Source organism: Lynx canadensis, chromosome E3 (assembly GCF_007474595.2).
Source record: "Lynx canadensis isolate LIC74 chromosome E3, mLynCan4.pri.v2, whole genome shotgun sequence".
In the NCBI taxonomy this organism is placed as follows: domain Eukaryota; kingdom Metazoa; phylum Chordata; class Mammalia; order Carnivora; family Felidae; genus Lynx; species Lynx canadensis.
Window position 1 is genome coordinate 18750347 of NC_044318.1, and position 142308 is coordinate 18892654.

A 142308-nucleotide genomic window follows, 5' to 3' on the forward strand; every position below is an offset into this window, starting at 1 on the left:
TAAATAGAAGGCACTGATGATAACCAGGCCACTTTCAGGGCACCCCTGCCACACACACACCCCTATCCTGTTCAACTCTGCCTAAGCATCACTGGGAGTCGGTCTGCCTAAGCATCACTGGGAGTCGGTCTCCTGGAAGACAGGATGTTGAGACACACAAGTTCGCCAATGAACTAGGGGATAAAAATCTTGTGTGTAAGCCTCATTCACACATTTTGCTGGAAGTTGTGTCTGGGCAGACATCATCATTATACTGGGTTCCTCTTAAAGACTTTATGAAATAGCTAGAGCCTAGAAAAGTTATACAAAACATCTGAACATGCAAGTAATTTTAGATTAAAATGAGTCTTATGGGAGAATGAAGAAGTCACTCATCACTTATGTTTTAGGAATTTTCACATTCGCTTAAAACTCAGCATAGCTAGATGATCTTTTACAGCTCCCATGCCCACCAATTAGCGCTGGCAAAGTTCTAACTATACGTAGAAGTTGACAGCTCCAACTGGCAAGTACCAGATTTTGTGCTAAAGAGCCCCAAACAGGGCCTTGCAGTTTCTGAGGTAGAATCCTGCCCAGACAGGTGAGCTGCTTGGGATCTCAAAGTCCTTCATCGGGCTCTATCGGCGAGGCACAGCTCTCTTCTCCCACCGACCAGCACAGCAGGTGCTAAGAATGGACTATAAACATGAATTTTTCCTTCAAACCATAAACATAACAAAAAATCCACCTCTCTTTTCCAGCTTTGTCCAGACCCACAGGGCCTTGAGCAGTTCATCAGGTTCCACAGCATGAAGTCTCCCTACTTCCTCTATAGGCAACGGTGCCCTTTAGGCTGGTCGTCTCTAAATGCAACAGGCTCTGTGTCTCCTACTTTACTCAAAACTCCACAAAGCGTATTTGCTACATGGGTATTTATTCAAGGACTTTCTATATTCAGTTCACCACTTAAATCACTGCTAAGCTCTTTTCAGATCTATTTGCATCAGTCCTTCATCTTGGACGGTGAAGTCAACAGGCAAGGGTGAGCCTGTTAGTTATGGCTGACAATGACTGGCACGGCGTCACAAAGAGCTTGGAGGGTAAATGCTTGTGGAGAAACAGGATGAGAATGGAGAGGAGGGTCCTGAGTAAGGGCCCAGACAGGCTGCCCCACCCACGGAACCTGAGGCCTGCATTAAGGCCTGGGATCTGCTTTCCCCTCTGCCCTGGAAGGTCCTCTCTGGGTGATTCTAAGGCACAGTGGTGAAGGACATGCTTGGCCCACTAAGTGTGGTCCTCTCGTCTAGTGGCAGCCCCTCGCCTGGAAAACAGTGCAATAAGCATTCCATTTAGAAGATCTTCTCAAAAACAAGCAAGCAGCATTCTCTAATGGAAATGGAGACAAGGTCTTTCTTGGAAGAGAGTGCCCCAGAAGACACCCTCTGTCCCAAGACCAACCAGGTCCCTTTTAAGGTCCCTGAGAACAGCAGCCTGGGAGCAGCCGAGACTTTCAAAGGCTGACAAGGCACAGAGTGGATGGATGGAAAGAGAACAATACACAGAAAAAACACAACACAACACAACTTTGGCTTATAAAACCTCCAACCTGAGGCGGGGACATCAGTGTCCACCCACATGCAGAAACAGATGATTGTAGCAGATGGTTGTCAGAAATGCTTTAGCATTTCCCCACACTGCCCACACCCCAAGCCCTGCGCTACCCACCCCCACAACCCCCCACAACACACATACACACACATACGCACACACACACACACACACACACACACACACACAAGTAGTATCTGCAGAATAAGTCAGAGGTTGGGATCCAGAGCCTGATGTCGGGATAGAACTCTTGGCACTCTGCACTAAATCACCGTGATTAGTCCTATCTAGACAGCAACATTCACACTGGCCTAAGCTTGAGCGGCAGGGTCTGTCTCGTGAAAAGTTAGGCTGCACCCAAGACTGCCAGGTCTGGAAAGTCTTTCACTTCTCCTACTTCGCTGAAAGGTTGTCCGCCCTGGTTGAATGTCAGCTTATACCGTAACCGGATGGGCTCCTGGGCAAAGATAGAAGATGTTAAATTAGTGGGGAGAGACACAGACCAGCCCAGAATTAAGAGCCTTTACCCACCCAGTAGTCACCAAGGAACAACATACGTATGTAAGCTCCACCCCAGTGAGACCTCCCAACAACTGTATGACAGGAACACCTGGCCGGGACCCTTTGGGACGACAAACACGAGGGAAGCCAGTCATACATCCTGGGAGCACTCCCACACCTATGCAGTCCTGAGGTGGACCTTGACTTGGAGGCCAGCTAAGGAGGACGGGCAGGCCTCACCCTTTCAGATGACACCAGGGTACTAGGGGGAGTCTGTATCACTCTCTTGGTTCCCAGCTATGGCCATCCAGTCACAGATCCTCTTTCAATAAGCCCCGAAGGAAAGCAGACTCAGTGAGGAATATTCCACCACCACTCCCAACCAGGGACTTTAGAGCAAGACCTAAATACACATCTCTCAACCTACCACATTGCCTCCCTAGAGTTGAGGCCCACCCCCTCACCCCATTCCCCTGCTAGCAAAAGTGCCAGAACATACTTTGTGTGGATTGTCAAGCAACAGCATCTGAGAGATCACAGCTGGAGGCGTCAACGGACTGAATGCAGGGAGCTTGGAGCTGGATGCCGGCTGCAGCTTCACTCTCATAGACTATCGGGGTGGGGGGGGAGGGGGCAGAGAAAAATCCAACATCTAACTGATTCCTAATCAAGTACAGTGTCAAAGAGGGAGATGAGGTAAACGGGAAAACTTGACCTGTACCCACCACCTGATTAAAGGGTCCAAAAGTCCTTCCTTTCCATAAATAGAATGTACCTGAAGTTGTACAGCTGGCTTCCAAGAGGCAGCATGAGGAGCTAAGGCACATCTTGGGCTGCATTCTCATTCTGCCTCTTACTAGCTCTGTGATCTTGGGCAAATACTTAACCTCTCTGAGCCTTGGACTAGAAATTTATAAAAGAGAAGTAATAGCAACACATGTCCCACAAGATTACCATGAGGATTAGAGAATGTATGTCTTTATTTTTGTCTACCTTAGATCTTTACTTTTAGGACATTCCTCCCATGTTCACTGTGATGCTGGTATGGCTGTTAATCAGGGGGCCCAACTTCCCATGAAAAGCAGTGGATGAAAGATCTTCACTGGCCAGAGTACCTTCTATTCCTGAACACAAGTAACCGGTCCAAGTTGTGCAAGTAACACCAACAGGGTGAATCCTAGCCCTTTCTTGGGTACCCAATATGCATGCCTCGTGCCAGGGGAAAGTTTCCTTTTGAGGTAAAGAGGTTTAAGGACTATGTAACTCTGGAGCTGCTAATAGCCATTTCCATGCTCTGGAGTCTGTCACAGAAGATGCTCCAAAGAAGAAAAGTCAAGAGGTGGAAAGGGATTCTTAAGGAATCGTTTTAAGATTTTATCTGGATTCGGACATATACTGAAGTCAGATATTCAGAGACCTCCAGTTAAATAAGCCAATAAAATTCCCACCTTAAACTACTTTGAAGATGGTGTCTCTTACACGTAACTAAAGCTTTATTGAAAGAGTCAAAGGAGCTGGCCAGCAGAGGACTCACCTTCGGCACAGCCACTTGAAACATGATGTCCCAGACAGGCTGGGTGGCAGTGCTCATCATGGTCAATAGCAACACCTGCACCTCTGGGTGACCAGGGGCCCCGGTCTGGGAAAAGTGGAGCAGAATTCTGAATCCGTTCCGGTCATACACGATGAGAGGCGGTAGGCTGCCTGGTAGAGAAGGACCGAACCGAAAGGGTTAGCACGACTGCAAACTCGCCAACAGCCCGGCCTGAAAGAGACGTGCATGTGGTTATCACCCAGTGCTACACCTTCTCCAGTCAACGCAGCTCCGAGACTTACCTCCTTGGTCCCAAGCTTTCTGTGGAGCCACAACCCAGCCCTCACTACTTCTAGCTGGATTCCTAGAGCCCGTCAAACTGATCTCTCCCACCATCCAGACATCTGAAGCTCATTACCAGTTGGAAAAAAAAAAAAAATGAACTTTTTTGAAGGAGATAGACTAAAATACTGTAAGAACACTAGAGAAAATACAGAATACCATAAAGAATGAAATAATAAAAAAAAAAAAAAACCACCATTATTTCTACCCAGAAATAAGCATTGCTAATAACATTTGGGCCTATTTCCTCCTCATCTCTTTTGTATGACTGCATACACACACGCTTCTTACATTTAATTTTATAAAACTGTAAAGATGCAGATTTCTTCAAATCAGTAGGTTTAATCACATTCCAATGGAAATCCTAACGGGATTTTTTAAATTCCATTAAGAATTGATTCTAAAGCAAATGGAGGGGAGGGGGGTAAATTCAGGAGTCTATACATTTAAAGACAGGGAGTAAGGGCTATTTGCATCCATAAATACTCAAAAGCACAAAACTGAGAGAAATGTAAAACAAAGAATGCACAACAGACCCAAAAGGGGAATTTAACATGTTAGAGCATCTGTTTCAAAATCAGTGACTGATTCACCAAGTGGCAGACAACTATCTAACCTGGAAAAAAATTTTTTTAATATTTATTTTGAGAGAGAGAGAGAGAGGGAGAACGAACAAGTGGGGGGTGGGGTGGGAAGAGAGAGGGAGACACAGAATCCAAAGCAGGCTCCAGGCTCTGAGTTGTCAGCACAGAGCCCAACACGGCTCGAACCCATGGACCATCAGATCTTGACCTGAGCAGAAGTCGGATGCTTAACCGACTGAACCACCCAGGCGCCCCTGTAAAAAAATTTTTTAATGAAAGATCTTTACCTCATGCCAAACATCACTCATCAAAATGCACGTTCTATAGTTTAAAAATGAGACTATCGGGGCGCCTGGGTGGCGCAGTCGGTTAAGCGTCCGACTTCAGCCAGGTCACGATCTCGCAGTCCGTGAGTTCGAGCCCCGCGTCAGGCTCTGGGCTGATGGCTCAGAGCCTGGAGCCTGTTTCCGATTCTGTGTCTCCTTCTCTCTCTGCCCCTCCCCCGTTCATGCTCTGTCTCTCTCTGTCCCAAAAATAAATAAACGTTGAAAAAAAAAAAAAAATTTAAAAATGAGACTATCAAAGATTTAAAAGACTGAAAACATTCTTGAGGCTAGGGGGAAAGAGGCAACCTTTCTGGAGGGATCTTGGTTATGCAGAACAAAATTTTAGATGTCTACACCCACATTTCAAAGAATATATCCTAATGAACTAATCAGGAAAATTTAAAACAATGCGTGTCCAAAGATGTTCGTTGTAGCACTGTTTTTAACAGCAAACAACCAAAAACAACACAACTAGAAATAAAAATTATCCTTCAGAAAGGAATTCAAAAGCTGAATGATGGTACCATGATTATACGTATGTATGATAACATTTAAAAAAATAAAGGTTTTGAGTGGCCTGGGTGGCGCAGTCAGCTGAGCGTCCAGCTCTTGACTTCCACTCAGGTTGTGATCTCACGGTCATGAGATCAAGCCCTGTGTCGGGCTCTGCGCTGAATGAGGAGCCTGCTTAAGATGCTCTTTCTCTCCCTCTGCCCTCTCCCCAGCTCTCGCACATTTGTGCATGCTCTCTAAATAAATAAAGGTTTTGAAGAACAATCGAGAGCATGAAAAAACGCTATGGCTTATGGTAATAATGCAGGCTGTAAAACAGTCTATATATACTGTGGTGCCAATTTATTAAGAATATATATGTACATGGCTAAAACAAGAAAATACATTAAGGTATGAATAAAACTTCCGTTTCCAGGTGAACAGTACGATTTCATTTTCTCTTTTTCTGAAATTTCTACATTGAATATGTATTTTCTCACTTTTAATTTTTTAGACATTCTTTTGTAATAGTTTCAGATTTACAAAATGTTACAAAACACAAAGAATTCCCATATGTTAACATTTTACATAACCACAGTACAATGACCAGAATCAGGAAACTGACATTGAACATGTATTATTTTTAAGTTAAAGTAAGTCTTGGAAGGGCTTACCAACTGTTTAAATTCCTATGCCTGTATCCAGGGCTCTTTACAATCTGACCCCAGCACACTGAGCCACAGGAGAGCCATGTGCCCAGAGAGAAGGGCCTGTGCTGTATTTCTAAAGACCCTGGGTGTCTCCTGCTCACATGCCAGTGTGCTGACCCTGTGCAGTCACCTTACTTACTGGGCCTGCTGTTCCTTTCCTTTGTAAGGAGGTAACCTCTGCTCTCCTGCTCTAATGAGGACCCCTAATGCAAGAGGACCGCCAGCCAAGTCCTTCCTTTCCTACTAATCCCACCTTTTTGGAGTTATTTCTGCCACACTTGACATTCCCTTCTTGAATTCCCAATGAGTGAGCACCAGGTCTATAAATAGAATCAAGTCCCCTAGTTATTAGATTCTGCCTGCCAATAGCCTTCACCTTTAGTGTCAGTCCCAAGACAGAGAAATCTTTATGAAAAATAATAGGTAAAGAGACTATGAAGCCACCTCCTTACCCTCTGCCCCCAGGCCTAATCTCTACCACTCAACTTCCCCAGTTTCAGAGCCACCTCCTGCCAATTCACAGCAGATAAAGCTGGCCATCTAATAGCAAGGGGAGGGGAGGTGAAATTGTACTTACTGGGTTTAACAGACTCCAAAGGGACAAACACTTGAGCCAGAGGTGTATTCTGGGAGGATGGGGAAGAAGACAATGGGCCAGCTTCCCAGGACCAACCTGGAGAGGACTTAGTGCCGGGGGGCACTTCCTTAGGGATACTCTTCTGTGGAACATAATTCCTGCCAAGAAATTAAAAAAAAAAATGTATCAAGACTAGCAAAAATTGTGGACAATTCCGGGAATCTGAAGAACGGGGTTAAGGAAGGGGAAAAACAAGATAATATGTGTGTCTGTGTGTATTTTAGAGAAATAGGACTCTAGGCATGGAATTTAACCTGTGCTTCAGTCTTCTCATCCGTAAAATGGAAATAATTTAGCATCTACTTCATGGGGCTGTTATCAGAATTAAATGAGAAAATGTATGAAAAACACTTAGTGGGCTGTGTGCACATAATAAGGACCCAATAAACTAGAGATGTTATTAAGATAATCAAGGTTGCAGCTGTCAGGCAGCCTCTGACAACAAGCCGCTCAGTCAGGTTACCTTTCTTGTACGTGATCACCAGAGTAACAAGAGCTGCGAAGAGGAGAATTCCAATTTTACACTGACCTCTTCATTCACACTTCATGACTTTGTCCATTGGGAACGCAGATTGCAAAATTTTTACTACAAAATGAAAACTCCAGTCCAGACAGAAGCAGCCCACCCAAATCAGGAAGACTACTGGCCCCCTGTTGAATGGTTAGGAATAAACGGAAGGAAACCCTCCAGGGGTGCAAACAAGAATGAGCGCCCAGCACATCTCTGTTGCCACCCGGGCCCTGTGCCTCTACCGTGGACACGGACGCACTCAGGCCATCTGCAGGAAGGCAAACCGCTCCAACCTTTGCAGAGGCAAACCAGCCTGTCTGTGTGTTTGCATCCACACCCTAGAGCACCTCTAGTTCTAGGAATCTGTACTACAAAAGCATTCCAAGTGCCTCCAAACAGAAAGCTGTGTAAATACCCGCAAGAGGGAAATGACTAAATATGTGTACACTGTATGCACGTGAATTATTAAACTATAAGAATGAGCCAAAGTTATATAAGTTGATATGCACATGTACCAAAGATGTGACATGAAAAAAACCGCACTGGAGGACAGGTTGTCAATTATGAGCCCATTTGTGTAAAAACAAACAACATGCTGCGTTACTACACGCATAGAGAGAGAAGCAAAAAAGGAGCATTCGATATTGTCTTTAGGCAGTGATTTTTGAGACTTTCTACATTATCTATTTGCCTAATGATCAAATTTTGCTCAACTTCAAATTACACTGTAATTGGGGGGGGGGGGAGCCCATGAACACCAAAATCATCAGCAGCAGCATCTACTGCTGCTACACCTTAAACCAACCCCCTTTTCAGAGCTCCTGACCAAACTATGTCTTTTCCTCTGACTAGGATAGGGAGTCAAAGGACAAGGGGAAAAGTACATGTTGAACACTTGGCAGAAAGGAAGAAGCCCTTCCAGGGAGGGAGGTCCCTGGCCGTCTTCAAGTATCGTCCCCGTATTCTGGCACACTAACCCTGCCCTCTGACCCGGCCCCATGGAAGGAACATGAAGTGCACATGGGAGCCACTCTTCTACTGTCCTTGCCCACAAGACTCACAGAGGCCCTGGACATGGCTGTGGGGAGAGGAGATCCAGCAAGTTCTTTTCTGCAGAAGGGCTCTGAACACCACCACCCGGCAGTGTGCTGGCAGTGGGATTCCTCTTTTCCTCACAGCAATTCTGACCGGCAACCTGTCAAACCAGGAATGGCTAAAATAAGGCCAGAGTATGAATGATCATGAGCCATGGTGACACCATGCTTACAACATGTCCTGGGGCAGGAGAAAGAAAGGGCAAGAGAACATACAACTCCTGATCAGACCTTCAGTAAACTGGAACCTGGATACCGCTAAAGGGAGGAGGAGTATAAGGAGAGGGAAAAACATGTCTCTTTGGAGGTCCAAGCCAGACAGTACAGGCAAGGACGAGGCTTTGGACCTCCAAGTCCACAATCGCCACCAGGCTATGCTGTAGCCCCTTCCCCCATGCCCAGGCAGCACTGCTCTCGTGAAGGTAGGTTTAGGGACCTCCCCTCCAGTCCCTAGGAAGAGATGCCTTACCTTGTCAGCAACTGGAGCATCACTGAGTCCTGTAAGGAAGAAACAGAAAGATGCACACCAGTAACTCTATCTGACAGCAGCTGGAGATCGAAGTCATGTTCACCCTTTCTAAGACATTTAGAAAAGCCTAGGCGAAGCAGATTACCTAAAATCATCCAATTCATTCATGGCAAATCTGAGATTAAATGTAAAGACGACCTGTCTGAACTTCCCAGGACAGGAGTCCCCACCTTATTCATTCGGGAAGATGTTCTAAGACCCCTGGTGGATGTTTGAAAAGGCGAAGAGTACCGATCCCTACATATACCATGTTTTTTCCCCACACAAACATACCTGTGATTCAGTTCAATTTATAAATCAGACACAGTAAGATAACGAAATAGAATAGCAATGTACAGTAGTAAGAGTTATGTGAATGTGGTCTCTCTCTCGAAATTTATTATACTGTACTCACCCTTCGTCTTCTTGTGATGGGAGATGATAAAATGCCTACGTGATGAGATGAAGTGAGGTGAATGACATAGGCCTGTGATGTAGCTCTAGGCTACTACTGACCTCCTGACCATGTATCAGGAGTAGGATCATCTGCTTCCAGACCGCGGGGAACTGGAGCCGTGGATAAAAGGGGGGGGGGGGGGGGCGGGCACTGTATACCCAATTCCCTCTGAAAACAGGCATATTCTCCCCAAGGAGGACCAGCTGACTCGCTCTCCCTGGGAGTCAGGACCAGTCTCTGTGCCTGCTCCCCCTAAACACCCTCCCTCACCTAAGGCTGCCAGGTCCTGGTGAAGCAAAGATGGTGCCACAGTCCCAGCCTGCTCAGATCCGCTGTCCACCTCCAAGTCGATCAGAGGGCAGTTCTTCATGCAGCCTGCTGGATTCTGAAAGACTACGAAAACAGTTAGGAAAATATATCAGAACGAGAGCAAAGAGTCCACTTAATGCCTGTCAGCTTCCCACGGGCCTCCTCCCGATCAAAAGACATCACGTCACCCCACTCAATGCACTTCTGCTGAATGGCTTCATGTACAGCCTGAGCTGGCCTGTAGAATAGGAAGCAGCCAGAGGACCGCCTTCCTACCCACAGCGGTCCGTGTCCTCCGCTGATGGTCCATTCACCCTGGCCAGCAACAGCCCTTCTGAACACAGATAATCAGCATCACTGGAGCGCTTGATAAAAACACCCCCATCCCCACTCCCAGCCAAGCTCTAAGCAGGCTTGATTCAGCAGGTCCCAGCTGGGGACCTAAGAATCTGCATTTCAGCCAGTATTCCGGATGATTCTGACGCAGCTAGCCTAGCCTGCTAGGGACCACTGAAGAAGATCATTATTTTGGTCTCTAGCTCTTATAAATAAGCATTTATGACCTGGGTGCAATGTAGCCATCTGCTTCTGTGGATAGCCAAAGTGAGGGTCCAGCCTGCCAGTCACTTTGTGATGGCACAGGTGGCAGGGGCTGGCGATGTAAATCCAACTCTCAAAGGAAAGGGAAAAAAGGGCAAGGCCTCTCATTTCTATACCATAACCCAGAATATTCTGAGGATCCAGTTCTTCTCCAGGATCTGCAGGATGTCAAGGCAGAAAGCATACCTTTGGAGACAGGTAGGTCTCCCACCGAGCTGGTCACTGTGTTCCCAAAGATGACACGGCCCTCCATCACCTGTTTGTACAGCAGAACTCCCTGGGTGAGGAGGTCATTTGCCTGGAGAATCTCAGCTGGAGGAGGAAAGAGGATAGTCCCCCTGGTTTAGTTACCAACAGTCTCAGTCTTTTTTAAGTCATTCCACAAAGCAGCCACCCATGGCTTCACCAGGTTCAGTACAGCCATACCCCTGCCCCCAGACCCTGTGCTAAGGCCCCTAGCAGACCTAGGTGCTCAATCCCTGAACCCCAACACTTCTAGTTCTCAAGATGCAGGAGGAACCAAATTTCTTCACCTCCTTTCCCAATACCATACAACATAACTGCCAACATGACTGAAACATGATTCTTTCGACTAAGGAATTGCAACTTTAATTTTTTTTCTTTTTTTTTTTTTTTTTTTTGGTGATGAGCACTGTGTATGAAATAAAACTTTAATTTTTTTAAGTTTATTTATTTATTTTAAGAGAGCAAGCGTGTGTGCACGCATGTGCAAGGGAGTGGCAGAGAGGGGGAGAGAATCCCAAGCAGGCTCTGCACTGTCAGCACAGAACCCAACATGGGGCTTGATCTCAAAAACCATGAGATCATGACCTTAGCCCAAACCAAGAGTCAGATGCTCAGGGCACCTGGGTAGCTCAACCAGTTGAGTGTCCAACTTTGGTCCAGGTCATGATCTCACAGTTCATGAGTTTAAGCCCCACATCAGGCTCTTTGCCATCAGCACGGAGCCTGCTTTGGAGCCTCTGTCTCCCTCCCTCTGCCCCTTCCCCACTCACACATGTGGTTTCTCAAAAATAATCACTAAAAAGAAAAAAAAAAAAAAGTCGGATGCTTAACCAACGGAGTCACCCAGGCACCCTAAAACTTTATTTTTTCTAAAACTTTAATTTTAATTAAAATTAAAAACTGAAATGGTTTTGTCAGTGTGGATATGAATATTAAAAGTTTTATTGGTACTTTATTCAGTTATTGGAAAGCTTTTAAGTGTATAGGGAACAAATTGGTACATGAATCTACATTTGCACCTGTAAATTTCATAGAGTCTAAATAGAGATCAAGTATTACTGATGAACACTTGGCATACAAATTGAAATGTCGTAAGTATAAAATACACACTGGATTTCAAAAACTCATAAGCATTTCAGTCTACTAAACAGTGTCTCCTGAGAGACAGAGAAAGAACTGGCAGCAGGGTTGGGGCTACATGTAACACTTCGGGCCACAGAGCTAGACTGCTGATTCTCAGGAGTGACCAACTATTTCCTGCCATTTTTCTTAACTGTGGACAGGGGCTGCAAACTGACAAGGGGTTAAATTCACGTGGCAAAATGTTTTATTTTGCATGTGCAAGTTGTTTAAAAATTTAAATTTGACTGTCTTTCAGCTCACTCCAATCAGAGAAAATGACGGGTTTAGACAATAATAACAAAGAGACGACCAAAACCACAGGCCTCTTGAAAACCACCCATGAAGTGTTCTTGCTCCCCAGCCCCTCCAAGTGAACCTGCATCTACTCAAGCCCCCATCCAATTTATCATGAATATTAGGAATTTGGGGTGCTTGGGTGGCTCAGTCGGTTAAGCGTCTGACTCTTGGTTTCAGCTCAGATCATGATCTCACAGTTCGTGAGTTCGAGTCCCACATCGGGCGCTGTGCTGACCGTATGGAGCCTGCTTGTGATTCTCTCTCTCTCTCCCTCCCTCTCTGCCCCTCTTGCTCACTCACTCTCTCAAAATAAATAATTAAAAAAAAAAAACTTAAAAAAAAGATGTATCAGGAATTCATAAGAAGTACCAGATACAGAAAAACATATTAAATGTCATGGAGAATGCCATCAGAAAACCAAGGCCCAGAAAAATTCTATAGGTCAAAGAACATGTTCTTCATGTAAGAAACAAGAAAGAGACAAAGAATGGAGGAGCTATCTATTAAAAAAATAAAAAAATTTAAACAAAGACTGGACGAGGGGCGCCTGGGTGGCTCAGTTGGTGAAGCATCCAACTTCAGCTCAGGTCATCATCTCACAGCTCATGAGCTGGGAGCCCTGCATAAGGCTCTGTGCTAACAGCTCAGAACCTGGAACCTGACTCGGATTCTGTGTCTCCCTCTCTCTCTCCACCCATTCCCTGCTCATGCTCTCTCTCCTTCAAAATAAACACTAAAAAAAATTGTTTTTAAACATAAAAAACAAGAAAGAGACAAAGAATAAAAAGAAAAAAAAAAAAAAAAGACCAAAATGGGGCACCTGTGTGGCTCAGTCGGTTAAGTGTCCGACTTTGGCTCAGGTCATTATCTCGCGGTTTATGAGTTCAGCCCCCCGCGATCGGTTCTGTGCTTGATAGCTCAGAGCCTGGAGCCTGCTTCAGACTCTGTGTCTCCTTCTCTCTCTGCCCCTCCCCCACTTGTGCTCTCTCTCGCTCTCTCAAAAATGAATGTAAAAGAGAAAAAAAAAAAAGACCAAAGCGGGGGGGTGCCTGGGTGGCTCAATTGGTTAAGCATCCAACTTCAGCTTAGGTCATGATCTCATGGTTCATGGGTTTAAGCCCTGTGTCGGGCTCTGTGCTGACAGCTTGGAGCCTGGAGCCTGCTTTGGATCCTGTGTGTGTGTGCCCCTCCGCCATTCACACTCTGTCTCCTTCTCTCTCTCAAAAATAAAATAAATGTTAAAAAAAATTTTTTTGGGGGCGCCTGGGTGGCGCAGTCGGTTAAGCGTCCGACTTCAGCCAGGTCACGATCTCGCGGTCCGTGAGTTCGAGCCCCGCGTCGGGCTCTGGGCTGATGGCTCAGAGCCTGGAGCCTGTTTCCGATTCTGTGTCTCCCTCTCTCTCTGCCCCTCCCCCGTTCATGCTCTGTCTCTCTCTGTCCCAAAAATAAATAAACGTTGAAAAAAAAAAAAAATTTTTTTTAATTAAAAGAAATTTTTAAAGTGTAATTTCTAAAAAAAAAAGACTCTAGAAATAGCACCAACTACAAAGTATGGCTTTTCTGAGTCTGATTTATTTGTCTTTTTATGTTTTTTAATGTTTATTTACTTTTGAAGGAAAGAGACAGAACGCGAGTGGGGAGAGGCAGAGAGAGGGAGACACAGAATCCGAAGCAGGCTCCAAACTGTCAGCACAGAGCCCGATGTGGGGCTCTAACTCACGATCCGTGAGATCATGACCTGAGTGAAGTCGGTCGCCCAACCCACTGAACCACCCAGGTGCCCTTCTAAGTCTGATTTAGAAGAAACAAGAGGCACCTGAGTGGCTCAGTCGGTTGGGTGTCCAACTTCAGCTCAGGTCATGATCTCACAATTTGTGAGTGAGTTCAAGCCCCATGTCAGGTTTTGCACTGACAGTGGGGAGCCCGCTGCAGATTCTCTGTCTCCTTCTCTCTCTGCCCCTCCCCGAAACTAAACACACAAACAAAAATTTGAACAAGAAATGCGGGGGAAGTTAGCAAGAGACGCTAGAGAGAGAAATGCCCAGGGAAATCCGAACACTGAATAGTTGATCACCTTAAAATGTTTGGAATTTGCTTCAATGAGAATAGGTTTGGGGCAGGGAGAGAGCAGTACACATGAACAAGATGAAAAAAGATGGGCCATGAGCTGTTAATTGTTAACAATAGGTGAAAAGCACATAGGACTTATCCTACTATTTCCCTTTCATGTTCTGCAATTTTCCATAATAAAAAGTGTAAGATGTTTTAATACCTTTGCACAGGTACTGAAATTCTCCACTGTCTCTACCATTATCCCTTCTGCTCCTCACCAGCCTGCCTCATTTAGGTTGGCTACCCAGCCCACCAACTCAGGTCGGTGAAACCTTCAAGATGCTGCTGTTTCCCAGACTTCTGTGGACCTGAGCCTTCCTTCTAGCATCGCCCTCTTGCCCCACCTACAGGGCACGTTTCCACCTCTTCTTTCAAACCTGCTGACGGTTGCTTGCTCAAGCCTAGGCTTTCCTGGGAATCGCTTCGAAGCCAACACAGGACATGCCCTTCCAAAGCCCAACTTCCATAAAACCTAAAGTCCATCCTGTCTTGTTTCTGGCACCACCAAAGCCCCGCAGTAAGGAACACATCTGTTCTGCCTCTGGTGTACCGTCTGTGCCTAGAGAAACAGAACCGCATTACCGAGTGCGTCATCGTCATCTGTGGTGTCACTCGCCAGCCGGAACAGGGTGGGCCGCAGCTTTTCACACCGTTCGTACACGACCTGAGTGAACAGAGCTTGGTTTCACCACTCACAACAAGGGCCCACAGCAAGGCCCTAGGTGCCCCCAGTAAACAAACAGCAGAGTCTGGGGCTGCAGAATTCTTAGGCTGTCCCAAATGCACGACTGCAGGTTTGAAGTGGCGCGGCCACTATAGTGTCAGAAAAAGTTTGGGTTACGGTTACACGAATTTGTAAACTCACTAAAAAGGGTAAAGACCTCAGAAAAGAATCCACGTTCTGAGTGTGTATGGCATTATCTCTTCTCCAAGCTCCCAGAAGAGCTTTAACAATGGGGTGACTCCATATGGAAGCCCTCCGTGACTACCCTGCTTTAAAACTAATATCCAAACTCCCCATCCAACTTCCCTCGCCAACAATGTCCCCGGACTCCCACTGCAGGCTCTCCCAGAGCTAAACCTCATTCCCCACCAGGACCGTCTGGGCAAGCTCATTCTCCTCCTCCCAGGGAGAGTGCTCTGGACAACTGCACCCCCCACACGCCACGTGTTGAGGAGGACACGCAGCCTCTGCACGTGTGAGGCTTCCCTCCTTGCAAGGGAGCTCAGTGAACACACGAGTCCTCCCTCACAGTAGTGCTCCCTTCCCCAAGCTGTGAAAGGACATATCTGATAGGGGAGTCTAGGAGACAAGCAGGACGGAGCCCCTTCCTCCTGCTTTGCTCCTGAGACCCAGCTGCCCAGGCGGAAGCCAACACTGGGCTCTGCTCCTACCAGCTTTATGTTTTAGAGAAGGAAGCCCCTTGCAAGGAGAAGAGTGGTGTGCCAGCATCATCTCAGGTGGTAGGCAGACCTGCCTGATTAAGGTTCAGCATCAGGAAGCCACTTGGCAACACTTCTGTGCCACTTTTTCCAAATGGGCTTTACCCATTATAAGTTTTGTCTCCTGCCAAGTCTCTACTGTCTCCTAGCTGGTTATCACCCTGGGGGAGGGAGAGGGGGGGAGTTGTACTATTTAGAAGCCCAGCAGGCCAACCTTCCAGAGGGACTTTGGAGCCAACTCACCACAGGGGACTGGCTTTGGAGTGTCTGCCTGGCCCAAGCCCACTAATCCTTCTGAGAACTGTCCCCTCTGGCCACAAAAGGCCAGCATGACCCTCTCCGTAATTCCATCCAATCCTGGATGTAGGTAGGTTGATTGACCTGGGATAGATACAGGAGCCATGCCGGACAAAGAGGTTTCTCTCAGGAATCTGGAATTAGGAAAGATACTAGTTGTTTCTGCGAACCCTGTGAAATGGAAGGACAGGGAAACTAAGGTACCACATGAAGGCTGCTGCTCCTGGGCAGAGAGGCATAAAAAGCTGGAACGCAGAGAGAGAAGACAAATGTAGCTAGCAGAAGGCTGGAGAAAGCAGAGCTCCAAGGACAGACTAAGAGTGGCAGGTTGGGACAGCATTTCAGTGCCACCGCCATCTGTCTGCACCAGGCTGCAGTGGCTCAGCTAGAACACCAAAAGCATCAGCAACAAAAGAAAAGAGATAAATTGAACTTCAAAATTAAAAACTTTTGCTTCTTGGGGCGCCTGGGTGGCTCAGTCGATTAAGCGTCCGACTTTGGCTCACGTCATGATCTCGCAGTCCGTGAGTTCAAGCCCCACGTCAGGCTCTGTGCTGACAGCTCAGAGCCTGGAGCCTGTTTCGGATTCTGTCTCCCTCTCTCTCTGACCCTCCCCCGTTCATGCTCTGTCTCTGTCTCAAAAATAAATTAAAAAAACAAATAAACAAAAAACACTTTTGCTTCAAAAGACACTGTCCAGACAGTGAAAAGACAACCCACCTAATGGGAGAAAACTGTGTGACCAAGGAATGGTACCCAGGATATATAAAGAACACTTATAACTCAAAAATAAGGAGACAACCCCATGAAAAACTGGGCAGGGACGCCGGGGGGCTCAGTCAGTTAACAGTCTGGCTTCGGCTCAGGTCATGATCTCACGGTACATGAGTTCGAGTCCCACGTCAGGCACTGTGCTAACACCTCGGAGCCTAGAACCTGCTTTGGATTCTGTGTCTCCCTCTCTCTCTCTCTCTCTCTGCCCCTCCCCTGCTCGCACTCTGTCTCTCTCTCAAAAAAGAAAAAAAAAAAAGTTAAAAAAACTGGGCAAAGGATATGAACAGACACTTCTATAGACAAGATGATACACAGGTGGCCAACAGACACAGGAAAGGAAGCTCAACTTAAACTATCAGGGAAATACATTTCCAAGCCACAGTGAGGTGCCACTTTACACCCACCAGGATAACTATTATGAAAAAGACAGACAATAACAAGTGTTGGCAGCATGTGGAAAACTTGAACTCTCACACGTTGCTGGTAGGATTATAAAACGGTCCAATGATTTAGCAAACAGTTTGGCCGTTGCTCAGAAAGTTAAACGGAACCACCATATGATCCAGCAGTTCCAGTCCTAGATATATATACGCTCAAGAAAATTAAGTTTACATTTTACAAAAAACACTTCTATACGAATATTCACAGCATTTGTCACAGCCCAAGTGGAAACCCAAATGCTCAACTGATGAATGGACAAAATGCGAGCTAGCCATACAATGGAATGTTATTCAGCCATAAAAAGGAATGAAGTTTTGATACATCCTACAAGATGGATAAACCTCCAAAACATTAAGTGAAAGCAGCCAGGCTCAGAAGACCACATTCTGTAGGATTCAATTTACACAAAATGTCCCAATAGGCAAATCTACAGACCCAGAGCAGATTAGTGGATGTCAGGAGCTGGGGAGGCTGGGCGTGGGGGTGGAGAGTGACTGCTATGGGTACTGGATTTCTTTTAGGGCTGATTAAAATCTTCTAGTTAGTGTTGATGGCTGCTTTTAAGATATATAAATTCTCAATAAAGGTGTTATAAAAAAAAAAAACCCTCAAGATGTGTAGGACGTGATGGAACTGGAACTCTAAGCAACGCTGTTGGGAACATAAAATGGTACAACCACTTTTCAAGAAACTGGCCAACTATTTTCCAAAGTTAACTATACACTTAGCATATGACCCAGCAATCCCACACCTAGGCATGTACCCAAGGAAAATGTATGTTTATGCAGAATCCTGTACACAACTATAAACAACTGTTTATAGCAGCTTAATTCATAATCACCCAAAGCTGGAAACACCCAAATAGCCATCAACAGATGGAGAGACATATTGTAATACATGCATACAATGTAATACCACTCAGCAATAAAAAGCAAGCGATCAATACACACGCCATGAATGGATCTCAATTACGCCAAGAGGGAGAAGCCGGGAGGGAAAGAAAGAGAAAGAAAAAAAGAAAGAAAAATTTTATCATTCCATTCATACAAAACTCTAGAAAATATAAATTAAGGATAGGGAGACAGGGAAGAAAGGAAGAGAGGGATCACCAAGGGGCATGAGGAAATTCGGGGCAGGGGCGGGGGGGTGATGGGGTTTAGGGACATGTTTACTATCCTGATTATGATGATGCCCTCATGGACATTCACGTGTCAAAGCATGCCAAATTTCTAGTATGTCAATTACACTCCGTTATACTTGAATTTACTTTTTACCTGCAAGGCCTCCTGGTCTGGTGGGGCCTGCCCCGGCCTGCGGTACACGCTTAGCATTTCCTGCAGCACCTTCACATGACTCCGTACCTCCTCCACAGCACTGACTCTCTTGGACACCTTCTCTGATTTCTCTTGTTCCTTTCGGGAGAGAGAGGATGGAAGTGAAGGAGCAGAAACCTTGGATAAAGCCTGAATGAGGGACGGGAAAAGAGGCACTGTGCTGGCGAGCTCAGGCAAGTCACTAACACAGTGAGTAGGCGGGAGTGTTCCCTCAGTGGGCGAAGAAAACTCAGTGGGCCGAGAATTCCTGTGAAAGGCAATGCAGTCCAGGGACAGGGAAATCTGCAGCTTTGTACCACCAGCCTCAATCCCTCCGAAAAACAGATTCCCAAATAGACTTTCTGTCACTGGGACAGAAACCAGGGTCTATGAAATGCTTTGGGCCCTTGGACAAACGTACTTGGGAAGTACCCTGCATGGTTTCTGCTTCCAGTCACCATCTTGCCCTTCAGGGAGCCCGTGGCTGTGCCCCAGTTTTGGGCCCAGAGCCCATCCTTTTTCCAGTCCAATTGGGCACCTATGCCCTCACGCACATACACGTGTGTCAAATGCTGTTTCTGCAGAACCCAGTGGAAAGACGCCCACCTCCTTGACCAAATTCTTGATCAGCCTGTTTGCAGCCTGAAGATCCTCAGGGTGATTGCTCTTCAGAAGCCTCGTCAGAAGCTGAAGAATGAACAAAAAGAACAGGTGAAACCACTTCCCTCTGTGGCAAACAGCCCAGACTAGTAGAGGCAGCAACAAGAGAACAGGAACAACACCTCCTTGCTTTACAAGCATCATCTTACCAAATGCTCACAATGACACCATGTAGGGATTAGGACTATTCCCACAAACCACAGGTTTTCAATGGGGCAGGAGGGTGGAGGATTATATCCCCCGGAGACATCTGGCAAAATCTGGAGACGCATCCAGTGAGTAGAGGCCAGGATACTACAAACTTCCCACAGTGAACAGGAACAGCCCCCAGTAAGAAAATGATCTGGCCCAAAATATCACTAGCACTGAGGCTGTCCTGGGCCACGTACTCTGTGATGTGACAGACCTCGGTGATCTTGTTCACTTTACTCCCCATGCCCAGCAAAACGCCTTGGACGTGGGAGTCACTCGGTCGTCCCTGATGGCACTAAAGATGGCTGTACTGATGCCCAGAGTGTATAAGCAGCTTGCCCGAGGTGACACGGGATTCTATCTTTCTCCAAAGTCTGTGCCATCCTTCGTCTTCCCCCCTCTGCAACTGTAAGGCATCAGTAGGAGAAAGGCCAAAGAGAAAGCCCAGAACCTGGCCCTGCTTGTTCTGACCTCATGGCCACTGAACATCTAAGTCCAAGGGAAGGGCACAGCTGAGGGGTGCAGTGAGAAGGCAGCGCGTACTACGGACTCACACACGGCCTGAAGCTTTCCTGGTACTACATTTCCCAGACCTTGTGTGTGACTGAGAACAGTAATCACCAAAAGCACCACCACTGCTCCAGGGCCCTCTCCCCATTCAGAGGCACTCTGACGCTATTCCTAGGTCTTTGTCCCACTCCTTACTGATGTCTGAGGAGAAACAAATTATGGGAGGCAGTGGCAGAAGGAAAACGGGTGGCACCAGGCTTACTGGCACTAAAGAAAAAGAGCTGAGCCAACATGTAACCAATTCTTTCCACCATCTTCCCCTAATACCACACATACGCTGGATACGACTGATCATCCACACTGCCCACTTGGGTCATCCTTTTGTACCTTGTCTCCCTCGGGAATGCTTGCACAGATAAGGTGGAGGGCACAAAGAACGTGGCTTTACTATGTGGCCCATCCATGAAGAAAACATCCAGACCTTATGTCACCTTATTCTAAGAGCCCACTCCAGAGAGAACTCACTAATGCACCTCCCCACATTCCCCCACACTTTGGTTCAGGGATCAGAGCACATTCCATGGGATATTTCAGGAGAGTCTCTACAGGAAGGGGTCCAATCAGATTCAGGTCAGTCACCAAGGTCAGGGAGGGGCTCCTTACCTTGGACTTTTCTTCATCAGCATCAAAGATAGAGCTCTTGGGCCAGGGAGAAGGTGGAGGCAAAATTTTATCCACTGGTAGTTTAGGGTCTTGCTTTACAATCCCTAAAACACGCAATTCATAAAGTTACGATATGGGTATGGGTATGGGTACCCACTGACTTCACATAAAGTCTAGAAACCCCCAGTTCCTGATGTCCCACTGGGAAAACACTGTCAATGACCTTAAAGGAATACACCCAGGGTATGACCAAGGCTCTGCATCCTCCTTCAGGAGACTCCAAGGAAGGAGCACAAAGACAGGGGCATCAGAGCCAACTAAGTGAGAACAGAGCCAGACCCTAGGGCTAGTAGGCCATGGGCCTCATGCTATAAAAAATACTGATCATTGTATGCAAGTACATAAACCTCCCAGGGCCCAGAAATTACTGTAGGATCCATGACACTTCTAAAAACAGCGACTACAGGGGCACCTGGGTGGCTCAGTTGGTTAAGCATCCGACTCTGGATTTTAGTTCATGTCATGAATTCACAATTCATGAGATCGAGCCCTACATCCAGCTCCGTGCTGACAGCACAGAGCCTGGATGAGATTCTCTCTCTCTCTACCCGTCCCCCACTTGGGTTCATTCATCTCTCTCTGTCTCTGTCTCAATCTCAAAATAAATAAACTTTTGGGCGCCTGGGTGGCTCAGTCAGTTAAGCGTCCAACTTTGGCTCAGGTCATGATCTCATGGTTCCTGAGTTCAAGCCCCACGTCGGGCTCTGTGCTGACAGCTAGGAACCTGCTTTAGATTTTGTGTCTCCCTCTCTGACCCTCCCCAACTCGTGCTCTCTCACGTGTGCATGCTCTCTCTCTCTCTCTCTCTCTCTCAAAAGTAAACTTTAAAAAATTTTTTTAAACAAAATAAACTTTAAATAAATAAGTAAATAAATAAATAAAAACAGTGAGTATGTTTGACAGGAAAAGATAGTCCATCCTGAATCCAGGTTCCCTCCTGTACAGAGCCCTACAGACTCCCAGCTTCTGCACAGGACACAGAAAGGCATGAACTGCTCCTCCAACACTGACCAACACGACCCCGGACAAGCTACAAATCTACCACTTTTCTTGAATCCACCAGAGTGGAGACTGCAAGGCAACAAACACCCTGGAATCTGAGGAAAAATGGGAAGGCAACACCAATGTGAGTAATTCAGATTAAATGGTTTCTAAATGGTTTACAGGCTGGCATACGCCAGCAAGAGAACACAACCTCTGAGGCCTGTAACATGAGAGGAACAGGCTCTTCTCCAGGGCCCTCACCCGCACTCCTGGAAAGACAATGGGAAAGGCCTGATGTCCCACCTAAATTCTTCTCTCTCCTTCCAGAACCTTCAACTGCTGGGGAAGGACAATAAGCCCTGGAGTTCTTAGAGCAGTGCTGAAAACTTACTACAGCTGAGGAACAGTAAAGAAAACCCTGTGGCCCTGGGGGAGGGGCAGGATCACGAACAGGTCCTGCCAGGACCCAGGGACACAATGTCCACTGAAGACAGAGGCTTAGACAGAATGGAGAATGATGGTGCCTGCCTAACGGGCACTGGGTAACAAGTAATAGCAGTTGACTGTTAGGAAAGTATCTGGAATAAAACCCTCTCTGAGGTGCAGAGCAAAAAGGAAGACCTAATGCTTGGATGGAGCAGATAGAGGAAAACTCTAGCAAATCAGCTCCCACACTACACACAAGCTAACACTGTAGGAACTTAAAATCTGGTATAGTGAGAGTAGCTATAGCAACAATAGTCTCAAACGCAGCCTAACTCCTGCCCACGAGAAGGAAAGGTCTGTCCATTGCCAGGGATCAAAAATTATTTATGGGATGCCCGGGTGACTCAGTACAGCACGCGACTCTTGATCTTGGGGTTGTGAGTTCGAGCCCCCACGTTGGGTGCAGAGATTGCGTAAAAATAAAATCTTAAAACAAAAAAACAACCTATTTGTCTCAGTCTCTACTGTCCTACACAAAATGTCCAGTTTTCACCAAAAAAAGCAAGAATACTTCTGTGAAGAGGAAATGCAATGTAAACGATGGAGTCCAACCTTGTTTCTTCAGCATCTGGTAAGCATCTCGGATCTTGATATCCTCTGGAAACCAGACTGTCCAACTAAAAAGTATTTCAATGACTCTTCCTTTAACTTTTTCCGTGGTCCAGGACCCTAGGTACTGAAAATAAAAAGGAAAGAATTAGAAAGCTGGAAAGGACGGAGCAGACCAGCCAGCACACGCTACTACTAAAGAGGTAGCCGCTGAGGTCCAGGGAAACGAGCTGCCCATGGCTGGTTGAGAGGTGAGGCAACAGAGGCTAAACTCCCTGGCACTCAGCCCCAGGGTGCCTTCTGGGTTTCAAGGAGTCACCCTCCAGAACTGCTAAAATTAAACCCACCATATACTGGTCTAGATTAGAGCCACCGGGGACACTCATTTTTTGAAGGAGGCAAGTATGGAATATTAAAAGAATATATTTGGTCTTTGTCCCTAGTTGCTGGCACAGTTTCAACAACCCCTGGAATTTCTTGAGGTACAGGAATATCTTTTGTTATTCATAATGAGCCCCTTTGAACCACACCTCAGTGTATGTTAACCATTCATGGTGAGCACTTAGTTTCAAGGGAGACTGATCACTTTAGAAAAGCCCACCGTGGGGGCGCCTGGGTGGCGCAGTCGGTTAAGCGTCCGACTTCAGCCAGGTCACGATATCGCGGTCCGGGAATTCGAGCCCCGCGTCAGGCTCTGGGCTGATGGCTCAGAGCCTGGAGCCTGTTTCCGATTCTGTGTCTCCCTCTCTCTCTGCCCCTCCCCCGTTCATGCTCTGTCTCTGTCTTAAAAATAAATAAACGTTGGAAAAAAAAAATTTAAAAAAAAAAAAAAAAAAAGAAAAGCCCACCGTGTGGTGAGAGGGTTGGAAATTTCAGCCCCAGCCCAACCCCCAGGAGGGAAGGGGGCTGGAGATAAGAGTTCAATCATGGCCAGTGATTTAATCAAAATGTCTACATAACTCCAGGTAAAACGAGGTCTGGAGAGCTTCCTGGTTAAAACACGTGATGTACCAGGAGGGTGATGGGGAAGCTCTTCTCCCCATTTCCTCCAAGACCCTGGTCTATGCAGCTCTTCCATCTACATCCTGTATAACAAAAGGGTAATAACAAGTATAGTGCTTTCCTACCTCTTGTAAGTGTTTTTAGTGAATTATGAAACCTGGTAGAAGGCGTCATGGGAACCCCTGAATCTGCAGTTGGTCAGAGAGCAGAGGAAGTAGCCTGGGGACACCTGAGACCCCATCTGCTATCTGAAGTTGGCAGCACAGTCTAGGTAGGACTGAGCCCTTCACAGGTAAGGTATGTAATAACTCTGGGTAGTTAGTGGCAGAACTGAAATGAATTAAATTGTACGACACACAGTTGGTATCAAAGAATTGCTGAGAAGTAGTGAAGGAGGGCTCCATCAATGTTAGGTACCCGAGAATGGTATTGCTAAGACAGGGGCCAGGAGAAAAGGTGCCAAGGACAGGCAAGAAGGGACATAAAACTTAAAGCCACACCTGGTATCTCTTGCCATTGCCATAAAAAAAAAAAAAAAAAAACCTGTCCTCAAGGGGCTCCTGGGTGGCTCAACTGTTGAGAGTCTGACTCCTGATTTCAACTCAGGTCATGATCTCACAGTTTGTGAGATCAAACCCCGCGCTGGGCATGGAGCCTGCTTGGGATTCTCTCTCTCCCTCTCTCTGCTCCTCCCCACTCATGTTTGTTCTCTCTCTCAAAATAAACAAACTTAAAATAAATAAATAATTTTTAGAAAGAAAGAAAGAAAGAAAGAAAGAAAGAAAGAAAGAAAGAAAGAAAGAAAACAACCTGTCCTCAAGCTTGAGTTCCTCACCCCTCCAAGCCACCACCGCAAGGCCATCTTTAAAGGGAGAACGTGAAGACACGGACAAAGACAGAGCACTGCTGATGAACATGACCAGCATCCTAGACCTTGGAGAGGCTTGGGGAAGGCCATCGGAAAAGAGGTGACCACCAGCTGACCTACAAGCTGGACTTGGGCAATCAAAGATCTCTCAGCCCCTCCGCTGTCCTCGGAATACGGACAGTCGCGAGACAGTGATGTGGTATGGACAACACCTACACAGGACACCTGACTGAATCCACTTAAGACCTCTATATACACCTCTGCCTATTAACCCTGCCACCTACCAACCTGGGGTGGCCTCTCTCTGCTCTCCCTGCCCTGCGTGCAGAGGCCGATTTCAGATTATACCTGGGAAGCTCCCTTGAAGGTTACGAACCAACAAAGAGGAAAGCTGTCACGTGCAGGACATCCCCGCTCGGCTCTGTCACAAACTGGAGACAGGCTGGCAGGCTCCGCTGTAAGCAGGGCTACCTCTGGACAAGAGGTACCTCTAGGGGACACGAGGTGGAAGGATGGGGGTAGGTACAGTACAGGGAACAGGGCCAAGCCCACGGTGCTCACCTTTGGGGACAACACTTTGATCAGCTCATTGAGGAAGCGGAATTTAGCCACCTCGTTGTGGAACTTCTCCCCACAGTGGTTCACACACATCTCCAGCACCTGCACAGACACAGGACCCCCATGAGAAGGGAAAACCACCGGCTTCAGGACTCATCTCAAATCTGACGAGCATTTGCTGGAACCATGGTGAATGTTTTCTCAAGACTACAAAGACACTGAAGGGGTGCCTGGGTGGCTCAGTCGGTTAAGCGTCCGACTTTGGCTCAGGTCACGATCTCACTGTCCGTGGGTTCGAGCCCCGCGTCAGGCTCTGGGCTGATGGCTCAGAGCCTGGAGCCTGTTTCCGATTCTGTGTCTCCCTCTCTCTCTGACCCTCCCCTGTTCATGCTCTGTCTCCCTCTGTCTCAAAAATAAATAAATGTTAAAAAAAAATTAAAAAAAAAAAAAAGACTACAGGACACTGAAGTTTGAGGAAGGGTGACATTTTCAGACTAAGGAAAAAATGCTACCTGTTTGATCTCACTGTAACCATCAGGTCTGTGCCCAGGCAGAAGCTCGGTGACATGTACCCAGAGGCCACATCACCTTTTAAGGAGACCCTTTGGGCAGATGAAACTGGCTAGAGAATCATCTCCTCCTCAGAGGCAGGAATCTGGTATGTGAAGCACAAGGGCTGTTCAGCCAAAGGCTGCCTGCTGGCTTCACAGCTCATCTCACACCAGCATGGCAGGATGGGCCTGCACATATTTTCTTTGGTCCACACTACTGTTTCACATTTCAAATTAGTCACAAATATCGATGAATTCAGAGAATTCATCTAAAAATCTGAATTTCTAATTTCTCTTGGAAAACAAAGTTCTAGCAACTCTGGGCCCAGACTCACACCTGGCAGCAGCCAGCTGGCCCTGTGCTATGGCGGCCCTCGCCTGTGTTTCTGTCCTCACCCCGCGGCTCACTCATTTATGTGACCTGTCAGGCCCTGGTACACGTGGCACTTGAACTTGTCAGCCCTGGTCTCCGGAAGACAAAAGGAAATAAAACCTTCTCTTCTCCCCACACAGCGGGCTCAATGCTGCTCTCTAGAAACAGACCTCAGATGGGGCAACCCGAGCCCAGAACTCCCTCTTAGATGCTCTCCACCACACTGAAATGCGACCGGGGTCCAGCACTCTCTAGTGTCACGACAGGCAAGCTTACGTTAAGGGGCAAGCCAAACTCACCGTTAACGCATAAAGAGCTTCTTTCTCTTGTGGAGACTGGATCTTGTGGGCCAGTAGCCAGGGTGCATGGGTTGGGCTAAAGGAAAACAGAGAGAGGCGCCTGGGTGGCTCAGTCGGTTAAGCGTCCAACTTCAGCTCAGATCACGATCTCACGGTTCATGAGTTCGAGCCCCATGTCGGGTTCTGTGCTGACCGCTCAGAGCCCGGAGCCTACTTTGGATTCTGAGTCTCCCTTTCTCTCTGCCCCTCCTCCGCTCACACTCTGTCTCTCTCAAAAGTAAACATTGAAAAAAAAAGTTTTTAGTAAAATAAAATAAAGGAAAACAGAGAGACCTGGGCTATGGGCGGACAGGAAGAAACCAACCAGTATGGCTGAGTATGCTCCGTCGAGTCACCTCTCTTCCAGAAGCACAGGTCCCAGAGCAGAGGTGGACTGACTCACACCCAGCACACCCACGTGCCTCTGAGGAGACCAACCCCCTACCCACCCTTCTTGCAGTGACAGCACGTGCTGTCCTCCTCCCGTCCACAGCAGCACATCATCCTGCCCATAGCCAACCCACCCCTAACATCTCTAAAAGTGCAAGCTGAACACCCAGGGCCAGATCTGCGTGTAACCAGGTCACGAGCAGTATAGACCCTGTCTGTCAGATGACAAATGCTCAATAAACACTAGAGCAGAAAGTGTGATCAAACTTCTCACTCATTTCCAAATGCTGAATATTCAGCAACACGTAGATTAAACAACTGATGACTGACTTGATTCTTCAGTTCCTATCCAGATGCTATGGGAACAGAAATCAACAAAATCTTACCCTTTTCCTGCTTATTCTTAAGAAAGATGACATTTAAATTATGGAGAACACACTGATCTCTATTGCATTGCTACAAAACCTTGCTACATCCTACCCATAACATTTAGAGGTCTCCTCAACAGTAGTGTCTTCTAACACTAAAATTCTTTCCAAATAATTGCCAATTACAAGTGGACTATTCTGTTTAAAAACAAACAAAAAAAATGACTTTTGGGAAAAAGTGTTCTCAGATCACGGAGGGGAAAAAAAAAGGAAAGAGAGCCTTACCTTTTTTTCTCTTAAGTAAAACAGACCCATGAGACAAAAACATGCACTTAGTCTGACGTATCCCCCTTATCTGAGGTGTGTGTATATGTGTGTGAAAGTCACCTTACCCATTGGGATCAGTGTTCACCTGGTCACAGAAATTCTGGATAGCTGACCAATCCTGTTCCGACATGCTTGGGTCTGTGGCTTTATCTGTCAAGGAAATAAAAATAAAGAATAAAAATAAACATACACCCCACCCCCCTGCAAATAAAGTGGCAGCCAAGGACTGTGATATCACTCCTGCAGGGGATCGCAACTCGCAGGCAGAGAGCTGAAGGGACAGGACCCTGGCTGTGCAGTTGGCCACCATCAGGCACATTGTCTGGCACATGATGAGGCTGCAGTGAAGATCTGCTGACTGAATGAACACAAAAGCTCTTGTCCTACAAGAGACTCTACTTCCGGGGCAGGGGTTGGCCTGTGTGTGCCTCCTTCATGCCTCCCGTCAGGACTTCCCCACTTTGGCCCTGCAATGAGGGTGAGCAGGGACCAGAATCTGGGAGGTTAGTTTTAAGTTTCTGAACTGTGTGAACTAAGTTTAGAACATACCACAAGGCTCTAGGTGGCTCCACCTGGTCATCCCACCGTCTCCTCAAAAACAATACCCTTCAAACTAACCCTCAGCTTACTGAAGTGCTTTTTGAGCGTCCTATGTAAGAAGCTTCTCCACGTAACAGCGGCTTGTGTGGTCTAATAAAAGGACCTCCTCACGTTCACTCTTTAAAATGCTGTTCCTTTCCATAAACTTACACATTCCCAGGGACCTCAGATCCAATCATGTGCTGGACATGTGCTGGATCCAATCCCCTGCACTGGACATTAGTATTTGGATGACGTCTGAGGAAATAAAGCGTCGAAGGCATGGGGGCACAGACAGAGACACCTCCAGAAGGAGCATTATCAGAAGGCCTAACTTAAGACCATGCTCCACTGAGGGGAGGGGCGATCTTTGACCTTCCTGGTGCTGGATGACAGCAGCTTCTTCTCCTGCTGCTGCTGCCTAGAATTCCTGTCTAGTCGCCCAGAAAATGTGTCCATCACGCGTGTCCCGCCCCAGACTAAACCAGGTTCTGCTCTCTCACAAAGGAGCTGCTGGGAGGCCTCTGTCCTAGGCTTACCTAACTGCCACCCCAACTCCTTCCTGTCCAGTTCTCTGGGGCCTACCCACCTCTCCAGGCAAAGACCTTCCTGATCCTGATAGAGAAGATCTTTCAAGCTCTACAATAGGCTGATTCTAGGGTCCTGTTTCTGACATTATTCCTTTTGCCTGACCCTCTACTCCTCTCCTCAAAATCCTACCCCATTCTTCAAGGCCCATCTGACTTTCCACCTTCTCCCAAAACCTCCTCCCACTGCTCTAGCCCCCGAGATTCTCCTCCCTTCCAATTACTAAAGATCCCAGGGTCAAGCAGAGTATAACCTTTCCTGACGACAGTCACACTTCTGTTATGTGGAAGTCATGTGTCTGTCCACCTCAACAGTAAGACTCAAAACGCTAACACCATTCTGGCTGGCAATGCCCACATTCCCTCACCTGTTTCTCTTCAAAGCTCTTTCCCTATGCTATATCTTGAAAATCCTCTCCTGGGCGCCTGGATAGCTCAGTCGGTTGAGTGTCTGAGTCTCGATTTTGGCTCGGGTCATGATCTCATGGTCATGGTATCAAGCCCCGCGTTGGGCTCCACGCTCACAGCACAGAACCCGCTTGGGATTCTCTCTCTCTCCCTCTGCCTCTCTCCCACTTGAGCTCTCTCTCTCTCAAAATAAACAAACAAGGGACGCCTGGGTGGCTCAGTCAGTTGGGCATCCGACTTCGGCTCAGGTTATGATCTCGCAGTCGGTGAGTTCCAGCCCCGCGTCAGGCTCTGTGCTGACAGCTCAGAGCCTGGAGCCTGTTTCAGATTCTGTGTCTCCCTCTCTCTCTGACATTCCCCCGTTCATGCTCTGTCTCTCTCTGTCTCAAAATTGAATAAACGTTAAAAAAAAAATTTTTTTTAATAATAAATAAATAAAAAATAAACAAACATTAAAAAAAAAATACTCTAGAAGGCAAAAGCCATATATTCCCTGCAGTGCTTAGTACAATGTCTTACTCAAAGGCACAAAATAATTACTCATGAAATAAATTATTTAAAGCAGTGACTCCGGAGATTCTGATTAAGGAGGTGTGACTCATCTAAAATAATTCTGTCCTATTTAAGCTTCTTGAAGTTTTAGTTCACTACAAGGTCAAGGTTGACGCCTCCAGGCATTCAGACCTCAACATGCAACTGGACCCAGAGGCAGAGACCTACAGAATCCAGCTTTCCTCCTCCGGCATCTCCCCACCCCACCACCAAGTGAAAAGAGTTAGACAGGCACCAGCTTTTCCAAAGGAAGAAAATACTTCTATGAAATTAAGTCATGTTCCAAACCCTTAGCCAAGGCAAAGCAGCTAGATCTATACAGCGTAAGAATTTCTTTTTTATTTGTATCATGAGGATTCCCTCAAAGTTTATCCCAGCCCCCAAATAATAGCAATAATAGTATTAGATGCTTTTTCTTTTTTTTTTTTTTTTAAGTTACTACGTGTCATACACCAGGCTGAGTGTTTTCCAAGCCTCCCTTCCTTCTAATCTTCAGAAGGGAGAACACCACCATCATCTCACCACTTTACAGGTAAAGAAGCCTACCCGGCCACAAAAACTGGAAAACAACAGGAACGGAACTTCAGTCCCAGGTCTGGCCCAAGCCGGGGCCCAAACATTTCTCAAGGTAAACTCAGTTCCTTGACAGAGACAAGGCCTCTTTGGGAACTAGTTTCTTCGATTTTCTCACCACTAAGTCATCAGCTCCCTAAAGCAAGAAGATCAGTCTCATTCACCTTCACATGCTCTAGCACCCAGAATAGTAATCGGCACAAAGATCTATTGAATGAATGAATGATTCACCCTTTGCTATATACAGTTTGACAAGTTAGCTGGACATATTTCTGACTCCAGGAGATGGGTATTCCAGTTCTGAAACAACTGGGTTTCCCAAAACATAATGCTGGCCTGTCAAGCTATCTCAGAGGCCTCGAGCAGCTCCAGAGAAAACGACCCCCAGGGGACCATCAGCTGGGTCTGATCAGGCCATGGCACTGACCCAGGTTTGTAGGATACCCATCTGCCCCAAGGAGTGGCTGGGGGCAAGCAGGGCATGGCCAAGGAAGAACTCAAAGAACCCCTTCTCTGTTTCTCGTGACTGCCACAGTCCCCCCCCCCCCCCGCCCCGGGGCCATCCTAGTGGATTTATTTAGCTGGCACTTGGGCAGGACAAACAACACTACCACCATCTATCTGCTTAATAAAAGCAATGTTTCTATCCATTTCAAGCCTGCTGCAGGATGAGAGGTATTAAGAAAACAGCTGAGCCCTCCAGCCATGAGTGAAATAGCTCATCTAAGAGTGACCAAATCAGAAGGCAAATCATCTCACACCAGCTGCCAACCAACCACTAGAGTCATGATTGTGGCGCTCTGAGCAGCCTGTGCTAGAAAGGGGAACCCTGGGGCTGTGGGGAAGCAAGCAGTTGCCTCAAGGAGCATTTAGAATTCAATCCTTCAGGAAGCACCCACTGACCCCTACAGTAGTCCAGCGGTCATTCAACTAAGCACACTGGATGTGTCTTGGGTACCGAGACCCACCACAGGAATCTCCTATGCCATGCTCCAAGATAAAGAAGGAGCTCAGCCCGCCAGAAGCTGGGAGCATATAAATAGATTGCAATTTGACCACCCCAAACTCCAAAAGAGGCACAAAAGGGGGGCTGGAAGGAAGACAGGATACATCACCTGGGGGTAGGTCCAGGTGGAAGGAAGAAAGGGATTTACCGAGCACCCCACTTTAAGCACAGAAGATGGCAAATAGCCCCTGGCAGCACATCTGCAGCTACCATCCTAGAGACCGAGGGGCCCCAGTGCTGGTTGGAAGAGCATGGGACTGGCCAGAAAGCTAAAAGGCCCACTAAGAGAGCAGTGAGTTAAATCAATTACAGTATACCCATATAAAGGGACATAGAGTAACAAAATGAGACATATCTATGCAGTCATGTGGAACAGCAACCAAAATCAATTAAATTTGAGGGTAGAGGATTACAGAATGCACAGAGCTGCTATTTGTATTTTAATTTTTTTAAATGTTTGTTTATTTTTGAGAGACAGAACATGAGCTGGGGAGGGGCAGAGAGAGACAGAGACACAGAATCCATCCAAAGCAGGCTCTGGGCTGTGAGGTGTCAGCACAGAGCCCGATGTGGCTCAAACTCATGAGCTGTGAGATCATAACCTGAGCCAAAGACGCTTAACCAACTGAGGCACCCAGGTGCCCCGCTATTTGTATTTTTTTTTTTTTAATGTTTACTTATTTTGACAGAGATAGCATGAGTGAGGGAGGGGCAGAGAGAGAGTCTCGAACAGGCTCCACACTATCAGCACAGAGCACGATGTGGGGGCTCGACCTCACAAACCTCGAGATCATGACCTGAGCCGAAATGAATAGTCAGATCCTTAACCCACCGAGCCACCCAGGAACCCCTGCTATTTGTATTTTTAAAGTATAAGCTTAGAGTAACAGCTTCCTGATGTTCCTTTGGAGAACTACTCCTCCCCAGTTCTAGGTCCAAAGTTTTTCTTTTTTTTTTTTTCTGCTAAGCCAATATGACTGAGTTTTCTCCCATTCACAACTGAAAACACTAATAATAATAATATTTAACACTACATGCCAGGCACTATTCTAAGTGTTTCACATGTATTAACAACTCTAACAAGGACAGGTTACTACTATCCCCGTCTTCGAGACACAGCTGCCCTGCCCGCTGAGGCCAGATCTGTTAGTGACCTGAACCTGGCAGTCATCAGACTGCAGCTAAAGTGACTTCTTCCTCCATCCAGCCCAGACTCAGGGAATGCAGCTATACTGTCCTTGCCATACCATCACCCCCTCCGTACCTCCTTGTCCTTCCTTAGCACCAAGTCCACTGTGCCCCACTCCCCCCATCCCGGCAAATCTAGTTTAAAGGTTTTTATTTTTTTTAATGTTTAGAGAGAGAGAGAGAGAACGAACACGTGCGCAAGCAGGGGAGAGACAAAGAGATAGGGAGAGAGGATCCAAAGTGGGCTCTGCACTGACAGCAGAGAGCCCAATGCAGGGCTCGAACTCATAAACCCTGAAAGCATGACCCCAGCTGAAACTGGATGCTCAGCCTCAACCGATGGAGCCACCAAGGCATCCCCAGCAAATCTAGTTTCAACCGTAGTTTGCCTCCTCTGATCCTACTAGAGGTGGAGAATTACACAACCACGAAGACTAGAAGAAACATTTCTGATGTCCAATCAACACTTGGAGGTCCAAACTCAGAGGATCTCAAGTGTGAAGGAGGAACGTGATCCTGCCCCTCTCCCCGAGGGTACATTTGGCAATATCTGGAGACATTTTTGGTTTTATCTGGACATTTTGGTGTGTGCTACTGGCATCTAATGGATTGAGGCCAGAGATTCTACCAAGCATCTTATAACACACAGGACAGGCCCCACAACACTGTTATGGAGCCCAATATGCCATTGATGTCAAGGTTGAGAAACCCTGTTCTCAACCATACAGGTGGGCTCCCTTTTGTTTCCCTTCCCAAACTTCCCCATTTCATTCCTGGACTCCCTGGTTCCACTGCAGCCCCCAACACTCAGCAGGGAATGGGGGCAGTGATACTGAAACTTATTTGCATGTGTAATCATCTTTATCTCCTTCCCCAAACATTCAGAAAAACACAAGGTGCCCTTCTCTGTGAAGCCAAGTCACCTCTTTCTGCTCGGGCTCTGACCTCCCACAGCATCATCAAGCCCCTTGCCAGGAGCTACAGCACTGGACTTGGAATTTAAGGATAGTTCCTCAAAGGAACAACAGGCTAAAGAGGGGCTTACAAGTGCCCCTCTGCTTGTAAGATCTCCTTTACACCTGAATTCCCTCTAGCTACCCTCCCTCCTTCCTTTCACAAAGGCCATCAAAAAAAAAAAAAAGAAAAGAAAAAGAAAAAAAAAAAGGCTAGTGACCAGGCGCTACTCTCTCTCCCTACACCAAACTTTATGTTTCAGAGTCGTTGCCAACTCTTCAAAACTCAAGAGATTTTACATAAAAATGTAGGTTCTAGTAGCCTAAAACGTCTGGGGCTAAAGAACCCCCCTCCTCTGGCCGTCTTGTATCCTGTTAGCTCCTGTACCGGGTCAGCTGACAGCCATCCTTGCACCCAGCCCACCTGACTCTCTTTTTGGCAACTCCAGTCTAGGCATGTTCTCCACCACCTAATTAGCCGCTTGTCCCCACCATTTAACTCAAAGATGCCTCATCAGTAACCTTTTAGTTGCCAAATTCAAAGTTCCCCCTTCTCCTGCCTGACCCACCTCCATCTTTCTGCAGCAAAGCTACCTACCAATTTGCACCCCTCCTTTGAGATCTGTGGCTCCCCGCCCTCCCAGCTCTCCCCCTGCCTGTGTCCACTCCGCCCGTGTCAGGCTGCTTTCCCCACCTGCTTCCTAAATGGTGAGGTCCTCCACGCTCCATCTGCAAACCTCTGCTCTGGACAAGCTCTCTGTCAATGAACTGAAGATTCCCACACTGACCTCCAGCTCTTACCCTCTCTGCAGCTGACTACCTGCCTGGAGAAGGTCTCTTTTTGGCTGTGCCACTTGCACCTCAAACTCCACAACTCAACCATCCCTTCCTTCTTAAACAAGTCCTCCTCACAGGTGAGTCATTTCTAACCAACCAGTTACCCCGAGTCCGAACCCAGAGATCCACCCCAGACTTCTTCTGGTCTCCTGCCTCCATTTAAATGCATCAAGGCTGCGGACTGTGCCTACTAATGATTTCTACTGTCAGTCCCAATGCCTTTGTCCTTCTTCAGCCCCCCAACACTACCGAAAGACCTTTTGTATTTACTCTCCTCCTTAACCAGTTTGGCTCCACATGACTGCAGGTAATGCTGTTAATAGGTGTACCGGATCAGATTCTCCAGCTGAAAACTCCACCCCAACCCCACCCCAGAACAAGATATAAACTCCTTTCTGCAGCATACAAGCCCCAATTAGCCCTGCAGCCTCTTTTCTGGGCTCTGTTCTTCAGGCTTTGCACTCTAGCACTACCAACTACTGGTTCCGAGAATGCTCCACACTCTCTTGTCCCCAGCTTTTGCACATGCAGTTTCTTGTGCTTGAGAGATGTTCTTGCCTACACTGTCCACTTAAATGCTAGATCTGCTGTGACAACCCCCAGGTAAACAGATCAACTCCTACCACCACTGTGGGCCCCCACCCCCAATGTCCATTAGTTATGACAAGGTGCCCTTACTGTGGGCTTGGACCCATTAAACAATGTCTTTGTGATCAAGGGCCCTGTGTTATGCATCTCAGAGGACTTCCAGCACCTAGCAGAGCCCAAATACAAGCTGCACGGTCTCTGTCCTCTTTGAATTTCAATGCCTCATCCGTAACACAAGGACATAACAACCCCAACCCCCGAGGGCTGTCGTGAAGCTAACCATACACATAAGTCCGGCCAGAGTAAACACGCGCAAAAGGTATAAAGGGCTTGTTTTGACACTGACGACCGCAGCCAGCCAGCGATCTGTGCTAGCTCCAAAGAGACCGCAAGAGGCTGCCTGGCTTGCACGAATAAGACCAGTCCCCTTCAGTGTAAACGTCCCCATCTCCAAAACGTGGTTAATAATAGAAGCTGCCTCTTGGGGTCGTAATGAGGTTTAACAAAGGCTGGACTGCTTCTAGCAGAGTACTTGACACAAAAGAAAAGCTCAACAAACGCTAGCCATTACGTTTTTAAGGTTTATGAGCTACGACGACAGTGATGGTGGGCAGTGGCAGGGAGCAGAGCACGTAGACTCGGGCCCGCCGCGCCGCACCCGGGCCGATCCCCGCACCCCGGCCCAGCCCAGCCCCCTCCCCGCGGCCACCTGCCCGCCGCCGCGTCCGAAGAAAGGCCTGGGGAGGCGGGAAGCCAGGCCTCACGTGTGGCTCTGGGCCCGTGCCGAGGGGCGGCCCCGCTACTCACTGAGCCACAGCTCCAGCGCTGCTGCCGGCCCCGGGGGCCCCTCGGCCGACTCCGCCCCCGCCGCGGCCTCGGCCCCCGCAGGCACCGTCGCCGCCGCCGCCATGGCCCAAACCCCGCTGTTCAAGACACTGCCGCCCCTTCCCCTCCGGCTGCCACCGCCGCCGTCCAGCGCGCTCCGGGGCTGCCGACGCGGCAGGCGCGGGTTTGGCACGTGATGGGCGGGGCCGTGTGAGGCCCCGCCCACCGTTCCGGCCCCCGCCTCCCTGCGGTCTTAGGGGCCCGGGGACGTGTCTTACCGAGATGCTTCCCTTCTGTCGGGGCTGCGTTCGCCTGGTCTTCTCGACCAGCAATGGGATCAAAGCCCATCAAGCCAACTTCGCGAGGCCTGCGCGCTCTCCTCCTTTTGGAGTAGGCTTGTCGGATGAAATGCAGGACGCTCACTTAAATTTGATTTCAGATAAACTCGGTATAGTTTGGGGGTATTTTTAACCAGCAGGGTCTTGCGCCACACCACCTTCTCTGAAATGACCCGCCCGCTCTCCTCTATACTCCCTTATTTTCTCCATCATACATTACACCATAGATATACTACAGGTTTGCTTATTTTGCTAAAGGATAATTTTTCCCGAAAAAGTCATGATTCTCACACATATTGAAATGAGCACGTATTAAATATTTTAACTAATTAGAAGGGCAGCAAGCAGATGCTATAATCCATTCAAAAGAGAAAAAAGGTTGGGGCGTCTGCTGGCTCAGTTGCTAAGGATAAGAGTCGGTTTTGTGGTTGATAAGTTCAAGCCCTACACTGGGTGTAGAGATTACTTAAAAATAAAATGTTAACCAAAAAAGCTTAAAAAGGTAAATTTATACAGAATAACAGAATGTTGGAACACATGGACAAAGGGACACAAAACCAGCTTTTCCATCAGCAGTGAGGGTTGTCTGTCCAGCCCGCTGAATAACTTACATCACTATCATTCATCTATGAGTAACCGCCTTGTGAGATGTCTGTGCAATGAAGAAAGGCAATGCATAATTTTCCTTCCAAGCACAAATTGTCGATACTCCATTGTCTGTTTCGCCCCACTAATAAAAGCAAAAACTCTATGCTTCTATAACCCCAGGTGCCAATAAATATTTGTTGAATGGCCAAATGAACCCTAGAAGCAGTAAGAGGTAGCTGTGGGGCTTTGTCCCCTCTCTGAAAGAGTACATCAACCTTTCTAATTTTGACCTCAAACTTTCTCATTGATCAAGCTCTTAACAGGCAAAAAGCCCCAATGAGGAAAGCATCCCGTGATGGGAAACAAAACTACCCCCTCAAGCAAGAAGGACCACTCTGAGCCAGCAAGACCCGTCCTGCCTGACCCTAAGACAATCGTGACCTGGTCTTCACTGCCCACTTGCAGTACCCACCGACCTTTGTCCCACATTTTCCTTACATAAACCTGGAAGTGCTTTTGGCACTTTGGAGACAGTCTTTGAGATGTTACACGGCTCTCTTCTCCGTGTTGTTCTCACAGAAATAAATCCCTTTCTTGTTTCACTCTCCCTCTACCCCCCTTGGCTCTCTGCTTTTGGATTTTGTCAGCAGTGAATGGCCAGACCTGGTCTGTTTGGGACCTCCAGAGCTAGGTGCTTGCTCTTGGCACCCTTTCGGCCCAGTGATATCCCTACCCCAAATAAATACACAATCTAAGTGAAGTACAACCGTTGTGCTGTTTCAGAATAAGCCTAGCCACACACATCTCCTGCTGGCAGATTGCTGCCCATAGCACCCTTCTATATGGAAACTGTCACAAAAGGGCTCTGCAGGACAAAGAAATGACACATTTACTGTATGCCTGCTTCTACGCTTTTTTTTTTTTCTTTAACGTTTATTTATTTTTGAGATAGAGAGAAACAGAGCGTGAGCAGGGGAAGGGCAGAGAAAGGGGGAGACAAAGAATCTGAAGCAGGCTCCAGGCTCTGAGCCGTCAGCACAGAGCTCGATGCGGGTCTCAAACCCATGAACTGTGAGATCATGACCTGAGCCGAAGTCGGATGCTTAACCAAGTGAGCCACCCAGGTGCCCCTATGCTAAACCTTTTACCTGTCTTAGTAAACAAGTTGCTATAACACAATATCCCAGATATTTAGGGTGGCCTAAACAACAGACATTTCTCACAGGTCTGGAGGCTGGGAAGTCCAAAGGTGCTGCAGATTGGGTCCCTGGTAAGGCCTCACTTCCTGGTCTGCAGAGGGCTGTCTTCATGCTGTGTGCTCACACAGTGGGGGGAGAGGAGGCAGCGGAGGGAGGTGGGAAGAGAGGGAAGAGGGAGAAAGCATGCCCGTGGTCTCGTTCTCTTATAAAGACACTAATCCCTTCATGAGCACCCCACCCTTGTGACCACATCTAAACCTAATTAACTCCCAAAGCCAACCCGGTCCAAATACCATCACATTGGGAGTTAGAGCTTCAACAAGAATTTTAGGAGACACCTTCCAACTAGAACATTATTCATATAGGAGACATTTTGTATTTCAATGAAAACTGCATTGTCTGTAGCACATCCTTCTGTTATCTTTTTCTGGTTCTTTGGGAATTATGTTACATCTCTGAAAGCTGTAGTTTAAATAAAAGCAATGAAAAGTTACTCTCTATAGGCATGCAAATGAATTCTGTCCCAGGAAGATACAACCCTCTCCATGTGGAAAAACCAGTTTGTCTCCATCTGCACGTTCATTTCGATATTCCTGAGCTATAAATGTGTCTGTACTTTGGATTCTCCTTTGAACTGGCTGTAACATCTCATCAGTGTCTTCATTAAAGAGTCAAATAAGATCTTTTTTTTTAATGTTTATTTATTTTTGAGAGAGGGAGAGACAGAATCCAAAGCAGGCTCCAAGCTCCGAGCTGTCTGCACAGAGCCCGACGTGGGGCTCGAGCTCACGAACCATTGAGATCATGGCCTGAGCCGAAGTCGGACGCTCAACCGACTGAGCCACCCAGGCGCCCCTGGAGTCAAATAAAATCTTTAACACATGCCCATCTCTTAAAAATTCTAAACACCTGGCAACACTACAGCTGGGCTTCCTCACTGCAACAAATGTCTGGCGATGACTAGAGACTGGGCCCTGTAGAGGGCAGGAGTTCGTCTGCCAGGAACCATCCATCACTTCCTAAATGTTTCTTACACCTGGTTCCTGATTTTAAGCAACTCCACTCATTTAATATTTTGACATGTAGATCAGTAGTTTTCCAACTGGTATTTGCATCACCTGAAGGGCTTATTAAAACACATAACGCAGGGCCTGACCCACACAGTTTCTAATTCAGTGGGTCTGGGGTGAGGCCCAAGAATCTTTCTAACTAGTCCCCAGGCGATGCTGATGCCGATCACTGGTCTAGGGACCATAACGGAAAGGTAATAAGTGGGCAGTAAGTAAGTGTATTGGGAGTTCAGAGTAGTGGTTGGGTTCATAGATCACTGAACTTCTGGCACTTTATAGATGCAAAATAATTATTGGTGGAGCCGGAATCCTCTGGCTCTCCCTAGCTAGCTCTCAGCACCAGATGAGGCTAATTGTACTTTGAGTCCTTTCTTTTGCTTGTCCTGTTCCCTCAGCCTGGAACAATCTCAACATCCTGTCAAACTACCTCAGCACTGGGCTGCCAGATTTAGCCAATAAAAATAGCGGAAGCCCAGCTAAATCTGAATTTCAGACAAACAATTTTTTAGCACGAGTATGTCCTAAACATTGCATGGGACTTACTTATACTAAAAAAAATTATTAATGGGGCACCTGGATGGCTCAGTCAGTTGAGCATCCGACTTTGGCTCAGGTCATGATCTTGCAATTGTGAGTTCGAGCGCCGCGTCAGGCTCTGTGCTGACAGCTCAGAGCCTGGAGCCTGCTTCAGATTCTGTGTCTCCCTTTCTCTCTGCTCCTCCCCTGTTTGTGCTCTCTCTCTCTCAAAAATAAATAAACATTAAAACAAATATTCACTATTTATCTGACATCAAAATTAAAAGGCAAAAACCCAACTCCTTCTAAAGAAAGCGTTCCCCACTGGCTTCCTCCGCCTACCCCAGGATATCCATATCCTTATACCACTTTGATGGCCTCTCCACCATCACCTCCACACTTACATTATTGTAATTGTTAGTCTCACATGAGACTCTCATCTCTTTGAGGTGGGGACCTTCTCTTTCGTTCTCTGTTCTTTTCAAACTTAACAAATAAATGTAAATACACACATACACATATAAGTATATAAATAATTGGGGGTGAGAAATACCTGTGGACTGAGCATCTGTAATTAATGAGCCCTTATTATTCCTCTCCACATTTCCAGGCCTAACAGGGCCTGGCACACGATAGGTATTCGTCAAGTGAATGAATAAAGACAGGATTAAATGGATTCAGTTTAGAGGGGTTCTCCAGGTAAAGAAGGCCTCCCTTCCTTGGCTGGGCTGTCCTACTGCAATCAGGATTGGGGGAGGGGTGGTAGTGGGCAGAGCTGAGGGGACTCCAGCCCAGAGGGAAAGGCCATGGCCCTAACATTTGGCCCAGCCATGCAGGATAAGCTGGAGATCCCCAGGGCATCATAATAAGCATGAATGCCAAGACAAACTTGTACTGACTTCTAAATTAAAAAAAAAAAAAAAAATTCATTTCCTGTGATTCACTAATGAAAATAGTAGCCACAAATGATGTGAAGTTCCTGCACACTGCAAGTCAGTATTCTAACTAAACATAGTGACTTTGGCAACGCCAGCGCCTGTGCACTTGACTGCTCACCCTTACCATCCAACTTAATCAGAGGCAGATCTGGCCTTTTACTCAACGGTATCTACTAAGCACCCACCAGTGAACCAGTGCCATTCTCAGCACTAGGGGTACAATGGTGAAGACAGAAGAGGCCCCTGTTCTCGTGGACTCTCCAGTCTGACACTAACAAATAAGTGCAGAATTGCTTACATACACAATTAGTTACGCAATCGATTCCAATTGTATGCTTTGGAAAAGAATAGGGTGCTGATGATTAATGACAACAGGAAGACCTTCTGGGAGGAAGTCAAAGGTCTCCCTGAGGTGATAGCCCGGCTGGGATCTGAAGGCTAAGAAAAAGGTGACCAGGCAAAGCCAGAGAAGAGCAGGTTGGACTCGCCTTCCAGTCACAGAGAACAGTAGTTAGCACGAAGGCAGGAAGGAGACATGCCTAGGGCCCTCGGGAGGGCATATGTGGCTGGAGGCCAGACAAGAGGGCACGTGAGGGGCAGTAACGGATGAGGCTGTGATAAGGATGCATGGCTTCATCATGATAAAAGCTCTCCTCATGCCTCATTTTCTAATCCTCTCCCACCAGGTCTGGTTCTGCTCAAATCTCTGCAGCAAAGCTGCCAAAACGATCTTTCCAATAACCCACAAACCTGATCGTGTCCCTTCCCTGCTCAAAACATTTCAATGGCTCTTCACCTTCCACCTCCCAAAGACTTAATTCATGTCTTCACTAACTGAACCCCCACTTTGTTCAGGTGCCCACTGTTCCCCAACCCCGCCATGTACCTCAGGGAAGAGCTGGCCCTGCCCCCAGCTCTGGGTCTGACTGATCTATGAGGATGTCTCTCCTACTTCCCCAGAAGTTCAAGAATGGGGAAGTAGAGCCGTGAAGGGTGTTTGGAGAAGTTCCCTTACTTTTAGAGAGAGAGTCACAGAAAGCCACTATTGCTGACAAGACATGAAGGAGGAAGTGCAGAGAGGCCCAACAACTTAAGCCAGCCAATTAATTGCAAGCAGAGGCAATCAACCAGAGGCTATTGGCTGAGGCCAATATAGTACAGATGGAAAGACCCTGGGTCCTTACTGACGTCCTGAACGTTTAATTAACCAACCCTAGAGCCTGCCTTACCCCTGAACTTCCTGTCACGTGAAATACTAAATCTTGTTTTAAGCTGGTTTGAATCTGGGTTTTTTGGTTTTGTGTTTGTTTGTTTTTTTTTTTGCATCAGACGGCACACTGATACCCTTAACCTGGCAAAGAAGGGCCATTTGGAATTTCCCTCTGCCTGTTTCCTCAGCCACTTTGACGCCCCCTCAACTCCTACCCTTAGTTCCAATCATGCCCACCTTTGTGAAGTTCCCCTTTCCTCCTTCTGCTTGGAATACCCTTCCAACCCTCACAGACCTGGGAAACTCCTACACATCCCTTAGGACCCAGTTCAAAGGTCAGTTTATCTGTAAAGCCTTCTGGCACCTCTGAACAGATTAAAAGCCTCTCTCTCTGGACCCTGCTATCACTCAGAGGTCCTCACTTTCTAAGTACTCATCACTCTAGTCCCTGGGAAGGTAGGAATTATGTCATTAGACAAATATATTAACTGATGAATATATCACATCCAATTTTAGTTCCCACTGCACATCCTTCTATATTGAACTATTCCATTTGTCCCCATCCTTTACTTTAGAGTCTGGGTCAAAAGTCTATGTCTCACAGAGGGGTGCCTGGCTGCCTCAGTCGGTGCAACATGTGACCCTGGACTCTGGGGTTGTGGGTTTGGGTCCCATGTTGGGTGTAGAGATTACTTAAAAATAACATTTCTCTTTTAAAAAAGTTATATATATATATATATATATATATATATATATATATATATATATATTTTAATGTTTTTATTTATTTTTGAAGGAGAGAGAGGGAGACAGAGCATGAGTGGGGGAGGAGCAGAGAGAGGGGGAGACACAGAATTCAAAGCAGGCTCCAGGCTCTGAGCTCTCAGCAGAGCCCAATGAGGGGCCCAAACCCACAAACTGTGAGATCATGACCTAAGCTGAAGTCAGATGCTTAACCAACTGAGCCACACAGGTGCCCCCAAAATAAAATATTTTTTAAAAGTCTATGTATCATAGATAGATGGATTCAAAGCAAATTGCAGGCAGTGGACCAATTGCATATCTTGCAGGAGAGAAGCTTGCAATGAAAGCAATGCTGGGAAACTTAGAATTTGGCGAGTTGGACCAGCTGATGACTGTCACTTCTGAACACACTAGTCTGACGGATGGGGCTCTTATTTTCTTCACAAGATCGTCACTTGATTCCCTACTACATGTCAGGCAATAGGCCAGGTAACAGTTATAACCAAGAATGAGACAAACTTCCTGCCAGTCCTAATCTCAGGTTCTTTAGAGTAAGCCAGGCAGTAAACATGGATAAGTACACTAGATAATTTCATATAGTAAGCCGGCCTGCAGAGGAAAGACAAGGGGAGCAGACACGTTAGAAACTGCAGTCTCAGACAGACAAGAGTGGGTTTGGTGGGTTTGCAGATACAGATTCAAGCTCTTGTAAGGTTCAGCTGGAAGCTCTCCCCTTTGGATCTATGACAGCCTACCTCTTTCAACAAATTCCTTTTGTGGCTTAAATTAGTCTGAGTGTGTTTCTAGGTTTTGCAACCAAGATCGCCATTTCTAAGAATGAAATTACCGGTGGTGGTGACAGTGGTAATCGATAACATTTAAGTGCCAGGCACAGTTTTGGAACTTTACATACATCATCTATTTTAACCCTTACCACTCTGAGACACGAACAATTGTTATCCCCATTTTACAGACGAGGAAACTGAGGTAAAGCAGATATGGTTAAGTAGGCAGTAGAACTGGGTTTTGAGTCTAGACAGTTGGCCTCTGTGCCCTTTACCACTTCACTGTGCTCTCAAAAGTGCTGGGGGATGGACTTGAGGTTATTTCAAATGTGTGACATCCCTTCACACACACACACGGTCTTGAGCAAAACCCCCAGTCTGAAAACCCAGGCTTCCTCCAACTGAGGACGTGGCAGCAGCTTTATCAACTCACGAGCCAGAGTTCCTTGTAACCATCCTGTGTGTCATAGAAACAGAAGCTCTGATGTATCACTCAGTAAGGAGTTGACCTTGGGCTCTGGGTTGTCATAAGCCTGAGTTTAAATCCTTGCTTTGCCTCATACTATAACCTCAGAACAGTTCATCAACTCTTCTGTGCCTCAGTTTCCCTACCTGTAACACAGATATGAGACTACCTTCCTCATGTGGTTCTGGAAATTGAATAAGGATGGACTACAATGTTTACCAGCATAATATGAGGCACAGCAGTGGTCGAGGCTCACATATGTGCACGATAAACCCTAAGTATTAGTATTCTGCATCTCCTTCTGTGGGAAATACCTGTTGTTTCTTCATTACCCCTTCTTCTGGAAAAAGCTTCCTACTTTTCCTTGGAGATGACTCTTCCTGCATTGGATATAATTCTTGAGGGACTACCTATTCCTGGCTAACAAAAGGCAACACAATCACAGTTCTAACCGCTGGTGTCTAAAAAGACATTCTCTCTTTATTTTTTTTTTTTTACTTTATTTTTATTTATTTTGAAAGAGAAAGAGAGCAAGCAAGGGAGAGACAGAGAAAAAGGGAGACAGAATCCCAAGCAGGCTCCGTGCTGTCAGAGCAGAGCCTGATGCGGGGTTCGAACTCACGAACCGTGAGATCATGACCTGAGCTGAAATCAAGAGTCAGAGGCTTAACCGACTGAGCCACCCAGGCTCCCCAAGACACTCTCTTTCTAATTTTTTTTTTTTTTCAACGTTTATTTATTTTTGGGACAGAGAGAGACAGAGCATGAATGGGGGAGGGGCAGAGAGAGAGGGAGACACAGAATCGGAAACAGGCTCCAGGCTCTGAGCCATCAGCCCAGAGCCCGACGCGGGGCTCGAACTCACGGACCGCGAGATCGTGACCTGGCTGAAGTCGGACGCTTAACCGACTGCGCCACCCAGACGCCCCGACACTCTCTTTTTAGAATCTAAATCTTTTAGAGGCACCTGGGTGGCTCAGTTAGAAGAGCACGCAATTCTTGATCTCCAGGTTGTGAGCTTGAGCCCCACCTTGGGTGTAGAGATTACTTAAAATAAATAAAATTAAAAAAAAAAAATCAAAATCTTTAGATGAGTCATCCAGAACTAAAAGAGAAAACACAGTAGGGAAACAAACCACAGCAACAAAAAAACTAGCCGAGATTCAGACATCCCCACTGAAGAACAAGACTGGCCATTAGCTCCTGCTGCCTCGATGACCAGAGTGCCCTCAATTCCTGTCTTTTCCAAGCCCTGATTCTTTGGCTTTCTCATAGATTCCTTGACTCTCCCACGGACTTAAACTCTCCATAAACCCATAGTCTCCAATCAACTTATGTTTGGCAGAGTTGGTTTCTATTACTTGCAACCAAAGAACTTCATCTGATGTATTTTTTGAAGCGAAGACTAGGACTGCGCAAAGCATAACAAACCCTGAATCCCCTTTCCCTACTCTCCTGGGCAAAAGGCTATCTATTGCTGGGTGACAAATTATCCCTAAGCCAAGTGACTTGAGGCCATAAACGTTTATTACCTTATAACCTGTGTGTGTCCAAAACTCAGGAACAACTTTGCTGAGTGGTTCTGGCTCAGGATCTTTTATGGAGGATGGTGTCTGAACACCTGACCGGGGCTTGGAAGACCGGCTTCCAAGATGACTCACGCACATGGCTGCGGGCAGGAAGTCTCAGTTCCCTGTCCCATGGATGTCTTCAGAGGGCTGCCCGAGTGTCTTTGTGATGTGGAAGTTGGCTTCCCACAAAGCAAGGGATCCAAGAGGATAAGACAGAAGCCACGAGGCATCACAAGTCGGCCCTACTCAATGTGACTTCTAGGATGATGGAATGACTGGGGGACATTTTGGAGGCTGGCTGCCATACAGGAAAAGCTTAGGAGCCCCAGCAGGGTCTTTTTCAAATTTTTATTTTATTTTATTTTTCCAGTACAGTTTTTATAGGCAGACATCATCCTCCTTTCTCTTTAGCTATTCCTATTCACCCCAATGAAAACACCTATTTCAGGGACACCTGGCTGGCTCAGTCGGAAGAGCATGTGACTCTTGATCTCAGGGTTGTGGGTTCAAGCCCCATGGTGGGTGCAGAGATTACTTAAATAAATAAAAGTTTTAAAAAAAAAAAAAAGAACATCTTATTTCAGAAACCCGCAGACAATGACTTACAAGAATGGGCAGAAGGAGGAGGTAGGTATGAAGAAAAAGGTGTAAAACAGGGGGGATGAAGGTCTCCAGTCCGAGGACCAGGTCTGGAGAACTAGAAAAGAGGAAGAAAGGGCCTTTAGAGAAGGAGACACACGCGCCCGAATACAAGGACAAAGCAGAGTGTGTAAGAGTGGTATAAAGCGTAGTGCTCGCCCTCGGCAGACGGTCACTTCTTTTACAAGTGAGTCACTTCTTTTACAGAGAGTCTGCCATCCAGTTCAGCCCTGCTGGTGTCATTCATCTTTTACTGCTTCACCTAAAAGCGGGGCCTGAACACTGCGACCTGTGAGTCCAGGGAGATGCCAAGCTGTTAGGGGCTGCACTGCATCCCCTCAACACTCCTATGCCGAAGCCCTAACCCCCAGGACCTCAGAATGTGACTGTGTGTGGAGACAGGACTTCTAAAGAGATAAGTTAAAATTGGGCCATGAGGGTAGGCTTTAATCCAATCTGACCCGTGTCCTCATAAGAAGAGATCTGAACACCCAGAGAGACACCAAGAGCACACACTGAGGAAAGACCATGCGAGGACACAGAGAGAAGGTGGCCAATGGCAAGCCAAGGAGAGAGGCCTCTGGGAAGCCACATCTGCTGACACCTTGAACTTGGGACTTCCAGACTCCAGAACTGTGAGGAAGTAACTTTCTCTTGTTTAAGCCATTATGGGAACCTGAGCTGAATATGACACAAGCCCTCGTGAACCAGCTCCTAACCTGTGCTGTGTAATGTGGTGTCAGAACCAAGCACGAGGTGAGAGGAAGCCATAAACGCACTGGGTGCACCCAGAGACCGTTTCCACTCGGGATTCCTTCTGTGAGCTTCCTGATGGACCCCAGGCCCCTTCTGCTTTGCTCTGAAGGCAATTTCCATGCACGTCCAGGTTCCTAGGGCTGCCTCTTCCTCTGTCATATCTTCTCTCTAGCTGGAAAGCACCTTCTGTATTCGTTCCCGTACTTCCTTCGCTCCCAAGGACACCATCATCTCAGCTACCGGAGGTCCTTGCTAAGAACAAAAAGAGAAACTGCCTTATTGCCTTATACTGCCTAAAGAACTAAAGCCCAGCCCCAGTCTGCAGGCGCTACGCCCCAGGCCAACCCCAGTGCCGCTGCCCGCGTCTGAAGGGGCACAGTTAGCATTGCGTTGTCTTTACTTTCTGTGGCCAAGGATGGGTCCCAGGAGCCTGTTTTCCCGTGGTGATATGTCTATTGGCCCCCCTTAAACCGCCAGCTCCATGCAGGCAGGGAGAGTGCATGTTTCATTCACTACTGGGCCCACTGTACCCAGAACGGTGCTTCTGCATAGTAGGTGCTTCCATAAATACTATCTGCTGAGAGACTGAAGGGAGTGATCGTGTTTCATTTGTCTTTGTACCCCCAAACCAGAGCAGGACTGCCATTGAATGTCAGCTGAACGGATAAATGAGGGGCTCCAGGGAACAGTCCAGCCCATCTGCCCACTTACCCGCTGTCCACTGAGGGCCACTCGGAGGACTTGCATCACGTTGCTGTGTTTGGTCCCCTCCAGACCTTCTGATACCTTCTTCAGTTCTCCACTCAGCACGTCCTGAGTTAAGCTCATACCGGGTCCTTCTAAAAGCCTAGAAAAGAGGGGCGCCTGGCTGGCTCAGTGGGAAGAGCATGTAACTCTTCATCTAGGGGTTGTGAGTTTGAGCCCCATGTCAGGTGCAGAGATTACTAAAAAAAGGTAAATAAACTTAAATAAATAAATAAAAGCCTAGAAAAGAGCCAGTCTATGAGGGCCTGCATGGGCCAGTGGCAAGTAGGTAAGAGGGAGGATTTCTGAAGATTAACATTCACAACCAGTGTTCAAGTCTGCTTGGGGGAGAAGGGAAGGAAGAAGATCCCCATCCCTTTCCAATTTGAGAAAAAAAACAAAACAAAAAAAAACAACTAAGGAACCAAATACACAGATAATCCAAGCACAATACAGGAAAACGCAGATGGTACCACAGTAAGAGGATTTACTAATTTCTACCTCAAGGTCATGTGATCGCTATGCCTCAGTTTTCTCATCTATAAAGTGGGGATAATAATAGTGTCTGTAACTCACAGGGCTATGGTGGGGCTGAGTTCAAACTTGTTAGGCACTAAGTACGTTGCTTGAATAGACAGTAAACACTCTGAAACACTAGATCTTGTATTTCATTTAGAAATTAAACATTAGCGGGGTGCCTGGGTGGCTCAGTCAGCTGAGTGTCTGACTTTGGCTCAGGTCATGATCTCACGATTCATGTGTTCGAGCCCCAAATCAGGCTCTGTGCTGACAGCTCGGAGCCTGAAGCCTGCTTTGGATTCTATGTCTCCCTCTCTCTCTGACCCTCCCCCACTCACATTCTGTCTCTCTCTCAAAAAAATCAACAAACATTAAAAAAAATTTTTTTTAAAGAAATTAAACATTAGCTAATATTTATTATATCCAAGAGCTCAGAAACATTGCAAGAGAATCTAAAAACAAACTCAGAACAGGTTAGACATAGGATGGAAGAATGAAGCCCTCTGTGAAATTACTTGAAACACAGCTTTAGGATTGGCAAAGGGGAGACTCTTTGGGCAGGGGAGAGGGCTCGTAGCACAGAAGGGCAGAAAGAAAGAGACTTCGGGAGACCCCGGCTCCAGTAACGGTACTGCCACCAACCTGCTACAATCATTCTTTTATCTTAATTTTTTTTTTTTTTTTAAATTTTTTTTTTTTTTCAACGTTTATTTATTTTTGGGACAGAGAGAGACAGAGCATGAACGGGGGAGGGGCAGAGAGAGAGGGAGACACAGAATCAGAAGCAGGCTCCAGGCTCTGAGCCATCAGCCCAGAGCCTGATGCGGGGCTCGAACTCACGGACCGCGAGATCGTGACCTGGCTGAAGTCGGACGCCCAACCGACTGCGCCACCCAGGCGCCCCTATCTTAATTTTTTTAAATGTTTCTCTATTTTTGAGAGACAGAGAGAGAGAGAGAGAGAGAGAGAGAGATTCCAAAACAGGCTCCAGGCTCCAAGCTGTCAGTACAGAGTCCAATGTGGGGCTCCAACTCACAAACCATGAGATCATGACCTGAGCTGAAGTTGGATGCCTAACCAGTTGAGCCACCCAGGTGCCCCTACAATCATTCTTTAAAAAAAATTTTTAGGGCAACAACCATGATCTTGAACTCCCCACTTGCCTGTATTCTGGGACACGACAAAATTTAGGTCTATCAGATCTGCCACATCCATGCTGGCCTTTATGAACTCCCCAATAAAGTCACAGATGCCACCTTCCCAGATGGGAAAAGAGTGGTCAGGAACAGCACCTTGCACAGCTGCATGAAGAAGTAGGTGACCCCAGCCTGTGTGCACTTCCAGAAGGGCTTGCACTCTGATAGGCCACTGCACCTGCAGGTGACAAAGTCAGGGACGTTGGCCAGCATGAAGCAGTTCTCAAAGTGGAACAGGGTTATGGTGCCGGCTGCCTGGGCCCACCAGAGCACAGGCTGCTGCATCAGCCAGCCTGGCGCCCACCTCTTGCTACAAACATTCTTTGCCCACAAGTTGAAGCACGTAAGGATCTAAAATCCATGGGGCGCCTGGGTGGCGCAGTCGGTTAAGCGTCCGACTTCAGCCAGGTCACGATCTCGCGGTCCGTGAGTTCGAGCCCCGCGTCGGGCTCTGGGCTGATGGCTCAGAGCCTGGAGCCTGTTTCCGATTCTGTGTCTCCCTCTCTCTCTGCCCCTCCCCTGTTCATGCTCTGTCTCTCTCTGTCCCAAAAATAAATAAACGTTGAAAAAAAAAATTAAAAAAAAAAAAAAAAATAAAATAAAATAAAATCCAGTAGGCCAGGGGCACCTGGGTGGCTCAGTCAGTTGAGCGTCCAACTCTAAATTTTGGCTCAGGTCATGATCTCATGGTTTGTGAGTTTGAGCCCCACATCGGGCTCCATGCTGGCAGTGCGGAGTCTGCTTGGGATTCTCTCTTTCCCCCTCTCTCCCTACCTCTCCCCAGCTTGCACTCTCTCTCTCAAAACAAATAAACTTAAAAACTTTTTTAAAAAGTTAAAGAAAGTTAAAAAAGCTTAATGAGTTAAAAAAAGCATAAATGTTTAGAAAATAATAATAAAATCCAATTGGCCAACAGTTGCCCTCTGCTTTGCTGGTAACCAGCTGAGATCCTCTCTCACCGGTGCGTTTGGAGTTTCAAGAGAGATTCCCCATTCAGTTAGAGCTTGACTTGCCCAAAAAAAAAAAAAAAAGAAATAAAATAAAAAATTTCTGAGTTGGAGGGGCACCTGGTGGCTCAGTTGGTTGGGTGTCCAACTTTGGCTCAGGTCATGATCTCATGGTTCATGAGCTCGAGCCCCACGTCGGGCTCTGCACTGACAGCTCAGAGCCTAGAGCCTGCTTTGGATTCTGTGTCTCCCTTTCTTTCTAACCCTCCCCTGCTCTCTCTCTCAAAAATAAATAATAAACATTTAAAAAAAATTGTTAATCTCTGAGCTAGAGCAATGGACGGGAGCAGGGTGGGTGGGTCTGTATTTTACAGCACCTTCTCAGTCCCCCTCAGCTATTAGAGATTCCAAAGTGGAAATGCTGCAGAGGGCCTGGACAGTTCCACTAGTGCGGATGGTCCACAATGCCAACTGGGGTACTGCCCGTGCTCAATGGGGTCCAGACAGTCCCCTGCCACTGATAGGCTTCACGTGGAGGGTGACTGGCTGGGGGACCCGTGCTCATAAGTAATGGGAAGAAACTGCCTCTTGGTACCGACAGATTCCCTTACTAACTCTGGATTCTGAGCCACTGAGTTTCAACAGGAGGCAAAAATAACCATGCTTATTGCATCATTAACTCGGCCACGTGCTTATTATTATTCCTATATCCAGAAGATAAAATACAGAAAATATAAAATTTAACATGGAGGGGCCCCTGGCTGGCTCAGTCAGTTGAGCATCTGACTCTTAATCTCAGCTCAGCTCATGGTCTCACAGTTTAAGGGTTTGAGCCCCACTCTGGGCTCCTGGCTGACAGTGCGGAGCCTGTTTGGGATTCTCTGTCTCCCTCTCCCTCTCCCTCTCTCTCTCTCTCTCTCCCTCCCTCCCCAGTTCATGCTCTTTCTCTCCCAAAATAAATAAATAAACTTAAGAAAAAAAAAATTTTAATGTAGAAAATGGGGTGCCTGGCTGGCTTGGTCAGTAGAGCATGCAACCCAATCTCAGGGTCATGAGTTTAAGATCCATGTTGGGCATGAAACCTACTTAAAAAAAAGTTGTTAAAATTTACCATGGGAAAACATAGGAACTCTCCTCTATGCCACTGTGGGGAAGCAGGCTGCTAAGGAGCTGGTAGAAGAGGGACAGGCCACAGGCAATGGCAGCTCAGGACACATTAGAGCTGGCCCAGAGCTTGGCGTGGGTACAGAAGGGACTTCTAAGAAATCTGGCAGCTTCAGAACACTTGGGTGTCAGTTTTCCTGTCCTGAGTGGGAGCCCCAGAGTGTCTCTGAAATCTAACCCCATGGCAGGGATGTGGAGTTAAGGCAATGGTCCTGGTGAATTAGCACTAAGAGCTCCTATTGTGGAATGCCCTAAATTAAAGGAGTATTGTAATAATGACTCTTGGGAATTTATCCTAGAGATATAAATGCAAACCCGATTAATGATGTCTATATGTGGCTATTCACTATAGCATTGTTTATAACAGCAAAATCTGGAAGCAATCCAAATGTCCATCAATAGGAAATGAGTTAAATAAATTATCGTAAAGTGGTACAATAATGGCCTAAGTGTAGCTGTAGGAAATAATAAGGATTCTCTCTAAGGACTGGGCAGATCTACAGATATGTTAAGTGAAACAAACAAATCAAAAGACACAGAACAGTGTTACCGTATTTTTGTGTAAAAAAGAAGGATCATTTAGATATAATTAAAAAGGGTAGTAATGCGCAGACAGTTCTGGAACTGAACAGATGGGGGACAAGGATAAAACTGGATTTCCCAATATCTACCTTTTTTATACTTTCTAGGTTTAAAAAAATTTTTTTTTAACGTTTACTTATTTTTGAGACAGAGACAGAGCGTGAGCAGGGGAGGGGCAGAAAGAGGGAGACACAGAATCCGAAGTAGGCTCCAGGCTCTGAGATGTCAGCACAGAGCCTGATGCGGGGCTCAAAGTCATGAACTGCAAGTCCTGACCTGAGCTGAAGCCAGATGCTTAACCAACTGAGCCACCCAGGTGCCTCACACTTTCTAGCTTTTAAACTCAGGTTTAAGAGGTCTGAATGGGGGTACTCTCTCTCTCTCAAAAATAAATAAACATTAACATAAAAAAACAGGTTTGAATGTTTTCATAATCAAAACATCAAATTTCAAATTTTAAAAAGACAAAAATGGAGTTACACATCCATATCACTGAATACTCAGACATTACATAAAGGAAACTGCTAAGTGCGGCCACATTTCTGTTGGGGGCTGCAGTAGGAGGGAACACATACTTTTTGCCATAGACCTTCTTCTACTATTTGTATTATACTGTATTTTTTGCCACATGATTTTCTTATCATTTCCAGGTGTTTATTTATTATGACAATACACTGAGGGTTTCTAGATATCAGGCACTGTCCAAGCACTTTGGAGAGAAGCGTATGGCCTCTAGGCCCAACCTTGCCTGGGTTTGAATCCCTGCTCCTCCAACTTACTGTTATTTTAGGCAAGTTACTTACTTAGCCTGTGTCTTGATTTTCTCACCTATAAATTGGAGATAATATTTTAACCAGATACTTTATTAAGTGGCTGTGAATTTCAGTGTATACACATATCCACACACACCCTGTGTACATACGTATACAGACCTACTGCATATAAATAGCAAGTTGCAGGGATGTGTAGGTAAACGCTTAAGACCTACTTTCATCTTCATGACAAGCTGGGAGGAGGTAGGTAAAATGGACACTGGGTTTTGCTGCCCAGCATCCACCTCCCTTTCTCCTGATACCCCAAATCTCCTTGAGGAATCACCTGGCTCCCATTCTCAGCTCATGTGCCCTGGCTGGGGGTCCATTTACGGCCCAGGAGCTGATGAGCTAACCTACGCCAACGGGCACATCACATTCCCCAGGCCTCGTGTGACTGGTTCGGAGAGAAAAATGTAGCTAATTGGGTTCCGTCAGAGTTCATCTTAAGACACGGCTGAGGCTTTGTGATGTTGGAGCTGTCTTACAAACAGGGCACAGACATGACAGAGGCTGCTCTCCTTTTTTTCCTTTCATATATAGTGATAAAATTTTTAGCCAGGCTCATGGCTGCCAAGTTAAAAAAAAAAAAAAAAGAAAAGTTTTCCAGACTCCCTCGTAGCTTGGCATGGCCATAAGATAGGCATTCTGGCCAGCGAGATACAGGTGGAAATGAATGTGTAACTTCTAAGTCTGTTCCGTAAGGAGTAGGAGTGTCCCATCCCCTTCCCTTTTTCCTCCTTCCTCTTCTGGCTAAAGTATGGATGGTCTATGAGCCACCATGCACCGTGTGGACAAGAGCAGAATCTGGGGACATCAGGACCCTTGAGATATGGAAAAAGCTCTTTAGCCCTGGATCGCCACTTCCTCGTGGGGTAAGCACTGTCATTTCTTCTGTCTGATAGAGAGCCCCACCCTCCATCTACTCGATACAGAGTCTCTGCAGAAAGAGTAGCCGGCATTGAGAAGTGTGGAACAGAAGGTCAAAGGGACAGAGAGAAAAATAAGGTCTTGGTGACATGTTTTTGGCCCCTGAATTAGGCTGGGCTTAAGCCAGCTTTGGTTGCATTTCTGTTCCTGTACAGCTAAGACTGTAGTAGCATCTCTACGTTAGAGGTGAGGAAATGGAAGCTCAAAGAAGTGCCACAGTGACGCCACCTGGGCAGGAGAAAGGACTGGGTAAGCGGCAACACTGGCAGGGAACCCAGGTGAACCCAACCCCAAACACACTGCCCTCTCTGGGGAGGGTCTGGCTCCTCTGGGAAAGCCCCCCTACCAGAGTGATCATCTTGCCAAGACCCTGTCACTAGCCATGCATTGTGTGGCAGGCCCCGCAGCCAGTCCTGGAGGAAGGGGGCCCTGGGAGGGAGAGGGAACTCAGGGGCGGAGCCTTGAGCTTGGCCTGCAGCAACTCACCCCAGCACACGCTCGGCAATCAAGTCCACCTTCTCCGAGATGGCGCCCAGCTGCGCTCGGCCCACGGCAGGGCGAGTCCACAGGTAGGAATGTGCCGGGGAGACCAAATCCTGCAGGCGGCAAATGTGACCCTAGGGGAAGAGGCAGTCGCTGAAAACACTGAGGACAGGGAAGAAGGGGGGCGCCACCCATTCCCGCAGTCACCGGAGCTCCCTGACACCACACCTGTCTCAGCAGGATGATCCTCTCCACGTAGGCTGGGTCCAGGACATCCCTGTCTCGCAGCTGGCTGCCGAACGTCTCCTCCACCAGGGCCTGCAGCTTCCCCACCAGCTGGCGTCTCTGGGTCTCACTGCTCACCAACCGACACAGGTGCAGCCTGTAAGAGAAACCAAGGGACCGTGCAGCCACTGGCATTCCCAGTCCCCTCCAAACCCTCTCCCTAAGGGAGCAGACAAGGTTTGAAGAATGACACGTTATATGAGCTGTCCCTCCCACAGCCCAGAAACAGATCATACAGGAAAGGGATCTGGCCAAGGTCTAAGTCAGCCTAAGAGCCCCAAGCAACTCAGGTATCCTGTCGTGTTTCTAAGATAGTAGCTAACATTTTAAACTAGAAAGAGATCACATAAAAAGAGATTTCTGGCTTCTCTTGGGATATCAGAGAAGATCTGGCTGCAAAGGGCCCTTGTGCCCCACACTTCAATAGCGGGAGCAGAGTGGAGGCCGCCCGGTTTACAGGCACAGAGCACTCCAGTTTGCCAGGGCCTCTGCTCCCCAGTGCCTCTCCCCAGGCTTGCTACCTACCCCCGTGCTGGCTGCTGGCCTCGACAGGCATCTGACTTTACAAGGTACAATCTACAAGTGTCTGCCTCCTTACATAGCTTAAAGCATGAGACTCCGGCACAAAAAGGCAGAGATCAAGAACATAGATTTATAGGATCTGAAGCTCAGAGTGCACAGCTGTCTGAATCCAGGGCTCATAATCAAGAAGTTCAGGTTTTCTTGTCAATTCCAATGTTCTTCTTTCCAGAATTCTTCTAACTGCCTTGCTCCCTCTCTTTGGGAGCAGCAAAGCTTTAACCAGTCCTCAGTTCCCTCCCTAGGCTGCCCTGGCATGGAAGAAAGGCAGGTGGCAGCGGTGGGGGCGTATCTTCTGGGCTCTGGAACTGGGGCAGGCCTGTGAATCAGGCCGGCCCTGTGAGAGGTCTGCAGCAAGTTCCATGATCGTCCAGAGCCTCAGGAGGCTCGTGTACACCACAGGGACAACCAGGGGCCTCCATCACAGGGCACTGTGCAGACTACATGAGGGACTATCTGGAAAGCACAGAGGAAAAGGCAGCTGGAGGCAGGCAGGGGGTCAGGACTGAGGGTTCCACACATCGGGGGGGGGGGGGGAAGGATGAGACCCTCTGCGAAGCTATCTGGAGCACACACTACCCAAAAAATAATGATTTTCTTAAAAAGGAGTTAACACCACATACTGAAAGTGTCTCTAGGATCTCCGCAGCAGTGGGAGAAGACCGTAGACAGAAAGCAATCAGGAGACCCTAGTGGCCACGCTTGAGATAATACATGGAAGGTCTAGGGCCTGGGAGACAGGAAGTGCCAAATAAATGTCAATTACCATCACTACTTCCACCACACTTGTGGTGCTGCTCTGACGACTACCGGTGCTACCTTTACTGCTATTACCGAAATAATCACAGCAGCGGCTTGATGCCAGGAACATCTAAACGTTAATGGCTTCGGCTGCGTTTGTGGCAGTCCCAAAACTGCATCTCCTCTTGGGTCCACGCCGAGCAGAGCCCACCTCCATCCTCCTCTGGCTACCCTCATGCTGGAGGACTGGAATGGGTCACAAAGTATTTCCCCGCCGTGCCCCATTTCCTTGAAATACCACTTTCCCTACAATCAGAAAGGTAGGGTTCAAGTTGCATTCACTGGTGAATACCCCATTCAAGGGATGCCTGCCGTTTGCTGCGTGAACGGGCTGGTTATGGAACACTGCCCTATGTGTCGTTTCCTTCTATGCAAAAGAGAGCAAAGTCAGACAACTGATCTGATGTCTGATGGGAGATAAATGAAGTAACAACCTTCAATACCTGCAGTCAATGCGAATTCTCTGGGCTCATGCAAGTAAAGCACAGACAGCCTGTCCCCAAACCAGTGCTCAGGAGACGGCATCCTTGAGTCCCTTGTCCCTTAAGTACACATCAATCTGCTGGCTTTACCACCAAGGCCCTTAGATGGATATGTCAACAGTGATCTGAACTGTAACTGGCTTTAGAGGTCTGAGTGAAGAGCTACATGAAATGTAAAACAGGTGTCATGAGACAGTGCTCAGTCACCGTGTTGGTGGGGGGGCGGACAAGGGGTGATTCCGAGGCGAAGATGCCCCTTTTCTCTAGGCCATGGCTAATAGAATCCATGCAAAGGACGACCAGGAATAATGGTAATGACAGAGACAGTACCTACCATTTACAGAACACTTTTTATGTGCCAGGGGGTGTGTACAACACCTTGATGCAACGTTTAATTTAACTGAACTCCTACAACAATCATAACAGGTAAGTACTGTTATTAGCCCCATTTTCGAGAGGAAGAAACAGAGGCTCCAGGAGGTTAGGTGACTTACATGCTCTGTGTTCACGGAGCATCGGACACATGAGCCCACAGTAAAAATCAGGTCCATGTGACTCCAAAGCCCACTAGACCCTCTGCCATGGGTACCCTCATTAGCAAGAAAGCCTTTTTGTACCAGCGGCCTCCCTGCTTCACCACTCACCTGTTAAATTCCGGGAGCTTCTCCAGGTCCAACAGGGCTGAGTGGCAGGTGACCCGGGTCAGGTCAAACTGTGTTATCAACTCAGGCAGGGTCCTGCCCATCTGGTTCTCTGCAAGGAGGCAGGCCCAGCCTCAGCCCCCTCCCTCGCTTTTCAATCACAAGGGAGGCTAGGTGATCAGGTTCTGGGTTTCCCATTCCATTCTGACCCAAGGGATTCAACTTCTAACTCTTTTATAGATCACGGGCCTTGAAGGAGCTTTCATTTGCAGAAAGGGTTCTGTCACTCAGGAAAAACAAGTTTGAAAACAATCAGACTAGGGGTGCCCGGGTAGCTTAGTCAGTTGAGCGTCCAATTTCGGCTCAGGATATGATCTCACGGTTCATGGGTTCGAGCCCCATGTTGGGCTCTGTGCTGCCAGCTCAGATCCAAAGCCTGCTGTGGATTCTGTGTGTGTGTGTGTGTCTCTCTCTCTCTCTCTCTGTCCCTCCTCCACTCATGCTAAGTAAATAAACATTCAAAAATTTTTTTTAAAATAATCAGGCTAAACCAACCCTCACTGCCCTCAAAGATGTGGGTTGCAGGAACAGCATGCTCATTGCCTGGCTGGGCCCCAGAGATTCTGACTCTGCTGGTCTGGGATGGCGTCTGAGCATCAGTATTCTTTCCAAGCTTCCCAGGTGGTTCCAAACCTCAGGCAGTGCGGAGAATCGCTGCGCAGGGAGCTGCTTCTCCAGAGCTGCAGCCCCGTCCCATGCGGTCAGCAGGCATCGTGGCCAGGCCTAGGCCTACAGGGAGTCTCTGCCGTGTCCCTTACAGGCTGCATGGCTTTGCCAAGTCATCAAACCTATCTGAGCCTCACAATTCTCTTATAAACAGCAAGGATAATTTAATCCTCTAAAGACTATTTTAAGGAGTAAAGGAGATAAGAGCAGAATAAACAGTAAGCAGACCACCAGTGCCACATTTCTAGAAATCCCCTCCACAAAGAGGTCATCCTAATTTGCTGCTTCTTTAAACCTTGGGCTCTAAGTCTTGGACCAAGGATAAGGGCCCAGTCTGGAATACACTAGGGTCATAGCAGTCTTAGTAATTCTGTTGGAACCCACACTTGCCATAGTGGGAGTAATATAATTATAATAACCATAAGATCTACGGTTTTTGTGCAGAGTGGCAGACACCTTCCTGGGTGCCTCATATTCATGAGCTCAGTGAATCCTAACTTAACCCTATGAGGTAAACACTTATCCCCATTTTACAGAAAGGCAGGGAAGGCTCAAAGACCATAAGCTCCTTACGGGCAGGGGTGACATTTAGCTAGTTCACTGTTGTAGCCCCAGCACTTAACACAGCATCTGGCTCAATAAACATCTGTTGAGAAAAGAATGAATTTAGGCAAGAGCGTGCAGCTAGTATATGGCACAGCCTGGCCTGAAGACCAGGTGGGCCTGAACCAAAGCCCCAGCTCCTCACTGCTCTGGTCCCACTGCAAACTCCCAGGTGGGCAGGTACCTGCAAACCCGGAGCCACAGTTGGTGATGATGTCCAGCAAGGCATCTGGCAGGAAGTCGGCAGCAGCAAAATGCTCCAGGAAAATGTCTCCTTGCCTCTTGGACAGCTTGCTGCCATCCCTATTGAGGAGCAGGGGCAGGTGGGCAAAGCGAGGTGGTTGCCAGCCCAGGGCCTGGTACAGAAGTAGATGCTTGGAGGTGGAGACCAGCCACTCGGAGCCCCGCAGCACGTGGCTGATGCCCATGTGGTGGTCGTCCACCACGCATGCCAGGTGGTATGTGGGAAAGCCATCGCTCTTCAGGATGACCGGGTCCCCCTCCACACTAGCTACTTCATGCCGATTCCAGCCATACACCAGGTCCTGGAAGGCTGGTGCCTCCCCATCCAGGCGGAAGCGGATAGCAGGTTTGGGGCCTGTGGCTAGCTTCTGGGCCACCTGCCCCTGGCTCAGGTTCCGGCACCGATTGTCATACCTGTTAAAGCAGAGCGTCACAGAGGTTAGGATGACTACAGACAGACTGAATTCCGTCTTTGTCTCTGATAGTTGGCTGACCTTGGCAAGACATCTACTTCTCCAGCTCTGTTTCCAGTCCTGAACAGGGAGTGGAGTGACGTATGGGGAAGACAGTAATTGGTAACAGTGTGGCAGACACTTGCACCTGCCTACCTGCCAGCCTCTCCCTCTTCTTCCTTGCTAATGAGGAAATAGCAAAATGCCTAGTCCTGGGGGTTGAATCACAGCTGGTGTGGCCAATCATGCAATCCCATTCCCATTTGCCAGCAACTGGTCCAGGCCAGACCACTCTAGTCCCCAAGACTCAAAGAAAAGTATGCCTGGAGGCAGGGGAGGCTTAGGCTCTGGGGAAAGATTGCCTCTCCAATTGAGAGCAAAAGAGCCACAAGAGGAAAATTCCTCTGCTTTCCCCCTGTGCCCTTCAGATGTTGTCCTGTGAGGGCAGAATGCCTGCAGCCTCCGCAGCCACTTGCAGCTAGTGTAGGGGGTGGGGCAGGGGAGGTAGGAAGAAGCCACAACAGAGCGCTGATGTCTTGAAGCTGCTGGTTTTATCCTTGAGTCATCCACCTCCAGACTTCTGCAGAGTAAGTGACAAATGTCTGTGTGGTTTATGCCCTGGCTACTCCAAGTATGGTTTGTGGATCCCTAGCAACAGCCTCACCTGGGAGCCGGTCAGAAATGCAGCATCTCCGGCCTCAGCCCAGACCTGGTGAATCTGAATCTGCATGTTAACTAGATCCCCAGGTAAGTTGTCTGCACATTAGAGCATGAGAAGCTCTCATTTGTCCCCCACTCTCTTTTAAATTCTTTATTATTATTATTGTTTTTTAATTTATTTTTGAGAGAGAGAGAGAGACAGTGAGCAAGCACTTATGTGCAAGTGCTGGGAAGGGGCAGAAAGAGAAGGGGACAGAGGCTCTGAAGTAGGCTCTGCACTAACAGCAGAGAGCCCAATGCGGGGCTCGAACTCATGAACCGGAGATCATGACCTGAGCTGAAGTTGGCCGCTTAACCAACTGAGCCGCCCAGGCACCCCTATTCTTTATTTTTTTTTAAGTAAACCCTACCATCAATATGGGGCTTGAACTCATGACCCTAAGATCAAGAGTCGCATGCTCCATCCGCTGAGCCAGCTGCACGCCCCTGGTTTGTCCCTTTTATTAATTTTTTTAAATTTTATCTATTTATTTTTTTAATTTACATCCAAGTTAGTTAGCATGGTTTGTCCCTTTTAAAAGGGGTATTCCAGGGGCGCCTGGGTGGCGCAGTCGGTTAAGCGTCCGACTTCAGCCAGGTCATGATCTCACGGTCCGGGAGTTCGAGCCCCGCGTCAGGCTCTGGGCTGATGGCTCAGAGCCTGGAGCCTGTTTCCGATTCTGTGTCTCCCTCTCTCTCTGCCCCTCCCCCGTTCATGCTCTGTCTCTCTCTGTCCCAAAAATAAATAAAAACGTTGAAAAAAAAAATTAAAAAAAAAAATAAATAAAAATAAAAGGGGTATTCCATTACTTACTCCCCGAAGAATCCTGACACAGAAATGTAAAGCTTGAAAATATACTCCTTGACACAGAGCTAAGTGTTCAATTAATAAACGGCTGCATGGATTCCACAACAGAACTTAACTGTAATTTTAAAAAATAACCTTCTACCAATAGACAAGTAGACTATTTATGACAAAAAAGTAAAGCTGCAGTGAATATCATGACCTCATACAAATATCCAGTGCTTGTCCAAACAGTTCATTTAAACTGGAACTCAGTGGGGGGTGCCTATGAGAGCTTGACTCTTGACTTTAAGGATGTGAGTTCAAGCCCCACATCGGACATGAAGCCTATCTTAAAAAGGGGCGGGGCACCTGGCTGGCTCAATCGCAAGAGCATGTGGCTCTTGATCTTGTGGTCATGAGTTTGGGCCCCACGTTGGGTGTAGAGATTCCTTAAATAAACTTAAAAAAACTTTGTTTTAATTTCTTTAAAAAATAAATAAGTAAGGGGCGCCTGGGTGGCTTGGTCGGTTAAGCATCCGACTTCGGCTCAGGTCATGATCTCACAGTCCGTGAGTTCAAGCCCCGTGTCGGGCTCGGTGCTGACAGCTCAGAGCCTGGAGCCTGTTTCAGATTCTGTGTCTCCCTCTCTCTCTGACCCTCCCCTGTTCATGCTCTGTCTCTGTCTCAAAAATAAATAAAACGTTAAAAAAATATTCGGGGCGCCTGGGTGGCGCAGTTGGTTAAGCGTCCGACTTCAGCCAGGTCACGATCTCACGGTCCGTGAGTTCGAGCCCCGCGTCAAGCTCTGGGCTGATGGCTCAGAGCCTGGAGCCTGTTTCCGATTCTGTGTCTCCCTCTCTCTCTGCCCCTCCCCCGTCATGCTCTGTCTCTCTCTGTCCCAAAAATAAATAAACGTCGAAAAAAAAAAAATTAAAAAAAAAAATAAATAAGTAAATAAATAAATAAATAAACTGGAACTCAAGATGTCCTGATGCCACTGCTGATGGGAAGCAAGGTGGTCAAGGGCCACAGGCAGTGTCTATCAAAGCTCCAAACTGGCCCTGCAATTCCTCATCTGGGAGGGTCTCCAACAAACACCCTGCACACGTGCACAACAACATATGTCAACATGATCCATCCCAGCTCTTTCATTATAACTACAGATTAGAAATGGCATCAAGATTCATTAGTAAGAAACTGTTTAACGGATGTTACATCTGTACAGTGGAATACCATGCAAGCATAACAAAAATGTGTGGGCCTATATAGATTGGATAGCCTCAAAAAAGGTAAGTGGCAACGGTAAGTTGCACAATCCGTATATTGCGTGCTGCCATTGGAATGGGGAAGAGAAACAATACGTGTTCATCAGGGTACATGCGTTGAGTGTCTCTGGAGAAGACAGAAGAAAATTCTATGGTCACCTGGGTGGCTCAGTCGGTTAAGCATCCGACTTCAGCTCAGGTCATGATCTCACGTTTCATGAGTTCAAACCCCACACTGAGTTCTCTGCTGTAAACTCAGAGCCTGCTTTGGATCCTCTGTCCCCTTCTCTCTCTGCCACTCTCCAGCTCACATGTGCTCTCTCTCTCTCAAAAATAAATAAATATATGGGGTGCCTGGGTGACTCAGTTGGTGAGTGCTGTGCTGACAGCTGTCAGTGCTGTGCTGACAGCTCAGAGCCTGGAGCCTGCTTTGGATTCTGTGTCTCCCTCTCTCTGCCCCTTCCCTGCTTGTGCTCTGTCTCTCTCAAAAAATAAACATTAAAAAAAATTTAAAAATAAACGTTAAAAAAAAAGAAAGAAAATTCTAACTGCAGTTGTTTATAGAAAGGGAAATTGAGGGGCCAGAGTCAGGGTTAGGAGAGATCTTTGCATATACATCTCTCTGCCTCTGAAAAAAACTTTACTTACTCAGAATTACAAATAATTGAAGTTACTTTACGTGTTACTACTGCCTGAGAGCCAGTGTGGTCGGCAGCTCTGACATGGCCCCAGTGATGCCCACCTCCAGTGTTTCTGCCCTTGTGTCATCCCCTGCCTGGAGTGTGGGCTGGACCTAACAACTTTCTTTTTGGGAAGAGAATGAGGCACAAGTGACAAGATGTTGCTTCCTCTGTTCAGTTACAAACAGACTGGCTTCTGTCTTGCTCTCTTTTGCTTTCTGTCCACCTTGCCCACAGCGAGGCCAGCTGCTATGCTGTGAGCTGCGCTGTGGACAGGCCCACACGGCAAGGAGCTGGCATCTCCGCACAACAGCCAGTGTAGCCCACGGTCAGCCAGCAGCCTCATGAGAGAAATGGAAGCGGACCCTCTGCAAGGCCAGTCTTGAGGAAACCACAAACCTGGCCAAAACCTTGACTGCAGCTTTGAGAGAGACTCTGAGCCAAGGGAGCCAGCAGAGCTGCGCCCAGACTCCTGACCAAAGAGGCCGTGCAGGGACCACAGTTTGGGGGGAATCTGTCATGCAGATGAGGGACACACGCGACTTTGGGGAAGCAGCCTCGACAGGCTGGGGCTCTCACCGGGGCGTCTGGTGATTCCTCAGGGCCTCCTTCTTCAGGAGCTCCAGGCGCTGTGGTGAGCAGAAGCAGGGGTAAGCAGCGCCGGACTCCAGCAACGCCTCCGTGGCCCGGGCGTAGAGCTCAAGTCGCTGGGATTGCTGGTACGGCCCCGCTGGACCTCCCCGGCGGGGGCTCTCGTCTGGGGGGATGCCTGCGGCACAGCAAGAGAGAATGCTCACCAAATTCTAACAATGAAGATGCTGACAGCACCGGTTCGGCACTGTTCTGTGTGCCTTATGCATACAGTAAAGCTTTTAATCCTCACAACAACCCTCAAGGTCGTTACTGTCGTGATTTCCTTTTTATAGGTGACCAGTTGAAAGACAAGAGAGGGTAAGCGCTCAAGGTTGTGAGGCCTGAAAGATAAGGAGTCACAGGGGTGTGTCACCTCCATAGTCCACGCTCTCAACTGCCCTTCCTCTCCATCTGTCCTTTCCCTGGGGAGGGGGAAAGCAGCCCAGGCCTGGAAGAGCTGGCTCCAAAGAACGAAGTATGGTTCAGGGCATAGCCCTGGCTGGACCCCTAGTTCTGCGCCAGAGAAGCTGTGACAAGGGATCCTGAAGACGGGTGAGGGCCGCAGTGCCAAGCACCTGCCAGGCTGCTCTTGTGTCCCATGACTTCCATCAAGCCTCAGAACCGCCCTACTAGGTAGACGCCATCGTGACCCCCATTCAGTATGGACGCTGAGGCACAGAGGGGCTCTGTTACATCACTTGGCTAACAGCAGGCAGTACAGATGCATTCGAAGCCAGGCCAGGGGGCCACGGAATCCACGCTTTTCACCCTGATTGTACTGCCTCAGCCTCCTTCCCCGCAAAGCGGAGCTATGCTCTAGCATGCGGGGCGGTGGCAAGAACGGGACGCACTGGTACTTTCAAAGCGCTCAGCCTGGTGCACACACGCAGAACCACTGCGATGGGTGCCGTTATATGAAATGCGATCTGTTGTAAGCCACAGCTCCAGCCCAAGGTCCAGTTTCCTCCGGTCACAAAGGACAGATTTAACCAATATACACTTTCTGCAGAGACAAAGGGGACACAAAAGAGCCAGATGGTGGTGTTTCTACCCTAAACAGCTTTCAATAAAAACCACTGATTTGTAGACTTTGAAATGGTGACTTTCGTGTCAGGTAAATTATATGTCAATTACACACAAAAAGGGTGACTCCTAAATTAAGAAGCCACAGAAGTCAGCTCTGCCTCTCCACCACACCGGAGAGGAAGCTGTGCTGAGGGGCTGCAGGCGTCATTTACACAATTGTGCTGCACCAGGGGCTCCAAGGGTAGGACTCTTTCACCCCTGGACCTCCTGTTCAGACAGTGGCTGACATATAGCAGACACTCAGTGAAATCCAAGTTCTCATCCTGGCCTGCCTGGTACTGCAGGTTCAGTACCGGCCAACTTCTGTCCTCACATCTCCAGTCCCTCTGCTTGGTCACAGTCCTTGGGCCATGCTGGCCTCTTTGCTGCTCCTCTAATACACCCTATGCTTTCCTTCATCAGGGCCTTCACATCTGCCATTCCCTCTGCTTTTTAAATTAAATTTTTTAATCTTTATTTTTGAGAGAGACAGAGACAGAGAGACAGAGTGCAAGTGGGGGAGGAACAGAGAGAGAAGGAAACACAGAATCCGAAGGAAACACAGAATCTGTCAGCACAGAGCCCAACACAGGGCTCATACTTATGAACTGCAAAATCATGACCTGAGCCGAAGTCGGATGCTTAATCAACTGAGCTACCCAGATGCCCTGCTTTTAAATTTTAAGTTTATTTATTTATTTTGAGAAAGACAGACAGCACGAGTGGGGGAAGGGCAGAGAGAGAGAGGGAAAGAGAGAATCTCAAGCAGGCTGCCAGCGCAGAGCCTGATGTGGGGCTTGAACTCATGAAACCGTGAGATCATGACCTGAGCTAAAACCAAGAGTCGGGTGCTGAACCTACTGAGCCAACCAGGTGCCCTGCCTCTGCTTTGAACAGTCTTCGTGCAAGTAGCCACAGGGCTGGCCCCTCACTTTGTGTGATCTCTGCTTTAATGTCCCCTCCTCAGAGAAGACCACCCTGTCTAAAACAGCATCCCTCCCTGTCAGTTCTCTAACCTGTTAACCTTTTCTCCATAGCACACATTAACACTTAACATCATGGTGAAAATGAATTAATTTATCTGTCTTCCAATTACTGACAACAGAGTCTCTGTTCAACGCTGGAACACGACCTAAATTACAATAAGTGATCTCTTTGAATGAATTCCTTTACTCAACTAATCTCAACTAAGCATCTGCCATAATGTTCTACAATAGAAGATAAAAATGAAATCAGTTTCTGCCCTTTGGGAACCCAAAGTCTAGTTAATAATTTACTGCAGATTAAAATACACATCTCATAAAAGTCTCGGTATTTTTGGTATTTTTCCTTGGAGAACTTAACTGGTTATACCTGTCTTGACAGGTAAGCAATTGTTGACCCAGGGAACACAAACACACTCCTCCTTGTCTTCCTGGGGTTTAGCAGTCCTTCAGATTAAACTTCCCATAAGAAGACTGACTTTAGAAGCTGTACACATTTAGTTTGGCTCACACAGTGTGTTTAAAAAAAAAAAATCTGAGTTCAAGTTTAACAATGGCAAGTATTCATTAAAAAAAAAAAAAAAAAAAAAACAGTAACAAAAACCTGGATTTCTGGCTCCTCTTGGAAGTCAGAAGGTTGGACAAGCTGGGCCAGCATTCCCACATGGGAACAAGGGGCTGGAGCCTTCTGCTCACCACACGCCTCGCCTCTCCAGTTCCATCTTATGCTTGGCCTGTGTTTCCTGTCCGTTCCCAGTAGCACCTGACACTCTAAGAACAGGAACCTCAAAACAGCCTCAGAGAATTTCTTTAGCATCTTTTTTTGGGGGGGCACGTGCCTCCTGAGGCAGCACAAATATACCCATCTCTCCAGGAACTCCTCATTGTCCAGCTTGGGCCCTGTGAAGCCTACTGGCTCCTTTCCCTGCTCCCACTTCCCCCTTGGAGAAGGGTTTTTTTCCTGACCGCCTCACCTGCCCACTCCAGCATGTCTTCAATATTCTCTGCTGCCCCAGGCACAAGGCGGGACTGATCTGTGTCTTCCAGCCTGAGGATGAAGCTCCCCTGGTGCTTCTTGGCAAAGATATAGTTGTATAAGGCAGTGCGTAGGCCACCCAGGTGCAAGAAGCCTAGTATAAGAAGAGAACACTCAGTCAAGACAGGGAAGATGAACTGACACACCTCAGCCAGACGCAAGTAAGCCCTGCTTGTACCAGGACGTCCCAGTGAATATCAAAGCTCAAGGAACAGCTACCCCTGTCCCATCCTTCCAGTCAACACCGAGACAGACTGCCACAGGAGAGGACAGGGGTGGTCAACCTCTTTAGCCCCTCATCCTGGAAATAGAAGACCACCCAAGTTTTAGAGCATGTAATTTTGTGGGGGAAAAAAAAAAAAAAAAAAGACTCCAACTCTTCCTAACTGCACCCACTGTTCTACTTAGATTTACCTCAAGGCCAAGTTTTACCCAAATAAGGACAGAGGATTATCCACTGAAGCCATTACCACACATCCATTTAACATGTACAAATTCAATGATGTGCTTGGGTGAAAAAAAAAAGCTAGTATCTTATCTTCTTTGGTCCAGGCCATGGCTCTGACTCCATAACGAGCCTCTCTGCATCTACAGGTTTAGGAGGCAGCATGGGACCCATGAGGCTCTTCTGGCATCAGGCAAACTTCTTCAACACGGATTATGTGTGACCTTCTGCTAGTTATTACAAGGCAACCACAAAACCAGAGGTCCCCAAGACAGAAGACAGGGGTCCAGTAATCTGGATTTAAATTCTCCATCCACCATTTACCAGTTGCTATCCCTTGGGCACTTTACTTCACGTGTATGAGCTTCAATCTCCTCATCTGCTAAGATTTAATAAAAAGAAAAGAAAAAAGAAACTTTCCTTACAGGGCTGTTGTGACCTAAGCGCTGGTCAAAGTATACCCTTCAATTAATTTTAGCTATTAATGACCTATATTGTTTCATAAATCTGTCTGTAGACAGTATGTTTTATCTGTCTGTAGTCAGCAGCCTTTTCTGTATGGGCTTTTCCTGCAAATCAGAAAAAAAAGGAGAACTATAATCACAATAGAGAATATTGTTTATTAAGTGCTAAGTACCAGACCTTGCTAAGTGCCTCAGTTGCATTAGCTCAAACCCACAAGACAGGAACTATTACTAGCCCTGTTTGGCAGAAGGTAAAACTCAGAAGCTCAGGAAGGTTATGCAATTTGCCCATGTCACACAGCTAACAAACGGCAAAGCTGGCAATTTGGACCCAGCCAACCTCAGACCTTGTGGCCCCCAACCACTACATGAGTGCCGTGCAAAGCCAAGTACAGACACTTGCTGGTCTAGAAACTGCTGCCAGTTCATAACCAAGTAAGTACAGAAATGGAGAAAAAATATTTAGAAACAGCAATTTGACAGAGTAATTTTATATTTGGTGAATTCAACAGAAATAGGCTCATATTTTGTATGCTTTCAATATTTGTCCTTTTTAGTAACTCATTTCTGTTGGTTATATAAAAATACTGATCCATAATCAATTAGAAATTAAAAACCAGTCCTGTCACCATGGTCTGAGAGGCCGGCTCTACACTCTGCTGCCTGCCAGGAAAGATCCTGTCACTCTGTGCAGGTGGGATCTTGACACAAAGGCTTACATGTGGACCCACAGGTTCTGAATGAGAGGAATGCTCAGTGTGGAGAGGGCAGAAGGAAGCCTCCGTGAGAAAAACAAACCGGGGGGAAATGGTGGGGACACCCTGACAAGCTCTCCACTAGGGCATACAGTGAGCCTCTGCCTAATTCTTTTGGCTTGCTGAGTGCCAACATTAACCACAGGGCCTTTGTACCTGCAATTTCCTCTGCCTAAAGTCCCTCTTATGGACTTCATACAGACTTCACATACATAGACTTCTTGTCTTTTGGTTCTCAATTCAAACGCTACATCCTCAACACGCCCTTCTTGAGCTTCCTATCTAACCCCCAGACCCCTACTCTGCTTCATTTCTCTCATGGCATCTGTAACTAAAACTACAGTTATTTTTACACGTATTTGTCGGGGCTATAATGTATACTATAGGATGGGCTTCTTGAGAACAAGAGCCAAAAACATTCCTGGAGACCACGGCATCCCAACGCCTAAAACAATACCTGGCACACTGTTGGTCCTCAATAAACATTTATTGAATACATGAAAAAGGGACCGAAAGTAATGGTACAGTTCGATAAACACAAAGAACTTCCTGGCAATGTGAATAAATTACGCTTGTGGGCCTACTTCTACGCCAGCAAAATAGGGTCGCGCTGCCCGCCCAGTCTGACTCGACCGGAAGGGATTCGTTCGGGAATATTCGGGGGGCGGACACGGTACGATGGACTTCGACCTACAGCGTCACGTCCGCCCAGGTTACCTGTGGGGCTGGGGGCGAACCGCACCCGCACTGCAGCCCCGGGATCAGTGCCCATGCTGGCCTCGCGCCGTCCTACGGGGCGGCCCAAGGCCGCGGGGGGCCTCGCCGACTGCAGCAGCCTCTTCAGAAGCACCGCCATGTGGGATGGAACCGCACACGTGGGCTTCTCGGTGCATCACTTCCGAGGACCCCTTCCAGCCAATCCGCGTCTGCCACAGAGGGCGCAGCCCCGCCCCTTAAAGGCGCAGGCCTCCTAGCCTGCAAGCCCACGCTCCCCAACGCCGCTCCGGCCCCACTAGGCCTCTAGGGGGCAGAGCCCATCGAGCGGGCGATTTCCCGGACCCGCCCCCCTCGGGTCCTGAAAGCTAAAGCGTGGCAGGGGCCGGGCAGGGGAAGCGGAGGAGGCGGGTCTCCATAGAAACGTCCACCTGTTTCCGGCCAGGCTGTGCGAGATTAGGGGCTGCTGCGGGGGCCAATCTCAGCTAGCTCGTCTTTTCCCGGCGGCCTCTGCGGGAGTGGTGGGTGTTGTACACAATCATCATGGCGGCAGCCGGAGCCCCGGATGGTGAGTGTGGCGGTGGTGGCGGGCCCCCGGGTTGGGCCCAGGTGAAGCGGGCCTCCGGGAGGGATGCGGTCCGGTCCGCTGGGGAGTAGTCTGGCTCGGGAGCGGAGGTCCGGCAGCGCCCGAGGAGGGTTGGGTCCCAGGCCCAGCCTGCGGCCAGCGCCCACCCCCTAACCCCCTTGCAGGCATGGAGGAACCTGGCATGGACACGGAGGCCGAGACGGTGGCGACCGAGACCCCCGCGCGGCCCCTAAACTGCGTGGAGGCCGAAGTCGCGGCGGGGGCGGCGGCGGCCGAGGACTCCTGCGCCGCGCGAGGCAGCTTGCAGCCGGCCCCGGCCCAGCCCCCTGGGGACCCTGCGGCCCAGGCCTCGGTCAGCAACGGCGAGGACGCTGGTGGCGGCGCGGGCCAGGAGCTGGTGGACCTGAAGATCATCTGGAACAAGACTAAGCACGACGTGAAGTTCCCCCTGGATAGCACAGGCTCTGAGCTAAAACAGAAGATTCACTCGATTACAGGTAATCGTCGTGGCACTGTCAGCGACAGCCAGCCTTCTTCACCGCGCCTACTGATTCCTAGTGCTTGCACTGTGCTAAGCACAGGGCTGGCCACCCTCTTTGCATCTGCTCCGTCAATGCTTAGAATAGTTCTTCGGAGTAAGTACTAATATGCCCATCGTTCAGATGGGGAAAATGAGACCCAAAATCATAGAGCTAGAAAGTGGCTGAGCTGAGATTCAGGCCCAGGCCTGACCCTTAGGCCCCTGCTTCCAATCAGTGTTGCCAGAAACCTCTCTTATGAAAATCATCTGAGGTACATGTTAAATTTACAGCTCCTAGGCCCTTTCCCCTGGAGGGTTTGATTCAGTGTATCTGGAATGTGGCCAGAAATTTATTTTTAGCAAATATCTTGGGTAATTCTCTTAAGGGAAATTTAGGAGACATTGCTGGCCCCTTTGTAGATTCTTATACTATTTAGTTTTCAGTTTTGTCTTGTTTACAGCACTTTGTCAACTGAAATGATTTTTTTTTTAAGTTTTCTCCACGAAGCCTGTAAGTTCTCTAAAAACAACTTTATCCTTACTGATTTCTGTATCTTTGAGACCTGTGGTCTTTCACTTAGTATTTGCGTGCTTAGAGGGTTGAGGAACAACTTGGAACGAATGATAGCTGAACTTAATTGAATAATTACTGAATACCGGGACACTACTAAATGTTCTGTTTCATGTCTAAATCCTTAAAACAAGTTTATGCAGAAGGAATTACTGCCATCACAATTATAGAATTTCGGAAACAGACTCAGGTTGTGAGTTGCCTGAGCACACAAGGTGGTGGAGGAGTATTCATTTCCAGGTCTGTTGCCACATGACTCTGGTCCAGGTGCATTTTTCATCCCTTCCTTTGACTTTCTCCTATCTTTTCCCAAGGTCTTCCTCCTGCCATGCAAAAAGTCATGTACAAGGGACTTGTCCCTGAGGATAAGACATTGAGAGAAATAAAAGTGACCAGCGGAGCCAAGATCATGGTGGTTGGCTCCACGATAAATGATGTTTTAGCCGTAAACACACCCAAAGATGCTGCCCAGCAGGACGCAAAGGCTGAAGAGAACAAGAAGGAACCGCTCTGCAGGCAGAAAGTGAGTCTGGCATGTGATTGCTAGTCCTGGGAAGTTTGAGGCTTTGTCCTCTGGAGCGTTGGCTGGTGATATTCTCCCTAGAATAAGCTCCTTTTTGGACAGGGCCCATGATGGAAATTTATGGCAGCAGTTGGGTGCGGCTGGCTGTTGAGTGGAGGTGACAACCACCTGAGATTTGCAACTTTGTCTCATCTGGCGGGTCAGTGTGTCTCAAGTCTACTTACTTTAGGATAAGGCCTTTGGAAAGGCAGGCTCCAGGTATCGAAAGGAATCAGTTGTGGATTTCCCTTCTCTATTCAGTGCCAGAGAAAAATGCGACTGTTAGAATTAACCCCCCATTTTATACAAGTGCTTACGTTTGTTTTTTCGGTTTGTGGCTTCCCCCAAGTCAACAAGCCATTTCTGGATAGGCACAGACTCGGCAGAGAGAGGTTCCTCTAAAACTGACTTTTTCAGGAAGCCAAATGAAGCTGACTAGGAACATAACCACACCGGCATTGGGTTTTTTCCCTCCTGGTCCGTGAAATGGGCGCCTGATTTTTTTACCTTCTCTGTTGCTCGTGTTGGATAGGAGAGATCCAGCCTCGTCTTCTGCTCAGTGTAGCCATTAAAATTCTTTTCGTAATTAGGAAAAGTGAGAGTATTTTACCGTAGAGGGAGTTAGTTGAAAGAACCATCAGTTAGTTGAAAGAACCATCACTTGCAACCTTGCTACCCAGCAAACCCCAGTCGTTGTCCTGGAGCCTCTCAGGCACTCTTAGTAGTGTCCTAGCAAAACAAATAGTCTCAACTTAACCTGTGTTCTGAGTAGAGTAGACTAATCTGAACCAAGATCAGTTTTAGTACGCACCAAGGCATGTGGCTCATAGCGTGAGAAGATAGTTTTGTGTTGCAGATCCCTATTCCTCTATATGTGCTTCCAAAATCTGACCAGGTATCAAAACGTAACCAGAATTACTGTGAATATTCATGTTTTGCTATAGGAATATTCATGTGTTCAGTGACAAGGTGCTGCCCCAGATTCTACAGAGGATAACGTGTAACATATTAAAAAAAATTTTTTTAAATGTTTATTTAATTTGGGGGGGGGGGGCAGAGCATGTCTCTTGGGAGGGGCAGAGAGAGAGGGAAACACAGAATTTGAAGCAGGCTCCAGGCTCCAAGCTGTGAGCACAGAGCCCAGCAAACTCAACAAATTGTGAGATTATGACCTGAGCTGAAAGCAAGAGTCAGTCAGACACGTAACCGACTGAGCCACCTAGGTGCCCCATGTGTAACATATTTTTAAACTATATTGCTTTTATAAAGTTTACTAGATTTTGGGGCTTTATAAAAACCTAAAACATCTGTCTGTGGAGTTTTAGCTAAGGAATCATAACTCTGTGTTAACACTTAAAAGGTGTTTGCTTGGACATTTTCACCCCCAAATATGAGATCAAAATGTAACCAATTGAGTTCTTTTCCATTTACCTATCTTCCTCTGCCACATCTATGAAATTGTGAAATGTGAGCACGTCAGAAGTGAGTGTTCCCACTGGTCACACCCCTGGAGCATTACATGCTTCTTAAACATAGGTTTTGAGTTACTAATGGTAGCTTAACAGTCTTAAAACTGTTTTCCTCGATACAGGAAAAGTTTTTCCAAAAGGTGATTGTGAGGTATGAGTCGAATTAAGCTGTTAATCTCTGCTGCTTTGTTTCATTGATGCTAGTTATGAGGACTGGCATGGCCTAATGAGAGGGACCCATTCTCCTGGCTTTTTATCAGCTTGTTGAGGAATCTGGGGCTAATACGTGTAGGGACCCTCTGCTAGCAGTCTGGCACTGTTGAATTTATCCCTGCCAGAGGGTTTCTGCCGTGCCAAGGAGGCTTTGAAGTGGCCACCTGGTGCTTCACTTTGGTGGAATTGTTTCCCTTCACCCACTGGCTGCTCGGCTGTTTTTCAGCTTTTCCAAATAGGGAGCGAATAATGACCTAGAAAGCCACAGGTGGAGAGGAAACAAGCTTGGGCATTTGGGCTGGTTAAGAGCTGTTTTAGGGAGCCGTGAGCCTAATGAGAACCCTTAGCAAGCTGCCTCAAACCCCCTGGGGGGCAGGGTCAGAGGCTTCTTAATGTCATTCTAGAGAGCGATCAGCATTTCTCTTCGAAATGTGGCTCTCCAGGCTTTCTGTTTAGCTGGGGTTGAGGGTGGGGCAGCGGGGAAGACTTCTGCAGTAGGCTGAGTTTCCATTTGTTGGAGCCATGCCCCTTGTAGGCAGTTAGGCTGTTTACCAGCCTTGTGATCCGTTTCTTTGGGAGGTTAAGTTGACAGAAATGGCTGTCATTTTGTACCTAGCAGAAAACCACCCTTTGCGGTTCTCTTTAGCTTGATGTTCCTTTCAGTGGCAATTTTTTTGGTCAGAGGAGGGGAGTTGAGTTCATTTGAATTAGCAATCTGGAAACCCTCGTTGCTCCAGAACCCTGATGTGTAATACGGCAGCCGCATAAAATTGATTAAAATTGAGAATTCAGTTCTTTGGTTCTACTAGCCACATGTCAAGTACTTAATAGTCCCAAATGTCTTGTGGCTGCTGTTTCAGACACTACGGATATAGGAGATTTCTATCAGAGACATTCTTGCCACTGCTCTTTAATGTCAAAAGACCCATAACCTGTACATGTTAAAAGCTTTTGAGCCAAAACATCAAGGCTTTCTTTCTCTTTTTCAGAAAGGTAGTAAGTAATATGACTAAAATGGAGTCAGCCGTTTCATTTATTATTTCTTCTGACTTATGTTATAGCAACACAGGAAAGTGTTGGATAAAGGAAAACCTGAAGATGTGATGCCATCTGTTAAGGGTGCCCAGGTAAGCCAGACTCCTTTGTGAGCGTTCTGAAAACGAACCAGACCCGCCTTCTGACTTCCTGAGGTTCCTGTGATCACGTCCTCACATACTGTCCCTTGTCCTTCTCTGTCATGCCATTTTTCTAGTCCCTATCTCTCACTGTGCTCCTGTGCCTCTAGGAGCGCCTGCCCACGGTACCCTTATCCGGCATGTACAATAAGTCCGGAGGCAAAGTGAGACTCACCTTCAAGCTAGAACAAGACCAGCTGTGGATTGGCACTAAAGGTAGGTTCCTGCTCTTGCCTCCTCCCGGCTCGCCGCTGCGGGCCCTCAGTGGCGCTCGGTCTTGGGTGCGACTGTGCTCCTCCTGAGCTTTCTCTCTCTTCACTGTGCTTTGCGTGCCCCTGGCTTTTGTCTTTGCTTTTAGATGCTCACCTTCTGTTTGGACCTTTTTCCCTCATTCTTTTCAGTCTTCTGTCAGGGCCAGTCCTTCAACAGTGGCTCTTCACTTGTGCCCAAAACCAGAGGTCCCAAATGTGTGGCCTGAGGGCCAGGTCTGATCCACAGACCAGGGTTTTTTGGGTTTACACACTTTCTGTAAAAATCAAGAGATTTCACTTGATCTCGTGTGGGGGTTTTTGGGCTTCTCTTGAAAAAAATAAAAAAATCAAAATATGTAGCTATTCTGGACCTGCATTCTCACATGGCAGCGATCGGCTGGAGCCCAGTGGTAGTTTCAGATGAGCCGCAGTCCTCACTGCCCTGTTTGCCTCCTATGGAGCCAGCTTTGTTCATGTATGTCACCTGCCTGGCCCCCGGAGGTCAGCGTTTGTCCCCGTACCAGGTGCATTCCTAGTACTGTGGACCTGTCCCCACCCCCCTTACCTGTTTGTGCTCTGCCTGCCTCCACCTACCCCTGCCTGTGCCCGCTGGGGCAGGCTGCTGCTTGCTGTTGGCTGGGAATTGTCTCTGACTATCCTCACCTTGCGTTCCCCCAGATGGTTCAAAGTCGTGTCAGTTATGCTTCAGGATTATCTGTTTCCCCCCGCCCTTTTTTTTTGCCACTCTATTGTGCCAGTTAAGACTCCTAGCATCTTTAAACTTGGTTTGTTAAAGCAAGTTAACCTATTTCCCTGCCCGGTCTGTGTTCTGTTCTGTCCTGCCCATCTCCCTCACTGGCGCTCAAAAACCTTTGGCTCTTTCAGGCCAAGTTCACATGCCTATACATAATGTCCAGTGTTGTCAAATTTTGGATCTAGGCTTCGGCCCTGCTTTCCCTGTTAATACGCTGTGGGTATCATCTGCATCAGCCTGCACTTTCCACCACGCTCTGCACAGCCCTGCGTATTTGCTCCTGCTGGGCTCTTACCTGGAATGCTTACTTCCCATTCTTTGTTATTAATAACATCTTCTGAGGCCCTACTCAAATGTCCTCTCCTAATGAAGCCTTCCCCGGTGCCTCTCCCACCCTCCACATGAGTTGCTGCCGCTTCTGTTCATAGAGCACTCCGTTTACGTCCCCAGAGCACTCATTACTCTCTGACTTGTCTGTCCCCCTGTTAGATTCCTGGAGGGAACCGAACATGCCTAATTCACCTGTTTGTGGCCAGCACTGTAGGTGTTCAGTGTTCGAGGTAAATGCTAAAGAGAAGTCTAGGGGGTTCCATCACGTGAGGTTACCTGGTTTCAGGGACAGGCCATTTAATGTGACTGCTTAACATGGGACCACAGTTTAATGGAAAATAATAATCAGAGGGGCAGTGGGGAGTGAGGTGTGTTCTCCTTCAGAATGTCAAAACATGTTTTCTTGTTTGTAACTCTGTCCTGGTTCTTAAGGCGAACAAAGACCAAAATGCCAAAAACGCTTGAGTTTTCTAACAGTTTTATGATAACTTGCTGTATATTCTTCGTTTCACATTCACCTCTAACTGCATGGTCAAAAAGCAGGTTTTGCAGAATACGTAAGGGCTTCCCTAGTTTTCCCAAGGGTCTCTGGACCCTCTTTAGTAGATCCTTCCCTTCCTGCAGAGCCTGTCACAGCATTGGTTTTCTTTCATTGTGAGCTTCCCTGCCTCTGTCAGATCCTTACTTGTTCACGACTTTGCAGTTGGTTTTGCTTAGTTCTCCATCATTGCGTTGACTTGCCCAAATCCTGCCTCTTCCTCAGTTTTCACTTTCTCTTCCGGGCAGTCCGATTGAAGCAGTTGCTAAAGCTGATGCAAAAGGTCCCTGACGGCTAGGAGGACAGGTGCAGGCTGGGGAGGCTGGATGATGACTAAGTCTGCAGGTGCCCGTTGGTGCCTCGGGGAACATTTCCATGTGAGGTGGTTGTGTAGGAAGGCCGTTCTACCTGCGGCCCTAAGCAGAACCCCCTGTACCTGTGTTGGAGGTTTCATATCAGCTTGTAGGAGCAGCTGCTTTCCTGTTTTGGCATGACGGCAGCACTCTAGAAGAATCTTGGTATGTGGGGGTTTCAGAGCTATCGGAAGCCTCCTTACTCACCAGCCTGATTAAAGGAACATGGCCAAGACCTCTGTTTTCATGGTTGACCAAGACTGAGGTTTTCACTCTCACCCAGACTACTGTATCGATATATGTTGGGCAGTGTCCTCACTTGCCCAGGAGTCTTGTCATCTGAGTGTCATAAGCAGCCTCCCAGCAGGACAGCTTGTTCTGGGAGTTGGCTACCAGCCACTGGTTTCATCTTTCCACTGGCGAGGAGCTGCTGTGGAATGACCATCCCGGCAGCTGGTTGGCCTCTTTGTCGATGGAGTTCGTTCCAGAGTGACGCTCAGGGGCTCCTACATGCAGCTTAAACTCTCTCTGGGGTAGCCCGTGTAGCAGGCAGTCCTCCCAGCCTCAGGCCCAGCTGTGGGAAGGACGAGCTTCAGGCAGGAGACGTGGGTGGTCGAAGCCGCCAGGGGGAGCCTGTGCCCTGGCCGTAGGGGGGTCCAGTGGGATCGAGCTCATTGCTGTCACTAGGAATGTGGGCCCAGGATCGACTTTTCAAGAGAAGCCAGAAATTTATCTTTTTGTGTGAAATCTCTGGACATTTCAAGGTGGCTGGCGTTTAAAAGTGTTTCAGTCTTGAAGACAGCTGCTGGTCCAGTCCTGCCCATGGGTCACCGTTTCAGAGCCACTGAAAGTCAAAACCTGAATGGATGTCTTCACGTCCGTTCTCCCCACCCCCCCATTTTTCAGACCCCAAGGCCCACAGAATGGAAATAAAATGTGTCCAGTCAACCAGCCAGATTAGAACCCAGGTCTCTAAATTCTAGATCTGTTTCATCAACTCATCTATTTTCAGATTCTGCCTTTTCCAGTTTTTTCTTTCTGCAAAGGCTGTAGTGAGTTTTTTCCAACTTGATTTAACTTTGCTGAGAACCTCCCTGTCCCCCGCTGTGTCTGCTGCTCCTAGGGGGTGGGTTCTTGTGCAGGAACTCCGCCCCTCCTGCCTCCATGCCCCACCCTGCGGCACTTGGCTCACTTCCTGCAGGCTCCTCTCACTCCTGGCATCTCTCACTGCCTCCTCTTTCTTACCTGCCACCCTTAAACTTGCTGCAAAATGTCTCCTGAGCCTCCTGGGATAAGTGATATCTCGAGGGTTAATCATAAGGTGTTGTAAATGTTTCAGGAGAACTTCTTCAGGTGTGTGTATATGGAGGGTTGGGGGTGCTGGGAGAGGGAATGGGGAAGTGGGAGGGCAAGTGAGGAGGAGAATGGGACAGAAACTAGTGTGAAACCCCCAAGCACTCCTTATCTGTGCGAGCCACAGGGGCATGTTGTTGCCTCTGTTCTTGGTCCTCTTGACTGTCCCTCCCCCAGGTGCCAAAGACCTTAGCCATTGCTGGGCTCGGGCAAGAACATTGCAGTGGAAATCCTTGGGTGTTTATAAATTGCCAGACTTTGAAAATAACACCGGGAAAGCACTGTCTCTGCTCCCAGAGACCTTTAATATGTCATTGCGAGTCCTGTTCCCCGTTTGCTCCCGAGAAGTTTCCAACTGCCAAGCAAATCTCTGGGAGTGCTGGTCAGAAGATTCTGTCCCATCATCCCTAGAGCACATGGGAGACTTGAGATTCCAGTAGATCCCAAAGCCACCATCCTGATGAGGGACTGCTGAGTCACAGGAGTGGACAGGAGGGCCTTTGAGTAATCACTGTAATCCCTCTCAACTAGAGCGGACTGAGAAATTGCCCATGGGCTCCATTAAAAATGTGGTCAGTGAACCTATCGAAGGACACGAAGACTACCACATGATGGTAAGTAACCCGGCGTGGGTTAGCCTCTCACTGCACTTCTGCTCATCTAGCAGGGAATGGAGCTCTAACTGAGCTTTTTTAACTGAAGAATCAAACTCAGTGTTCAGAAGACGCGCAGTTTAAGACCCTCACGTTTTCTTGATCTACCTAGAACTTAATCTATGACCTATTTCTCAGTTTATTTTGCATCCTCTCCCCACCAGTTTAAAGGGGACATGTTCAATACCTTGATCTTCCTCTTGTTTGTAATATTTTGTCTTTAGACCAGGAAAATAAATACAGAGAGGAGGATTGGCTCGCGGGTTTTCATTTTAACTTTTGTCCTACGTATAAGACAAAATCTCCCACTAACCTGGGCGTTGGTGAAGACGCCGGGCAGTCCCCTTCTGTGATGGTGTTGCTCTTCTCAGGCGGCAGCCATCAGGTGGCTGAGGACTCTGTGGATAAGATGGGGTCTGTGGTCATCATTCTGCATGGAAGTTTCCTCTAAAGAGAGCAGACTCTTCTTTCGCGGGATGACGTTTGGAGGCATTCCCCAAGTTTATGCAGAACAAAGCCAAGAATCCAGTGATACAGTGAACGGAGCAGCTCAGGCAAACCCCTGAATTCTCCCAGCACTGTTAAGAGGGGCCACTTTAGAAGTGAAGTTTGGTTACCAGAACTTTTAAGTTACTATGCCAGGGACCTGACCTGAGCCGTTACTAGGTGGTGCAGATGTTTTAGCTTTAGCCGACAGCACTGTAGCTGTGTCAGCCCTATCACGGAGATGAGGAACGGCTGTGGCTTGACCTGCGCAGTGGTGTTTACAGAAGTCCCCTGCAGAGGGAGGTGTTGGAAGATCCCAGGAAAAAGGGGTTCTGGTGTTAGAGAAGTTGTCTCTGGGCAGATGGCAAGTCTCCTGGCTCTGGGGGGATATCAGCCCCGTCCCCTCTCTTGGCCTGTTGGGGTGTGTCCGCTCCGAGGCACTGAAGCCAGGCCATGGTTGGGGTTGCAGTCCCTGGGCCACAGGGCTTCTGGGTGACCTGGGAGTGACACTGTCACTGTCAGGCCCTCCAGCCTTAAAGGATTGCAGACGCATTTGTTCTGCTCACTCAGCTGTTTTTTCCATTTACGAAGTCGGATTCTGGGTATTTTCAGCTGGGCCCCCATTTTGCCCGGTAGCATTTGCAGCCCCGGTTTTCAAGCAGCCTGGTGAGAGGGATTTCGGACAAGTCGAGTGGACCTTTCAGAAGTTGGTTTGGATGGTCAATGCCTTCTTACTCGGTTTAAGCGCTTGTTTCTCTCTCAGGTCCTCTCCAGCAGAGAGTAGCGCTCCTAGCCCCTTCTCATCATTAAACACCATTAAGTGGCATCCTTACCTGTAAGCGAAAGGACTTGTTTGTTAGATGCCATATCAGTCACTAGATTAACAGTATCATAGTTCATATCAGAGAAGGATGGCTGTGCTTTTCGTTCTCAGAGAAATGTTTTACAAGGCAGAAAAGAACAGAGTAACAAACCCGTATATCCGTCACAAAGAAATGATCATTGGAAATATTTTATGAATTGCTTTAAACCTTTTTTTTTTTTTTAAATAAAAGAAAACCTACCAACAGTGAACACGTCCCCAGTGTCTCCCCCTCCCCCATCACCATGAGCATGATTTATCATGGGGATCCTTCCCAGCTCTCTACACTTTTACGTTACTATAAATCCATGGACGAGATTCAGTACTGTTTTGTGTTTTTTCAGTTTTCATAAATGGTCTCATGGTATGTATCGTTCTGCAGCTTGCTGTTTTTGGTTTGACATCGTGATCTGTCTGTATTAACTATAGATCCAGTTCGTACCTTTTGAAAAGTAATCCCGCATTCATATGAGCAGGCCACCATGTCACTTTTAATTTTGCGTTCCCTTGCCGACGGACATGTAGGTTTTTCCCGGGTTGTCCCCAGTTCTGACAGCGCTGCTTTGAACGTTCAGACCTGTCTCCTTGTGCATGTGTGACAGTTTCTCTAGGGCAGTGGTTGTCAGACTGGTCTCTGGATCAGTAGTATGACATCACCTGGGAACTTGTTAGAAATGCAGATTCTCAGGCCCCAGACCTCCCTGAATCAGAAACTCGAGGGGGTGGAGCCCACCAGTCTGTTCTAACAAGCCTTCCAGATGGTTCTGATGCACACTCAAGTTTGGGAGCCACTGCTTTAGGATTGGCTATGCTTAACTTGCCCACCACCTTTTGGTTTTTTGTTTTGTTTTTGGACAGGAGAATGCTCCCTGTGTGCACAGTTTTCCCCTTCCTGTAAAGAATTCACTTCTCAGCCCTCCCCCGTGTGTGTCGTGCTGCCTGCTTAGTCTCCCGACCTCTGAAGTACCGCTTGGTTTTCCTTTTTCCCTTCCAGGCGTTTCAGTTGGGCCCCACGGAAGCCTCTTACTACTGGGTGTACTGGGTCCCAACTCAATATGTGGATGCAATCAAAGACACTGTGCTGGGGAAGTGGCAGTATTTTTGAAAGCACTTTCACCTCTGGCCCAGGAGACTGACCCAAAGTGAAGGACATTGCTGGGAGAGGCCTGCAGCATCCCTGGATTTCAGAGTTCTGGGACTTTGTTCAAAAACAAAAAGCTATATCCAATCTAAGGTGATGTGGTGACTGAAGCCAGAGGTGATGTACTTTCACCATTAGCTTAATTTTAACTTAAAATCACCAGTTCCCTTTTCTTGCAGTCAGCTTCATATCATTTTTAAAGTTGATACGGTGGAAATCAATAAATCTGAATTCCGAACATGTTGTGTGGAATACTCTTAAGTGCGTTTGAGAGTAGATCTACCAATTTTGTTTAGAAAAGAATGATCAAAAGCTTGCTGGTTTCCTTTTTTTTTTTTTTTTTTAAGTGACTTCAACTGAAATATTTTCATAAATCTTTGGTTGCAAACATTTGGACTGCGTTGTGATGAGTTGGGTTTTTTCTTTTTCATATAAAATTGTATGCAAAACGAGGGGGGGGTTAGTAAGCCATATTTTTCTGTCTATCGATTCAGATTTAATTCTTTTCCCTTTTTTATGTTCTCACTTCTTAGATCTGAGTTTTTGTTTTAAAAACCCAAAGATGTCAGTTCCTGTTTTTGTACCTCATCAATGCTTCCTCTCCTGGCCTCCCTCCCACCGTGCTGCTGCTTGAGAATGTGCGGCGGGAGAGGAAGAGCTGTTTGGTCTAGGGAAGGGAGCTCTTGCACTGGGCCCTGATCTCTGGGGAGTTCCACTGCTGGTGCCATGGTTGTCTGGCGGCCTCACCGATTGGGCCTCAAGGCCCAGCCCGGCGTGAGTGCCCTGGGGATGCGCTGCTCAAAAGCCACAGCTCCCAGGCCAACTAAGGCCTCTCTGAGGAGGAGCTGGGTGGGAGACAGTTTCTCCAGCCATACAGCCACAGGCCCAGGTCCTTCTTTCTTTTGGAGTTCTGAGAAATTCTTAAGCAGTCCAACAATTATTTCAGTTATGCTTCTCCATTTGGTCCTTCTGCTCATGCGTTATGTTCAAGTGTCCTTCATCCCAGGTCCAGAGATGCTGCCTTTCTCAAAAGACTTGTTGACCTAGTGGGTTGGCCGATGTATTTAAACATCGAAAACGGGATAAGTTACTTTCATGAATTAGCTCACCTTCTTCTGGTTTTAGCCCTTATGTTCTTGGTACATGTGAGCTTCTGTTGTCTCCTTATGGCTTGATGGACTCTGACACGAGGGCGAGTCTCTTGGTGAACGATCCCCTCTGTGCTCTTTGCTGTTCCTCTGCTGGCTGTCTTTGCCACTCTCCTCTCCCTGGCTGCAGGCTCTCATAGTAAGGTTTGGCGAGAGATTTTCCAAACTTCACATTTTGGATTCTAGGCTGTTCCCCCTCATTCTGTGAAATGTAATTAGCATGTGTTCTCCTAAGATGACTATTCCTTGTGAGCCAGTTAATGATGATACTCTACGCCCTTCCCTTCCAAGCTGTAGTTCAGGCATCCAGCCCATGTAGACAGACTCGTGCTTCTCACGGTATAGCCTGTGCCCGGTTATGCATCTGAGCAGGGAAATCTACTCTTGCTTTTTTGGGGGGGCATACGTACATTAAGTGAAGTGTCGCATCCAAGAAACCACGTGTTTGTCATCTCTTGAAGAAGGAGCAGTCGCTGCAGTGTTTCTGTCCTTGTTTGGCCTGCGGAGCCTGGAGAAAAGGGCTCCTTTGCTACTTGTCAGAGCCTCCCTCTGCGGTGGACGGGTCTGCAGAGGAAATGATCACGTAGCAAGTGGAAGGTCCTCTCGGTGTGAATACTGCCCTCTTCGTTGGCCAGCGTCCCTGTCCTGGAGACGTGTCCTGACGGGGCCACACGCCCACTTTTGTTCCCACAGAGCCGGTGTCTCCGTCCCCAGACTGGCCTCACAGTGCTGCTCTCCGAGGCCCTTCCCGCCAGGTCTCCCGTGTGCCCTGTTCAGTGGCTGCACATGCCGTCTGCCCTCCTTCCTTCCCAGTGAGAGCGTGTGTCCCTTTGTCTCCCTGCTCCCCAAGGGCCAAACCGCTTCTCACTCAGGCTGCTGTCATTTCTAGGCAGGACCAAAGCCTGCGTGAGCCTTTTTGTTTTACGTAAAATGGTGCTTTTTTCCTTACTTCGAGATACTATATATAAATAATAATGTCAACGACATCTTTTCATACAGAGCCGTTGGAGTATTGCTTTATGGAGCTCAGTAAATTTGCTAGAATGATCTTGAGCTCTGGCTCCTGACCCTGTCTGCATGGAGACCTTGCTGGGAGCACTCGGGAGAGCAGAGGTGGACAGCTCCAGAAGCCGCTGGGAGAAGTATTTGATTTAGATCCATGTCTGAGTCACAGCAGTATTCACGGGTTTGTCACTCAGTCCCGTGAGCGGTCTCTTCCTAACCTTGTTTACGGTCCAGAGTATACTGACTACATCTGTGTTAGCAAAATGAAGTACTCGTCCCCCTAGGTGGCATCACAGTGTTAATTTTTCCTCAGGATTATTTCTGTGCAGCTCCTTCCCTGTTGGAGGGGAGCGGCTCCTTCCCTGGGGTCATGCCCTGCCTCCCTGTGGCAGAGGACTTGCAGGCAGGTGGCCTCAGGAGGACAGACGTCAGGCCTCTCTTCCCTCCCTGAGCCCACTTAGCCAAGTAGTGACAAGGTCACTCCTGCCAGGGCTCTGGCCCTCGCAGCTCTGCTTCTGTCAGTCTGGTCAGAGAACTTAGAAAAGCAGATTTGCGAGTTGCTGGAAGTCTCTGGTGTGAAGTATTTTAATTGAAGCTGGGCCTTTTGCAAGTGGCGTTAGCTCTTTGCAGATGGGATTGAACTAAGGATGCCCTCGCGGACACGGTGGGGGCCACTGAGGCCTCAGTAGGTTCCTTAGCGGCTGCTCTACCTGACAAGGGCCAAAGAGACCAACTCTGCCACTTTGCCACATCTCAGAAAAGTTGCCATATTTCATCCGGAAGGGACTCGCTTTCCTCTTCTTCTTCCTTTAACCATGTGCCTGGAGGAGCCGTCCTGGGCTCTCGCACTTGGCCCACCCTTGCTTTGCTGGGGCTGAGAAGGGGAAGGGATGGACTCCACGTGCCAGGGCCGTGTGAGGGCAGGCCTGCTTTCCACCCCATCTTCTGAGGGAGACCTCTCTCTTGCTCCTTGCTGCTGTGTTCATGCCTGTTGTCTTGGAAAAAGGACGGTCCCTTTGTCTTAAGGCTCTGCGAGGAAGTCCTCTCCAGTTAGGAGAGGACTGTTTCCTTCCTAGTAGGGCCGGATGGCCTCTCTGAAGTTACAGGTGGTCGGGAGCCCTCCAGAGTGCAGAAATCTGGCACATCTCCCTGCCAGGCTGGGTGGTTCTACTGCTTTCTAAATTTCTAAAAACCTCTTTCCTTTTCTTTCTTAAAGAGTTCTGCAGAATTATTTGACAATATACGTAAGTACCATGTTTCCTTGTGGTGTGTGCTCTGTTCTGGTTTCTGTTTTTAAATCAAATGCCTGTTTGGGAGGAGATGAACGTATTTAGTCTATTAGATTTGCGCTGCTGGATTTTTTTTAAAGTGTAACCTTGACTAGCTGTCTTATTGTTTATCCTGTAAGATTAGTCTATCAATTAAAGTTTGATAATTAATTGCGTCTCCTTTTCCTTCCAATTTTTCACGCGCCTAATTCATACTGGGGATTGACCAACATTTGGGACTGGGCCCGGGGCCATTTTTTTTTTTGCCAGCTATGGTCTGTCATAGTACTCTTATTTATTTGGCTTTAAGTATATCCAAATTTGTTCCTGTGAAAAACAGTTGATAGAGATTTTGGTCTATTTACCATGTTAGCCAAAATGACCTACTTATCAGACACGCTTGGGGTAGAACGGCCCGCCTTCCATGCTCTGGCCTCTAGGTGTCAGAGGGAGGCTGTCTCCCTGTCCGTATGCCTTCTGACTTGTGCCTCGTGTGACTTCACCTGGCCATTCAGCCTTTGAGGGCATGTTTAATAAAACACTGAGATGGAGCTACACGGGGGAGTTGGGGTGGGAGAGAAGACCTATTTCCAAAAACAGGACAAAAACAGTCCTCGGCATGAATGAAGAGTCATGATAGTTTGTCAGAACTGGTTTTGATCCAGTACCACCCATGGGACCCTCTCTCCTTCTCTGCGCACTTTGTAAATGTTCCGGAACGTTCTGGTCTCATTGCTCTCCCCCCCGCCCCAACTTTTTCCCCCTTATTTTCCCAGTATCTCAATCCTGAAGCAGTGCTGCCAGATTCTTAAGGATCTGTTGTATGGGAAAGAGGGGTGGGCTGGGACTGGGCCACGTGCTGTACATTGGCTGATTCGCACCTGGAGAATCTGTACAGAGGATGCTTCTGGATTTTATCCCAGTTTTGAAGTTATTCCAGGCACCTTCAAACTAATAGGACAAGCAACTGTCCTCAGATGGAGAATGAGATAAACTCCATCCTGAATATCCTCCCGTACCTTCTGGGGTGATGTCTGGCATTTTCTCAACAGTAGTAACCGACAGAACCCTTTCTACAGTCAGGGTCCCATGAACAAGTCATTAGGGCAAGAGGCAAGGACTTCTTCCTACTCTTGCTCAAGAGGCACTCTGCTTAGCCCAGTCATCCTGTAGGAATTTGAGATCCGTCCCGCCCATGAGCTCTCTGCTAACACCACTTGGCTACTTTGAGCCAGATTAACCCCTCCAGCTTTCCCTCGTTTGTCAAGGCTGGTTTTGATCTGAAGCTTTCAATAGCCTATCTTACTCCCCAGATAGAACCTTTCCTACTGTTCACCCCATTTTATGTAACTCCTAATTCTCGAGTTTCTTGCTTCTGTTTTATTCCTCTCCCCTTTATCTAACATTAATCCCTTGCTGTTTTCCCCTTTTTTGTTTTGGAAAATTTCAAACCTACAGAAAGCTGCAATCTGCTACAGTGACCACCTCATACTTTCACCAAGGTTCACCAGTTGTTAAAATATCAACATGTGTTTGCTTTCTTCTCCAGACACACATGTACTTTATTTTGCTGGAACATTGGACAGACATACAGAAATAGTGACACTGAGCACTCACCTCCTAAGAATGACACTGCTGTACCTTAGCACAACACCATTGTCTCATCCAAGAAAATTTGTATCAATTCAACAATATCTGTTTTACAGACTGAAATATCTTCTAGAGCTTATTTTTCCAACTCCTAATCCTTACGTTTTTGAATCTTTACCCCGGTCTTGTGTTTTTTCGGTACCCACTTAGCCTTTCTGCTGTTGCTAATCTTGGTTTTTCTCTCCCACCTTAATTTCCCCCATATATTTCTTTCATCTTAATTTTCACTGTGACCCCAGATCTCTTCCTTTCTTGTCCTGAGCCTTGCACTACTTTATGTCGTGGGTTTGTCGCAGTTGGCCACAGCTGGGGTTCTGGAGGAGGTGTGCTCAGGGAACTGGCACGTCACAGAACAGAGTCCTCTCAGCCACCATTCCAGCTCCCTTCTCCATCTGAGTCTAAGTCTTAAATACTCCAGGGGTCCAGGCATCAGAACTCTTGGTTTTTGGTGACAAACCTGATTCGCATGACGTAGGCACTGATTCAGCTCCTGTAAGTGGAAAACCAAGGGTCTCACACCTATAGCCTGATAACAGGCATTCAAGTCAGGCTGTCGGGCATCTGACCCACTAACCCCCAACTCTGCTTTGCCAGATAGTGCTCTTATTGGGGGCTCGTTGCCCTTGCCCTCCACAAACACATGAACATGGTAACCTCAGCATGGTAATCTGGGCACGTACTAGTAGTTGACTTCCATTCATTGTGAGTCTGGGGCTTTCAAATACTCCAACCTGTAGAAAACAGCAGCTTTGGCAGACCATCAAGCAAGGTTTTGACCTCTTGCTATATGCCAGGCCAGTGCTACTTGGAAAGGGACTTGCTCCAAACACTGCCTTCCGGTCCTGTGACTTCGACTTCTTCGAATCTTACCATATGCCAGGCACTGGGTCAGATTATGTATGTGCGTTAAGTTATATTGTCAACACTTCACCACATCCCTCGTCTCCCCCACTTAACCCAGTAAACAGGTGCAGACAAGCGAAGTGGCTGAGCCAAGGGTGTGTGGAGGCTACCATCCAGAACCCAGTTTTGCCTGATGCCAAAGTCTGAGTTCTAGATACACACCTTATTGTGGAGAACCTAGGCAAGTCCTTGGCTACTTTGTTTTCTTTCAGATTTTCTTCTTTCCCTGGTTTAGCTAGATGTCTTAAGGGCACTAACTTGAGTTTGTAAATTGTATTTTTAAACTTTGAACCCTGACATTTGTTTTTTAATTGGCTACCATGTTAAAAATCAAAACAGTAAGTAATCCAGTACTTGATAAAATTTCAACTGGTAGGTAATTTCTCACTCAGTTCTCAGCTCTGATCCATCCTTCACTTTAGGCTTACACATGGAAGGATCCATCCTGGGAACTGAAAGTCAGGAGTTAAGGCTGGGGGCTTAACTCCATGGGGGACTTCACAGCTGGAGGGAACCAGCACAGTGTGGGGGTGGGGGGCAGGGGGGGAGCACTTCACAAACTCACCCTCCTGCCCCGTGACTCCAGTCCGGAGTTTTTCTTGAGCTCTTGCTGGTTATCAGTCATTTGCTTGGGCTAACCCACAAACAAATCCAACACGGTCCTCAACCTCAACCGAAATTCTATCCTCCAATCTAATCCTCCTCCATTCCCTATTTGAGGCAGCAGCTCAAGCAGCACTCAAGCCAGACACTTGAGACAGACCGTAGGCTCGCTGCCTTCTTCGTCTGACCAAGTGTGGCCATTTTTATTCCCACGGTACCTTTCCAGTCTGTCCCTCTTTATCCCAACCCCCAATCTGCATTTTTCTCATGGGCTCTTCCAGTAACTACCACGTCCATCCCCTCAGCGTACCCTCTGCATAGCTGCCAGCGTCTGAGGCCAAGTGTATCTGACTGAGTCTCCCCTGCAGAAGATCCTGTCAGCACCCTCTGCCAACGAGTTCCTTAACCAGGCTAAGGCCCTCCTTTGGGACACAATCCCAGCCAGAGTCAAGAGCCACAGGCGGCCCCACCCAGGAGCCCATGCTGTAGCAATGTCCCAGACTGAGCAAACTGACTTCCCACCTCCTGCCTTGGTACGCGATGCTTGCCGGCCTGCCTGCCTGCCTGGCCGGCTCCTGCAGAACCTTAGAAACTGCTTGGGCTTCATTGCCCACCAGTGCTTTTCCCAAGTATCGGTGCCCCTGCTTCTGTTCCACTCCTCCCAGTTTCCACATAAAGTGTCACTTTTATATTTTTCATTTATTACACAATACATGGTATTTATAAAGAAATACTGATCGGCAGAATTAAGCCAATGTATTCCTACTACATCATGGTGATCATTAACATTTTGGTAGGTGTTTTATAGAAACGGGATCATGCTAAACATCGATCTTTCCACGTCATTGTGTAAAATTATTTCTATTTAACCAATCTCGTATGGTTGGACATCTATCCGTATGCTGTCAGTGTACCCTTCGTTACATGTACGCGAATTTTTTCCTTTTTTAGTTTGGCAAATTTCAAACTGAACAGCGGGAAGAACAGTACAGTGAACACACGTGTGCACGCACACGCCTGTCAACTGGCCACCAGTTGTAAACGTGCTGTGTCATTATTCTTTTTTCTTCTCTTGTGCTGACCATCTAAAAGTTAGCTGGGGGCATCTTGATGCTTTACTCCCAAGTGTAAGTCTCTGTCTCCTAAGAATAAGTTCAGTCTACGTAAGGCTGTTATTAGACCCAACAAATTGAACATTGTTTTGTCACCTATACCCAGTCCAGTTGTCCACTGAACATCTTGATCTTTTTCCCCAATCCTTTCAAGCTTCACAGTCCATGAGGTTGACATATCTCTGGTCTCCTTTAATTTAGGATAGTTGCCCTTTTTCCCCAGGGCACTGATTTTTTTTTAAAGTCCCGCCTTCTCGATTGATTTCCTGGTGATTAGGTTCAGGTTAATGATTCCAGCAAAACCCAAAGGTGACGTCTCTCTCGGTTCATCAGATTGGGAGCAGTGGTGCTTGTTGGGACACTGCTGATTCTGAATAGAACGTATCACACGGATTCTGACCATCTCTTCTATGAGATAGGGAGCTGAGGACGGAGATGCGTGCTCAGGCCCCACCTGGCGAAGCGTGCCCCATCCATGGCAGGGGTGTCATTGCTTCACTGGGTGAGTGAGTGCAACTTGGCTGTTTGGAGGACACGGAAGAGTGAAGAGCAACGTGGCAGAACTGGAGATGGGACAGGAAGCATGTCAAGACCGGCTCCACACCACCCTCTCATCAAGGGAACTGCCCGCAGCAGATGCACAGATCCTCAAAGACATTTGTAGGAGGCCATTAAAACCAAATGCACGCAATCCCATTGATTCTGTTTTAATTCACACACTTTGGAATACTCCATTTGGTCTGCCTGTGGTGGCACACGAGTCTGTCAAAGAATTTTCCAACAAGTTCTTAGAGCAGAAATATCTTTGCTGTTAACACCCAGATCCTAAAATAGCATTACCAAGGAATTATCTGTGCGTGACTCAGTGAGTTTTTTCCCTTATTCTGGCTCTTTGGAAACTTCCCAAGGACGTGAATGGGCATTGCACTGGCAGTGTGTGGTTAAGACGGTAGCAAAGCATTCGCTGCCAGCACTGACGTGCACAGACTTTGTGACCTCAGGCAGAAACAACCACTGACGGGTTTTTTGGCGGAATGTGCAGCTGCCAAGGGGTTGAAATAACCAGAACAGTTTACCCCGGATGTTAAACTGTGGTTCATCCCAGTCAAAGCAGCTGCCTGCAGCCTATTTTCTTCCCTGTTGGCTCTCCAGCGCCCAGTAAGCACGCAGGCCATTCCCTGATTAAATGCCGCTGTTAAGAGAGGATGCTCTTTGTGCTCCAATCCAGCATTTTCCCAAGAACTCGTAGTATTAAAACATACGTATACAGCGCAACGTAACGATGAACACCAGCCTCCTGTTACTGGAAAAGCAGGTAGGTCTGCCGTTTGCCAAACGTATGAGAGCGGCAGCACAGAAGGCACTGGTGGCACCGGGTGCCCCCAGGAAGGAACCCAGGCCCAGAAGGGACTCAAGCCACCTCCTCTCTCGGCCATAAGATCCTCTCCCAGCTGAGGGCCACTCAGCCCCTGCGCTTCTGGGACAACCTCCTATTTGCCACAAGCCCTCGCTTCCCCTGCCTACGAACAAGACGTTTTGGTAAAAGTGGAGTAATTGTTTTGGCAGGTCTCACACGGAACCTCATCAAGAGCGAGGCGGCTGCCTGCCTCAACCCCGAGGACCTCACACAGTGCCCGTAAGAATAAGAAGAGAAGCGCTGGTACTTTCTGATGTGTGACTTACAGACTGACTCACATGTCAATCTGACCTTCCAGTAGCAAAGAGAACTTTCTGTCCTCCCAAAGTATTAAATTCTATCCATTTGGAAAGAGATCCACAGGACAGGGAGAAAAAAATTCGTCACACATGCTGGTGTCAGCTGATACATCTGATGGTCAAACTAATGGAGCCCCCCCCCCACATTTTTTTCTAAGGCAAAAAATCCTTTTATCACTAACACTCATTCCTTACATTAGAAGTAATGGGAGAGAAACTTATTTCAAGTACACTGCTAGAAAAGTTTTTTTTTTTAACTCATGAATCCCAAGGACTAGCCAAACCTTTAAAAATATTAAGCAAATTCAATATACACAAGTACTTCACAGACACTGAAAAACTGAAGACTGAGAAAAATGTTGGTTTTATAGATTTATTTTCAAAGGGCAAAACAGACAATTTAAATACAAGTCTAAACAGAATTACTCTGTCAAAGGCAGCAATAATGCCAAAACGCGTTCTCACTTCCAGACACTTGCCAGCATCTTCTGAGTCTTCTCTCAGTGAAAAAAAGGGGTCTGGCAAAAACAAAGTAAATTCAGTGTTTCTCTTTGGTGCACTGACTTTTAGGGACTTGGAGGTGCTCAATCCAGGGTAACTAAAGTTATAGATACTTGATACAATGTTTTATTTAAAAAGTCAATCACTTGATTAGACTCTAAATAACAATAGCTAATGTCTACCGACAGGCTTCTTTACCATCAAGCATGGTTGTAAGTGATCTGCATACACTACCAACTTTCTCCACCACAAAATTCCCAGGTAGGTCCTGTCATTATCCCCATTTTACATATGAGGAAGCAGGTTTAGAGGCTAGACAGCCTGCCCAAGGTCACCAGACTTACAGACCCGGACAGAGCTGAGAATCAAGTCCAGTGTCTGACTCCAGAGTCCATCCTCTTACCCAGGAGGCCTCTCCTGCCTGATTAAGCTTCAGGCCATCTCACAACTTCTGGGACATCAGGCTGGGCTGGCTTCGGGTGGGTAACTGAGGGCAGTAGAGGGCTCCGCTTCTGGGTTACCTTGCTCAGTGTTTTGTACAAGACTGCTTTTATGAGGAGGGCTGACAATCAAGGAAGTCCTGTCCAAGAATGAATTGTTCACGGCCCGTCTCAAGGATAAAGATGATCACTAAGGCCGGCCCCCTTTGAGTGGCAGATAACCAGAAGGGACCTGCATTTCATAACCAGTGAAAATCTGTCAAGCGTTTCCAATTTTTCCATTTTTCCCAAGTCTTACTTTACTGAAGAACTACAGAGAGATTAATTCTATGGGAGAACAACATTCTGTAAGTCAAATTATTTACCTGATATTTTATTCATAAACATCCTTCTTATCTGCAATGTAATCTACAATTTCTTGTGGGCACATTAACTTCTCAGCATCTGTATCAGGGATTTCAAACCCTGCAAAGAAAATGTATAATGCATGAGTGTAGAAAAAATCATTTAAAATTAAAAGCATCTAATGCTTCCTTACCACCCACAAGTACATCAAAATTCTCCAGCAACCCCAAATCCCATTTAAGTTATGGGCCAGTTATGTTCTAGACAATAGTTACATAATGTGTGTAACAGCTGGTTCTTTTTTAAAAGATACAATTCATATGATAGAAAACCCACCACCTAAAGTGTAAAATTCAGTGGTTTTTTAATATATTCGCAAGGTTGTACAACCATCACCATTATCTAATTCTAGAACATTTCCATTACCATGTTCCCATCCTACCCCTAACCGATGCAATCGCACTAGTGAGCATAATCTCTGAGGAATTGTAACTAAGTTCTGTTCTGTAGGATGGCACAGAAGCCCCTTGGCTTTCATTCAGGCAACTTACCCCAAAACTGCTGTGGAGCCTTAAAGAGGTCTCCTGTGCACAACTGTCTGAGAAAGCCACGTAACCTGGGAGTGTGCATGGGAGGCTCCGCAGGAAACCAGGCCTGTACGTGTGTGTGTTCTGGGCACACCCAGTTACTTCTCTGGGCACGGTCACTTTGGCCTAGCCACGAGAGGTGCTGAGGTGTGTTCAGCGTCTCCATAGGTGAGGTTCTGCTTGAGGTGGAGCCCCCACCTCAAGCATCTAAGTCCATCCTCCCCCAGGCCTTTCCTGGTCACTCAGCCCTTGGCACCACACCGGGCACCCTACTGGCCCTGTACCAAGTGGGTTCTAATTGAAGGCACCATCCCTAGTGTTGACTTCACCGGATGCTCACCTGATGCTAAGTAAGCAGGCGTGTATGTGGCGGGGGTGCTGTTTCTATTTCTATATTTGATTCAAATCCCAATTCTGGGGGCGCCTGGGTGGCGCAGTCGGTTAAGCGTCCGACTTCAGCCAGGTCACGATCTCGCGGTCCGTGAGTTCGAGCCCCGCGTCAGGCTCTGGGCTCATGGCTCAGAGCCTGGAGCCTGTTTCCGATTCTGTGTCTCCCTCTCTCTCTGCCCCCCCCCGTTCATGCTCTGTCTCTCTCTGTCCCAAAAATAAATAAACGTTGAAAAAAAAAATTAAAAAAAAAAAAAAAATCCCAATTCTGACTCCCAGCATTTCATACACCTAATTACACTGTGCACACCCCAGACTTAGCCTTTTACCGAATTCGTCCTCCATGGCCATGATAATCTCCACTTGGTCCAAACTGTCTAAGCCCAGGTCTTTCATAAAGTGGGAATTTACCGAGAGCTGCAAGAAAGGAATGCCAAATGCAAAATTCAGTCCGTGATGACATTTGTTTCTCAAAGTAACAGGGAGGTACAATGTCAATTAATCATTAGGTAGAAGAGGTTTCTTAAAGAGGCCATATTTTAAATAGTGATAACCAGCAGTTTATGTTTAACCTGTGACAGCATTATATCTTAACTTATTCAACCTTGTTTTGAAATGGTTAACAATATATACAAGGCTTAGCAATGGACTTCACTTCATGTATTTCACTAAGATCTTTGATTTTTGCTCTGAAAAACTATCCTGGAGATGTAATGTACAACACGGTGATTATAATAACACTGCATTGCATATCTGGAAGTTGCTAGGAGAACAGATCTTAAAAACTATCATTATAAGAGGGGCGCCCGAGTGGCTCAGTCAGTTAAGCACCTGACTTCAGCTCAGGTCATGATCTCACAGTTTGTGAGTTTGAGCCCCGTGTCGGGCTCTGTGCTGACAGCTCAGAGCCTGGAGTCTGCTTCAGATTCTGTGTCTCCCTCTCTCTCTGCCCCTCCCCCACTTGTGCTCTGTCTCTCTCTCTATCAAAAATAAATAAATGTACAAAAATTTTTTAAAAATGTCATTATAAGAAAAAAGTTTCTGTAACTATGTGTGGTTATAGATATTAACCAGACTTAACTGTGATCAATTCAAAATGTTATATAAATATCATGATGTTGTATACCTGAAACTAACACAATGTTATTGCCAATCAGATCTCAATAATAAAAACCCCTCTATCCTACCTATACAGTACATTCAGTTATTAAAGAGGGAATTTATGTACCACTGTGAGAAAAATACTAGCGGATAAATTAAAAAGCAACACGCAGAACAGTGTTTACAGTATTCTACCACTTGCATTTTATTTTTTTTATTTTTTTTTTATTTTTTTTTTTTCAACGTTTATTTATTTTTGGGACAGAGAGAGACAGAGCATGAACAGGCGAGGGGCAGAGAGAGAGGGAGACACAGAATCGGAAACAGGCTCCAGGCTCCGAGCCATCAGCCCAGAGCCCGACGCGGGGCTCGAACTCACGGACCGCGAGATCGTGACCTGGCTGAAGTCGGACGCTTAACCGACTGCGCCACCCAGGCGCCCCCCACTTGCGTTTTAAAAAGGGGAGGCGATAAGGATCACATAGTACATAAAGTATACGTACATGTACAAACGTGTATACTTCCTTGTGTATGTACTGAGTATCTCTGGAAAGATAACACAAGAACCTGGTTCCACTGGCTGCCTCCCAGAAAGGGAACCATGTGGCTAGGAGTCAGGGAGACTTTTTACTGAATATCCCTTTGAACCCTCTGAATTCTGTACCATTGATTAAATGCTAATTTAAAGAAAAACATTAAGCCACGTCAGTTACCTTTTCAGGGTCGATCTTGTCATAGAGTTTCAAGACATAAAGAACACGGTCCTTGATTCCCTCTAACGTCAAAGGGGGCGCATCACTATACTGGCGGCACAACTGTGTTACTGGAACCTAAGGCAAGGAAGGGCAGGAACAAAGTGGTGTTGAACCTAACATGCCTCTAGGTCAATGCACTAGCCCACAGATGCCTTCCACAGGGCTTCTGGCACTTCAGAGAACCCACATCCTGATTCTACTCTGGCCATTAGGCCACCCGGGGTCACAACGCTGGGTTGTTTCAGAAGCCCTAGCGGTTCAGCAGCATAAAAATGGGCCTCCTTTCCCCTCAGAGCCAGGACTGCCCCGTCTGGCCCAGGCAGACTTTCTGCCGCTAAAACCAGATAGGGTCTGCAGATAAGTGGAAGTCTTCCTGTGGCCCCTTCTGCAGCACTCCTGCCACTCTGAGGCACTGCCACCGTTAACAGGCATGCCTGAGTCAAAGTAACCCACCTGGAAAGAGCTGTCACGGTAAATGGAGAGGCAGCTCACCCTGAGGGCCACACCGCAGGTCTAAAATGGCCCCAGCAGTGATTACACTGACCTTGGCCAGGGCAAATGAGCCAACTACCAGCCCGAAGGAGATGAGGGAGCCCGACAGTCCTTATGGTCCAATTTGTTTCCCTTCAGGGTAGGCTTGCCTTACCGCCACCAGCAAAACCATGAGGCTTTCTGGGTTTTACCGTGATGGGACTGGTATCTCAAATGTCTCTGGTACTAGTCTACTTGATATTTAGCTAGGTATTAGAGTCTTGGATGGATTCTTTCACCAAATCTGAAAAGAAGCCCAACTCACAGCTCAGCGGGCTTAACGCTGTGGAAGGGACAATGCAGAACAAGAGAAACAAAACAGCTGTCTGATACTTCTGCTCACAATGAAGTCCCTAATCTGAACTGGTGTGTTTACCTTTTAAAGTTGATTTTAAACCTGCAGTTTTGAGTTCTTAGGGCAATTTCCCATAGAAAGTGGGTTTGTGTGTTGGGGCTCAGGTCCCTGAGACTGACAGAGGTCTATGGAAATCATAATTAAAAATGCTGCTGAATGAACCAAACCTGTATATACCTCTATATAAGAAATATTTATCTTGCAAAAAAAAAAAATCACATACTGAAATCAGGTTTAATCAGCAAGCTATAAAGAGATTAGGTGAAGAGCTTTATGGCTATTCTAAGGTATTTCTGAGTACTTTCAGAGTTTAAGAGCACTTATTATTTTTGGCTAAATGTGTAGTGTCCTTTCCTTTCCGACTGCAGTGTGAGTTAAGGAGACTGCCGCTCTGGGACCATCTCTGGGCCTACTTAACCACAATCACTAGAAGTCTCCACAAGCCACAAGTAAAATGAAGCAGCAGAAGGGACCAAAGAGAGGAGAAAGGAGTTAATAGGTGATGACAGGAAAGAACTTTGAGGGGGAAGGATCTGGCCGAGGCCTTGTCTGTGCACATCAAGAAGAGGTATGAGGGGGAATTCCTGCTGAGGAGGAAGGGAAAACGGGAGGCTGTGCTGCAGAGCCCACGAGGGAGGAAGCCGGTGAAGGCACATCTGCACACAACTACCCAAGTGGCCCACTAGGTGTCAGCACCGTCCCCAGCAGCACTGGCAGGTGCACGCACTTGGGTCAGGTGGGCACCACATGATAGTGATGAAAATAAAAGGGTCTCCACCTGGAGAGCACATGCCAGTCCAAAATGCGGGGCTACCGTGGGCTCGGCATAGGGCAGGCAGGTACAGTGGGGGACGGCTCAGACTCTGGAATAAGACGCCTATGTTTGTACCCTGGCACTAGCTCTTTCTTACTAGCTGTGTGGCCCTGGGCAAGTTACTTAATCCTTCTATGTCTCAGTTTCCCTATCTGTAGAATGAGGACAAGCAGCAGTACAAAGCTCACAGCACTGCTTGAGGCATCACCGAGAGAGCGTGCAGGTCTCAGAACCGCCCGGCTCATCCACAGCGAGTGCTCTGGAGGCCTGCCTAGGAGGATCAGGGTAATGACCTGCCAATCTGAGGCTCTGGTGGTAATGTGGCCCCTAAGTACTTGATCCCACTCATTCCCTCTCATGCCCCCCCACTTTCTGGTCTCTTTATGGACTTCTTACCCTAGGCTGGACTACGGCACTGCGCTAGGCACTTTACAACCATCATCTCCTTCATTCTGACAATAGTCCCATTTTACGACAGGAAACTGAGACAAAGAAAAGTTAGGAATCCAGCCCCAGGTCTCCCAGCTTGGCCTCTCGGGAGGGTCTTATTGCCTCCTTCCTGCTGGACTCAGCTATTTAAAAAGAGAGAGAGAGGCATACAGAATGGGAACGGACACCCCTGCAGTGTCCCCAACAATCAATAATGTTTTTGGTGTTGTTTTCCCCAAGATCTACACTAACAATTCTATGTGACATAAGTCACCTCCTACAGCCATCAGAGAAGGCATTGTATGCAGGCAAAGAGTAACTACCCTCTAGACCAGTAGAGACAAATTACCTGGTTCATTTCCCTCAACATCCATCCATCTCTACTCGGGCGCATCTCTGACTAAGGGAAACTGAGGAACCTCAGTTTAAAGCTAAGGAGACAGCTTCAAAGGCCATCTCTATCAACTGCCCCCCCCTCCCCAAACAGCTCCACCCGGGTCGCAGACATTTTGACGTCGGTTGGAAATCCTACGTGTCCCCAGAACACCTGCTCGCAGACCTCTATTCCTTATTTGCCCCCTGGTGCTCTGGCCAGAGACCAACGTCCACCCTTCCCAGTGTCTCACCATCATGTTTACTGGGTCACCCAGCCTGGTTGACTGGGAGGAAAGATCTCCCTTATTCAACAAACCTTGTTTCACATTTACTCCCTGCAACCTACACAGAACACCCACATTCCTTAGCGCCCTTCACAACATGCCTACATCTACCTCAACTCGGGTCTCCCCTCCATTCCACTGGCACCCGAGGGTCAACCATAAGAGTGCCAGGCTCCTCCTGGTCTTTGCATGTGCTGTCACACCCTGGCCTGAGTGCGTGAGAAACTGCCGCCTTTGAGACCCTGCTCACCGGAGGCACTAGGTAGGTCCCTCTTCTGTGCTGTACACGCACCCTGTTCTCACACATGGCTATGTCTCAGCAGCCCGTGAGCTGTACCTCCTGTGCCTAGCACTGTGCTGTAGGCTGGAACTACAAAGATAAATAAAATATGACCGCTACCCTCAGAGGAGCTTTTATGGCATAATGGGAAAGACCAATCCAAAGAGATTATTTCAGTTGTAATAAAAATGTAGCAAGAGCCATGACAGATGTATTTGTAGGCTGCTTCAGGAATAAAGTCGTTATTCAGTCCTTGACAGGCAAGGAAGAAACAGATACCAAACCTGGAGTTAGCCCTGAAAGGACAGGGTCATTCAAGGAGGGAAGGTCAGGCCAAGAAAAAGAACTGAGGCTGAAAGTGTAGCCGGTGTGTGTGGTAAGGAGACTGAAGGGTAAGGTGGTTCACAGACAGGCTCTGAGGCTGAAGAGACAGGGCCCAGGGCTGCAGAGACCTGAGTAAGACAAAACAGCTGGGCTTTCCCTGCACAAGCATTCTGCCTTCATCTGGGTACCGTGCCCCATAGAACACTTTAGAAGTCTTCTTTGTGCTTTGCCTTTGACACAATTCAGATTTGGGGCCTGCCTGGGTCAAGAATAAGACATCCAAGTTCCATTTTAGGCCAGCACCCTTGTTTTTCTTACCTTCGATTTTATACTGTCATATTTTTACATCCAGGAGACCTGCTTCATAGCTCCTTTTAGGGGGCAGGGATGAGTCAGAATATAATGAATAACTAGTTCCCCTGGAGTCAGCATAGTGGATAGTTTTGAGGAGAAAAAAATCTAATGGAAAAGAATGGGTGGAATAAGCAATAGTCCAGATGAAATGAGCGAGGGCTGGAGGTGGAAGTTTGGGGTAACTGGAGACAGGGAGTAACAAACCAAGAGAGTGAAGAGACAGACCAGGAAGAGAGTGTGGTAAGAGATCTTTGGAACTTACCAACATTTAAGGATTAGAAAGTGTCCCAACAGGGTAGGAGCAGAGAGACAGGGAAAAAGGACGAACCACAACAAACAGTGTAGAACAATCTAGAGAACACCAGCAGGGAATGAGCTGGCAAGTTTAACACGAGGCCACAGAATGTCCAATGAGTTATTAACTGGTGTCTTTACTTTGTATCTGTCTACTTTCAACAGCTAGAATAAGGTCTGGCCCATAGCTGTCCTGTTCCTTTGAAAGAACAAGTGTTTACTCACTCTCTCTTCAATCAGCAAAGGATGTAAGGTGGTTAAATGGGAGCACTTGGTCAAAATCACTTTGTAAATAAATAAAATAGCTTTTCTGCTGTATACATGAACCAAGCAGAGGTAGTGGAACATCTCTGAGCACCCTTCATTCAAGCTGTGGTCCAAGGACCAGTGGCACCAGGATCTTCTGGGAGCTACTGTAAATGAAGACTCTTGGGCCCTTTCCCAGACACTGTATTTTAGCCCAAGTGATCTGTAACAATCAAGTCTGAGAATCAGTGCTCTATGAATAGGGGCAATCATTTTGCATTTTAACCTACAATGGAAATCCCTCTCAGGAAGAAAACACTCAACAACTCTACATACTGCCCTTTACCTCTTAACTTCAAGGTGACAGTTTCAACCTTTTGATTCAGGCAATGGGGCCAATGCCCTATGAATTAATCCATCACATGGTCATCTCAACCCTAGCCACAGAAAAGAATCACTTGGTGACTTTTAAAAACAGACACCCAGGCCCCAACTCTAGAAATAATGATTGACTTGGCCTGGGCATCCTTATTGTTATATTCTAATATGTTGTCAATACTGAAATATTGAAACCACTATTGAGTCCACTGGTTTGGGGGGGTTCTCACTTGACCCTGAGAGTCTATTCTACCTTAGGGCAGTAGTTCTTGATCTTGGCCCAACCCTTTAGTCACCTGGGGAGCATAAATGAAAATCCATGCCAGGGCCTCATCTCTGATAAGTAAATCAAAATGCACAGTGGTGGGGAGGAGGGGGTAAGGGATTTCTTCCCCCTTCTTTTAAGCTGCTCAGGTGATCTGAATGTGCAGCAAGGGTTTGAGGGTGGAAAATGACTGCCCTAAAGACAATTTCTGCCTCACAAAGGTTTCATCCGACAGAAAGGCTAAATACTGCTTTTTTTCCTATCTTTCCTTCAGGAAGCAAGTGAACAGGCAAAAGGCATTACAGGGAGAAATCCCGAACGAGAAATGCTCTGGAAAAGGTTACAGGCCAGTGTGGCTTCGTTTTTGCATCTTGTCATTAGTTTTCCCCTAGAAAGCTATCACGGTATTTGTCATTATAACTACAACTAACGGAAACCAGTATTTTGAGAGCTTACCAAGCACCGCAACTAGGTGCTCTACCTACAACATGCTCTCAAAATCTCGTTGCAACTCCACAGAGACTAGTACCCCCAACTTTATCAGCCGTTCAGACTGATATTAGGAAGGTAATGGACTTGCTCAAAGTTTCGGAAAGTGGGAGCCAGCATTTACACCCAGGGGTGTTTGGAGGGTCTGTGCTCCGGCTCTTAAGCACTAGAACACCCGAGCTCCCAGCAGGGGTCAACCAAGCACCATGAGGTACTGGGGCAGGCATTGAGCCAGATGTCCCATGGCCACCCCCGCCGCGGCTGGCGTGCCCCGCTGTCTGACCCCTCCCCCCCCACCCGATCCCTGACCCCTGCAAAGCCCGCAGCAAAGTCACCGCGAGTCACCTGCGCGAGCACCGAGGCAGGATGCGGAACCCCAGGCCTCGTCCGGGCCCCGCGGGGCAGAGGGTGTTGCTGAGCGGCCGGACTGCGGCCAGCGTGGGGACCCGGGGCAGCGGCGCGAAGGCCGCAGGCAGTCGGCGGACACAAGCGGAAAGGACACGAGCCGCCATGGCTACGCTGACCCAGGATGCACTGCGCCGCGCCCGCCGGCCCAGGTTCCTCTCTGCTCCGCGCAGGGGACGCACAGAGCGGCGCAGCCTGTCGCCACTGGCCGTAGCGTCCCCTGGCGGCTCCTGGTGGCACTGTGCCCTCGTGGAGTGCGGTCCAGCCCTCCAGGGCAAGAGGCGACCAGCCGCTAGCGCCAGAACTAGAACCTCGTGCTTAGTGTCTTTCCCTAAACACTAATATGTGACACAGGAAAGGAACTTAGTTTTATTTATTCTCCGAAAGTTGTGAAATACATTTGTTTAAAAGCGTTTTTTTTTTAATGTTTATTTTATTTATTTTGAGAGAGAGAGAGCGCAAGTAGGGACGGGGCAGAGAGAGAGAGGGAAAGAGAAAACTGAGCAGGCTGTCCGCTGTCAGGCTGTCAGCGCGGAGCTGCAGGCGGCGGGGGGGGGGGGGGGGGGGGGGGGGGGGCTCGAACCCACCAACTGTGAGATCACCACCGGAGCAGAAATCAAGAGTCCGATGCTTAACTGACTGAGCCACCCAGCGCCCCGTTTAAGGAGTTTGATGCTGCAGTTATTCCACAGGTATCAAAATTACTTAATATTAATATTAATCAAAATTATTTAATATAATCAAAATAATTATAAACATATAAATGTGAAAAAATCAGAATCAATTTAAATACATGTTGGCTAATAAATGTGGGAACTACAAGAAAACAATATACAACTTTTTTTTTTAATTTTTTTTTTTCAGCGTTTATTTATTTTTGGGACAGAGAGAGACAGAGCATGAACGGGGGAGGGGCAAGAGAGAGAGGGAGACACAGAATCGGAACAGGCTCCAGGCTCTGAGCCATCAGCCCAGAGCCTGACGCGGGGCTCGAACTCACGGACCACGAGATCGTGACCTGGCTGAAGTCGGACGCTTAACCGACTGCGCCACCCAGGCGCCCCAATATACAACTTTTAAAACTTAACAAGAGTTCACAAAAATGGAGTAAGTGGGAGAATTTAAACTGCTAATCTCATACTTTCTTAGCCAGTAAATTGAAATGACTCCAAACTCGGAAAATTGCCTGGATGAACAGTCCAATAATGCCTTCAGTCTTCTGTCTAGTTTTCTTTAAAGTTTTTATTTTTATTTATTTTGACAGAGGATAGTGGGGGAGGGGCAGAGAGAGGAAAGAGAATCTCAACAGGCTCCTTGAATGTCAGCACAGAGCCCCACGTAGGGCTCAAACCCACGAACCGTGAGATCATGACCTGAGCCGAAACCAAGAGTGGGACACTCAACTGACTGAGCCACCCGGGCGCCCCTCTGTTTCTTTTACTTTGTTACATTCAAATATACAGTAGAGCTAGGCAGTAATTCCAGTTCGGTAATGAATGAACAAACACTGAGCACATACTTGATGTAGTAGGCATGAAGAGTATTGCTGTGAGGCCCTTGCCCTTCAGAGGTACACAGGCTAATGAGGGGGACTGTGACATAAGCAATACATTAAATACTGTGTCTTAAAGTTAGAGCGTATGTTCAGAGTGCTCAGAGGGTGGGCAGTTAGCACAACACGGGGGAGTTCCAGAATGCTCCGAGGAAGATGACAAATTAGCAGGGGAAGTAGATCAAAGCGGAGGCAAAGGCTATTCCAGGCAGAAAAGACAGTTTGGCATGAACTACAAACAGCTCGTTATGGCAAGAGTATTGATTATGGGGGAATGGAGTCAGGAAGCTAGAAAGGTGTCCAGGGAGCTTGTGATGCATGTTGGCAAACCTGAACTTTATTGTTCAATTGAAGGGTTTGACCAGGGGAGTGATAAGGTCCCACTCTAGCACAGAATCTGTGGATTTATGGAGGACAGGGGTGGGGGTGTGAAGGTGGCCAGAAGGGCCTGACCTGTGGCAGGGGCCATGGGCATGAAAGACCTGAACTGGAAAGAGATTTAGGAGGGAAAAGAAAGCAGGGCTAAGTGAATGCATGATTAGATAGGAGAGGAAGGATCTCAGATTTTGGCTTAGTGGGGTAATGGTGTCAGCAGTTGAAACAGAACACACAAGGGGGAAGATAGCTCATTCTAGTGCTTCTAGATCATCTGGTAACAGTCAGTTGACATAGGACTGGGAAGCTCAGAGAAGAGACTAGGGCTGGATGCAGGTGGGATGAAAACCTCTGGAATACATCCATTCTGAAAACGTAGGGTTTTGGGGGCACTTGGGTGGCTCAGTTGGTTAAGCATCCGACTCTTGATTTGGGTTTCAAGTCATGATCCTCACGGTTTGTGAGGGTGCATACTGCTCATGTGCACTCTCTCTCAAATAAATAAAATAGGGGCACCCGGCTGGCTCAGTCGGTTAGGCGTCCGACTTTGGCTCAGGTCATGATCTCACAGTTCGGCTCGTTGAGTTCGAGCCCCGCGTGGGGCTTTGTGCTGACAGCTCGGAGTCTGGGCCTGCTTCAGCTTCTTTGTTCCCTCTCTCTCTGGCCCCTCCCCTGCTCACACTCTGTCTCTATGTCTCTCTCTCCCAAAAGTAAAATAAACATTAAACTTTTTTTAAAATAAATAAAGGCTGAAAGTGTAGATTATTTTTTCAAAAAGCTTGACTAGGAAGAAAGGAGTGTAATACTAGGGGTATATAAGAGGTCAGTGGAGGAGGCTCTGGCCTTGTTTTTAGACTAGAGAAACTTTGGCATGTTTATGGCTTAAGAAGAAAGGAAGTTGAAGACATAGGACAGAAGAGAGAAGTGGCAGTCAGTACAGGTCCCTGGGAACAGGAGAGGATGAGACAATAGTGTAAATGGGCTTGAAGGAAGGAGGGACAACTGGTGGTTGGGGGGTGATGTATGGAGGAAGCTGACAGTTGATGTTTATACATCCTTGATGGGGGAGCTACTGGAAAGCACCAGTGCCCTCTCTGAAATCTTCCCAGCTTCTGAGGATTTGATCCCAATCTTAATATTCAACCTTTCACCCTACAAACCATGGAGACTGACATTTTCTCTCTAGGTGTTTGCTGAAGGAAAAAGTGGGTCTCTTAAAGTATATCATTTAAATAAGAGGTGATTTATTATTTTGACCAAAAGGACGAAATGTACACAGAAATACAGACAGGTCGTGGGAAGAGAGGGTTCCAATTGTGGGCTTAGCAGGTTATCAGGCTCTTCCTGAGTGCCCCCCCTTCTGTTAATGCTGCACGGTCACATCACAGGTCTGTCCTGGAGTGTCACCAGAAAGGAGCAATCAGTCTGGTCTGTCACTGGTGGCTTAGCAGATCTAATGGGCCCTGCTCCTCAGGACTCCAATGAGATTTTCTGGTCCAGTTTTCTGCGGAAATAGAAGGCTGCCTAATAAGCAGTGCAATGATGGCGATGGACTCAGGATGCTGGAGAAGCCTGTGACCACTGCCTGCACTGCCACGGACAGTCTGGTTGGCATCACCAGCAGCAGGATGATTCCTGAGGCTCTGTTTTCCCTCCCCAAGACTGAAAGCCTCAGCTCAGGTATCACCTCCTAAGAAAGGCCTTCAGGGACCACCCTATCTAAAATAACAGATCTGCAGGGGGCGCCTGGGTGGCTCAGTTGGTTGAGCAACAGACTCCTGATTGCGGCTCAGGTCATGATCCCAGGGTAGTGGGTTTGAGCGCTGTGGTCAGGCTCCACGCTGAGACTGGAGCCTAATTAAGTTCCTCTCTCTGTCTCTCTGTGCCCCTCCCCTGCTTGCTCTCTAAACAAACAAATATATCTGTAAAAATAAGATAACATACCTCCTATACTCCCTCGCTATCCCTCCCCCTACTTATTGTTCTTCATTGTACTTATCTCACTGCTTCCAGCTTTTTTGTCTGTTGGTGGGGGGAGATGTTTATTTTTATTTTCTGTCTTCCCACTAGAACGTAAACTCCACGAGAACAGACTGCCTGGCTTGCTCACTGCTGTAGCAACTAGCACATAACAACTAGCATATAACAGATACTCAATATCTTAATGAACATACAAATTTCACAACAGTAGGACAGTACTCCACAGTCTATTTTATTTTTATTACTTATTTTCTGAAGTTTATTTATTTATTTAGTAATCTTTACACCCACCATGGGCTGGAACTCAGGACCCAGAGGTCAAGAGTTGCATGTTCTTCCGACTGAGCCCCTATGCAGTCTATTTAAATTAAAGGCACTACAGTTACTATATTTGGATTTAACACAAGAAAAGAAACAGAGGGGCGCTCCGGGTGGCTCAGTCAGTTGAGTGTCCCACTCTTGGTTTCGGCTCAGGTCATGATCTCACGGTTCGTGGGTTTGAGCCCTACGTGGGGCTCTGTGCTGACATGCAAGGAGCCTGTTTGAATTCTCTTTCCCTCTCTCTGCCCCTCCCCACTATCTCTGTCAAAATAAATAAAATAAAAACTTTAAGAAAACTAGACAGAAGACTGAAGGCATTATTGGACTGTTCATCCAGGCAATTTTCCGAGTTTGGAGTCATTTCAATTTACTGGCTAAGAAAGTATGAGATTAGCACGTTTTGTCATTTTCCACGGAGATTTCTGGAAACTCCCCCGTGTTGTGCTAACTGCCCACCCTCTGAGCACTCTGAACATACGCTCTAAATTTAAGACACGGTATTTAATGTATTGCTTAGTGTCACAGTCCCCCTCATTAGCCTGTGTACCTCTGAAGGGCAGGGGCCTCACTCTTCATGCCTGCTACATCAAGGCAATACATCAAGGGGCAATACTCTTCATGCCTACTACATCATGTGCTCAGTGTTTGTTCAGTCATTACCGAACTGGAATTACTGCCTAGTTCTACTGTTTTCTTGACTCTTAAATCTTAGAGACAGTATGTTTCTCAGGATTCCTGAGTAAATTAAATCTTTGTGAAAAGCCCTTTATTATCTTTATGTGCTAGCAAATAAAAGTATCTCATTCATGCCAGAGATAGTGGGAACAGAATGAGTGTAAAAAAGTTAAATCTTTTATGCAAGTGTATCAAGGGGAAATTATGAAGTTGCCAAAAATCACTCGAGTAAACACCATAAAAAGGTATTTTAAAAGAGAAGTAATTGGGGCACGTGGGTGGCTCAGTCGGTTAAGTGTCTGACTTTGGCTCAGATCATGATCTTGTGGTTCATGAGTTCGAGCCCCACGTTGGCCTCTCTGTACTGAGAGCTCAGAGCCTGGAGCCTGCTTTGGATTCTGTGTCTCCCTCTCTCTCTGCCCCTCTCTCTGCTCACATTCTGTCTCTCTCAAAAATAAACATTAAAAAAAAAAGTAGTACAAATAGGTTATATGGATCATGAATATATACTCAGTAAGAATGTTGAGCAAATAAATACTTATCATATGGGACAAAATTTCCAATGATACCACCAGATTGGGACTGTAAACATCTGTCTCTCAAAGTCACACAGGCAAAGGTAAAGATGATGATGGGCCAGGACATACCACTGTGTTGATTCCAAGTGACTCTGGGGGCGTCTGGGTAGCTCAGTCAGTTAAATGTCCAACTCTTGATTTAGGCTCAGGTCCGATCTCACGGTTTGTAAGTTTAAGCCCAGCATCGAATGGGACTCGATCTCACAACCGTGAGATCATGATCTGAGCCGAAATCATGAGTCGGATGCTTAAATGACTGAGCCACCCAGGCACCCCTGAAATTTACTTGTTATACAAGCATCACTGACTAAATATTCTAGTTATGAAACAACTAATTGTTCAGAAAACAATCTTAAAAGGATAGGGAAAAAGTAACAGGACAAGCAGAAGGTATCAAAATAAATATTTATTAATACTGAAGCTTTATGTACACCTTTAAAAGCAATGTGCAGATGTGAAGAATTACAAAAATCAATCTAGATCCCTTCTCCCAAAGTAAGTATAAATGAACATTCAGATCAGTAGTGCCACTTACATTCAGAATTTAAAAAATGTGCCTTAATGGAATACAAGTAGTTATTTTAAATGTCATCCAGATATTCTTTACAGTTACAACTCTAAAAAGTACTAAGTGGTCAAAAAAATCCAGAGCACTGTGTTTTCATCTAATTAGTTGCGGTAGACAAATATATTTCCATCTTTTTGTCCGGCCAACAAATGAGAATGGTACCTGACCATTTAACGAAAGACCAATGTTGGTCAGAGACAGGTGGGAGGAGGGCAGTACAATGACCCAGAAGTAAGTCCCAGATGGCGATTGTTCCAGAAGTCAATACTGCCGCTGCAAAATGATCTTTCACATCACCTTCCAGGAACCTAATAGCAAGCAGAGAAGAAACAATTCAAATCATATATCAAAAGAATTTTTCGAGTTAACCAAAGTCACGCTCCCCGAAGCAACAAGAACAGAAATACCTGGAAATGTGATGCCCATCTTTGAAATCCCAGGGCAGCTGGCAGGTGTGCTGTAGTTCCAGACACAACCGTGCGTCCGGGTCCCGGCTGTGTCTGATGCGTCCCGTACCACCCGCACCCCAGCTCTCAGGCAGCCTGCCTCCCACTCTTCAAGCGGGCCATGCTTCCGACCACCTCAGTGTCTTGGCTCCTGCTGTTCCCTCTCCCATGTGCTCACTTAGCAGGGCTGGGATTCTGCCATCATGCAGGCACGTCACCCTCCCTAGAAAGATCATCCCTCATCTCCCGTCTAGTGTAGGGCACACGTGTACTCTGCTCCCTGTCATGTTATAGGTTTTATTTTCATCGCACTTTTCACTCATGAGATGATCCTGTTTCCATACTTGGTGGCTAGCTCTCCCACCAAGATGTACACATTGTAAAACAGGAATCTGTCTGTCTTTCAGAGACGGGGGCGCTGCAGTCAGTTGCCTGGATCTGAATTCTAACAAAGTAAGAGCTCTGTGACCCTGGCAAATTATTTAACTTCATCAGTAAAATAGGAATATGATACGAGTACAGCAAAGTACTTAATACACGTTAAGGGCTTAATATAAATTAGTTGTTATTCCTCACTGCCACATCACCAGCATCTCGAAGAGTCAACCTTCAGTGAATGTTCTGAGTGAACCAAATGGTATTTTTTTTATCCCAGGCTCCCACCCAACTTTGTGTGACTGACCCAGACACATCTGAAACTCCCCAAAGTCTTCCTTGACAGTCTCTCCCTAACCCTCCACTGCCAGTTAAGGTGCTCCCTCCATCCTGTGTGCTCCCAAACACTACAAGCCTCATGGTATTTTGTGTGCTGAACATTAGTCTCTAGTTGCCTCCTATTTCCATGAGATTAGAAACAGTAGTGCCCTCTACGGAACTGGCACCAGATAGGTATCAAGGTTTGCTAAATAAATGAGTTTGAAGAGTGACGAAGGAAATGCTTGACTGAATAGTTCTCTTTATCCTAAATTTCTAGGCCAGCGACTACGGTTCTCTCCCCAAATCCAAAGAAATGAGTTCTATACGTAAGCATGTATTGCAGATGACAGTCCTGAGGTTCTTGGTGAGCTAGAACGTTTGCAGAAATGCCACTTCTGGCTAAGGGCACAGGGAGAGAGACCATCTTTTAGAACACTGATGCAGCAAGCTTGGCACAAGATCCCCAAAAAAACACAGAAACATACATTGCACCTACCAAGGTTCCTTATCCTGGTAAACTGTTAAAGCTAGACTTTGTGATCTTGATTTACTAAATCTGTTTCTGTCTCTGTTGTGCATTTCAAACAATATAAAAGTAATCTCTAGGAATGGACCCTTCCGGGTGTGGCTGGGGTGGCCTAACAACACCAACACTACTTTAGAGCTCTAGAGAGCTCACAGAACACCTGGGATACCAATAACGGTATCACTGATAAATAGATCTTCTCATCAGTCAGTAGGTAAATATCAATTGCTTGCACGGTGGAGACTCGTCAGATTTCAAAGTAAAAGAGGACTTCCCAAGTAATATTTTAAAACTTTCTTAATTTAGGTTTTACGGAAAGGACATTTTTGTAGAGAATATTAATTACTTAATTTGCATTTGAAATGTTTTTGTTATGGGAAAAACAGGGTTTGAATACACATAAATAACCTATCCAACCCCATAATGGTGGGGAATAAGAATGTAGGGAACCTGGGATTTGACTGAGATCTACTAAACTTTACATTTCTTCCTACTTGACATTCTTACTAGGGTCTGCAGTATTTCATGTTTACCATTCATCTAAGTGACACAAGAACATCTGGTTTTTTGTATTTGCACACGTGCCTTCCAAAATGTCATACTCAGTGAACAGCAGCACACACTTGCCTTCCAGCCTGCCCTTGGGGAAGACAGTAGAGCATCACACCACACTCAGGGTTGTCTTAGGGTTAATCACAATCAGCTGAAACACGGGGCTTCCCAACGGCTCACTCTCTTTGGCACAAGGATGGCTCAGGACAACAAACAGGAGCCCCTAATTTAAAAGAGAAATGAATAACCAAATAAATCAGCAAGAGTATGCTGGGGAAAAAGAATGGGTTGGCAGAGACAATACCAAAGAATTACAAGAATGATCGAAAGTCTCAAGTATCCAGGATTTAATCACTAAATCACTAGCTCATTTTTCTTTTCAGGCAAACTGTTGAGATGATCACTGAGCTGGCCTTCTGGCTTCTCTAGGTCAGGGCTCAGTCAGTCTTGTAGGTGGGAACGTAGCTGATTCACCAGTTTCCTCCATCTTAGACACTACTAACATCTCATACCATCCATTTGGAGAAACGTCGTCACAGGGAAAGAGGGCATAGAGACATGCAAACGGAGTCCTCAAACTACAGATATTCATTGGCAAGTTGGTTTTTGAAAATTCAGAACACATTTTCCCATAAAAATAATCTTGTAAGTGGTGACTCAATTTCTAGGCCAGTCTGCATTGCTGATTTACGCTTATAGAACAAGAGTAACAAAAAAAAAAAAAAAAAAAAAAAAAAGACACCATCACCTATGGTTGTTTCCATGGGAAAATGTGTTACAGACCTCTCCCAGTTTTAAAATTATATGATCTAATAATAACATGATTGTGTATGGAGACATATATATCACACAGACATACACACACTCACGGTTGTATATGCATATGTTATATATTTTTTATTTTTTTTTATTTAAAAAAAAAATTTTTTTTTCAACGTTTATTTATTTTGGGACAGAGAGAGACAGAGCATGAACGGGGGAGGGGCAGAGAGAGAGGGAGACACATAAACGGAAACAAGCTCCAGGCTATGAGCCATCAGCCCAGAGCCTGACGCAGGGCTCGAACTCACGGACCGCGAGATTGTGACCTGGCTGAAGTTGGAGCCTTAACCGACTGCGCCACCCAGGCGCCCCTGCATATGTTATATATTCAAAGTAATTCTCTTTGGAGGTAAAATGGAGAGAAAATTAATTATGAACCATCTTAGGATTAGTAACATTCATTTCTACTTTATACATTTTCTAGAATGAATGAATTTTTATAATAAAATGAATTACTTTTATAATTAGAAAATCTAGTCAAGAAAAGGCTAGGGGCACCTGTGTGGCTCAGTCAGTTAAGCACCCGACTTTGGCTCAGGTTATGATCTCGTGGTTCGGTTTGTGAGTTTGAGCCCTGTGTCGGCTCTGTGCTGACAGCTCTGAGCCTGGAGCCTGGAGCTTTGGATTCTGTGTCTCCCCCTCTCTCTGCCCCTCCCCTACTCACACTCTGTCTCTCTCTTAAAAAATAAACATTTAAAAATTTTTTAAATAAAAAAAAGAAAGAAAAAGAAAAAGTTCGATGTCATATACTTAACTAGGGGTTGGCAATTATGGCCCACAGGCCACATCTGGCTCACTGCTTATCTCTGTATGACCCACAAGCTAAGAATGATTTCTGCATTTTGAAATGGTTGAAAAAAAGAAGAAAAATATTTTATGATATATGAAAATCATAGGAAATTAAAGTTCTGGAAGGTTTTTTTTTTTTTTAAATTTTTTTTTTCAACGTTTATTTATTTTTGGGACAGAGAGAGACAGAGCATGAACTGGGGGATGGGCAGAGAGAGAGGGAGACACAGAATCGGAAACAGGCTCCAGGCTCTGAGCCTCAGCCCAGCCCAGAGCCTGACGCGGGGCTCGAACTCACGGACCGCAAGATCGTGACCTGGCTGAAGTCGGACGCTTAACCGACTGCGCCACCCAGGCCCCCTGGAAGGTTTTAACATACAAAAAGTTTTACCTGGAACATGGCCACGCCCATGCGGTTTCATTTTATCTATGGCAGATTCTCTGCTTCAGCAGTAGAGCAGAGCACTTACAAGAGAGACCATGTGGCCTGCCGACCTGAGGTATTTACCATCTGGTCTTACTAACACAAAAACTTTGCCGATTCCTGCACTAAATTATTAAGTTATTTCCAGAGGTTGGCTTCATGGAGTTTTATCTACTATCTGAAACATTTCTGTGTTAAATGCTTTAGTATCAAATAGGTATTAGTGTTGTAATAACAAAGATACAAAGTTATTTCAATGCCTAGTAGGTAAATGTAATAATTTCAGAGATGAATTCAACCCTGTATTTTAAGGATGTAAAAAGGTAGCCTCAAGATATGTGACAGATTATATAAGATCACACATCTTCTGAGTTCGATTCCACAGACCCAGCCAGGCCAGGGAAAGTTTACACCCGTGTCTTCCAAGCGTGTGGTATTAATGCGCACGGGGTTGCCACTGAGGCTGTGAAAGTCAGTCTCCATACAAGTGTGAAGCCACCCGCTACCGCCCTCTGTTGTGGCTCGATGGTGGGTACTTAAGGGTTACCTCTGACTCCTGGACAGCTGCCTGCAGCCTGTTCAGATGTCCAAACTAGACTGTAAGTCAATTTATTAACACAATGGCTGAGAAGCTGTTTTCGCTTCTATGTGAAAACACTAAAGCCTAAGGGAAAAAACACATCTAGGACATTTAACCATCCTCTCTAAGGTATGTGTTCACATCATAAGTCATTTATGGCAATGCAGTTGAGAGCCAAGTCTGGTAACAGGCATGGTATTTCTTAGTACAAACTCACAGCTAGAAATAAACGTTTGCTCTTAGGACATACAGCCAGAAAATTTAGCAAGCCATCACATTATACCAATACTTATTTTCATCCATAGATTTCAAGAAAGAACTAGGGTGCCTGGGTGGCTCAGTTGGTTAAGCATCTGACTTTGCTTCAGGCCATGATCTCACGGTTTATGGGTTCCAGCCCCACATCGGGCTCTGTGCTGACAGCTCAGAGCCTGGAGCCTGCTTCAGATTCTGTGTCTCCTTCTATCTCTGCCCCTCCTCCACTCATGCTCTGGCTCTCTCTTTCTCTCAAAAATGAATAAACGTTAACAAAAATTAAAAAAATAAAAAAGGACAAACACTGCTATCCAATTTTGAAAAGATACACAACAGAGAGGATCTGTTAATTACTTATTACTAAGTTACTGCTCTTACTCAGTGAGACCAACGCCACACACAAAGCAGACACAAAGTGGTCCCAACAGATCACTACTTACCATTTCAGAATAGGCTTTGTGACAGACTGAAGCTTGGTAGGAATCACCAATGTGCATCTTTTTCAGGAGCTGACCAGTTTTTAAATTCCTTAGACACCAAAAATAAATAAGCTGATAACATTCTTCTAGCAAACTGGTTTTCACATAATATCCTGTTATTTATCACAGCATACTTTAGGAGGTGACCAAGGGAGAAACTAAGGGACACAGTACCTTAGTTTTGTTTAATTAATTTGTGTAGTTACATTTGTTTAGTTACAGACTGAGCTACAAATAGGGACCAGAGGTTGACATTGCCAGTAGTTTAACTTGACAGTCCCCGCCTGAGATTGAATCTGCTGTGTCACTAGGAATAAACCTCTCCGGACTGCATGAGGAAAGTTTTCCTTTATCTTATTTGACTGGGTATTGAAATTAGGCACATGGTATGGCTCCAGCATTATGATTTTTGTCACATTTCTTATTATGCCTAAATTTTCCCTGGAAGACAATGGTCAGGAAACCAAATTTATTTAGATAGGAGACTACACCTAAAATAGATTTAGAATTCTGTTTCTATTACCGTGTTTATACTAGAACTAGACCAAGGTAACAAAGATGGGAAGACTGAGGTGGGGTAAAAAATGGAAAAAGGAAGAGAGAAGAGGGTGAATATAAAGAAGAACAGTCTAGGGTGCCTGGGTGGCTCAGTTGGTTGAGCGTCTGACTTCAGCTCAGGTCATGATCTCACGGTTCTTGAGTTTGAGCCATGCACCGGGCTCGGTGACGACAGCTCAGAGCCTGGAGGCTGCTTCGGATTGTGTGTCTCCCTCTCTCTGTGCCCCTCCCTGGCTTGTGCTCTGTCTCTCTCTCAAAATAAACATAAAAAAAATTTTAAAAAAAGAAAGAAAGAAGAAACACTTTGTTGGAACCACTTCTTAGCTTTACTGAGCATTTGTGACGTTGATAACTGCTCTATCATGGAACTTTACTGATGAAAACCCTCAGCTGACTTCCCTTAACCAAAACATAGAGTCCATAATCTTTTTCATAGTATCTATAATCCTCACGAATCCTGTGCTACAATCCTACATTACTGTTCCCTATCATGCATATTCCTGGCTCTGCGCCTTTGTTCAAGCTATCCTCCCAATGGACCGCCCAATCCTGACCATTCCCATCTCTGTTTACCGACCAATGAATGCCCTTCCATTCTTTATGGCCTTGATTATGTCCTGCTTCCAGCCAGCGGCCGGAGCTCAACTTAGATTCTCTCACTTCTCCCTGCCTACACCAACCACAGAAATCTCCTCTCCTCCACTTCCCTTCATTACTGTCTTTGTGCCTCATTTTTAATTTAATATAGACTGTAACAGGGTTGTAATGTATTCATTCAACAAATATTTCTGAATCTTCTGTGGACCAGGTTCTGTGTATAAAAACAAAAGACGGAAATCTAAATGCTCATGTACATATGCAAGGTTTTCCTTGCCAGGGACACCAATGGGTTTATCCCCTATAGAGGTTAACATATGCTCTGTATTTAGTAACTGCTCTTTCCTCAAGTCCCAAAGCACTCTGTCCAAATTTCTATCACTTTGACCTTGTCTGAATTGTACAGGAATTGTATCCTTTGAATTGTAAATTGAACTGTAAAGCAATCTTACTTACTGACTAGATTTTAGAGGCTTCGGACCAAGGATTCATATCTACATCTCTCACAGAAACAGTATATAAGTAGAGACTCAAATATCCATTAATGATTGAAAGATCGGTGCTCAGTTAATATAGCTTAACCAAAATTAAATATTTAAACCTTCAGCAAGCTTCAAAAAGGGGCCACTTTAACCTTGAGTATAATATGAATCACTTTAGACATTTAATACATCAGGAGTTAAACAGGAAAGGTGACCAACAAAGTACATAGAGCCCAAAAGGTAAATGAGAACTTTTGATACACAATATGATCCTACATCTTTGAGTAAGTAGCTTACACAAGGTGTTAAGACAGGCCCTGAGAAAAACAAAAGGTATGTACCCATCTTCAGGACTTCCATAACACAAAGTAGCATACGCTAAGTTAAAAAACAGAGGCAATATTGGGGTGCCTAGATGGCTCAGTCGTTAAGCGTCCAACTCTTGGTTTCAGCTCAGGTCATGGTCTCACAGCTTGTGAGTTCAAGCTCTGCAATGGGCTCTGCGCTGACAGCACGAAACCTGCTTGGGATTCTCTCTCTCTCCTCTCTCTCTCTCCTCTCTCTCTCTCTCTCTCTGACCCTCCCTCCACTTGTGTTCTTTCTCCTCCTCTCAAAATAAGTAAATAAATTTAAAAAAATTTAAGGGCAATATTTAAAAACTTTAAAAAAAAAGGCAATATGAGTTCAGAGAGGGAAATGTCAATGAAAGTTGAGGTATTACAACAGAGCTCAAAGTAACTATGGGACTGAAGATACCCTTAAACTTAGAACTTACACTTTGAAGCTAAGTATAAAGGTCCCTCCTCAACCTCAAATTCTGTTGCAATCCATTATATATATAAAATGCTAAAAAAATTACTCTTAGGATGGGAAGTTTTAAAACAGGGAGCTGAGGAGTATGGACTAGCTGGAGAGAAATTTTTGTACCAAGGCATTGGGGAAATGGAAGCTGAAGAAAAGCAAACATTGTGGGGAGGGAAGGGCTGAGAGGAAGAATGTTAATACAGTAAGAGTATGAAAGAAGATCTGGAGGTAGGATATTGATTGATGACAAGGAGACCGATTGCTAGATTATATTAATAGTTCAAGAACCAAATAATGAAGGTCCAGACTATTGAAATACCAGCAAGAACAGAAAAGACAACTTTGGTAAGGAATATTGTCCCCAAATTAGACCTCCATGCACAAACACTGAGCTAATGCCAGAAGTGGAAACCTGCTGCTCTAGACAGTAGGGCCATCTGAAAACACAGTCTCCTGGCAGATTAGGACATGGTCATATTTCAGAGGCCCCCAGGTGGGGAGGGACAAAGATTCTCTTAAGGACCATGCTCTCCTGGCTTATTCCTAGAGAGTTAGGGTTGGACAGAGCAGAACCAGTTAAAGGAGAGGGCTTCTGAGGGGAAAAAAAAAAAAATTAATTTATTGTCTTAATACAAACTAACCTTGAAAGTACCTTTGGCTGGGTAAGGTTCTCCCCAGGGTAAGGAAAGAGAAGTGGCTGGGGACTCCTTGACTCTGGTTTCCCTATCACAAATTTGTTAACCTGGTTCCTCTAATCAGATATATTTTATAATTTTGGATTGTAGACAGTATGAATGACACATCACATAAACTCTGGATTCTGTTAGATTCCTCTAAAGAATATTGATTCCCACCCCCCCCCCCCCCCCCCCCAGTAAACAGTTAACTTGGCTTACCCAAAATTCCAAATGCTGAAAACCCAATTCAGTTCTTTTTGCCTTACCTGGGCTGCTTCAAGTCTGACCTGTACACATGTAGTTTAAAGGCTAGCCAGATTACCAGGTAAAGATTATAGCTCAGAATTTGAGGCTCATTCTTCAGCTCTCTCTTTATGGGGATTTCTCTTCCTCACTTGCTAGCTGCTGTGGTCACCCTGAACTCTGTCCTTTGGTTCTTTAAGTCAGGGCCAGAAGGTTTTCTCTCAGGCTTTTAGTCCCCCATGAGCAGACTAGGGCTTGCCCTCTGGCTAAAAGCTGTAGGAACAGGAACTTGCCTACTATTTCCTATTGACCACTCTCCAGTATCTTTCTTCTTTTTCTCATTCCCCAGTGCCTTCAGATAGTTGTTCTTTATACTTTGTGCAGAGTTTATAGTTATCTGAGGTAAAAAGAGTTGGTTTGATAAAAGCCATCAACCAGAAGGAGGAACAACTGTATATTTTTGACAATGGTAAAATCTCATTTACTTTGAAATAGTCTACTCGGACTGATCTTTTTTCAGAATGTCTGAATTAATATGATATTCTTGTTGAGACAAGTATATGTCATCTGACAGGAAAAAACAAACAAACACAATCATACTTACAGAGTCTCTAATCTTAACCCCATGAAATTGGAGGTATACCCTCATATAAGAGAAGAAACTGAGGCCCTCAAGAGAAAGCTTACCAAATAACAATGTTGTTCATTACAGTGGTACCAAGCAGAGCTTCCTGCACGCCTTGCACCTCAGCAAAAGTTAGTACAGTCTCTTCAGGGGACATCAAAAATTGTTTTTCTTTGCTTCTGCATTTAAAACAGTATTAAAAATTAGCACTTTGTACCAAAGCAGTTTCTAAACAGCCCTTCTACATATTGCTGAGCACTAATGCACTAACATGCACTAATCTGATATCAGAAAAAATTTCAACTAGAAAATGTGTATTCAAAACTTTCTACAATAAACATACACTACTTTTATATTCTCTACCTGGATATATTTGCAAGCACCTCAAATTCATCATATCCAAATTTAAATTGCCAGGGGGGCCTGGGTGTCTAACTGACCCAGTAAAGCATCTGTCCAACTCTTTATTTCGGCTCAGGTCATGCTCTCGGCTCAGGTCATGATCTCATGCTCATGAGATCGAACCCTGCATGGAGCTCCGAGCTGGGCATGGGGCCTGCTTAAGATTCTCTCTTTTCCTCTCCCTCTGCCCCTCCCCTGGACATATGCACTCTCTTTCTCTCTCAAAAAGACAAAACAAAACAAAAAACTTGCCACCTCTCTCTTTAAACCTTGTGTTTCTTTCTGCATTCCCATCTAAGTGAATTGTATCACTGTCTACCCCGGTGACAAATGTAGAAACCTGGATGTTATCCTTGTCTCCTCCCTCTCTATCTACTCAATCACTAAGCCCTAATGATTTTAGTCTCCTCTTTCTCAAATCTGTCTGCTTCTTCTCATGTCCACTAATACTTTGCTAATTTAAGCAAGCAATTATTTGTCTCTTGCCAAGATTACTACAGGTCATGAATAAATAAGACAAGAAGGTCCATGACCTCTGTTATTACAAAACACAGGTAAATAATCACAATAAAGCATAACAGACACAGAGGATGTTATGAATTCCATTTGAAATATGCTGAATCTGAAATACCCACAAGATGTCTAATAAATAGGCACACAGATCTAAAGACTGGGTTCAGAGCTAGAAATATACGTTTATAAGTGGTCAGCACCTAAACAGTAATTTAAGGACTGGAAACCAAGTGCAGAACAAGAAAAGGGTCTAGTATCTGGAGGCACATGTGAAATCTGAGGGGCACATGGAGATTTCAAAGACTGAAGAAAGAATAAACTATGTTTGCTGAGCCTCTCCACTCCACTGGCTTCCTCCCTGCTACATCCAGCTTCCTCCTCTCTAAACCACTTCCACGAAACAGCCTAGTGTTGAGGCAGACCCTGCCATACGATCCTGCAGCCCAGAAAAACAAGAGGCTAGTGATCTGAACTTCTCTGAAAGCCTGTGATAAAAGCATTCTTTAATAATGAAAATCAACCATCTTACCTTCCATCTTCTGCAAATGTCATGATTTCTACTCGTTGGTCACAAAGGGTCCCACTGCTACTGACTAGCCTCCTCTCTGTCAGGCCAAGCACAGCTTTTATATTTCCAGAACTCAGTAGCACTTGCTTTTCACATCCACCATCAGAGGAACAAAGTAATGACCTAAACCAAGTATAAAAGAAAATTGGAGAAGAGTAAGCCTTTTTTTTTTTTTCAAATACTTACTTTTGAGGGGGTGCCTGGGTGGCTCAGTGGGTTAAGCATCTGACTTCGGCTCAGGTCATGAACTCATGGTTCATGAGTTTGAGCCCCACATCGGGCTCTGTGCTGACAGCTCAGAGCCTGGAGTCTGCTTTGGAATCTGTGACTCCCTCCTCTCTCTGCCCCTCCCCTGCTCTCACTCTGTCTCCCTAAAAATAAATAAACACTAAAAAATTTTTTAAATTATTTATTTTTTTTTTAGCATATGTGCTGCCAAAGTGAGCACTTTTTACTTTATTTTTGAGAAAGAGAGTGTGTGTGCACACAGAGAAGGGGCAGAGAAAGAGGGAGACCAATAATCCAAGCAGTCTCTGTCCACACTGCCAGCAAAGTGCCCAATGCAGGACTCGAACCCAAAAACTGAGATCATGACCCAAGCCAAAAATCAAGAGTCAGACGCTTAACCAATGAGCTACCCAGGCACCTCTAGGAATTAGCCTTTAATATGAAAGGACTAGGGGCGCCTGTGTGGCTCAGTCAGTTAAGCATCCGACTTTGGCTCAGGTCATGGTCTCGTGGTTTGTAGGTTTGAGCCCCATATCAGGCTCTGTGCTGACAGCTCAGAGCCTGGAGCCTGCTCCGGATTCTGTGTCTCCTCCTCTCTCTGCCCCTCCCATGTTCATGCTCTATCTCTCACTGTCTCTCAATAATAAATAAACGTTAAAAAAAAAAAAAAACCTTTATTTATTTATTTTAATGTTTATTTATTTATTTTTGAGAGAAAGCATGCAAGGAAGGGGCAGAGAGAGAGGGAGATGGAGAATCCCAAGCAGGCTCTGTGCTGTGACTGCAGAGCCTGGTGCAGGGCTCAAACCCACAAACTGTGAGATCATGACCTGAGCCGAGATCAAGAGTCAGACGGACGCTTAACTGAATGAACCACCCAGGTGCCCCTAAGGTTCAATTTGTTTTTTTAATTTTTTAAATGTTTATTTATTTTTGTGTGTGAGAGAGAGAGAGACAGATTGCAAGTGGGGGAGGGGCAGAGAGAGACTGAGACACAGAATCGGAAGCAGGTTCCAGGCTCTGAGCTGTCAGCACAGAGACCGACACGAGGCTCGAACTCACGAACCGTGAGATCATGACCTGGTCCGAGCTCAGACGCTTAACCAACTGAGCCACCCAGGCACCCCTCCTAAGGTCCAATTTTAAACGGAAACTTGAGTCAGGGATATAATTCTATCACTAGGTTTTTTTTGAAACAAATAGCTCTTGATCTAAATTTAGATTCTTTCAAGATTCAAGCCTAGGTTATAACTTGCACTCAAAACAAGCTGACAGAGACAAAGATGAGGGAAAGAAAAAAATTACTCCTTGAGAGTTACATACCTGATTTCCCTGATTTCCAAATTTCCCAAAGCCACGCACACGAGGTTACAAACATCAGGCACTGGAACTATCTGTAACACTGGAACCTAGATAAAACAAAAATAGCCAAAAATTGAATTTGGTTGTTTCATTTTTTTTTTTAACAATATGGTTTATTATTTAAATTTTTTTTTATATTTATTTACTTTTGAGAGACAGAGTGTGAGCAGGGCAGAAGTAGAGAGAGAGGGAGACACAGAATCTGAAACAGGCTCCAGGCTCTGAGCTGTCAGCACAGATTCCAACACGGGGCTCGAACTCATGAACCACAAGATCATGATCTGAGCCAAAGTCAGACACTTAACCGACTGAGCCACCCAGGTGCCGCTGGTTGTTTAATTTTTAATTAATCTAAATTTTCCAAAATCTGTCACATTCCCTTCTATTCTCACTGTACCAGGATAGTTTCAAACACTGAACAAAAGTTTAGCAAACACCCTCTTTTTATAAGCTGCAAATCCAAATAAGTTATAGGCAAAACCGTGTATAGCAGCACTTACTTAATGAAATCTACAGTTCTAATAATAAAGGAAAATTTAAATAAATTCTGGCAGAAGTGGACAAAGGGAACATCATGCAGTCATTTAAAATAAGTTTATTCACATAAATAAATATTTATTGACCACCACTATACAAAGCACAGTGCTAAAAGCTATGGATATACCAAAGAACAAGAATGAAATTTGCTAAGAGTAGATCATAAATGTTCTCACCAAAACAAACAAACAAACAAACACAAACAAAAACTATGTGAGCTGATGCATGTTAATGAACTCGATTGTTGTGGGAGTGCTTTCTATATATAATATATCAAATCATCACAGTGTACACCTTAAATATATTACAATTTTGTCAATATTACTTCAGTAAAGGTGGAGAAATAAATAAAACTCAAAATAAAGTATGAAGAATATGTAGAGGGGCGCCTGGGTGGCTCAGGTCATGATCTCACAGTTTATGAGTTCAAGCTCCCGCCTCGGGCCCTGTGCTAACAGCTGAGCCTGGAGCCTGCTTCAGACTCTGTGTCTCCCTCTCTCTCTGGAGCCCCCAACTTGTACTCTGTCTCTCTCTAAAATAAATAACCATTAAAACTTTTTAAAATTAAAATTAAAAAAAAAAGAATTATGTAGAAACAAGGAAAAATGTTTGTATAAGTGAGAAAAGGCAAATTTAAAAATTTTAAGCACATTAGGACTGCAAGCACGTAAGATACATATGAAGGTAGACAAAGACTAGAAGAAAATATATTAAGAAAGGAAGCAAGAAAAATGTTTTGGTGAGGGGTAAGGAATACAAGTATCAGCAAATTTAGAAGTCAGAAAAGACACGAAATTCTAAGCTTCTCCAACATATCTAGTATAAAAATCCATTTCCCGAAAAACAGGTGATAAAGCAAACCAGAGCACAACGTTAACTGTAGAATCCAGATGGTAGGCATATGGGTACTCACTGTACAACTTGTCTCTATGTTTGACAATCTGCATAATGAAATGTTGGAAAAAATTACTGATCCCTTTGTTCTGCCTTACATGGTTGTAGGTCCCATTCTTGGTAAGCTGCCCATCTATATTACCACGTAAATAATTGCAAAGACCTCTCCCAGCTCTAAGATTCTGACTTACCTCTGTAAAGTGCCAGGAATAAAGTTTTTCCCACTGCCAAGTATCTAGAGGTTTCCAAAGAGAAACTACGTATTCACAGGCAGTTATGATACATGGCTCTTTGAAACCGGCTATTTCCCACCACATGGCACTCACGTCCACGGAACAGGAACCAGAAGGATTCTGAAATAAATAGCAACAACACTTATGTTAAAGGGATACTTGGGGTCTGTTTTGGTTTGTTTGTTTTTAATGTTTATTTATTTTTGGAGACAAAGAGAGACAGAGCATAGCGGGGGAGGGGCAGAGAGAAAGGGAGACACAGAATCTGAAGCAGGCTCCAGGCTCTGAGCTATCAGCACACAGCCTGATGCAGGGCTCGAACTCACAAGCGGTGAGATCATGACCTGAGCCAAAGTTGGATGCTCAACCGACTGAGCCTCTGAGGCGCCCCACTTGGGGTCTGTTTTATGAATAGAATATGAATATAGAATATGAATATGAAAAGTGCTGGGTTCTAAGGATTAAATGAAATACTAAGTAAATGTAATTAAAGTTTTATACAGGTCAAAGCTGGCTTAGTTGGTGGAGCAAGTGACCCCCAATTTTGGGCTTGTGAGTTTGAGCCCCACATTGGGTGGAGAGATTACTTAAAAATAAAATCTTAGGGGGCACATGCATGGCTCAGTTGGTTAAGCACCCAACTTTGGCTCAGGTCATGATCTCACGGCTCATGAGTTCAAGCCCTACATCGGGCTCTGTGTTGACAATTCAGAACCTAGAGCCTGCTTCGGATTCTGTGTCTCCTTCTTTCTCTGTCCCTCCCCTTCTTGCATGCGCGCTCTCTCGTTCTCAAAAATAACATTAAAAAATTTATAAAAATAAAATCTTTAAAAAAAATTTTTTTAATGTTTATTTATTTTTGAGAGAGAGAGGAGAGAGAGAGAGAGAGCGCAAGCAAGGGAGGGGAGAGAGAGAGGGAGACATAGAATCTGAAGCAGGCTCCAGGCTCTGAGCTGTCAGCACAGAGCCTGACGTGGGGCTCGAAACCACGAACTGTGAGATCATGACTTGAGCCAAAGTCAGACGCTTAGCTGACTGAGTCACCCAGGAGCCCCCAAAATAAATAAAATCTTAAAAGGAAAGAAAAAGAAAGAAAGAAAGAAAGAAAGAAAAAAGCAAGCTTTGTGAGTCTTATGTAACTAAAAAAATTGCCCCCACACACTTATATCATGATGGATCTAAAAATGTGTAGCTCCAGAATGGAACAGATTCAGATTTAATCACAAAACATGGCCCATAAGAACTTGCCCATTTGGAAATGAAACATCCTGATGAACCACCCACGGGTTGAAGAGGGAATAAAAATGAAACAACGTGGGGGTTAAGGGCACCAACTTCCCGCATAGTCAAAAATCTGCATATAACTTTTGATTTCCCCAAAACTTAACTACATTAATAGCCTACTATTGGAAGGAAGCATTACTGATAATGGAAACAGTCAATCAACACATATTCGTGTGTTATATGTATTATATACTGTATAAAATAAAGTATAGAGAAAAGAAAACGCTATTAAGAAAATCATAAGATGGGGCGCCTGGGTGGCTTAGTCCGTTAGGCGTCTGACTCTTGATTTTGGCTCAGGCCATGATCTCATGAGGTTGAGCCTCACGTCAGGCTCTGTGCTGGCAATGCAGAGTCTGCTTAGGATTCTCTCTCTCTTCCTCTCTCTCCCCCTCCCCCACCTGTGCTTTTCTCTTTTTCTCTCTCTCTCAAAATAAACTTAAAATAAAAAAAAAAGAAAATCATAAGGAAGAGAATATACATTACAATTCTGTAAAAGAATTCTAATGTGTTTACTGAAAAAAGATCTGCATGTAAGTGGGCTTTTGCAGTTCAAACCCATGTTGTTCAAGAGTCCACTGTATTTCCACATGAGCAAGGAGAGCACTGTGTATCCAAACACACAGAGTATGGCAAAGTGGTATTTCCAAAAGAAATTTACAATCATAAAGGCATTTATCAGAAAAGAAGAAAAATAAAAATAAAGAAAACAGCTCAAAAAGGTAGTGAAACAACAATGAAAGTAAGCACAATGAAAAGAAAAGAATTATTAAGGATAAAAACAGAAACAAATGAAATAGGAAACGAAAAAAACTAATTAACAATCAATACAACCAAAAGCGTTGTAGACCAACAGAATGGAAAATCTCTTAAGTTTGATGCAGGAAAAAAAGTACTTTAGAAAATGGGGAATTGGGAGAGAGGTTTAACCGAATATACACAGACAAAAAAACTACTAGAATAATAAATAACTTTTTACCTACAAATTAGAAAATACAAATGAAATGGTTGATTCTTTAAGAAACCAAGTTATTAAAATGGACTCAAGAATAACTTTGAAATGACTATTACTATGTATCTTTTATACCAAAGGAATCTGGAGCTCAGAGGGTAAATAATTTGCCCCAGGTCACACACTAGTTGGCAGAAAGAGTTTATGTGGGTTTGAATCTCTTTCTTTTACACCAGTTGTTCTCAACTGGGAGGAATTTCGCAAACTTTCCCTGGTGGGTATCTAGCCATACCTGCAGACATTTTTGGTTATCATAACTCGGGATGGGGGTGCTAGTGGTTCTATAGATAAGGCAGGGCTGCTGCTAAATGTCCTACGATGCACAGGACTGCCCCTGCAATAAAGAATTATCCAGCCCCAAATGTCCAGATTGCTCAGATTGAGAAACCCTGCTCTGTATCATGCTACTTCAAGCACTACATACAAAGAGTTAACTAGGACACAGGTCCAATCCACTTCTCTGGATTTACTAACATATCATTAACAGAACATTGTAACTTGCATTTCTCAGAGTTATACACACACACACACACACACACACACACCCCACATAGCATATGAAAGATTAACCATTCATTATAATCTGGAACCACTACCTATTTTCTCATAAATCACAAGTGATCCTTCTAGAAACATTACAGCATTTGGAAAGGATCATGAATGACTTTCTCTCTGTCAAGATGCCTGATTTACATTTAGACACAAAGTTGAGTTAGCTTAAGTTGTTCTTGGCAATAGCTTGACATATAAACTTCTTCTGGAGAAGATCTCACGATATAAATACAGCTAAGTATTGTGAAAAACAAAGAGTTTACAGGTTTTTTCTGAATCTGTTTCGCCAAGTTCGTTTAACAGTGCTAAATTAAGAATGCGAAGATACAGATCAAATTCATCCTAATTTTCCTATGAATTCATTAAATTTTTTACATGTAAGACACACGACACACCAAAAGGGAATGGTCTTCTGACCTTTAACTTCGAAACCAATTGTAGGTGGCCTGGGATTAAGCCATTACAAGCAGGAAGGTCTGCTACTTCAGTCTGTGAAAATAAAAGTCACACTGTTAATCTATGCTTTATAGATAACGTCTGCCCACCCTGCTCCTTCATCATGTCTACTCAATATGTGTGATTTCCTCTGATAACAGCAGCAAAGCCCTATATACAAATGCTTACTTGATGACAAAGGGAATAGGATCCCCCATATTTAAAAACACATTTTATATTAACCTTAAATTTCCCCCAACTGAACTTAATGGTTACAGTGAAATCATAACAAAGAAGCACCATTCCTAAACACTGAGGAGCCAATGTGTAAGAAAGTCATGCTGCCCATATTCACTAAGATCTTTCATTCCGTCATAGAAAAATCTTACCATGGAAGTGGACCGTACCTGCTCAGTGGACTGGTTCCACGACTCCACGTGCATATTTCTACACAGCTGATTTTCTTCGGAAGTGACTGACTGAGTGGGAAGAAGTTTTGCTTGGGAACCAGAATCACTGTCACAGGAAGGCTGTCCTTCCCGACCTGACACAACCGGGCTGCCATCTGATTTTGAGGGGCTGGCCCAACCGTCGCCTTGCTTCCGATCACAGTCTTTCAAGTGAGGAAGTTGGGGTACAGAGCAAGTTGATCCAACCACCTCCGTGGACACTCTTTCACAGCGTGCTTGGGAGCCGAAAGCTGGAGTAGTGCCTAGGATGGGGAAGGCGGGCGAACACACATCTGCTGTCAGTCTGTCATTATCCTCAGGGGTGACGGTATTGAAAGGAGTGAAAAGTACTATGGATGAAGAAAGGCCCTTCTTCTGAGGTTGGCTTGTTGGGTTTGGTGTTTTAGGTTGTGCTTTTCCTGGGAGAACAAGAATTTCCTCTTCCAAGTCCTCCATTTCAATATCAATTTGTGTAGGCGTCATTTCTTCCAAAACAACACAGTTTCCCTCCTTAAGGAGCTTATCCCCATACATTTTTGATACAAAAGGCTCCACTGATTTTTCTGATTGGGACTTCAGTTTCTTAAGCTTAAGAAGTCCAAAGTCTTCATCAGGTAACTGAAAATCTGTGGTTTTGAGAACAGAGGACAGTTGCTTTAAACTTAGCATCTCATTCTTAGGAAATGAAGCCCTGAATGCAGCAGAATCCAAAGCCAAATAAGCATTATTTCTGGAAGAAAGGGAGTCCTCTTTTTGACGATCATCTTTCTTCCCTAAAATAGAAAGGAACAGCGGTAACAGCAAACATCCAATACCCAACCAAAAGTGAGCTTCTGAACTCCAAGACAGTGCAAAATGCTTGTTCTCTTCCCACCCATGACTCTGAAACCTATGAACGGTTCAAGAATCAGCCACAGGCTGGTGGTTAACTAGCAGTTCTCCTTTTGTAGCATCAAAAACAGCATGGTGCTGATGACACTAGCTGGAAGAAGACCAGGGTCTAGTCCCTGCTCTGCTACTGATCTGCCATGATCTTCGGCAAGTCAATTCACTTCATTTTCCCTTGTCTCTCATACGGGAACTGCACTAAGAATCTCTTCAGTCCTTTCTGCTCTAAAACTATGATTCCAACAGACTACCAGAACACAGTCTACAAAACGCTGGCCCTTCTCACTGAAGGAAACGTAAGTCTCCCTTTCAAGCACAGTAATTTACTATTTAAAAAAATGTTTACCTATTTTTGAGAAAGAGACAGAGTGCCACCAGGGAGGAGCAGAGAGACAGAGAGGGAGACACAGAATCTGAAGTAGGCTCCAGGCTCTGAGTTGTCAGCACAGACCCTGATGGGGGTCTCGAACCCATGAACCGCGATATCATAACCTGAAGTCAGATGCTTAACCAACTGAGCCATCCAAGCACCCCAGTAATTTACTACACTTAAAGCAGCTGGAATTCTATACCATTCAACATGTAGACCCAGTTGGCCCAACCACCTCTGCAGACACTTTTTCAGAGCATGTTTGGGAGCCAAAGGCTGGAGTAGTGCCTGGGATGGGGAAAGCTGTCTCCACCAACTTATAATGAATAAACTGTGGCACATACTTAGGGAATATTATTCAGCCATAAAAAAGGACGAAGTATAGATACATGCTGTGATGTGGATGAATCTCAAAAATCAGCTAAGTGAAAGCAGCCAGACACAAAAAGTCACATAGTGTATAATTCCTTTAATATGAAATATCCAAAACAAGTAAACTCACAGAGAGAATATAGAGTGGTGGTTGCCAGGCACTAGGGTGGAAAGGAAATAGAGAGCAACTGCTTAATGGGCATGAGGTGTCCTTCTGGAGTGATGAACATGTTTTGGAACTAGGTAGGGGGCATGGTGGCACAAGAATGTACTAAATGCCAGTGCATCGTTCACTTGATTCAAAATGGTCCATTTTATGTTAAGATCACCTCAAGAAAAAAAAAATTTAATGTTTATTTTTTACTTTAGAGAGAGAAAGACAGAGAGAGAGGACAAGCGGGGGAGGGTCAGAGAGAGGAGACACAGAATCTGAAACAGGCTCCAGGCTCTGAGCTGTCAGCACAGAGCCCGATGCGGGGCTCAAACCCACAAACCATGAGACCATGACCTGAGCCAAAGTCAGATGCTTAACCGACTGAACCATCCAGGCACCCTGAGAAAAAAATGTTTAATGTAGCAGCAGGTTACTAAATTCACAGCAGAGTATTTCAAAGTATACAAAAAGATGTTTCTAGATTATTACTAGATTGCCCTACTTTCTGATTGCTTTGTATTCTTGTTGGCTTAAAGAGGACAATAAAAAAGTCATAATGATTACAGGTTTTTAACGAATTAAAAATAAATTAAGTATTTAATTAATTATAGCTCATAGACCAAAACCTGTGTCCAATGATATAGAGCAGTTGGCTGCCTGTTTTTGTAAATGAAGTTTTACTGGAACACATTATATACTGTCTGTGGCTACTCTGCCACTATACTTGACTAGCTATGACCGAGCACAAAGACAAATACTATTTGGCCCTTTACAGAAAGTTTGCTGATGTCTACTATAGAACCAGAGTGAATTATCTAGTTGTTTTGCTCAGTTTATCATATGTGATTAATTCCTGAGGAAATGAATAAAAAAGTGTAAATTATGTCACTTGTTCTTCTCCAATATTTTGTATCCCACAGATCTCCCAAGACGCTATATTTGATATTTTACCCCAAAAAAGTTGGTTGGATGTATTGCATTTTATTACTCAGTCATTCCTAAGAAAGTTTGTCAAAGGACTCCTACTCGGACACACATTTCATTTCACTTCAAAAACACTTTCTCTGTAGGTTATAAAACTTCCCTCTAGGAATAAAGATTGTGTTGTACCTGAATAGATACTAATTTTAGATGAAAATCTCATACATTTTCCTTTTCCATGTCAACTTTTCAATCACATTAGTGAATTCTGGCATCACAGAGCCAGGTCTGAATCCCGGCTCTGTAATTTTAATGAATTAAAGCCACTTTCATGAATTAAAGTCACTTTAATCTCCTTGTGCCTTAAGTTTCCTCGTCTGTAAACCGAGGGTAAAAACAGACTCTGCCTCATGTAGGGTTGCTGTGATGATGCAAGGAGTTAGTGTTCGCACAACATTTAGAAAATACCAGGGACACAATTAAGTGTTGGCTATCATCATCATCATCATCATCATCATCATCATCATCATCCGCACTTAGATTTACCTTTAATTCTCTTCTTACCATGAATAATTGCCTTTCCATTCTGCTCTTTGTTCAAGGCAACCTCTTCCTTGGATCTATTAACACCTGATGTGCCAAAAGTTGGCAAAAGGAGTTCATCATCATCTAATACAGGGGCAGATTGACTTTGTTTTTCTTCCGTGTCTCCTACCAGATGGCTGGATAACTGCCTTCCTGGAAAGGTTATCTTTAGGGGGCCCAGTGGGAGAGTTGACTTCAGTTAAAGAGGGACGTTTCTGAGGACTTCTTGAACTTGGTTGTCTTATGCATGTGTCAGAGGTCCTAATTCCACTCTGGTCAGTTTTTCACTGGGAAGGTTTAAATTTTTAGTTGCCTCCTTACTTTTATTTTTATACCCTTTCTTTTTGACACCCAAATGATTTTGAATTACAACTTCCAGGGCTACTTTTCTCTGGTAACTTGACATGCGTCGTGTTGTTCTAACATAATATTCTGCGGGAAATGGAAGGCCTTCGAGCATTGTGCAAGAATGTGTTTGATTTTCTGCAGAAGCAGGAGAGATTACTTCTGGGCTAAGACTCTTAGATTGACTTACAACCTCTTTTTCCTGAGGACTTTCATTTCTATCATCAAGAGTGTTATGGGGAGATTTTAAACACTCCTCTGTGTGATTCTGTCCTTTTAAATTTTGGTTTCCATTTGCTGATAAGTTATTGTAAGCGAATTCATTCACAGAGCACAAATTATCTGTCTCTAAGTCAGGACTTCTAGGCAGCTGGCCACTTGCACTTACAGCTTTATTTACCTCTGGGTTATCTGTAGAGACAGTCATTTTTTGGTCTTGTGCCTCTAGGTTTACAGGTGAAGCAGGGATAATGTTTTTTAAACCATGAGTAATGAGTTCACAGTCGCCTTTAGGAGGCTTATGTTCAAGGTGCTGACCACTACTGTTATTTGATGGAGTAAATGAAGCAAGTGTAGACACTGTGGGGAAATGATTTCCTCTTACGAGTGCATCAACAACTCTTTGTGGTTTGGCAGATGGTGGAGTTAATACGCCCCTTACGTTAGTTTCTGTCACTGGTGCTGGAGAATCCAGAATGTCACACGTAGAACTTGAAAGGTAAGTTCTTCCAGTTACAGGTGTTCTAGGATTCTCTCTATTGATTTCTTCCAGTTCCTTTAGTCTTTTTCCAGAGAGTATGAGTGAATCCGTGTCAAAGAAAGATTCTCTCGCCTGTGAAGTAAATGTTCTCTGCTGCTGCTTTCTTCTCTCCGGCAACTTACTCTGCCTTTTCTCACCACTAGGACCACTGACCTGGTAGGGAAAATGTTCTTGGATATCACTTTGTATGTAATTGTTCCACGGGGCCATGTCCAAGGTTGAAGGACTCAGGCTCAATGTCAAGTGTGATAGGTGTCTTTTCTCCAGTTTCTTCATCCAGATGGGTGCTGATTTGTAATGTCTCACAAGGAGATACTTTATTTTTAGATTCTGAGGAGAAAAAAATATATAATTAATATTTTTCTTATTAAAAAAATTTTTTTTGAAGTTAATTTATTTTGAGAGACAGAGAGAGCGAGCGAAGGAGGAGCAGGAGAGAGGGAGAGAGAGAGAATCCCAAGAAGGCTCTGCACTGCCAATGCAGAGCCCGACACAGGGCTTGAGCTCATGAGCCATGAGATCATGACCTGGGCCAAACTCAGATGCTTAACCAACTGAGCCATCCAGGTGCCCCTAAGTGATTTTAATACCACCTTTCTATTTCAATAGCCTCCAATTTTATGATTATAAATTACCTATTAACATGAGTAATGACCATTGTTTTTTTAGAATACTTCCAGCTAGATTTTTTTCCTCTGTACATATAGAAGTGCTTAATCAAAAAAAAAAAAAAAAATCTTTCCAATATTAACACAATAAATATAATTTCTAAAAGCTGAAAGGGGAAAAGATCAACTAAACAACTCAACCAAAAAAAAAAAAAACCACTTCATTGATTACAGATGGAGAAAATTTATGAAATATGCATCTGATAAGCCTCTAATAGCTAGAATATATTAAGAACAGTTATAATTGAACAAAAAGACATATACCTAATTAAAATATTGGCAAAGGACTTGAGTAGATACTTCTCTGAAGAAAATATACAAATGGCCAACAAGCCATAAGATGTTCCATATCATTAGTCACTAGGAAACACAAATCCAAACCACCATGAGATACCACTTCACACCCACCAGGATGGTTATAATTTTAAAAACAGAAAATCGGGGCGCCTGGGCGGCTCAGTCTGTTAGGTGTCCGACTTCGGCTCAGGTCATGATCTCACAGTTCGTGGGTTTGAGCCCCGCGTTGGTCTCTGTGCTGACAGCTCAGAGCCTGGAGCCTGTTTCAGATTCTGTGTCTCCCTCCTTCTCTCTCCTCCCCTGCATGCTCTGTCTCTCTCTTCTCAAAAATAAATAAACGTTACAAAATTAAAAAAAAAAAACAAAAACAGAAAATGACAAATGTTGGTGAGGATGTGTAGAAACAGGAATCCTTGTGCATCATGGTGGGAATGTAAAATGGTACTGATGTTGTAGAAAAGAGTTTGGCAGTTTCTCAAAAAGTTAAACAGAGAATTACCATATGACCCCACAATTCCGTTCCTAAGTATGTACCCAAAAGAACTGAAAAAATACATCTATACAAACACTTGCAGATGAATGTTCATAGCAGCATAAGAGCCAAAATTCATAATAAGCAGAAAGTAGAAACAACCCTATATCCATCAACTGATGAATGGATACATGAATCATGGCACATCATCTATCCAATGGAATAGGACTCAGCTGCACAAAGGAGTGAAGTGCTGACGCATGCTTGGGTGTGTGTATGGAGGCATGACTGCTGGAAACATCACGCTAAGTGGAAGAAGTCAATCACAAAAGGTCACATAGTGTATGCCTCCATTCATATGAAATGCCCAGAATAGGTAAATCCACAGAGAAAGTAGATTCGTGGTTGCCAGGGGTTATGGGTAGGATGGCTACAAGGCTTCTTTTGGGGATGGTGAAAACATGCTGGAATTAGACGGTGATGAGGGTTGCATAGTCTTGTGAATACACAAAGAACCAGTGAATTATACATACTCTTTAAAAAGAGTCTATGGCTAGTCTTTATCTTCTGGCTGTGAGAAAAAGAACCACAACCAAATATACCCGGAAAATGAATAATAAAGCAAGCATAAGTAAACGGGCTAGCTTCACCTGAGTGGTTTAGCTGTGGTGAAATGTCCTGCTGGAACAAGCAATCATGTTCTTCTGCTGTTTTCTTAACAGAATTCTTAACCTTCTCAGCTCTTTGGGCACGCTAGAGAAAACAAAAACAGCTTAAGGAACAAATTTAAGACAAAGAAGGTTTATCTTAAAGCTTTATTATTAGGAAGAATTGTTTGTATATAGTTTATACTGTGATACCTCAATTTGAGAGAATAAGATTCACTTACCTGGAGGCGGGCCAGCGTCTTGCTGTATTCCCTTTTCAAGAATGCTAACTTTTCCTTCAACTGGAAGAAGAAAAACAGCAAACAATGCTGAGCAGGTGGAAAGAAAGAGTCAGAGAGAAGGGACACAGTGTCTATCAGACCCGAGTGTGCAGGGCTTAGTAGGTCCCTCAGCAGCAGACGGTGGAGGAGTAGCAGGCACCCACACTACTTTCACTTCTCACAAAGCACCAAGCTTTCCAGCATCTTAGCACCTTTACATAAACTGTTCCCACCACCTGAAGCATTTCCTCCCCAACTCATTTTGCTAAGTCCTTCTGATTCCTCAAGCCTCAACTTAATTTTACTTCCTTGCGTAGACTTCTAGGTCCTTCCCAAAATCAAGGTTAGACATGCAACCTGTCTGCTGTGCTTCCTTTATCACAGCACTTATTATATCCACTATGCTGTCTGTTTACTTCTGTTCCCCTTCTCACTGTGAGATCCCTGGCAGCAGGAGCTGGCATCCTCAGACAATCAACAATGCATCTCTTGTCAGGTATAACACCGTGTGTCAGTTATTGTTTCAGGCGCTAAAGATAGAGTGGTCCAGCTTAGCAGAGTGAGGGATGCAGATAATTAACAAAAAAACGCATACACAGATAAGATGATATCACATGGTCATCAGTACCCAGATCAACAGGGAGATGTGAGAGTGCCTGATCTACTTTTTTTTTTTTTTATTTTAACGTTTTTATTTATTTTTGAGACAGAGAGAGACAGAGCATGAACAGGGAGGGGCAGAGAGAGGGAGACACAGAATCCGAAGCAGACTCCAGGCTCTGAGCTATCAGCACAGAGCCCGACGCGGGGCTTGAACCCATGAACCGTGGAGATCATGACCTGAGCTGAAGTCGGACGCTTAACCGACTGAGCCACCCAGGCGCCTCTGCCTGATCTACTTTAGGTAGCGTGGCAGAGAGGCATTTCTGAGGACTACCATTTGAGCCCAACCTGAAGGAAGAAGAAGCTGGCTTTAAGAAGATCCAAGAAAGGGGCATGTGTGTAGTTCAGTCGGTTAAGCATGACCTCTTGATCTTGGCTCAGGTCATCATCTCACAGTTCGTGAGTTCCAGCCCCGTGTCGGGCTCTGCACTGACGGTGGATGGAGGCCTGCTTAGAGTTCTTTCTCCCTCTCCTCTCTGCCCCTACCCAGTCCTGCTCGCTCTCTCTCAAAATATAAATAAATAAATAAATAATAAATAAATAAATAAATAAATAATAAAAGATCTAGGGGAAAGCAATTCACCCAAGATCACACAGTTTATAAATGGTATGATCCAAAACCATACAGTTGAGTTCTAGAATCTGTGCTCTTTTTTAAGTTTATTTATTTATTTTGAGAGAGACAGAGAAAGAGCAAGAATGGGGGAGGGCAGAGAGAGAGAGAGACGAGAGAGAGAGAGGGAGAGAAAGAGAATCCCAGCAGGCCCCGTGCTTCATCACAGAGCTGGAGGCAGGGCTTGAATCGACAAACCATTAGATGATGACCTGAGCGGAAACCAAGAGTCCAACACTTAACCAGTTGAGCCACCCAGGCATCCCTAGGATCTGTGCTCTTAACCTCTGTGCTAGATGCTTCTCACCAGGGTCCTCTTTATCACCAACCTTATCATCATCTGAGAATTATTTTGTTGACTTGGAAATGACCTATCTCACTCCCACGGGAAGGTAACTAAGAGACTGATGAGTTAATATGAATGAAGAGTTTAGCACAACGCCTCAAACAGCCAGCACAAGATACATTCAAATTAACATCATCAGCGCTAGCACAAGATGGCATGAATAAGGATGGTCGGTCAGAGCATCTATAGTAGAAGCAAAATCTGGAAACAACCTCAAAGTCTCTCAGCAGGGTAAGGTCTAAAGACAAGAATGCACTTCCGTTAATACATAACACTACACAGAAGCCAGATTAACATGTATCGACATGGATGAAACACGGATAAGTAAAATGGACGTTGTAGAACCATTCAGATCATACCATTTATGAACAGAAAGATACGCATCACTTTTTGGTGGCCAGGGAATAAATCACACCCCTCCAATCCCCCCACCTCCGTCCATTACACACACGAAAAGATCCGAAGCACCGGCTGTTCAGAGATTTCCCTAAGGGAGTGGGTGGGAGAAGCCAAGGGTGAGAAAGAGTGTGGGAGTGAAGAGGATGTCAAAGGGGACTTTGGCTTTATCCAGTTTTACATTTCGTACGTATTTAGGCATTACTGCTGTAAGAAAATTTGTTCTTTAAATGCCACCACGTGAGCTCAGCATTCTTCCATCCATACGTTCACTCCCGCTGCGTCCAGAGGTCAGAGATCACTGCCTACCCGGGACGGCAGAGGAAACAAACACACGCCTAAAGCCTGCGCAAGGGGTCAGAGTTCCGACTCAGCCCTTCCCACACCCCGGCACCTTTTCCTTTTCCTCATAGCTGAGAGGTTTCCCGGGAGGCTCTTCCATCGGGCCGCGGCCGAACGGAAGGAACAGCCGTCGCCGGCCCCGGGCCTGCAGACACGAGGATGCCGGCTGGCCTTGGGCCCCGGAGGCACCCGGGAAGGAAACTCTGCGCCCGGGATCTTCCCCAGGGCGCTACCAGGTGGCACATGAGGGCTTGGCGCGCCGTCACCCACAGCCAATTACATCCACCGCTTAGCCTGCGCATGAGCAGCCGGAGACGGCCGAGTAAGGGAGCGGGGCCGCCTAGAGGAGAGCCGAGCTGCGGATGAGAGCGCCGGACGCCCAGGGCGGAAGTGGAGGAGCGGCCGGAAGTAGTCCGAATCCCAGTCAGACTGACCGGCTGGCGGCTTTGACAGGAGCGGGAGCTGCGGAAAGAAGTTGGTGGCAATGGAGTTGGGCGAGCTGCTTTATAACAAGTCGGAGTACATCGAGACGGTGGGCTTATCCAGGCATCTTTCTCCCGTTTCCAAGCCTGCGTCCCTTTGAGGCTGGCGCCCCCCTCCTGCCCCTGCCCCACCCCGGGTCGCTTTGGCGTTTAGTCCGAGATTACATAGGATCACTTCGTGAATGGCTCAGCTTTGTTACTTATTCCCTGCATGGCCAGTTTAGGCTTTTTAAATTTATTCATGATTTCATCGTAGAGATAAAATGCTTTCCAGAAAGCAGGATACGTCTCATCACCCTAATACTAACAGCAATTCCAGGCTTCAGGCCTTTCAGAGTTTTTGTTTTTTGTTTTGTTTGTTTTAAGCTAATATGTCGTACTTTGCTACCATGTGCTAAAAGACTGTTAGGTTCTTTGGAGTCAATACATGATCGTGTAAATTGCACCAGGTAGGGTAAGTGCTCAGTCGTCATTGCTATTATTATTTCTTTACTGAATTCTTGTACCTCTGATATGGGTAAAGTCATTATCCTGGATTTAGGGCTGTAAGTATAGAACTGAGACTTGAATCAATGTCTCTAATGTTAGTAGGCTCTAGACCTACCACATCCAAATTCTGGATCCATTCCTGGAGTCTTCAGTTTCCTAATCCATCCTTGCTTTGTTAATTTGCCGGACTCATTCCGTTGAAGACTACATCACATTTCAAGTACTTTTCTCTCCAATACGAGAGCTTTCCAGATGGAAACTTGTAGCCCAGAACCCACTTAGTTTCTCACCCCTATTTTCTGTTCTTTCCTTTCAGGCATCTGGAAACAAAGTTAGTCGCCAGTCTGTGTTGTGTGGAAGTCAGAACATCGTTCTCAATGGCAAGGTAAGAGACACAGCCAGCCCCAGGATGCATACTTTTGCTTTCTGTCCACTAATTATCACATTAGCAGGACAGATAATATGTTACCACATCTCCCATTTGTTGCTATGCATTTAAAATTCTCTTTTTGGGGGGCCCCTGGGTGGCTCAGTCAGTTAAACCTCTGACTTTGGCTTAGGTCATGATCTCGCAGTTTGTGGGTTCGAGCCCTGTGTCTGGCTCTGTGCTGACAACTGGAGCCTGGAGCCTACTTCAGCTTCTGTGTCTCCCTCTCTCTCTCTGCCCTCCCCTGGTCACGCTCTGTCTCTCTCTCAAAAATAAATAAACATTAAAAAAAAACTTACTAAAAATTTCCTTTTTTCATTCTCCAAATTCTGTTGAATACAAAAAAAGATTCCATGAAAGAAGGCAACAGAAAGCCTTTTTTCTTTATGCCAGGAACAAAATACAGTGGCACCCAGAACTGAAATTATTGCAAAGTGCTGTAGTGTGCCTTAACCACTAAATACAAATATAAATAGGCAACAAAATATTTTAGTGTAGAAACTATAAAGTAGGGGCTGCTGGATGGCTTAGTCGGTTAAGCATCCAACTTCGGTTCAGGTTATGATCTTGTAGTTCGTGAGTTGAGTTCAAGCCCTGCATTGGGCTCTACATTGGTGGTGCAGAGCCTGCTTGGGATTCTCTCTCTCTCTCTCTCTCTCTCTGCGCCTCTCCCTCTCTCTCTCTCCCTCTCTTTCTCTGCCCCTTCCCCACTCTCCCTTTCTCGAAGTAAATAAACTTAAAAAAAAAGAAACTATAAAGTAGTAGTAAATAATTAACAGTTTACTAATAATAGTTCAGTATTAACTGAAACTCTTAAAATTGATTTGAGACTTGAGAAAGACGCTAAACTATGAAACAAATTTGCAAAATGGAACATGAAAGGCTGAGAATCTTGTAGTCTGAATAAATTGAAATAGCACAGAGAGGAGTATAAACATGGGAATAATATTACGACATTTCAGAACCAGAGAAAATACCAAGATATATTTGAGCTTGACAGACATTGAAGTCCATGGTTTTTTTCCTGCCTATTTTCTTTGAAATGTTACATCTCTAACTTCCAGAGGGAAAGTAGTCTCACTGTAATCAAACAATCACAGATTTTTTCAGTAGAGACTCAATTACTGTCTCCATTAGCTCATCATACTATGAGATTTAATAGAAATATAGTTCAGTAATTAGGTATGATTAGTAATTATAGACACACTGTTTCTGCACAGAGTTAGAACACTCATGTGGAGGATTTTTAGAAATCCCTTAGCTAATTTCAGGACATTTTCTGTGATTTTGTATGGAAGGTTTGTTTTTTAAAATGTGATATGTTGGGAGGGTGGGTGATGGGTATTGAGGAGGGCACCTTTTGGGATGAGCACTGGGTGTTGTATGGAAACCAATTTGACAATAAACTTCATATATTGAAAAAAAAATAAAATGTGATATGTACAACCACTGTGCAACCATCACCACTATCTATTTCCAAAACTTTCATCACTCGTACAGAAGCTCTGTATCCATTGAGGAATAATCCCCAGTTCCTTCCTCACTCCCCATCTCTAATAACCTCAATCCACTTTGTGTCTCTGTGGATTTGCCTTTTCTAGATATGTCATATAAGATTCATATAATATTTGTCCTTTTTTTGTCTAGCTTATTCACTCAGCATAATGTCTTCAAGACTCTTCCATATTATAGGATGTAAATTAATACATACATATACATATATATATGTTTACATCTGTGTAAACTATACATATATACATATGTAGATAGTTTAGCTTTACTTGGCTTTCTGTTACTTACTTTTTTTAAACTCAGTCATTAGAATAATAACAATAGGGAACACATATCACACTCACTAAGTACCATTGTTCCTCTGTTTCTAAGATTTACTGTGGTTTGTGTATTTCACTGCTGTGTACAATTCCATTTATCCTGTCCTATTAGTTATTTTGTTTCTAGTTTTTTGTTTGTCCCTTTCAGAATTTGAAATTTCTATTTTCCTAAGCCCTTATATCAGGGTCATAGTTTCTACCGGGGTAGATAGAGATCAGATGACTAAAGTAAGACTGGGTGCCAACAACAGAGGTGGCGGGCCTGGTAAAGTGGAGAATCTGGGGTCCTAGTTAAGCTCAAGGTGGTTGTTGCCATGTGGGAATATAGGCCTATATTTCCAGAGCTCGATTTCTCAAAAGAAACTGGAAATCTGGGGGGGGGGTTAATTTAATTTATTTTATTTGAGAGAGTGCGAACAAGCAGAGGAGAGGGGCAGAGGGGGGGAGAGAGAGAATCTTAAGCGAGCCCAACATGGGGCTTGATCCCTCAATCCCGTGACCCTAGGACCACAATCTGAGCTGAAGAGTCAGATGCTTAACTGACAGAGCTACCCAGGCACCCCCATATAATGGAACATTTTAAAAATTATCTGTATTAGAGCCCAAATGTCTGTCAACTGATGAATGGATAAAGAAGATGTTTATATATACTTGGTAATGAGAAAGAATGAAATCTTGCCATTTGCAACAATGTGGATGGGACTGCAGGGTATTATGCTAAGTGAATAAGTCAGTCAGAGAAAGACATATGTTTCACTCCTAGTGGAATTTGAGAAACTTAACAAAAGATCATGGGGAAGGGAAGGGGAAAAAGGTAGTTTCAAACAGAGAGGGAGGCAACCATAAGAGACTCTTTTTTTTTTTTTTATAATGTTTATTTGTTTTTGAGAGGGAGAGAGAGAGAGACAAGAGTGTGAGCTGGGGGAAGGGCAGAGAGAGGGAGAGACAGAATCCGAAGCAGGCTCCAGGCTCTGAGCTGTCAGCACAGAGCCCGATGCGGGGCTCGAACTCACAAGCTCTGAGATCATGACCTGAGCCAAAGTTGGATGCTCAACCAAGTGAGCCACCCAGGGCACCCCAACCATAGGAGACTCTTAATACAGAGAACAAACTGAGGGTTGATGATGGGGAGGGGAAAATGGGTGATGGGCATTGAGGAGGACACTTGTTGTGATGAGCACTGGGTGTTATATGTAAGCAATGAATCATGGGAATCTACTCCTGAAGCAAGAACACACTGTATACACCGTATGTTAGCTAACTTGACAATAAATTATATTTAGAAAAAAACAATAAAAAATAAAGGAAAAATTATCTTATTGAGGTATAATTTACATATAATAAAGTGTGCCCATTTTAAGTGTGTAGTTTGACATGTTTTGACTGATGCATACACCTATGCAGCCACTACTACAATTAAGGTGTAAAATGTTCCATCACCCTCATTTTCCTTGGACCCCTCTGTAGTCAGTCCCTCCATACCCTTGGCTCCAGGTAACCACTGGTGTAAAACTAATATAGATTAGCTTTTCATTTGGTAGAGTTTCTTATAATGGCAATCATGTACTCTGTCGTCAGGCTTCTTTCATTCAGCATAATGTTTTGAGATTTATCCATGTTGTGTTCGTTAGTGGACTTATAGCTCATTACTTTTTATAGATGAACAGTATTATTATGGAACTTGCAGACATGTGCAAAAGTGGAGAGAACATATAATGAATCTCCATATGTTCATTCACCAGCTTCTGCAATTAGCAATATTCTGACATTCTGTTTCATCTTTACCTGTCCTGTAAACCCATACCTATTTTGACCAAGGTGAGGAGCTGGGTATTTTTAAAGCAAATTGCACACATTGTATTATTTCACTCATAAATATTCCAATATGTATTACTGAGATTTAAAGACTTTAAAAATAAGTAGAGTACCCTTATATTTTTTAAGAAGCCAGTAATTTCCTAATATCATCTAATCCTCGGTCCATGTTCCGTCTTTCTAGTGTCTTAATATGTCTTTTAACAGTTGGTTATTCAAATCAGGATCCAAATAAGGCCAAGTACACATTGCTTCTGGTTGATATATTTCTCAGGGCCCTTTATTTTTTATTTTTTTTCTAATGTTTATTATTTTTGAGACAGAACATGAGCGGGGGTGGGGGCAGGAGAGGGGAGGCAGAGAGAGAAGGGTACAGAGGATCCAAAGCAGGCTCCAGACTCTGCACTGAAAGCAGAGAGCCCGATGTGGGCTTGAACTCACGAACTGTGAGATCATGACCTGTGCCAAGTCGGACACTCAACCGACTGAGCCAGCCAGATGCCCTCTCAGGGCCCTTTAAATCTTAATAGTTCTTTTCCCCCAGCCTGTTTTTTCTCCCCATGCTACTTATATGTTAAGGAAACGGCTCACTGTGCCGTAGAATTTCAAGTTTTGGATTGGCCAGTTCTATTTGCACAAGTTGTTGAATGCAGTCTCATGCCCTTCTCTGCCCTTTAGTTAGTAGATCTGGTAGGCTTGATCAGATTCCTCCTACTTGAATTTATTTCTCTTTTTCTCATGCACAGCTGTTGTCATAGAGGAGGCACATTCTTTCATTTTACCTTGAATCCACTGTAGTCATCTAATGGGCCACTTTTCCTCCAGTCTTACCTGCTCCCTCCATGTAGATTCTAGGCTTTGTTTTCAGAGTAGATTTTTAAACCAAAGATTCACTGTGTTAATCCTCCACTTAAAAACTTTCATTGAATCCTTATATCCTCTAGGGATATAAGCCTAAGCTTCTGTGCTCAGCATACATAAGGACTGGTCCCTTGCTTACTTTTTTGGCTAGAACCTACAGCCATATGCACTTTTTTTTTTTTTACCCTATTTTATTCATTTATTCAAAAGACATTTCAAGAATGCCTACTTTTACAAGCATGGGGCATTAATCCCCCCAAAAAAACTCTGATTACATTATCCACCCTGCAGCCCATCCAGGCAATCTTTGGGGAAGCTGGATATACCTGCAGCGTAGCACTTCATCTGAGTCTAGATTGGGAAGAGGAACCAGAAACTCAGTAGGTTCTACCTAGTGGGAGCATGAAGTTGAAGATAGTAGTATTGGGAGGTCGGACAAAGGTAGGGGCAGCCTGGACTTTCACTGAGCAGGTAGCAGGTCAGGCTTGGGGACAGGTGGAACCAAGTGAACCTGAATAGGTAAGTGAACTCGGGGGGTACCATATTCTCAGCAAACGTCTGTTTATTCAGTGAGTCCTATTTGTGGGATATACTGGGAACCTCTTCAACTAAATCAGTGTTATGAAGGCCATTCTTTTTACCTTACAAGTTATCCCTTTTGCCAGAACACGTTTCTCAGTAGATCAAAACATAACTTCAGTAGGTGTCTTGCTACCTACTCTTTTCTGTTGTGTTTTCAGCTGTACTGGTAGTTATTTTTTAAATGTGCTTTGTTTTGTAGACCATTGTGATGAATGACTGTATTATCCGAGGGGATCTGGCAAATGTGAGAGTTGGACGTCATTGCGTTGTGAAAGCCGGAGTGTCATAAGGCCACCTTTCAAGAAATTCAGCAAAGGGTATGCAATTTAATTACCTTGTTTGGGTCTTGGGCAAGAATCTGCTACTGGTGGTGTGTTCGTGTGTTGAGGTGTGGTGTGAGAGCAGGCTGTGCTATTGTTTGGGACATGAAAGAAGACTCACTCTGATGAACACAACTCTGGTGGTGTGGTCTTAGTTTAGTTGTTGGTTGGTTCCCAGAAACAGAATCCACTAGCCTAGAAAAAAAAAGCAAGGGGGATTCTGGCAAAAGAGACAGGGGCATATTTAATGGAATCTCAGGGTAGGAGAAGGTGCCAGGCCTCACAAGGGACTAGAGCCTGTGCCTGGACAGCTAGACAGAATCACGATGACTGGTCTGTCGCTCTCTTACTGAAGTTATACTGTTTCTTATTTGTACTTGTCTCTGTGTTTCTGCTTCCCTCCCCTCTCTTGTACATTGGCTTTGTCTTCCCCCATTTCTCATGAAGCCAACCTTGCTGCCTCAGCCCCTAACTTATATCTGTTCTCCATTTAAGCTTCAGTGGATACCGACCAAGGATTTAGGTCTTATTCCAGAATCTTGGGAGAGGAAATCTGATTGGCTCAGCTTGAGTTGAGTGCTCCACCCCTGTCTTAACAGTTGTGACCCGGAGGGCAGGGTCAGGTCAGGCCCACTGTGGGCCCAAGAATAAGGATTGCCCAAGAAAGGACATGGACAGGGCAGGAAAACTGTCCACTATGCCTAATGTGCTGGTTTTGGGCTTTGGTTTATTTTTGTTTTTTTGTTTTTGCCTCTCCCTCTTTTCCCTCCTGGCTTCTACCTGTGGCACCGTCTGCATGTCATTAAGTCAGCAAGCATTTACTGAGTGCTTTTTTATGTCAGTCACTAGGATACAAGCTGGGTATGTAAAGATGGGTGAAATCGCATTCCTGCCTCAAAGTTCTCAAAACCTAGTGGGAGAAACAATTACATAAATAGATGGCTACTATAAAATATGATAGTGTAATGTGATAGACACATGCATAATGTCACGCTCCTGCCATAGGCTATGTACATGGTTAGGGAGGACAGAGAACAGAGCAACCAACTGAGACTGTAATACCTAGGAACATGCAGAAATGATCCTGCATTCCTCAGAATGAGGTCAGACTCAGACTTTCCATTACATACAGGAATTAGAGCAGGGAGTCTGTAAGTCATTCACATGAAAACATTTGCTCATTAGCTCAGAAGGCAATTGGGGGAAAACTAGAAAACCTCTTGGTAGCCTTTTGTGGTTCCATACTGTGACAGGTACTCTGTTGGAGTTGTTGACTTTCCCTTCTGATAATGGCATTACTGGGCTGGATATAGTCCCAGGAAAGCACCGAGAATAAATAATAAACATGGGGTTTATTGGTGAATGGAAGGATATATAAATGAGGAATAGTCCCCATGAGAAATACATAAGTACAAAAGTGTAACTAGCAACACATGAATAGTAAGTGAGTTTGGGGGCGCCTGGATGGCTCAGTCAGTTGGGCTTCCAACTCTTGATTTCGGCTCAGGGCATGATCTCACAATTCATGAGATCAAGCCTCATGTCAGGCTCTGTGCTGAGCATGGAACCTGCTTGGGATTCTCTCTCTCCTCTCTCTGCCCCTCCCCTGCTTGTGTGTGTTCTCTCTCTCTCTCTCTCAAAATAAAAAACATGAAAAAAAAGAGAGAGAGAGTGTGTGTGGATTCTCCCCACTCCCGTCCCACATATCTCAATACCAGAACTAGATAATAGAAAATAGAACCAGATAAGAATATCAGGTTTGGAATTTTAATTAATTAATTATTTTAAGTTTGTATATTTTGAGAGAGAGAGAGAAAACATGAGTGGGAGTGGGGCAGAGAGAGAGGGAGAGAATCCAAGCAGGCTCTGCACTGTCAGTGCAGAGCCCGACACAGGGCTCAAACTCACAAACCCTGAGATCATGACCTGAGCTGAGATCAAGAGTTGGACACTTAACTGACTGAGCCACCCAGGCGTCCCTGGAATTTTTAATTTAAAATTAAATGACGGTTCTGTTGTAAACTGTGATGAGATCAAGGAATTCATTGTCACACAAGGGGTGCAGATCAAAATACGAATGGATTAAGGAAGATTTAAATAAATTATACGTCCTCAGAGGACAGATACCATCTCCAATAAAATATTCCTGACAAAATAGAACACGGACTAGAAAGAGCCAGTGAGCATCCAACTACTTTATTTTAGTTCCAGTCCAAATATTTTATATCCCAATGTATGAAGTTACCTGTAAATGCGATCCTAGACACTGTCCATGACATTTGAGGAATCCTAGAGAATGGGAATGATGTCAGAAGTCTGGAGAAAGCCTCCTGACTCCTACTCATCCTTCAAGTCTTGGCTTACGTATCACTTCAGTTAAACTTTACCAACTACCAATTTAGGTAGTTATATACTCTCATTGTATACTCTCATATCTTGGTGCTTTTTGTCTGTAGCACTAATCACAGTTGTAATTAATTACTTAGATAATCATTTATTTAATCTCTCTTCTCTTGATTGCAAGCTCCTCGTGGGCAGGGTTATGTACCTTTTGCTTGCTATTATATCTCCAGTCCCTAGCGTAGAGTCTGGCATATAGTAGGCATTCAGGAAAATCAGTGAATATACAAATGTTTGGAATGCTGAATGCTAGAAAATACATCCTCAAAACCTGATGTCAGTTCCTTGAAAGCCCTGTAGAGCAGATTACTGAAAATGTGACCTATGAGCATTTTCAAGGAGGCAGGAATGAGCCAAAACATTCATTGATTTGGTGCCAGCTCTTTTAGCTTGGAAGGTCTTGCTCCTTTTGCCTTGCTGTTTCTTTGCACACTGCCTGGTCTAATATTTCTGATTTTGAGCTAGTAATCACATTCATCTTCAACATTATAGAATTCCCCTAGCCTGAGAGTTCTTTCCTTACTAGGAGCAGTCTTATTAAGACGAGACGATAAAGTTGAGAATATGGTCTGTAGTTCTATAAACCTCTACCAAGAGCACATCACCTTGACTTTTTTTTGTTTGTTCATCTTTCCCTTCTCTAGTGTTGCATTTTTTCCTTTACATATGGGGACCATGTCTTTATTGAGGAAGATTGTGTGGTCAACGCAGCTCAGATTGGCTCTTACGTTCACGTTGGCAAGAACTGTGTGATTGTGAGTATGATGTCTTGGCTGGCCTAAATGTCCTCCCTTCCCCTCAAGCTCACGTCCCTCACATCAGTGGGCCTCCACTTCTGTGACCAAGGAGGGTAGAAGTAGTTTCTGGCCTACTGGAATTATTGTTGGATTTGGAGTTTTTTAGGCATTAAAAATCATGGCTAAACTTTACCAAACCTCTTCTATATGATGTTGAACCTTCCTTTGATGATCTTATTTGACCCTCATAACCATCCAAGGG

At 45.8% G+C, this 142308-nt stretch overlaps 6 protein-coding genes across 11 annotated transcripts in view; 2 read left to right on the forward strand and 4 right to left on the reverse strand.

Annotated features, from left to right (window-relative positions):
- Window positions 1-896: 896 nt before the first annotated feature.
- Window positions 897-35363, reverse strand: GGA2 (golgi associated, gamma adaptin ear containing, ARF binding protein 2). The gene is made up of 17 exons (XM_030300492.1): window positions 35195-35363; window positions 27182-27266; window positions 25993-26068; window positions 24773-24871; window positions 22345-22468; window positions 20263-20366; window positions 18844-18924; window positions 18199-18336; window positions 14552-14633; window positions 10379-10504; window positions 9554-9676; window positions 8788-8816; window positions 8286-8419; window positions 6654-6811; window positions 3623-3792; window positions 2588-2698; window positions 897-2044 (listed from the first exon to the last, which is right to left on the reverse strand). Exons 1-17 carry the CDS (start codon window positions 35295-35297, stop codon window positions 1934-1936), a joined length of 1854 nt encoding a protein of 617 aa, XP_030156352.1. The 5' UTR covers window positions 35298-35363; the 3' UTR covers window positions 897-1933.
- Window positions 35364-44998: 9635 nt separating this feature from the next.
- Window positions 44999-67902, reverse strand: EARS2 (glutamyl-tRNA synthetase 2, mitochondrial). Its single transcript, XM_030300493.2, has 9 exons — window positions 67751-67902; window positions 65308-65463; window positions 62232-62421; window positions 57711-58183; window positions 56201-56309; window positions 53638-53791; window positions 53413-53543; window positions 46744-46879; window positions 44999-46284 (listed from the first exon to the last, which is right to left on the reverse strand). Exons 1-9 carry the CDS (start codon window positions 67887-67889, stop codon window positions 46201-46203), a joined length of 1572 nt encoding a protein of 523 aa, XP_030156353.1. The 5' UTR covers window positions 67890-67902; the 3' UTR covers window positions 44999-46200.
- Window positions 67903-68114: 212 nt separating this feature from the next.
- On the forward strand, window positions 68115-87928 carry UBFD1 (ubiquitin family domain containing 1). 6 transcript variants are annotated; one of them, XM_030300310.1, is made up of 8 exons: window positions 68115-68315; window positions 68498-68830; window positions 69739-69947; window positions 72730-72795; window positions 72954-73059; window positions 74338-74408; window positions 76954-77036; window positions 87673-87705. In XM_030300310.1, exons 1-7 carry the CDS (start codon window positions 68291-68293, stop codon window positions 77032-77034), a joined length of 891 nt encoding a protein of 296 aa, XP_030156170.1. In that variant the 5' UTR covers window positions 68115-68290; the 3' UTR covers window positions 77035-77036; window positions 87673-87705. The 6 variants fall into 6 exon arrangements, with proteins under 6 accessions (XP_030156170.1, XP_030156168.1, XP_030156167.1 ...); XM_030300308.1 differs by lacking the exon at window positions 87673-87705 and adding an exon at window positions 81712-83161; XM_030300307.1 differs by lacking the exon at window positions 87673-87705 and adding an exon at window positions 79418-79506 and having other exon boundaries at window positions 68116-68315.
- A 1400-nt stretch (window positions 87929-89328) lies between these two features.
- Window positions 89329-99034, reverse strand: NDUFAB1 (NADH:ubiquinone oxidoreductase subunit AB1). The gene is given in 6 exon segments (XM_030300312.1): window positions 89329-89487; window positions 90276-90375; window positions 91559-91646; window positions 93044-93160; window positions 98849-98895; window positions 98898-99034. Coding segments are annotated over 5 exon segments (462 nt in total). The 5' UTR covers window positions 99016-99034; the 3' UTR covers window positions 89329-89487; window positions 90276-90283.
- Window positions 99035-104775: 5741 nt separating this feature from the next.
- PALB2 (partner and localizer of BRCA2) lies at window positions 104776-132259 on the reverse strand. Its single transcript, XM_030300304.1, is given in 18 exon segments — window positions 104776-105114; window positions 105117-105265; window positions 107253-107295; window positions 107298-107400; window positions 110488-110575; window positions 114575-114691; window positions 115957-116118; window positions 117547-117632; window positions 119208-119369; window positions 122515-122586; window positions 122940-123754; window positions 126251-126366; window positions 126368-126554; window positions 126557-127562; window positions 127564-127706; window positions 129464-129566; window positions 129703-129762; window positions 132154-132259. Coding segments are annotated over 18 exon segments (3516 nt in total). The 5' UTR covers window positions 132202-132259; the 3' UTR covers window positions 104776-105058.
- Window positions 132260-132478: 219 nt separating this feature from the next.
- DCTN5 (dynactin subunit 5) overlaps window positions 132479-142308 on the forward strand; it is an 18810-nt gene continuing 8980 nt past the window's right edge. Inside the window, 6 exon segments of the mRNA XM_030301023.1 lie at window positions 132479-132633; window positions 133389-133457; window positions 138789-138861; window positions 138864-138906; window positions 141954-141973; window positions 141976-142064. Coding sequence (XP_030156883.1) covers window positions 132586-132633; window positions 133389-133457; window positions 138789-138861; window positions 138864-138906; window positions 141954-141973; window positions 141976-142064 — 342 coding nt within the window. The 5' untranslated portion in view covers window positions 132479-132585.

Excerpts from the sequence above, each read along its gene's own strand:
- GGA2 (XM_030300492.1), bottom strand. The coding sequence starts at position 35,297 with ATGGCGGCGGCGGCGACGGTGCCTGCGGGGGCCGAGGCCGCGGCGGGG. Across the intron at positions 8,817-9,553 it reads CCAGGACCTGGCAGCCTTAG|GACTCAGTGATGCTCCAGTT; the intron begins GTGAGGGAGGGT and ends TCTTCCTTACAG. Across the intron at positions 2,045-2,587 it reads TGCTTGACAATCCACACAAA|GAGCCCATCCGGTTACGGTA; the intron begins GTATGTTCTGGC and ends ATCTTTGCCCAG.
- EARS2 (XM_030300493.2), bottom strand. The coding sequence starts at position 67,889 with ATGGCGGTGCTTCTGAAGAGGCTGCTGCAGTCGGCGAGGCCCCCCGCG. Across the intron at positions 53,544-53,637 it reads GGATCATCCTGCTGAGACAG|GGTCACATTTGCCGCCTGCA; the intron begins GTGTGGTGTCAG and ends CTCTTCCCCTAG. Across the intron at positions 46,285-46,743 it reads TGGCCCTCAGTGGACAGCGG|CAAGGACCTCCGGTAGCTGA; the intron begins GTAAGTGGGCAG and ends TTTTGTTCTTAG.
- UBFD1 (XM_030300305.1), top strand. The coding sequence starts at position 68,291 with ATGGCGGCAGCCGGAGCCCCGGATG. Across the intron at positions 69,948-72,729 it reads AACCGCTCTGCAGGCAGAAA|CAACACAGGAAAGTGTTGGA; the intron begins GTGAGTCTGGCA and ends CTTATGTTATAG. Across the intron at positions 77,037-79,417 it reads ACGAAGACTACCACATGATG|GCGTTTCAGTTGGGCCCCAC; the intron begins GTAAGTAACCCG and ends TTTCCCTTCCAG.